Source organism: Microtus oregoni, unplaced genomic scaffold, assembly GCF_018167655.1.
Source record: "Microtus oregoni isolate MIOR12 unplaced genomic scaffold, Mior012 000107F_ref0000227, whole genome shotgun sequence".
NCBI lineage: Eukaryota > Metazoa > Chordata > Mammalia > Rodentia > Cricetidae > Microtus > Microtus oregoni.
The window spans coordinates 2,198,394-2,342,572 of NW_024544725.1; the positions used below are offsets into that span (position 1 = coordinate 2,198,394).

A 144,179-nucleotide genomic window follows, 5' to 3' on the forward strand; every position below is an offset into this window, starting at 1 on the left:
GACATAGTGGCATGTAGCCAGATCTATATTGTGCTGGATAAAGAGCTGAGAGTTTGACATCTTGATCTGAAGGCAACAGGAAATGAACTGTTTCACTGAGCATAGCTTGAGCATAAGAATTCTTAAACCCCACCCCAACAGTGATATACATCCTCCAACAAGGCCATACCTACTCCAGCAGGCAACACCTCCTAATAGTGTCATTCCTTATGAGCTTATGGAGGCCATATAATTCACTTTTGAGTCGATTTCTTCTAATTCTTCTGGAGTAGGGTATACAATTCTTCTTATTTCGGGATCCCTGGATTCTGGTGATTTCATGTTGCCTTTCAGGATGTTAGAGGAATTCTTGCATTGGCGCCTTCCCATCTCTTCCTTCACATGGAGCCAGGAGAGGCCTGGTGTCTTGGTCCAGTCTTTGCTGTGACTGACTCTCTGGGTGTATTTCCTCAGTGTAGAAGCAGGAACCATTCCCGTGCAGATGGAACTCCTCAGCACCTAAACAGGGCTTATGGGGGCCAATTACATTCTGTAAGACTTTAAGACAATCCTGAAGCCATTTTTGACAATTCTGAATCCTCTCAGCCTCTGTGCCATAGTGCTTCCTCCCCTCCTCCCCTGGGAACCAAGGACCTGACAGCTACACATGCACATACTCAGTTCCTGAACAATTACCCATATATGTATGCTTTGGTTCGGTCCCCTGGAAAACGGAGTCAAAATGACCTCTTACCTCATCTGATCTGGCAACAGCTCTCCATTCAATTATTGGTAATAGCCCTTTCAAATAAGCCAATCAGAATAGTCAAAGAACAACCCCCCTTGCTTCTATGGCCCCTTTAAAAATAGACTGTACCTGCTATTCGAGGTCCCTCGGCTTCCCAAATGCTGGGGGACCCTGTCATGACAGAATTAATAAAATCCTCATGCTTTTGCATTGGCTGTGATGTATGAGATGGTCTCTGGGGGTGACTCCTTCTCGGTGTTTGGATGCTAGAGTCCAACAATTCAAACTACCACAAAGCTGGCATTAAGGGACAAAAATATGTTGTCAGAAAATTGTGGAGACTGAACACTGAACTCTGGAGTCTATACACTTAAAACTATCAATCTTGCCTCCTTTTGAGTAGGAATTTACTAAACATCCTGGTGATTATTTCAATGTATGTTGAACATGATTAAATCTATAAAGAGAAAAAAGAAAGTTGAAGTTACTTATTGTAGTCTTGGCCTATTTTCATAAATCTTAGAAAGACTTCTTAAATTGCCCTTGTCCCCTTATGATTTATTTGTTGATTTTCCTTGTTAACATATAATTACAATTAAAATAAAACTAGATGCATTAATCCTGCAAAAAGTTAAAATCAAAGTGTGCAGAAGGTCTTAATAAAACACCTGAGACAGTGGACCAATTCGAGCAATGACTTCCTGGATATGACTCTAGTAGTAATGGAAATAATCCCAATAATTGACAAATGGGCTACGCCAAACTAAAAGTATTTATTTATTTATTGCACATCCACAGCAAGGAAGAGAAAGAAGATCTGCTGGTTAGAAGGAAGTCTTTGCTAGCTTTTCATTTCACACAAGATAAAATCATATATATATTGAACATCAAAAAGAAAGACACTCTAGCCAATAAACAGTTAAATGAGCTAAACAGAACCTTCAAAGCAACCTTGATTGAGTATGGAGAGATGGCTCAGTGGGTTAGAGCATTGGCTGCCCTTTCAGAAGACCTAAGTTCAATCCCCAGTAATCACATGGCAACTAACAACTGTTTGTAGCTCCTGTGCCAGGGAATTCAATACCACCTTATGACCACTATAGGTACCAGGCATCTGTATGTAGGCAAAACATGATCAATGAACAGAATAGACAATTGAGACGCCAAACTTATGTAGCTTTAGTCACATGAGTTTTGACAAGGCTGCCAAAAACACACATTAAGGACAAAACAGCCTCTTTAACACATGGTGTTGGGGAAAATAGATATTTCTACATAGAAAAATCAAACTCAATGTTTGTTTGTTTGTTTTACCATAACAGAACTCCTGAAAATCTGAAGTTGTTAGAGAAAAAAGTAGACTGTACACTTCAACACAGGCATAGGTAAAGACTTCCTGAATAAGAGCCCACTAGCTCAGCAGCATGGTCAATAATTGAAACTAGAAAATGAAGTACAGAAAAGGAGAAATAAGTCATGAGACAGTTTATAGGATGAGATAAAATCTTTGCCAACTAACTACACTTCTGACGGAAGATTGTTATCAAATATACAAATGAAAAAACTAAACAAGAAAACACAAAACTCAGATACAAAATAGGTTAATGAACTGAACAGATAATTCTGAGAAAAAAGTAGAAATGAGCCGGGCGGTGGTGGCACACGCCTTTAATTCCAGCACTCGGAAGGCAGAGGCAGGCGGATCTCTGTGAGTTCTAGACCAGCCTGGTCTACAAGAGCTAGTTCCAGGACAGGCTCCAAAACCACAGAGAAACCCTGTCTTGAAAAAACAAAAAAAAACTAGAAATGGCAAAAAAAAGTGTTCAATATTCTTAGTCCCCTGCTGACACACTTCCTCCAACAAGGCCACATCTTCTTACAGTGCCACCCCCTAAGAGCTTCTGGGGGCCATCTTCATTCAAAACACCTGCCTACCAAAAGCCATCTACAGATGCAATGCAATCTCCATTAAAATTCTAGTGCAATAATTCACAGAAATTAAAAAAAAACCCATTCTATAGTTTCATATGGAAACCTACACATGCACACAAACACACAAACGAAACAAAAGGTTAGATAAAAACAATTTTGAATAAAAAAATAACATCTAGGGGCATCACCATTCCAGATTTTATCACACAGCTTTAGTAATGAAAACAATATGGTGCTGGCAAGAAAATCAGAACCACTGAACAATGAAATAGAATTGATTACCCACATCAAAAGCTAATAATTTTACAGCCACCTGATTTTGATTAAAAAAAGTAATAATACACATTGGGGAAAAGGCAGCATATTTGACAAATGCTGTTTATCAAACTATGTCACTACATATAGATGAAAGGATATCAGTTCTTTTCTCTCACCCTTCTCACAACTGAAGTTCAAATAGATCAAATACCTCAATATAAGCTAACAATTCTGTTTAAAAACCATTTATGAGTGAGAACATGTGATAATTGTCTTTCTATGTCTGGGTTACCTCACTCAAAATGATGCTTTCAAGTTCCATCCATTTTCCTGTGAAATTCAAGATGTCGTTCTTATTTTATGCTGTGTAGTACTCCATTGTGTAAATGTATTATATTTTCCTTATCCATTCTTTGGTCAAGGGGCATTTAGGCTGTTTCTAGGTTCTGGCTATGACAAACAATGCTGCTATGAACATAGTTGAGCACATGCCCTTATGGCATGATTGAGCATCCTTTGGATATATACCCAAAAGTGGTATTACTGTGTCTTGAGGAAGGTTGTTTCCTAATTTTCCGAGAAATTGCCACACTGCCATCCAAAGGGGCTGAACCAGCTTGCATTCCCACCAGCAATGCAGAAATATTCCCTTTTCCCCACAACCTCTCCAGGATATGTTGTCATCAGTGTTTGATCTTGGTGATTCTTACAGGTGTAAGATGGAATCTCAGAGTTGTTTTGATTAGCATTTTTCTGATGATTAAGGATGTTGAACATTTCCTTTAGTGTCTTTCAGTCATTCAGTCATGTTAGATTCCTTTGTTGAGAGTTTTCTGTTTAGGTCTGTACTCCAATTTTTATTGGATTATTTGTTCTTTTGATGACCAACTTCTTGAGTTCTTTGTATATTTTTGAGGATAAAGCAAAGAAAACTAGCCTACAAATCTAGAGTGCTTAGACAACAATAAGGACACTAAGAGAAAGATACAGAGATCTAATTTACATAGGAAGTAGAAAAAGACAAGATCTCCTGAGTAAATAGGGAGCATGGGGACCTTGGGAGAGGGTTGAAGGGGAGGGGAGTGGCAGGGAGGGGAGCAGAGAAAATTAAAGCTCAATAATAATCAATAAAGAGAAAATAAAGAAAATTAAGACTAGCCATTCTGACTCTAAATATAGAAGAAAATAGATAATATAGTTCAAATCATTGGAACAGAAAATATTTTTCTGAAAATGACTCCAATAATGCAGTTATTAATACCAATAAGAAATGCTACCCAATAAAACTAAATAATATTTTTGTACAGCAAAGAACACCATTGATCGAGTAATGAGGCAGCCTACAAAATATGCATAAAATTTTTACCAGCTATGTACTTGAGATAAGGTTTCTATCTAGAATAAATAAAGAACTCACAGTATTAAAGAAGAAAACAATGGGTTAGTAGGGAGGAAGCATGTATCTCAGAAGAGTTATGGGATGGGAAATCAGGAGCAAAATATATTGTATGAAAAAATTAAAAATGTTTCAGCACATTAGGGAGAGAGAGAGAGAGAGAGAGAGAGAGAGAGAGAGAGAGAGAGATTAGTACTAGAATTTTAATGGGATGTCTTCATCAAATCTCACCCCCGCCAGGGTTCAGGAAATCCCATGGAAGAGGAGGTGGAAAGAGAGTAAGAGCCAGAGGGGAAAGAGTACAACAGGAGAAAATGGCCCTCTAAATCAGCTAAGCAAAATACATGTGAACTCACAGAGAATGAAGCAGCAAGCATGGGGCTCAAATGGGTCTGCACCAGTTCCTCTGTGTATATTATAGCTTTCAGTTTAGTATCTTTATATGACCCCCTGAGTATGTGACTGAGTAGGTCTCTATTTTAATGTCTTCCTTTGGGGCTATTTTATTTCTGTTGGTTTGTCTTGTTCAACTTCAATGTGATAGTTTTGTTTTATCTTATTATATTCCATTTTGATATGTTTTGTTATTATATTTTAGAGGCCTGAATTTTTTTTAATGAGAAGTGCATCCACATGGAACAGGAAGCAGAGAGGAACTGGAAGGAGAAGAGGGAGGGGAAACCCTAATTAGGATATATTGTATGAGAAAAGAATATATTTTTAATAAAAGGTAGAAAACAAACTTGAGTTTTAGTGAGATGGATCAGCAGGTAAGCTTCTTGCTGCCAAGATGACATACATTGGATTCCTAAACACACATGGTAGACATGGTAGAAGGATTGACTCTTGCAAATTGTCCTTTGACCTCCAGATTTACAGCTTAGCACATGCATACACCACACACACACCACAGCACCCTCATATTATGAATGAATGAATGAATAAATAAATAAATAAATAAATAAATGAATAAATAAATAAATAAGGAAAGTGAAAAGAAACTTGAAACACACAATTCTATATACAAAGTCTGGTTAGCATTTTGACTGAATGGAAGTTATTATATATCTAATGGATCATAGACTTGCTATTCAATTCTTAAAAAGGCTTTATTGCGCATGAAAATCTCATAGTTGGAAAAGTATTATTTCCTTTGGATATTTTGCCTATCATTTGCATCAACATATTTTAGTTTAAAATGCATTAGACTTCTGATTATAAAGTATCTGTGATATGTTTATGATCTCTGTTCTTACAGAGTGAATATGTAAAGTGAAATTAAATTGTTTTTCAGCTTTCTCAAAAATTTCTCCTATTTTACTAGATCATAGTTTCAATATCTTTATTCAGTTACTAAAATAGAATATGATTCCATAAAATTTTAAGTAATCAGGAAAACATGACAAACTGAATTTTAACAAAGAAAAGTGAAGAGAAATCATAATTCTTTTTAAAAATTGTGTAATTTAACAGGACACAGGATACCCAGGTTTCTATTCTTAGAGAATAATCTGGCTGTGACTTCTTGGTACAATATTTAATACCCCTTGGTGTTTTTCTTTGGGTCATAGAGTCAGGATTCAAACTGTGTTTCCTCCCAGCAGTATCACAGTGTATTAATCATACTATAAGGAACCTTAATTAGTATGTTGACTGACAGAGTTGCTGAACTCAGAAATACCAATTAAGGAAAAAGTAGAATTCTAACTTTAATCCGTGGTGATCTGATAAGACACAGGTGGTCACTAAATTTTTTTTGTATCTGTGGAGGTTTGCTTTGTTACCGAGTATGTGGTCAATTTTCGAGAAGGTTCCATGAGCTGCAGGGAAGGTATATTCTTTCCTATTTGGGTGAAATGTTCTATAGATGTCTGTTAAGTCCATTTGCTTCATTACTTCCATTAATTCTCTTATTTATCTGTTAGGTTTCTGTCTGATTGACCTGTCCATTGGTGAGAGAGGTGTGTTGAAGTCTCCTACTATTAGTGTGTGCGGTTTGATGTCTGCCTTGAGTTCTAGTAATGTTTCTTTTACATAAGTGGGTGCTTTTATATTAGGGGCATAGATATTCAAGATTGAGACTTCATCCTGATGAATTGTTCCTGTTATGAGTGTAAAGTGTTCATCTCGATCTCTTCTGATTGATTTTAGTTTGAAGTCATATTTGTTAGAAATTAGTATGGCCACACTCGCTTGTTTCTTAGGTCCATTTGCTTGAAAAAACTTTTCCCAACCCTTTACTCTGAGTAGATGTCTGTCTTTGTGGTTGAGGTGTGTTTCTTGTAAACAGCAGAATGTTGTATCCTGTTTTTGTATCCATTCTCTTAGCCTGTGCCTTTTTATAGGTGAATTGATGTTAAGTGATATTAATGACCAGTGGTTGTTGACTCCAGTTGTTATTATTTTTTGGTAGTAGAGTTTGTCTGTTTCCCTTCTTGGAATTGTGCTGTTGAAGGATTGCTAGCAGTCTGAGTTATTATAGGCAGTCTTGGCAATGATGGATTCCAACTCTATTACAGAGCTACTGTATTGAAAACAGCTTGGTATTGGCAAAAAAAAAAAAACAGAGAAGTCCACCAATGGAATCGAAGAGAAGACCCGTATTTTAACCCACAAACCTATGAACACCTGATTTTTGATAAAGGAGCTAAAAGTATACAATGGAAGAAAGAGAGCATCTTCAACAAATGGTGTTGGCAGAACTGGTTGTCAACCTGTAGAAGAATGAAAATAGATCAATATCTATCACCGTGCACAAAACAAAGTCCAAATGTATTAAAGACCTCAATATCAATCTGAACACACTGAACCTGATAGAAGAGAAAGTGTGAAGTACTCTACAACATATGGGAACAGGAGACCACTTCCTACATATAACCCCAACAGCACAGACATTAAGGGCAACATTGAATAAATGGGACCTCCTGAAACTGAGAAGCTTCTATAAAGCAAAGGACACTGTCACTAAGACAAAAAGGCAACCTACTGACTGGGAGAAGATCTTCACCAACCCCTCAACAGACAAAGGTCTGATCTCCAAAATATATAGAGAACTCAAGAAACTAGACTTTAAAATGCTAAGTAACCCAATTAAAAAATGGGACACTGAACTGAACAGAGAATTCTCAACAGAAGAAGTTCAAATGGCCAAAAGACACTTAAGGTCATCCTCAAACTCCTTACCAATCAGGGAAATGCAAATCAAAACAACTTTGAGATACCATCTTACACCTGTCAGAATGGCTAAAATCAAAAACTTTAATGATAGTCTTTGCTGGAGAGGATGTGGAGAAAGGGGTACACTCATCTATTGCTGGTGGGAATGCAAACTTGTGCAACCACTATGGAAATCAGTGTGGAGCTTTCTCTGGAAATTTGGGATCAACCTACCCCTGAACCCAGCAATACCACTCCTGGGAATATACCCAAGAGATGCCCTATTATACTACAAAAGTATCTGTTCACCTATGTTCATAGCAGCATTATTTGTAATAGCCAGAACCTGGAAACAACCTAGATGCTCTTCAATGGAAGAATGGATGAAGAAAGTGTGGAATATATACATATTAGAGTACTACTCTGAGGTAAAAAACAAGGACTTCTTGAATTTTGCATGGAAATGGATGGAAATAGAAAACACTATCCTTAGTGATGTATCCCAGACCCAAAAAGATGAACATGGGATGTACTCACTCATAATTGGTTTTTAGCCATAAGTAAAGGACATTGAGCCTATAATTCACAATCCTAGAGAAGATAATATAAAGGTGAACCCAAAGAAAACCATACAGTTATCCTCCTGGATATTAGAAGTAGACAAGATTGCTGGACAAAAATTGGGAATTGGGGGGTGGGGTGGGATGGGAGAAATGGGAGATGGGGAGAGACAAGTGAGAAGGGGAGGATGGGGAGAGCTTGGGGGAATGGGATGGTTGGGATAATGGAAGGATGGATATGGGAGCAGGGAAGTATATATCTTAATTAAGGGAGCCATTTTAGGGTTGGCAAGAGCCTTGACTCAAGAGTGGTATCCAGGGATCCAGAGAGATGTCCTCAACTAGGTCCTTGGGCAGCTGAGGAGAGAGAACCTGAAATGGCCCGATCATATAGCCATACTAATGAATATCTTGCATATCACCATAGAAACTTCATCTGGCGATGGATGGAGATATAGACAGAGATCCACACTGGAGAAATGGACTGAGTTCCCAAGGTCCAAATGAGGAACAGAAGGAGGGAGAACATGAGCAAGGAAGTCAAGACCGCGAGGGGGGCACCCACCCACTGAGACAGTGGGGCTGATCTCTTTTGAGCTCACCAAGGCCAGCTGGTCTGGGACTGAAAAAGCATGGGACAAAACGGGACTCTCTGAATACGGTGGACAATGAGGGCTGATGAGTAGCCATGAACAATGGCACTGGGTTTTGATTCTACTGCATGAACTGGCTTTGTGGGAGCCTAGCCAGTTTGGATGTTCACCTTCCTAGACCTGGATGGAAGGGCTCCAATCCTACTGCTCTTTGGACTGGAGAGGGAGGGGGAGGGGAGTGGGTCATGGGGAGTGGGGGGAGGGGGAGGGAAAAGGGAGGTGGGGAGGAGGCAGAAATTTTTAATAAAAAAAAGAAAGAAAAATGTAATCGAGAAGATCAGGTAGCATGCGTGCAGACCTCCTTTGCTCTCTATGCTACCCCAGCAAACCCAATCCCTCAGGCTTGTTCAAAGTACTACAACCCCCAGCTGAAACCTCTCTTCACCCTCTTCCTGCCTCTTGTGGATCACACCATCTCATCTTGACCTCCCACAAATCAGTACCTAGACCTATAATCAAGCCAAACCAAGATGCTTAAATGACAGCATAAAAATTCAAGCAATAACAGCTAGGACAAATATGTAGAAACACTACTACAACTTAAATAACATATTGACCCTCACCCACTGATAGTGGGAGACTTCAATGTCCCATTCTAATCAATGGAGAGGTCATCCAAACAAAAACTAAATGGAGAAGAAGTATTGCAACTAAAAGGTGTTATAATCCAAAATGACCTAACAGATACTTACAGAACATTTTACCCAAACACAAAAAAATATACCCTTTTCAACTGGGTGGTAGTGGTGCACACCTTTAATTCCAGCACTTAAGGACGAAGAGTCAGGGGGAATTTCTGTGATTCCAACCTGGTCTACAAAGTGAGTTCCATGACAGCCAGAGATTCTTAGGGAAACCCTGTCTCAAACATGAATAACAACAAAAGAATATAACTTTTTTTTAGCACCTCATGGAACTTTTTCTGAAACTTATCAGCAAGTCTCAACAGATAGAAGAAAATTGAAATAGCCCCTTGTACTTTATCAGACCACCATGAATTAAAGCTGAATTTCAAGGACAGAAACAATAGAAAACCTACAATTACATAGAATATGAACAATTCACTACTGAAAGAAAAACGAGTCAAGATATAAGTAAAGAAAGAAATTGAAAACTCTAATATTTAATGAAAATGAATATACAACACACCCAAACTTATAGAACATAAAGAAGCAGTGATAAGAGGAAAATTCATAGCACTAAAAGCTTACATAAAAATTGGAGAGGTCTCATACTAACAACTTAACATCACACCTGAAAACTCTAGAGCAAAAAAAAAAAAAGTAAACACACCCAAGAGGAGTAGATGGTAAAAATAATCGGAGGGTAGAAATCAATAGAATAGAAAGAAAAAGAACAATATAAAAAAATCAATGAAGCAAAGATCTGATTCTTTGAGAAAAATCAACAAGATAGAAAAGTGCCCTGACCAAACTAACTAAAAGACATAGAGAGCATATCCAAATGAATAAAATAAAAAACAAAGATGGGGACTTAATAACAGACACTGAAGAAATCGAAAGAAGCACTAGGTATTGCTTTAAAAATCTGTACTGTCAGCCATCCATATTGTTATTTTAAATCTGTCCCTTATTTTCCTGTATTACTTCTCCCCCTTCCCTATGAATTCCCCCTTTTCCCTTTTCACCAGTCATTATCAGTTGTATACTGCCATTCACCTTTTTCTATTTCCTATTTTCTTTTCCATTAATTAAAACTTTTCATTTTAAAAAAATAAAATAAAAACCTGTACTGAACAAAACTGGAAAATCTAAAAGGCATGGGATTTTTCTGTATAAATACCACTTTCCAAAAGTTAATCCAAAAACTGAACAATGATTTAAATAGACCCATATTTCCTGGTGAAATACAAATAGTAATTAAAACTCTCACAGCAACAACAACAACAAAAAACACAGGACTAGATTGCTTTAGCAGAGAATTCTACTAGACTTTCAGAGAAGAGTTAATGCCAATTCCCCTCAAATTATTTCACAAAATAGAAACAGAAGGAACACTGGCAAATTCATTTTATGAAGCCATAGTTACCCTGATACTTAAACCTCAAAAGACACAACAAAGTAAACCAGTTTGCCCTATAAACGTAGATGCAAAAACACTCACTAAAATACTTGTAAACTGAATCCAAGAACACATCAGAAAGATTATACACATTTATCAAATAGACTTCATCCCAGAGATGCACAGATGGTTCAATAAACATATGAAAGTCAATAAATGTAACCTGCCAATAAACAAACTGAATGAAAAAAAAATAGATGATCATCTCAATAGATGCTGAAAAAGCCTTTGACAAAATCCAGTACCCTTTTATGATAAAAAGACTGGAGAGATTAGGAGTATGATACATGATAGTATACATAAGTGACCCTAAAAATCTATTGGGAGCTCACCAAGGCCAGCTGGACTGGGACTGAATACGCATGGGATGAGATCGGACTCTCTGAACATGGCGGACAATGAAGGCTGATGAGAAGCCAAGGACAATGGCACTAGGTTTCATTCCTAATGCATGAACTGGCTTTGTGGGAGCCTAGCCTGTTTGGATGCTCACCTTCCTGAACCTGGATAGAAGTGGGAGGACCTTGGACTTCCCGCAGGGCAGGAAATCTGGACTTCAGTCTCAAGAGGGAGGGGGAATGGAGTGGGGTGAGGGGGAGAGGAGTGGGGAGAGGGGGAGGGGAGTGGAGGGAGGGGGCGATGTGTGGGAGGAGGGGGAGGGAAATGGGAAACGGGGAGGAGACAGAAATTTTTTTCAACAAGTAAAACAAAATAAACAAAACAAAACAAAAAAACTTCCACCAGAGAACTTTTCCAGCTGGCAAACATGTTCACTAAAGTGGCTGGATACATGATTAACTCAAAAAATTGTAACTCTTCTATATGCAAATTACAAACAGACTGAGACAGAAACCAGGAAAACAACACCTTCCATGATAGCCTCAAATAATATAAAATAACAGAATAACTCTAACCAAGCAAATGAAAAACTTGTGTGATAAAAATCTTCAATAATAAATTATTGAAGAAGGTATCAAAAGATGGAATGATATCCTATGATAATGGGTAGGTAGGATTAACATAGTAAAATGGCCATTCTACAAAAATTAATCTAAAGATTCAATAAAACGTCCATCAAAGTTCCATCACAATTATTTTCAGACCTTAACTTCCACTTTATATGAAAAAAATCAGGATAGCAAAAACAATCCTGAATAATAAAATAAATGCTATAGACTGTAGGTATCACTATACTTGATTTCAAGTTGTACTATGGAGCTATAGTGAAATAAACAGAAACACACACAAAGAGGTGGTACTGGCATAAAAAAGCACATATTTATCAGTGGAATTGAATTGAACACACTTATATAAATCCACACAACTATGGGCAACTGATTTTTTTAAAATAAAGTATCCAGAAACACACAATGGAAAAAGATAGCATCTTCAATGATGGTTCTTATGAAGTTGGATATCTACATGTAGAAGAATACAAATAGATCCATATCGCCATGCACAAAACTCAAGTTCAAGTTTATTTAAAATCTTTACATAAAATGAGGCACAATGAAACTGGTAAAAAAAATAGTGAATACCCTTTGAACATATTGGTGAAGAGATGACTTTCTAAGCAGAACACCAATAACACAACCACTAATGTCAACAATTACTTAATGGACCTTAAGACTCTGAAAAGCTTCTTTCTGTAAGGCTAAGGACATTGTCAATAGGACAAAGCAGCAGCCTACAGAATGAGAAAAGTTTTTACTATCTCCGCATCTAATAGAGGACTAATATCCAAACTATATAAAGAACTTAGGAAACTACATATCAAAAAACCAAATAACCTAATTTAAAAGTGAGGCAGAAATTTAAGCAGAGAATTTTCAATAGAGGGAACTCAAATGCCTGAAAAACACTTAAAGAAATGTTCAACATCCTTAGCCAACAGGGGAATGCACATCAAAACAACTCTGAGAGTCCATCTAACACCTATCCCAATGTCTAAGACCCATAAGGCAAGTGACAACTCATGTTGGTGAGGATGTGGAGCAAGAGATCCAGCTACGCCACTCTTGGGCATATACCCAAAGGACTCTCCAACATACCACAAGACCACTGGCTTAGCTATACTCATCTTGGTTTTATTTGTAATAGTCAGAAACTGGAAACAATCTACATAGGGGGAATCTTTTTTCCCTCTTGGCGTGTTGGACATCAGGTCGAGAGGTAAATGGGAAGTAGTTGTGTCAGAAAGCTTTGTATATGACCCATAGGCATGCACAGAGACAGTGCTCTGGGAGACAGACTGGTGAATCAGCTCAATTTAATTCCTGAGTATAAGGAACATATAGGGGTGAGGAGCCTAGGGAAAAACCCTAATTTGCATTAAGTGTCACGCTTCTATCATAACTAGCATAAGTCTAAGTTATCTTATGTGCAGCAAGGGAACCTTCTAGCAGGATTCTGTGCCAGGGTTCAGGCCAAAGATAAGTCAGGCATCTGGTTTAGAGACAGGCGTTTGGTTTTAAGACAACTCTCAAGATAAGGTCAGTCCTCCAGGCCCAGGGACATTCTCCAGATAAGACTAAGTAGAAGCAGGAAATTCTGCTGGAGGGAAGTAGCCCATAGCCCGGTGTTCCCGAGCTATTGAGATAAGCTTCCAGGCTGTGGTGAGTCTGCAGCCTCCACCAGGCAGCAATATTTTCCAACAAATGTAGATGTCCTACAAGTAAGAATGGATAAAGAATATTTGATACCAGAATCAACTGACAGGGACTCATGGGGAACTCAAAGAGATTAGGGAACCTGTTGGGGTTTGGCTTAGGTCCTCTGCATATTTGTTGTGGCTGAGTATCTTGGTGTTCTTGTGAAATGCATAGCTGTCTCTGACCCTTTAACTCTGGAATACTTCTCCTACTGGGTTTCCTCATCCAGCCTTGATGTGATGGTATGTGCCTGGTCTTATTGTGGCTTGTTATGCCATGCTTGGTTAATGTCTCTTATAGGTCGGCTTTTCTGTGAGGAGACAGAGGAGAAGTGGATCTGGGATAGAGGGGAAGTAGGGGGGGTACTGGGGAGAGAGGATGGAGAGGAAATTGCATTCAGGATATAACATATAACAAAAGAAGAAAAAAGAAAATGTGGTACATTTACACAATGCAATATTAATTTGCTGTTTAAAAATAACATCATGAAATTTTCAGGAAAATGGATGAAACTAGAAAAAAATCATCCTGAGTGAGGTAACCCAGACTCAGAAAAACAAATATGCTATGCAGTCACTTATAAGGGGATATTAGCCATTAAGTAAATGATAACAAAGTTACAGGCCTTGGATGCAGAGGTTAGGTAAAGAGCAGGGGGCGGGTTCTAGAAGGGATGCTTGGATCTCCCAGAGAATGGGAAATACAACAGATTTTTCAGGTGGACTGTAGGCAGGTGGGGACAGAAGTGGGAGGGACCAAGTGGGAGAATGGGATGGAGGGAGGGAATGCAGGGAGAGATGGCTGAAATGGTGGACATTTGGGAGGTGGTATGGAAACGTAGTGCGGTAGAAACTTCCTGGAATTTATGAGGGTCACCCTATTGAGGACAACTAGTAATGGAAGCCTAAACTGACTGTCTTTTGTAGCCAGGCAAGGCTCCCGGTGGCAGGATTGGGTACATTGGGTTGAGTTATTGACAGAAGGGGGCCTGTGAATATCCTCAAATAACCCAGGCTGATATTAGGACAGAGGGTTGCTCTCTGAAAACTGACAGCTTAGAGTGGAGCCTGGTTGCCAAAGTCAACATGCATAGGGCTCATTGAATGTGCAGAGGTTGGGCAGGTGACTACATAGAGCCTTCATCCATATGTTCTAATCTCTTTGGTGTGAGAATATACTATGCAGGTTATTGAATGAGAAATGTGTGCACCATCTACCAACTTAGCTACGTAACCTTTGACCTATACAATTTATACTGCCTGGAAGATGTGCTGGAATAATGATGGTGCAGTACTGTGGGACTGGCCAATCAATGCCTAATTTAACTTAAAGCCATCTTTACTAGAGTGAACTCATGGCCAACACTGCTTGGATGGCCAGAAACAGGAAATCGAATATGCCAGGGACCAAGGGTATGACAGCCCCCCACAAAAAAATCAATGAAATGATTCCTAATGATGTTTTGCTATAATCATAGATTGATTGATACCTTGTCCGTTCTTTATTAGCGAGGCTTCCTCCTACAGTTGATTAGAGGAGATCCAGAGACCTACAACCAAGCATTAGGTGAAGAGAGGGTCTAAATTGAAGTCTCCATTGGAGATCAGGGAATCCCATATAAGAGGGGCTGGAAAGATTGGAGGAGTCAGAGGAGATGGGGACACCAGGAGAACATGGCTGGATCAACTAAGCTGGATGCAGATGGGCTCAGAGTGACTGAAGCAGAAAGCGCAGGGTCCTGCATGAGTCAGCACCAGGTCTCCTGCACAAATGTTGTGATTGTTAGCTTGGTGTTTTTGTGGGACTCCTAACTGTGGGAACAGATGTGTCGTTGACTTGTTTGCCTGTTCTTGGGACTGTTTTTCTCCTGTTGGGTTGCCTTGTCCAGCCTCAGTGTGAGCATTTTATCCTTGTCTTATTGTATTTTGGTTTTTCCTGTTTGGTTGTTGTATTTTGGAGACCTATTCCTTTCTGAAGGGGAAAGGATGGGGAGTGGATCTGGGGGAGAGAAGATGTAGAGGGCTGGCTGGGAGGAGTGGAGGGAAAAGAAACTGTAGTTGATATGTATTGTACGAAAGAAGAATCGATTTTCAGTAAAAAAAAAAAGTGAAGGTTCCTCAAATGCTAAAAATAGATCTAGCATATGATCCAGCTTTACCATTTTTGGGCATAGACTTAACAAGCTCCATATCATACTCTAGAGCTATGTGGTTATTTCTGTTCATTATTTTTTTATTCACAATTTCCAGGAAATGGAAATAGACTAGAGGTCCATTAACTGAATAAATACCTATTGAAAATGTATAGTTGTTCAGAAAAATGAAACATGTAAATGGGTGGTTCTAGAAATAATCATCTGAGTGAGGGAACCTAGACCCAGAAAGACAAATATGATATGCTTTTCCCTCATCTATGGATGTTAACTTTGCATTATTAGATATGTGTGTTTCATTTGGAATACCCATAGAGTTATGAAATTACTAACTGGCCATGGAGAGGGCTTTTGATGGTGGGAAGATAGAATACACTGGTATAAAGGATAAAAAAGGAACATGAGAATAGAAAGCATTAAATTGGGTTGGGGAGTAGAGCATAAGGTAAAAGATGGAGTATAAGGAAGGTTAAGCAATACTAAGGACCTTTTTAAAATGACATATAGAAACCTGCTACAGCAAAGCATTTGTGCGTGTGCACATGCGTGTATGCACGGGTGTATGGAGTCAAATTAGAGCTACCCTTTAAGGGTCAGTAATACCTCTACTAGACACCAGATTGCCAGGAATTTTTATTTCTTTTGGGGTTTTCCAGTGATGACCCATGCAATCCCAAACATTACTGTCTATTTTTGCCCTTAGACTCCCAAACATTACTGCCTATTGCCACTGCTCTTTGTTACCTTCCAGAAATTGAAGATAAAACCCTGTTGCTAGGCAGGGCAGTGGTGGCGCATGCCTTTAATCCCAGCACTTGGGAGGCAAAGGCAGGCAGATCTCTGTGAGTTCGAGACCAGCCTGGTCTACAAGAGCTAGTTCCAGGACAGGCTCCAAAACCACAGAGAAACCCTGTCTCGAAAAAACAAAAACAAAAAACAAAAACAAAAAAAACCAAAAAAAAACAAAAAACAAAAACCCTATTGCTGCTTCACAGAACACGGCAAAATCAAAGTGGTGCATACTTAGTTGCTTTATTCCTACTGGTTAGCTTTCAGAGTGTTAGAAGATGTTATTAAATCTGCCAGGGGAAAAAGACAATTATCAGACATACTCAGCTATGAAGCATCTGAGCTATAATAATGACTGGCCTCACAAGACACGTTCACTGGTACAACAATAGAAAAAATACAAAAGGTGTAAACTACAACTTTCTGATTGATTTTATGTTCTGCTCTACAAGGTGAAATACATACCTGCCAAAATTTTGGGGCCAAGAACCTGTGGATAGATAGGAATACCACTGTTATTCTGCTAAATAGACATAGTATTAAACCAACTCCTTATGACTTATCATTATAGCTATAGATCATTGGATCTCTAATCACCCCTCTGAAAAGCTCCTATTTGTAGTAGATGGTGATTAACACAGTGACTCCCAACTGGCTAGTTCAGAGAAAAAGATATTTCAGAATGCCCAACCTTAAATGAAAGATATATACCACCCTTCTCTCCAAAGCCTTGTGATCATTTTGGAAAAGTAGAAGCAAGCCTATAAGAGGTAGAAGATGAAGACGACAACAAGGAAGCATTATCCTTTGAACATAGCAGGACAGCTGTATGTATGAGTTCCCGTGGTTTTTAATAGTATCCCCAAACCTGCACAAAATCAAGTCTAATAAAAATCTCAGAGTATAGGGGAGCTGGGATCACAGTCACACCCCTATCCTTTGAGATATTGCCAATTATTAGCCATTGGGAAAAGGAAAGACAGGTTTCTTTAAAAGTGTACCTGTTATAATTTGACCATGATCCAATAGGTGATCATACACCTAATAACATTTGGGAAACACAAATTTGTCTTGAAGGATTTAGAAATATAAAGATACAAAGCTGTATGAATAAGGAAAGGGAGTATGGATTTGGGAAGAGTTTGTGAAGGGGGATGAATATGAGCAAAACAGGTTGCACAAAATTTTCAAAGAACTAATTTAAAAAATAAAGTCATAATACATTTTCAAATTAAAATGTTTGATATCTGCCTACATTAAACTAATACTATTTCTATGAGGAGCTCCAAGCCCCATTTTAAAAAATAATTTCAACTTATGTTTTACATCAACAAGCTATAAGTTTACACTTAGACATATTTACACAGGTGGAAACCCAATCAAGAAACATCATTAGCACTTCTTCTTTGCTAATTCTTAGTGATTACTCCTATTTATTGACTGATTTTGATGTTTTTAGTTCATTTAAGGATCAAGGCAAAAATATGTTTAGTCCAATGACAGACTTCCGTTCTGAATTTTATTATATTTTTTCCATGAAATAAAAATAACAATAGTAGCCACATTCAGTGAATACTTAGTATTATCATAATAAGCGCAGTGTCACTCATTTAAATATCTCAATAACCTATGAAATAGTAAGTTTCACTTTTAATTTACTTCTTAATAATATTTTTTATCCTTTGAAAATGCCATACATTTATATAGTATATATTAATTACATCCATCAATTGCCACCTTTCACCAACTCTGCTTAGATACCCCACACCATCACCCTACCAGTGTCATGTTCTCATTTTATATTGTTATCAATAACCCTGGGTCCAATTAGTGCTATAACTATACATTCTGATGTGTGACTAACCATTGTGACCTAAGCAACATATCAGTGGTGAAAATCCCACAAAGAGAATTGTATTTACTTTCCCAGTAGCCATAAACTGCCAATCGTTCTTCAGTTAGGGGTGAGATGTCTTGATTTCCTTCCCCATCCATGATTGGCTTTCAGCTGTCTTCATCTTGTATAGGTCTTGTGTAGGTAACTATAGCTTCTGTTAGTTGATGCATGCAATAACATTATTATGTACAGAAATCTGCTTTTCATAGTCCCCCCCCCACCTATGATGTGAGAGTGTCATATATCAAGCTGTTGATTTCATTGGTTAATTAATAAAGAAACTGCTTGGTCTGATAGGTTAGAACATAGGTGGGTGGAGTAAACAGAACAGAATGCTGGGGAGAGAGGAAGTTAGGCAGACACCATGCTTCTCCTCTCCAGGGCAGACACGATGAAGCTCCAACCCAAGATGGACGTAGGCTAGAATCTTCCTGGTTAGTCACCACCTCGTGGTGCTACACACATTAATAGAAATGGGCCAAGAGCTGGGTGGCAGGAACACAGCCTGCAGATCATTCAACACATCCATATGCTAGCTCTTACTTTCTTTTGATTCCCTTCACATGATAGTCCCTGCATCTTGGATAATGGGAGGTTAATATAGATGATCCACCCATGACTTAGCAGAACTCAGAGTTCCTAAAACCTGGCAATTTGACCAGTTATGAGTCACTAAATTAACCACTACCCATTTAAAAAAGAAGTTTTTCTGAAAAAAGTTAAGAGAAGTGAAGCACTATTAATAAAATCTCAGGGTCAGAAATTGGGGTTCAACCAAAAGATCCGAAAAGCAAAACAGCCAGCCACTGGCTCTTACCTTGATCTTAGTCTGAAATGGCGATCCTGCCTCCAGAAACCTCAGCATGAGACTGTGTCTGAGAGCTGTCTCTTGCCCCCCCCCCATCTTATATTCCTCTCTAGGACTGGGATTGAAGGCATGCACCACTGGCATTAAAGCCATGTACCAACCGATTTCAATGGCTACTGGGATTTAAAGTGCATATTATTATGGATAATGGGATTACAGGTGTGTGTTACCATAATCTGGTCTGTAAGGCTGACCAGTGGGGCTGTTTTACTCTCAGATCTTCAGGCAGTCTTTATTTTAAAAATACAATTGAAATGCCACTACAGAGAAGTATAATTCAGTGGCTATGAACACAAACATTTAGAATGAAATTCTACAGCATGACCATTTAGCAAAAACATGACAAGTAAATTCTGAGCTTATAGTCAATCAACTCTTTTGTGATTTTAAACCAGATTTACAGTACCAAACATAAAATCCTTCCTGTGAAGCAAGCTCATATCCAGTCATGAATGCAGTTGGTTACACCGGTAATCAGTCTTGCCACTATGCACCAGTGAGAACATCTTGCCTCGCAGATTATTATTGTAGCATGCAATATATACATGTATATATATATATATATATATATATATATATACAATGTATAATATGCATATACCATCAATGTCTTTTTTACCTAGAAGCCCAAATAGCACCTTATGAAATTATGTTAGGTAAGTAGCAGTAATAGAAGGTTTAATTTATTTCTTGCATCCAAAATGAGTGGTATCTTCTGCAATGAGTGGTATTAGCACGTAGCAACCAAGAAGCTCTACTTTTAAAAGGAGGAAACTAAAGCAAAGAAAGGTTAGAAAACAAAAAGTCACCAGCCAGTGAATAGCAGAACTGGGATAGCTTTTTTGAAATGGCACATTTGGACATATTGAGATAACGTTCTCACATCTCAATTCAGAGAGAATGCTTGTTATAATAACAGTAAGTTTAATGAACTTAAGTACATTTGTCTATTCGAATTAGATGGTCCTTTATAGTTCAAACTGAATTACTTACTATACAACTGTTTAAAAATTTTGGATCCATCTTTAACCTTCTTGAATTTAACTGTTCTTATGTCCAGTTTTAAATCAGTAGGTAAGAAACAATTATCTCTTGTGTATTCACATATGTGAGATCTTGGTGAGAAGCCTAAATGGGTCAAGTCACTTTCTGTTCAGGCTGAAGATTGAGTTTGACCCTGGGATCACATGGAAGGAGGGAATTGGCTTCTGCAAGTTTTCTTCTGACCTCCACAAACATAACACAGCATCGTGCTGGAGTGTGTGTTCACATGTGTACACTCACACAACTAAGTCAACTAGAATATAGGATATTTACTCATATTCCTAGAAGTTTTAAAAAATCATTTTTGTTTGTTTGTTATTTTCAACTTTTGATTATGATATTAACTATATCACTTTTGTTAGAATACCCAACTAAAAGTAGTTTGGATTTTGCCGCACATGCCTTTATTCCCAGCACCTGGGAGGTAGAGTGAGGCAGGTCTCTGTAAGCTCTAAACAAGCGTCATCTACATACTGACTTCCAGGTTAGGCAGGGTTACACAGTGAGAGCCCATCCCATTTTTTTTTAAAAAGCAATTTAAACAACAGAGGTTTATTTGTAAATTTCACATAGTAAGAAGTCTGAAGGTAGGCAATGATAGGGCCAATCCACTCACTCAAACACTTATTTTCTCTGCCTCTCTCTCTACTCTGCAAACCCAAGAATATTAAAGCATCTCTACCCATGAAGGCAAGATGAGCACATAAAACTCTATTAGAGCTAGCCCCAGTTTTAGGCGATGAGGAAGAGAAGGGGGCCACAAGAGGAGGCAGCCCTTTCTTTATGAGGAGAAAACCTTTCTGAGGATCCCTACCAAAGGTGTTCTTAGTCTATTACTAGGTGGTATTTGCCACATGACTACTCTTAGCTACAAAATGGGCTATAACACAGAAATAAGTGGAAATTCTAGTTTCTATGTGTAATGAAAGCTGTTTATTGAATTGCTAAGGAGAAATTTGTTATTTAATATGTAATGACCATTGTATGCTTACTATACAGATTTAGTAGCAAACTTTAGTGTCTTAGGATATGGATGAATCAGTTATCAACTGAAGCCATACAGAATTAGATATGTGGACTTTATACTTTCCCTTCCCTGTACTTATGTGTGAATGGAGTCTCACTTTAACCCAGAATTTTCTAAGTGGATCATAATGAATTTGTTCCATACTGACTGGAAGTTTCGGGAATGTGGATTTTGATTTAATAGGAGAAAGCTTATTTCCTACAGAGCTTTAAGAAGACTGCTTGAAGAAGGCCTTAGTTATCTGTCACTAGACCATCTATGCAGAATTCTTGAATGACAACAGTAATTTGTAAGCTCTAAATCAAGAATGGCTGGGATCTGTCTTAAATTACCTTAGAAAATAGGTGTGATAGCACACGCATCAAATCCCAACACTTAGTAAACTAAATTCACTATTGAATGTGAGGCCAACCGTGGACATATAGTGAGTCTCTGTCTCAAACAGAAATTGCAGTGGAGATTGCAGAGAAAAGTCACATAAAACGGAGGGAATTAAATTCTGTGATTTGTAACATTTGTACCTATTTTTGCTATATGTATGCAAGAATTTTGCTTTTGCCATAACAGATCCAAATAAATAACTTTGCTTATATTCAAAATGAGTATTTATATTTTCATAATAATATACTAATATCATTAGGTACGTATCTAACAGCCATGGTATTATAAAATAAACAACTTACTATTAAAATATTAAACAAAACTGTCCAGAATAAATAAATAATATTGAATCAGGATGATCCAAATAGGTAAAAAATATTTTTATTCATGGTAATAGGAAGTTTCAAACATGAGCTCATAGTACCGTCATTTTATTGATAGCCAGAAAGCAGAAGCAGGATATAAAATAAAATAATGGGTAAATTCCAAACAGGAAATAGTACATAAACTATACTTGCCAGTAAGTGAGAAAAACGATGTATTTTTGTGATATAAAAGGATGATATCAGTTGAACTACAGTTTTACTAGATAGAAGATATATAGCAGATACAGTCATCTTAGTGCAAACTGTCATGCTGTTATGCAAATCTAAATGTGTGTATGTGTGTGTATGTATGTATGTGTAGGTAGGTTTGTGTATGAAAGAGAGTGAGAGATAGAGACAGGGAGAGATAAGGTTTTAGTTAGAAAGTAAGTAATACTCTCTGGTCATATCCAAACCTAAGTAATTAATACTGTCAATAAAATCACATGAGTTCTATAAAGTAATGGCTGAAGAAATAAACAATGTAATCTTATTTGTTTATAAAATAAATCCTAAAATTTTTGCCAAGCCAGAAACAATATTTCTTTTTTTAAACATTGCCTGTTAAAGTGAAAGTTCAGTGTCCCAACTGAATTATGTCTCTGCTTGCTATCCTGACTACTACTCCCCTCGTCATCTCTTTATTTTCTCTGCCTAGCAGCTCTCCTTTCCTATTTCTGTCTTTATTCCATTTTCTCGTTTCTCTTTTTTCTTATTGGCAATGCTACCCAATTATGTCTTCTGATTCTTGTTTAGCAATCCCGGTAGCCATGAGGTCAGAGATCTGATCCTAAGCAGAGTTGAAAATTACATTCATAGAAATAAGTGCCAAGTAAAGATTCTTTTTTGGCATAGGAAATCATTATGAAGCCTACTATGAAGATATACATATAGCTTTAAGAAATAACATAGATTTGAGGATAAACACAAGCAGCGTGCAATTCATAGAAAAATCACTTCTATTTTTAGAAGCAGGAACAAACAGGGACAAGGAACAAATAAGTCTACAATACTAAGTTAATTAGCAATTTACCCAGGCAAGAAGGAAAAAGTTCAAAATCCATCTTCAGGTGTCTCCTATATAAGGCACCCACACTCTCTGTTTATCAGCTGGAAAACATAATTGCAGGAGACCTAAGTTCAGTTGCTAAGACTGCTAAGGGTTCTGCTTTTCTCCCACAATGGCAGATTGCACAATTGTACTGACTCGAATGCTGTTCATCTGCTGTTTTTTGATGGTACACTGCACTCAACGTAAGAAATTTTCACTTGTTTAATTTCTATAGGTTGATAACATAATGAATTAATTAGGTTTCAGTGTCCAAGTCTAAGGAATTAACCGGCATTCTAACCAAAGTTCTGCTATTAAAAATTTTCAATTTCTGGACATATCTCCTTTATTAGAGGTGTTTATTTTCTGAAAGATTTTTTTTCTTCTGAAGCCAATGTGTTCATTTCTGATCCTTTAGGTAAACATAAAATGTGAAAATTCTATGGTAAAATAAGTAAAAATTTTACTTGAGTGGATGCTGGAAGTTGATTTAGGCTACTTAACCAATTTGTTTCTCTGAATGTGTGATAGTTGTAACCTGTTTTTCAGAAAACATTCAAACTGAAATGTATTAAGTTATAATTTATTTGTTATAATCAATTCACATGGGTTGTCATAAAATTGTGGTTGAAGAAGTAGATGATATAATCATATGTGTCTATAAAATAAAACCTAAAATTGTTGTCAACCCAAGAACTATATTTTTTTTCTAAACATTGCCTGATAAAAACAGATGTAGCTTAAATTTCCCCTAAGCAGCAATATTTGGCCTAGCAATTGTGGTGGGGATTTCTCTAATGTGCAATTAGAGGGAACATTTTGGTCAGATGAAGTTGCTTTCATATTTAAAAACTAGAATCAAACTTTTAAAGTACTGTACTGTATTTTTGTTTTTTTCTTACAAATTCCATTATATGTTGTGGTGTTTCTCTTTTGTTCCTTTGAGTAATATATTTAAATAGTAAAATCAGTAAAAGTTTAGTTTCCTTCTGGATGCTACAGATCTAATCTTTATTATCTACCATCTCCTATACCAAACAAATACTAGGATTCAGACAATTATGAAATCTCACTCTATAAACAGTTTGTTTTTGTGTCTGTGGTGGTGGAGGATGAAAATAATTTGCCATTTGGTGGGGGGGTTAAGATTTTTGTGCTTCAAGGATGGCCCCAGCTAAGATACCTAGCAACAGTGGAGAGGGTGCCTGAGCTGGTCTTCCCTTGTAATCAGATTGGCAATTACCCTAATTCTCATCATAAAATCTACATCCAGTAACTGAGGGTCCTGCCTTAACTTGGTGTCCCCCACTGTGTTGACTCCTGGGAGGCCTTAACATTTCTGGTGACTGAAGAGGAGTGGATGGGGGGAAGGGGAGAAGGTAAAAGAGAGGTGAGGGAAAGGAGAGGAGAGGAGGGAGGGGAAACTGTGGTTGGGGTGTAAAATAAATGAAAAAGAAAAAAGAAAATAACAAAAAATTAAATATTTTTATGCTTTATGGGTCCTATGATTCTTAGCAAGTCTTCTTCACTTGTTTTCGGACATTCTAGCGTTTTTCTCAGTTATCATTGGGAATGCATTACTGCAGCCATATTTTTGACAGAATACATCTCTAGGGAGGCCTTGAAAAATCATTATGTGTTGGGGCTGAAATGCTTGCTACTCTCAGAGGCTTACTAGTCGGATGCTTTGTAAAAATAATATTACTGGAAATAGATTCTTCTTTCATACAACACATCCTTACCACAGTGTCCCCTCTGTCCATTCCTCCCATTCCCCCACCTCCCCTCTAGCTCCATCCTCTCCTCCTCTGTTTCCCTTCAGAAAAGAGCAGGCTTCCAAGAAACAACAGCCAAACACAACAAAACAAGATACAAGGAGACAAGGCAAAAGTCTTCACACCAAGGCAGGACAAGGCAAACCAACAGAAGGAAAAGAGTCCCAAGAACAGGAAAAATAGTGAGAGAGACACCCAATGGCTTCTTTAATTTACCAGTGTCTTTTTGAAGGAAAGAAAATGCAGTTATTTTTCCAGGATAATAGGAATAAATTGAGGTTAAACATGCCAGTTGTACGCTGCCTCAGACTTTGGATAGGATATTTTTGTTTCTTTTACAGAAAAATATACTCAAATTTAGTATGAAATAGCATTAGATAACCTTTTTCCCATAATATTATGGATTGACTTTATAAAGTCTTATTTTCAAAATAACCAGTATAAAATAGTATAAAGAAAAGATATTTGGATATTCATCTTGAATTTTGAGGCCTAATCTTTATCAATATAATGTTTGGAAATCTTAAAGTAGCATGAACCTATTTTCATTTTTAAATTCTTTTTACTTTTAATGAAAATATAATTTCATCATTTTCCCTCCTATGTCTGTTTTCTCTTGCTCCCTCCCACACGAACAATTATCTTAACATTCAGAACTTGGCACATGTGTAGTATGTACATTTGAAACATGTTTTTCTATTGTTGAGATGGTTTTCAAATTTTCCTGTTTACAGCCAACTGTACATCTGTGACAGACTTTGGTAATTGTCTAGGAAACACAACAAATTTCTGCCCCAATGACATTGCCTGTGCATGCAAAGATGAAAAGCCTTTCTGCAAGTAAGTAGTATTTATGCTGTAGGAAAAGGAAACAGAGCAGATTGTAAGTAATTTTGTCTGTTTTTATTTGTTTGGTATATGCAATCATGTAATACCTGAATATGATCATGTAATCCTATGCATATGGGACAATGGTTGTGGTCTTCTTCCTAGATGCTTTCCTTTGACTTTATGAGATTAACACCATTCAGATTTGTTTTCTGCATATAGTCTTTTGCAGCTAGATTATATATTATATATAATATAAGAATATATACACATATATTCTTAGTAAACTCTAAAAAGAAAAATTTATAACTCTAAAAAGAAAAATTAGGTGTGTATCATTTTATTTAGTAATGAATAAAGGTCTTTTGTTTCCTAATCAGCATATGATATAGATATTCTATAACATGACAGTCTTTCTTTTTTCCAGTTTTGAAAGCATAAAAGTATGTTGGGTCATAAATTTTATTTTAAAATAAATTCAAACAGATTTTCTATTTTTCTAATCATAAAAATGAGAGTGATTGGAAGAAAAGATAGTATATGAATAAGAAGGCTTGCCTCATTGACTGATACAGAGGATTCCCAGGGAGGACTCAATAATGAAAGTGAATAACATCGCCATGTATAGGCAAGGGATCTGAGTTTTGAAAAATTTTGCATTTAGAAAAGTGCAGAAATGTTCTAGACATCCCAAATGACTGTACTTGCATTTCTGTGTGTGTACTATTTTATCTCCTCTATATAAGGGTTTATTAAATGAATCAATCATTGAATGGGAGTGTTTATCTAGTAAAATACTGGAATCACTGAAGACAATTAAAAATGATTTTAAACAGTAAGGCACTGAATTCGTCCCTGGTTGCATGTGCATGTATTCTCAGCTATTCTGGAGGCAGGGGCAGTGGGAATTGCTTAGTCACATGCATTCCAGGGTGTGCTACAAAATAGCAAAAGTCATATCTCAATAACAGAAACAACAAAACCAAAAGTTTTACTTTCCCCCCTTTTTATTGAACATAGACCCTTTTCTCATACAATATATTCTGATTAAGGTTTCCCTCCCTCTACTCCTCCTAGTTACTCCCCACTGCCCATCTCTTATTGATCCACCCCTTTTCTGTCTCTTATTAGAAAAGAAATGGCTTCAGAGAAAACAAAATACGACAAAATCAAATTTAATAAGATTAAGTAAAATCTATCATATCAAAGGTGGACATGGCAACCCAATAGGAGGAGAAGAGTCCCAAGGGCAAGTGCAAGAGTCAGAGATCAGCTCGCCATTCTCACAGGAGTCCCATAAAAATATTAAGCTAAAAGTAATAGCATGTATGCATAGGACTTGGTGCAGACCCATGAAAGCCCTGTGTTGCTGCTTCCGTCTATATAACTTCAGGTGAGCCTTGCTTAGTTGTTACAGAGAGCCTTGTTTTCCTGGTATCCTCCATCACCCCTGGCTCTTTCCGTTTTCTCTTCCCTGGGATTCCCTGAGCTGAAAGGAGAATGATTTGATGGAGTTATCTCATTTAGAGATGCTTGTTCCAAGATCTCTCTGTGTAGTATCTGGCTGTGATTTTTTTGTATTTGTTCCTGCTGCAAAAGTAAGCCTCTCTGATAATGAGAAGATAAGGCACTGGTTTATGAGTATAGCAGAATATCACTAGGAGTCATTGTATTGATACTTTTTTAGACTAGTAGTATTTGGTTTTATGCTAGGCCTCTGGAATATGAAATCTCTGGTTCCTGATTACCTAAGCAGTATCATGTGTGGTTTCCTTCTCATGGATTAGGCCTTAAGTCCAATCATATATTGATTGTCTAGACCCACAAGTTTTGTGCCAAAATTGCCATAGCATATTTTGCAGGCAGGATAGATTGTAGGTCAAAGTTTTTGGCTGGGTTAGTGTTTAAATTTCTGTAGTAATAGGAGCGGTGGGGCTGCATCCCCAGCACCCCGGCTGCCTGGCTAGCTTATGCCCCGAAATAATTACACGGACACTGTATTCTTTTAAACACTGCTTGGCCCATTTCTATCTAGCCTCCTCTTGGCTAACTCTCACACCTGGACTAGCCCATTTCCAATCAGGTGTGGAGCACCCCAAGGTGCGCTTACCAGGAAGATTCTAGCCTACGTCCATCCTGGGTCAGAGCTTCATCGCATGTGTCTGCCCGGTAGCGGAGCATGGCTGTCTCTCTGAGGCGTCTGCTCCCGAGAGGAGAGCTGTTGAGTCTGAGCTCACTTCCTCTTCCTCCCAGCATTCTGTTCTGTTTACTCCACCCACCTATTTTTTAACCTATGAGGGCCAGCCAAGCAGTTTCTTTATTTTTTTAACCAATGACCTTCCTCCATCAATGTGTCTCCATCTCATTCATTTCCCTGTCCTTCATATCCACCCTGTATCCACCCTTTGTCCTTGAACCTCCCCCAGTCCCCAAAATAAAATAAAATGAAATAAAATAAAATTTAAGAGAAGGAAGAAAGAGAAGGAAAAAACAGTCTCATCATGGAAGCTGTGGTGTGAGACATTGAATTTCACAGTAAGCCCTTTTATCCATCTATCTTTTGTACCCACCCAGCAGGTCCAGTTATTCCAGGGTCTGAAGGGGCACTACCTGAAAGAACATGGGCGCAAGAGAGAAACGGAGATCAAGCAAAATTCTCTTATCAAAGTCTCCATTTATTGAAGCAAGTTTTTGTCTTAAATACTCCTCAGTGAGGAACTAGGGCAGGGGGAACTGGGGATGGGGAAAGGGAGAGGTGGGAAGGGGGAAGGGATTTGGCAGCTTGGGCAGCTAAGCAGCTAAGCTGGGCAGTTGCAAGGTCAGTGGCAAGAACACCTGCTGTTAGTGATAAGCAGCAAGCAATGAAGACACTCTGTGGTGTTTTCCAGAGCTTGAGTCTCCAAGGTTAGCACGTAATGTTTTGGTTAACTTTAAGTTTTCTGTCTCAAGGTTTTTACTTCGAGGCCCTGTGAGAAAGGAGAAGCCTGAAATGGCTCCTGACAATCTTTATTTGCAAGTGCTTATTGCACTCTTTGGTCTGATTTGAGGTCTCTGTTTTCTGCTACACTATTGATACTGGGCCTTCACTGGAATTCCTTTTGGTTATCCTGTTGTTTCCTTGTGTTGTGGAAATCCTGAAGGTTAAGGGCTGCAGGCCTGGTCCTTTCATATGCTCCAGAAGATCACAGATTGGGTAGATGTTGCAATGGTCCAACACATAACCCTGGTTTTGGGCCTGGGTAGTTACATGGTTGGTCAGCATGCCAGTTCTCCCTTGTCCTCACCACCAGTGTGAGCTCTACTGCTTTGTCCTGGCGAGTTCCCACCTAGCAATAATAAGCATGGGGTTGGGCCAGTTCTCATCCTTTCATGTCCCTAGGGTCAGATCTTCCAAACCTACACCTTCAGGGTCAGCTCTACTATGTTGCCAATGTGTGGAATAGGAGCCACTCTCCAGAGTGTTACAACTGTTGAGGGAGCAGGACCAGCTCTCCTTCTCTTATGACCTCAATGCCAGTTCTCTCACCTGCTTCAGGGATTGATAGGTATGAGGATATCTCTCCTCTGCCCATGCCACTAAATGACAGATGAGTAATAGGGACAGCTCTCCCATTGTGGGGGACAAACTTCAACAAAAATACATCTTGCCAGGGTAGAGGCATGGGGATTTAGAAATGTTAATAAAGAATACAAAGGCGCATGAAAAATAATAAAACAGAAACCATAGAATAATACAAAGAGGGCATTCCAGTGAATTCTGAAATTGTCCACTTTTAATTTTCCATATACTTTTATACCCCAAAAAGAGGAAGAAGGCAACAAAAGACTTCTTTAACATGATACAAAGGACAATTCAGTTATTTGCTTTAACACTTTGAGGCATCAAGTCATTAGCATTCTGTTGTTTAGGCAGTGAAACTACCCTAGACCAAGTATCCTGAAGGCAGCCACTCCCCAGCTAACCTCATATTATAAAAGAAGGAGCAGAAATATACCTACATATTCTGACCATCTGTCAGAATGGAAATAGGCTCACATTTTTGGGTTTCCACATCTCATGCTCACAAGTATGGAGCTGGCTCACCCACATCTCTACCAACAGGATTGGCTCTATTGTGGTACCCAGGGAAGGTGCAGGATCTGCTCTCACCAGGGTTGTAGCTGGTGGTGGGCAGGAGTAGCTCTCATACACTTCTGACTCAAGACCATACCTCAGGCATTAATGGGTGGGGGAAAACATCTCTCCCGGACCCATGCTACCATATGGCAGATGAGGGGTGGGGCCAGGTCTCCTGTGCTCACATTCCCAGATCATCTAACCTATGTCCTGGTCAACAGGGTCAGCTTCACTGTGCTTCCCTGTTGGGCCCATTATGACAAGTGTTGCAGCTGGTAAAAGGGTCTGGGTAAAAGATTGGCCATCACTACCTGAAGGTGTTAGGAGCAAGGGGGGAGAGGAAATAATAACCTTTTTTTTAAAAAAAATAATCACAATATAATGGTATCCTTTCCCTCTCTCTCTTCTTCCGACTCCTTCCATAACTTCCCCCACCATTTTATATTTCTGGTCTCTTATGCCTTGTTATTATTACCTTTCAAATATTTTTTTAAATTAAAGTGATAATAAATAACATATTATAATGTTATACCCAAGGAGTGAGAAGTGAATGTAATACATTAAACATGTATAAGCAATTTTATAATTAAAAAAAATATTTTAAAATGAGTCTCATTCTGATGATTCCTGGTGGCAGAATTGCCATTTTCAAACTAAGGCAGGCCTGACCAACATCTGTGGGAGCACCAAGTGATATCTGGGAACAATGAGTGACCTAGAGCATGACTAGAATTATGGCCCCAACTCCATCATGAGGAGCTACCTTCTAAACCTTGGATTCACTAGCATATGGAGGATAGATCATCAGAGGCACAGTCCCAACTACACCAATTGGAGGTAAAATGGGCAGACAACAAGGTAAGAACACACTCAACAACCCAAAGAAAATCACAGCACCCACCAAAAACTAGTGGCTCTACAAGAGCAAGACTTGATCACCACAACCCAGATGAAACAGAAAAAACTACCTAAAAATGACTTTAGAAAAAAGTGTGAGGACCTTAAAGAAGAAATGAAAAATTCTATCAAAGTAGAGGAAAAGAAAAACAAAAAATTGGAGGAAATAAAAAAATATATTAAAGAAAACCAAGAAAAAGCAATCAAATCAAACAGGAGAAAGAACAATTTAAAATTTTAAAACTGAAATAGAGACAATAGAGAAAACACAAACCAAGGTAATTCTGAAAACGGAAAATAGGGGTAAGTGATCAGGAATCACAAATGCAAGCATAAACAGTAGAATACAAGAGATGGAAGAGAGAATCTCAGGTATTGAAGATATAATAGAGGAATTAGATTCATTGGTCAAAAAAAGTTAAATCTAACAAAAGCTTAACACAAAATATTCAGAAAATTTGGGACACCACGAATAGACCAAACCTAAGAATAATAGGGATAGAAGAAGAGAAGAACTCAAAGGCACAGAAATTATATTCAACAAAATCATAAAAGAAAACTTTCCCAACCCAAATAAGGATATACCTATGAAAGCACAAGAAACTTACAGAATACAAATTTGACTGGATCAAAAAAAGTCCCTTTGCCACATAATAATCAAAACACTAAGCATATAAAATAAAGAAAGAATAAGAGCTGCAAAGGAAAAGGACAAGTAACATAAAAAGGCAGACCTACCAGAATTACACTTGACTCTTCAATGGAAACGATGAAAGCCAGAAGGTCCTGGTAAAACATTATGGAGACATTAAGAGACCTCGAATGCCAGCCCAGAGTACTATGCCCTACAAAACTTTCAACCACCATAGATGAAGAAAACAAGATATTCTATGACAGAAAAAGGTTTAAATCACAAATCCAATCCTACACAAAGTACTACAGGGAAAACTCTAACCCAAAGAAGTCAGCTATACCCTCAAAAAACACAGATAATAGATGATCTCACAGCAGCAAATAGCAAAAATGAGAAATGAACTCACAATAACATCACCAAAAAGAAGAACTAAAATAACAGGGACTAACAATCACTGATCATTAATATCCCTTAATATAAATGGACCCAACTCACCTATAAAAAGACACAGGCTAACAGATTGGATGTGAAAACACAATCCATCCTGTTGCATACAAGAAACACACGTCAACTTCAACAACAGACATCACCTCAGTGTAAAGGGTTGGAAAACAATTTTCCAATTAGTGGACCTAAACAACAAGCTGGTGTAGCTATCCTAATATATAACAAAATAGGCTTCACAATAAATCAAAAGAGACAAAGAAGGACATTTGATATTTGTCACTGGAAAAAAATCCATCAAGAGAAAATATCAATACTGAACACCAATGCCCCAAATACAAGGCCACCCTCATATGTCAAAAACACTTCTAAAACTTGAATCATACAGTAAACCCCACACATTGATTGTGGGAGACTTCAACACCCCACTCTCACCACTGGACAGGTCTGTCAGGCAGAAAATTAACAGAGTAATAAAGGAACTAACAGATATTATTAATCAAATGGATTTAACAGACATCCATGGAACATTTCATCCAAATATAAAAAACATACCTTCTTCTCAGCACTTCATGAAACCTTCTCAAAAATAACCACATATTCAATAACAAAGTAAACCTCAACAGATACCAAAAAAAGGAATGACTATGTATCTTCTCAGATCATCATGGCTTAAAGTTAGAATTCAATAGTAACAGTAATTTCAGAAAGCCCACAAATACATGGAAATTGAACAATTCCCACCTGAATCATCAATGGGTCAAGAAAGAAATAAAGAAATTAAAGACTTTCTAAAATTCAACAAAAATGACTACACAACATACTGAAACTTATGGGACACAATAAAAGTAGTGTTAAGAGAAAATTTCATAGTGCTAAATGCCTACATAAAAAAGCTTGAAAAATCCCACACTAGCAAGTTAACAGAATACAGAACACTCGAAAGCTCTAGAATGAAAAGAAACAAAGTCTCCCAGGATGACTAGATGATAGGAAACAATCAAATTGAGAGCTGAAATCAACAAAATAGAAATAAAGAAAATAGTACAAAGAATCAATGAGACAAAGAGTTGGTTCTTCAAGAAAATTAACAAAATAGACAAACCTTTATCCAAACTAACCAAAAGGCAGAGAGAACATTCAAATTAGCAAAATCAGAAATGAAAAGGGGGACATAACAACAGGCATGGAGGAAATCCAAAGAATCATTAGGTCACATTTCAAAAACCTGCATTCCACAGAATTGGAAAATATAAAGGAAATGGAAAATTTCCTGGATAGATATCACTTACCAAAATAAAATCAAGACCAGATAAGCAAATTAAATAGAATTATAACTGCTAAGGAAGAAGAAGAAGAAGAAGAAGAAGAAGAAGAAGAAGAAGAAGAAGAAGAAGAAGAAGAAATGAAAAAAGGACCAGATTTTTTCAGTGCAGAATTCTACAAGATTGTTAAAAAAGAATTAACACCAATAATCCTCAAATAAATTGTTTCACACAAGAGAAACAGAAGAAACATTGCCAAACTCTTTTTATGAGGCTACAGTCACCCTGAGAGCCAAAGCACACAAAAACACTACTAACATAGAGAATTATGGAGCAATATCACTCATGAATGCCAATGCAAAAATACTCAATAAAATACTGGCAAATCAAATGTAAAAACACATCAGAAAAATCATCCACCATGACTAAATAGGCATCATCCCAGAGATGCATAGATGGTTCAACATATGAATATCTGTCAATGTAATTCACCATATCAACAAAATGCAAGAAAAAAAACCATGATCATCTCATTAGATTCTTAGAAAGCCTTCAACAAAATTCAACAACCCTTCATGATAAAAAGTCTTGTAGAGATCAGGAATACAAGGAACATATCTAAACATAATAAAGGCAATATATAGCAAGACAACAGCCAACATCAAACTAAATACAGAGAAACTCACAGCAATTTCACAGAAATCAAGAACAAGAGAAGGTTGTTCACTCACTCCATATCCAATCAATATAGTACTTGAATTTCTAGCTAGAGCAATAAGACAACAGAAAGAGATCAAGCAGATACAAATTGGAAAAGAAGTCAAACTCTCACTGTCTGCTGATGATATGGTATTATTCATAAGTGACCCCAAAAAGTTCTATCAGGGAGCTCCTACAACTCATAAACACCTTCAGTAATGTAGCAGGAAACAAGATTAACTCAAAAAACTCAGTAGCCCTCCTGTACATGGATGATAAATCAGCCAAGAAAGAAATCAGAAGAACATCATCCTTTACAATAGCCACAAATAGTATCCAATATCTTTGGGTAACTCTATCCAAACAAGTAAAAGAACTGTATGAAAGAACTTTAAATCGTTAAAGAAAAAAAAATGAAAAAGACATCAGAAAGTGGAAAGATCTCCCTTGCTCTTGGGTAGGAAGAATTAACATAGTAAACATGGTACTCTTACCAAAAGCAATCTACAGACTCATTGAAATGCCCATCAAAATTTCTGGAAAATTCTTCCCAAACCTTGAGAGAACAATACTCAACTTCATATGGAAAAACAACGACAAAAAAAGCAGGATAGTCAAAACAATTTTGAACAATAAGGGAATTTCTGGAGGCATCGCAATCCCTGACTTCAAATTCTACTCCAGACCTACAGTATTGAAAACAGCCTGGTATTGGCATAAAAAAAAAACAGACAGAAGGAACAAAGGAACTGAATCAAAGACCTGGATAACAATTCATACACCTATGAATACCTTATTTTTTGACAAAGAAGCAAAAAAATATAAAATGGATAAAAGAAAGCATATTCAACAATTGGTGCTGGCATAACTGGATGTCAACATGTTGAAGAATGAAAAATAGATCCATATATATCACCATCCACAAAACTCAAGTCCAAATGGGTCAAAGACCACAACATTAAACCAACCACACTAAACCCCATAGAAGTGAAAGTGGGAAGTACACTTGAACACATTGATACAAGAGACCACTTCTGAAATATAACCCTGGTAGAGCAGACACTGAGAGAAACAATTAATAAATGGGACCTCCTGAAACTGAGAATCTTCTGTAAAGCAAAGGACATGGCCAACAAGACAAAACGGCAGCCTACAGAATGGGAAAATATCTTCACTAACCCCACATGGGACAGAGGATTGATTGATCTCCAAAATATACAAAGAACTCAAGAAATTGGTCATGAAAAGAACAAATAATCCAATAAAAGAAGGTTACAGATCTAAACGGACAACTCTCAACAGACAAATCTCAAAGAGCTGAAAGATACTGAATGAAATGCTCAACATTTTTAGCCATCAGAGAAGTACAAATCAAAACAACTGAGAGTCTATCTTACTCCTGCCATAATGGCCAAGATCAAAAAAAAACTGATGATAGCTTATGCTGGAGAGGATGTGGGGAAAAAAAAACACTCCTACATTGCTGGTGGTAATGCAAGCCCGTACAGCTGCTTTGGAAATCAGTATGATGATTTCTCAAAAAATAAGGAAACAATCTACCTCAAGACCCAGCAATACCACTTTTGGGTATATACCCAAAGGATGCTCAATCATACCACAAGGACATGTGTTCAACTATGTTCATAGTAGCATTTTTCATAATAGCCAGAATCTGATAGCAACCTTGATGCCCTTCAAACAAAGAATGGATAAAGAAAATGTGGTACATTTACACAATGGAATACATCTTGAAATTTGAAGGCAAATGGATGGATCTAGATTAAAACATATTGAATGAGGTAACCCAGACCCAGAAAGATGAGCATGGTATGTACTCACTCATAAGTGAATATAAGCTGTAAAGCAAAGGATAATGAGCCTATATTCCATGACCCCAAAGAAGCTAATTAACAAGGAGAACCATAAGAAAAACATATATAGATCTCCCTGGGAATGGGAAATAGACAAGATCTGAGAAAATAGGGACTATGGGGGTAGGGGGAGAAGGGAGGATGTAAGGGGAGGAGGTTTTATTTATTTATCCTTTATTGTAGAGGAGTTATTTATTTTTATTTGCATTAATGTTTTTCCTGCATACATGTTTGTGTGAGGCAACAGAATCCCTGGAACTGGAGTTATAGACAGTTGTGAGCTGACATGTAGGTGCTGGAAATTCAATCTGAGTCCTCTGGAAAAGCAGCCTTCTTTCTATCCCTTCCCCTTATTAGAACCCCAGTCTTCTTCAAGAAAAGCAAGTGCTTTTAACTACTGAGCCATAGCTCCAGCTCCACATGTTTTGGGTTAATAAGCATGTTTTCTGTTATTTATATATAGTATATAAGAGTGCCCTGGCACAATATATGTGGAATGAATGCCCAGGGCATTGTTGGTGTGCCACAGGTACCAATATGCCATACTTACATTTTAAAGACCTCTGAACCTGGAAGTGTGGTTACACTGTTTCATATATCATTGTGCCATCCAAAGTGTGACACTTCCGTCCAGTGTCCAACTGCTAATACAATAACCAGTGCTCTAAGCCCAGGCCCTTGTGATACTACCATACATACTACGTTGGCCATACGACTATGGCCATTAGCTGTTCTGCTTTCTTGTTTTACTCTTAAAATGGGTAACATCAATAGTGAGTTGTGCTATAGTGTCAGTCCAGTTGCTTAATTTCCTACTGGTCAACCTTCTGTACATCAAGCACTTCCTGGTTAAGGGGCCAACCCTTCTTAATTTTTTCAGACCATAGATACTAGGGCTACCAAGAGGTGTTGGAGGTGGCCGCTTGTTTGTTTCCCAGCCACCTGGCAGTTTAGACCAGAAATAATCACATAGAAACTGTATTATTTACAACACTACTTGGCCAATTAACTTTAGCTTCTTTTTTTTGAGTCTATTATAAATTTTTATTAAATCACCACAAAGTTAAATAACAAAATGCTTGTTACACATTTCTATTTTATGAAGATACAGGATAAATTAATATATTTCTGTCTCTAGATATGCTTTGAAAGAAAACATAATTTCAGGAATTAAACACTATATTTAAGACTGAGAACAGTGAAAGCTACTATATACTATAGATTTATTTTATGGATAAAATGCATTTATTTTTAAAATGACATTTCTTTCATTTATTTTACATACCAACCAGTTTCCCCTCCTTCCTGTCCTCCTGTACCCTCCCTGTTCCCAGATACCCCCTCCCAATCCACTCCTCCTCCATCTTCTTTCAGAAAAGGACAGATCTCCCATGGGCTTGCACAGAGCATGGCACAACAAGTTGAGGCAGGACTGAGCTCCTCACCTTAACTTCTGGTCCAGGTAATTCAGCATGAGAAACAGGTTACCAGACAACAGCTAAGCACCAGTGAGAGGTGGTGCTTAGCTGTTAGAACCCTTACTAAGAGACTAAGTTACACGACTGCCACACACAGGCAGAGCGTTTAGATTGATCCCATGCAGGCTCCCCGACTGTTGATTCAGTATCCATGAGCTTCAGCGAGCTTAGGGCAACTGTCTCTGTTGGGTTCCCCTGTCATGACCCCACTGGCTAGTACAATCCCTGCTCCCCTGTAAAACTCATAGTATCCTGGGAATTGGAAGGTCTATGTGTAATGTTGCATGTTGTCTGAAATTTAGCTGGTCTTACCTGATGAATGCACTTCTCATAGGAATTGTGTAAATTGCTCAAGACCGTGAATCCTAAAGTAGGCAACCCATAACTTTCTGTGTAAGTAAGTGAAAAGTCATTCACAATGCATTAATAAAAAGCTATATAAATAATCTCTGAAAGAATAGCTTATATGTTTTATGTCAGGGTATAGTCTTTATTAGTTAGGATATGCATACTTACATACACACTTTCATGTGTGTATCTTTTTCTTTATGATGGAACATGACAATATTTAATATCAATTATGAACCTGCATTCTTCCTTTCTAAATGAAAATAACTCAGTGTTAAAAGTTTGATTCAAAGGAGTGCTAAAAAAGCCAAAAGAGGGAATTTTTCCCAGTATTCAAGAAATGTTAGATACTATACTTAATTCCCAATAGTCAAAAATTAGTCTCAAAGATGCAGTAATAGTTTTCACTGGGAATACAGGACTATGGAAGATGTGGTGAGCAGTTTATAACACCCCAGAACACTCTATTTTAATGTATCTCCAATCTGAGGTGAATACCTGAAAGCTCATGCTACCTGGTAGCAGGGGCTGCACTGCTTTTGCTCTCAACGCCAGAACTGGCTATCCTGGCTATCTTTTTTGTTTGTTTGTTTGTTTGCAGTTTCATTTTTCAAGATAGGGTTTCTCTGTACTTTGGGGGCCTGTCCTGGAACTAGCTCTTGTTGACAACCCGACTGGCCTTGAACTCACAGAGATCTGCCTGTCTCTGCCTCCTGAGCGCTGGGATTAAAAGTGTGAGCCACCACCACCTGGTCAGAACTGCCTATCTTCTTCTTGGGTTTAAATTCTCCCACTGGAGTTTGGAATGTCCTCCTTTACAGAATATCCGTCCTAGTTCTCAAGGACAAGAGCGCTTTCATCACTATCATGTAAAACCTCTAGTCCCAAACAGCCATCAATTTGAAGCAACCATGGCCCCACTCTTAATCATGTCAAGTCAGAGAAATCCAGGCAGAGCACCCATCAGTGCTGGAATGTGGAAGCTGTTTTTCCTCCGTGGGAAGAAGAGCAAACATTTAGAACTGTTTTTTAGACCTAAGTTCCTTCCATAAAAGTACCAACATTGCATTTTGGGCTATCAGCAGAAAGTAAATCATAACACATCTGCTTTCTTATTATCTTAACTGACCTTTATTTCATTTTTTCTTCCTTCTATTCTTATTTTCTTCTTTTCCTATCAAGTCTTATGGTAAGTTGAACCTTGTCTTAGCCACTTTGATCTTTCCCAGGCCCCCAATAGCTTCACCCACACAACAAGTACTCTGGCTGACTATCAGGATAAAAAGAGAGAGGGAAAATGGCATTTTGTAACAGCTATTTTTCATTGTAGCTATAAATATAACTTTATCATGCCCGTGAAGACCTGAGCACAAATTGCCACTGAATGCTCAATTCTTGCATAATATCCTCCCTTCCTCTATATTTTAAATGTTTAGCTTCTTCATTTACCACTTTTTAGTTATGTAAGAAACTGAGAGGGGGATCTTATTTATTTGTTTGGGAGAGAGTATTTAGCTATATATCTCAGAAAAGCCTTGAGCTTGTGATGTTTCTATCTCGGCTTCCAGAGTTCTGGGACTACAATCATGGGCCACCTTCAAATTATAATTCAATTTTTCAATTTCCTTATTCCTTCATCTGCAGCCATGTTTGTATTCACAGTCAAATAAATGGCTCAAAGAAATGACCATTGCTAGCCAACTGAATAGAAAACAAAAATTTTGCCTTGAATGCATTTGCTAGATCAGTGTCTAGAATGTACATGAAAATAAAAAGTTTAAACACCAAAAAGAAATTAAACCCAATTAAAAGTAGATAGACTAAAGAACTGAGCAGAGTTCTCAAAGGAAATGCAAATTGCTAAGAAGCATTTCAAAAAATATTTGTCTTGGGGGTCTGGGTTACTGCACCCTAGATGATTTTTCTTCTAGCTTCCTTTATTTACCTAAAAATTTCATGACTTATTTTTTTCTTAAAAGCTGAATAATATTCCATTGTGTAAGTGTACAACATTTTCACTATCTATTCATTTGTTGATGGACAAATATGCTGTTTTCAATTCCTGGCTATTTTGAGTAGTAACAAACACGGATGCACAAATATCTCTATAATAGACTGCAGAATCTTTTGAGTATGTGTACATGAGTTAATCTTGAGGAAGATTGATGCCCAACCTATTGAGGAACCACCACACTAATTTGCAAAGTGGTTGCACAAATGTACACTTCTACTAGGAAGTAATAAATGTTCCCCTCTTCTTGAATCCTTATCAGCATGTACTCTCATTAGTGATCTTGGCCATTGTGACTGGGGTAAGATGGAATCTCAAAGTAGTTTTAATTTGAATTTTCTTGATGGCTATGGATGCTGAATATTTCTTCAAGTGTTTTTGAGTCAGTTATGTTTCATCTTTTGAGAAGTCTTTGTATAGTTTGTACCCGAATTTAAATTTTGTTTTCTTGATTGTTTGGGTTTTAGTTTTTTGTATACTGTAGATAATAACCCACTGTCTGATGTATAATTGCTAAGTGAGAGGCACACAAATTTGTGGGTTGAGAGATAGTAATTTAGAGGGCAGATTGATACTGTATCGATTTAGCAAAAATGGTAATAGTAGATTCAACATGGAGCCTTCAGCTCCCCAAACAGATTTATAGTATTTAGCATGTGTCTTCAACTGTGGAAAAGACCTTAAATACAATTAAAAGTGGTGCATTTACTCCATAACATCTGTGCCACTATCGCACACACACTGGCATATCTTGTCACACCTGTTATTTTTGTGATGATCCCCCCACAGCAGTTTACATAGTACATTCTGATACCATGAAACCTAACCATTCAAGGAAGCTTCCCAATCAGCATCAACTTGATTTTTCTATGTTGTGTGACAAAAGTATATAGTTCCTTCAATAATAAAGCCTTACCACCAAGTTCTGGTTGTCAGCAAAGTGTAATAGTGATAGCTTTCAGGGATTTATGGGTGACCTTTGACCAACAACCCGAGGGGAGGTGTTCCACACTTGGCTTGGCAACCTTTGGCTTTTAGAAACAGCATAATCCCATTTAGGGTAACTCCAACTAAACATTTACATAAATATTGTCTCTGTGTCTAAGTATGTACATATAAATATAGAATTTATAGCTTTTTCAAACATTCTATTTATTTGTCGATTTTTTATTGCGAAAAGAAGAAAAAAAACATAAACAAAAACAAGTTTCCCCCTCCTCCCAGCCTCCCATTTCCCTTCCCCTCCTCCCTTCCTTCTCCCCCTCCTCCCACTCTTCTCCCCCTCCCCCCACTCCTCTCCCCCTCCCTCTCCAGTCCACAGAGCAGTCCGGGTTCCCTGCCCTGTGTTAAGTCCTAGGTCCTCTCCGTCCATATCTAGGAAGGTGAACATCCAAACTGGCTAGGCTCCCACAAAGCCAGCACATTAAGTAGGATCAAAACCCCGTGCCATTGTCCTTGGTGTCTCATCAGCCCTCATTGTTCGCCATGTTCAGAGAGTCCGGTTTTATCCCATGCTTTTTCGGTCACAGTCCAGCTGGCCTTGGTGAGCTCCCCGTAGATCAGCTCCACTGTCTCAGTGGGTGGATGCACGCCTTGTGGTCCCGAATTCTTTGCTTATGTTCTCCCTCCATCTGCTCCTCCTTGGGACCTTGGGAGCTCAGTCCAGTGCTCCTGTGTGGGTCTCTGTCTCTTTCTCTATCCATCACCAGATGAAGATTCTATGATGATATGCAAGATATTCGTCAGTATTGCTCTAGGATAGGGTCATTTCAGGTTCCCAATCCACAGCTGCCCAAGGAACTAACTGGGAACCTCATCTTGGGCACTAGGGAGCCCCTCGAGGGTCAAGTCACTTGCCCACCCTAAAGTGGCTCCCTTAACTAAGAATTGTGGTTCTGTGCTCCCCTATCCACCTTTCCTTTATCCCAATTCTCCTGTTTCCCCAGGTCCCTCTCCTTCCGTTCTACCTTTTCTCTCCCCATCTCCCATTACCCCCATCCCACCCCCCCCCCAAGATCCCATTTTCTCCCCGGAAATTTGGTCTACTTCCCTTAGCCAAGAGGATAACTATATGTTTTTCCTTGGGTTCACCTTCTTACTTAGCTTCTTTAGGTTCACCTATTGTAGACTCTGTGGTCCTTATTTATGGCTAGAAACCAATTATGAGTGAGTACATCCCATGTTCATCTTTTTGGGTCTGGGATACCTCACTCAGGATAGTGTTTTCTATTTCCATCCATTTGGATGCAAAATTCGAGAAGTCATTGTTTTTTAACGCAGCGTAGTACTCTAGCGTGTATATATTCCATACTTTCTTCATAGATTCTTCCATTGAAGGGCATCTAGGTTGTTTCCAGGTTCTGGCTATTACAAATAATACTGCTATGAACATAGTTGAACAAATGCTTTTGTCATTTGATAGAGCATCTCTTGGGTATATTCCCAAGAGTGGTATTGCTGGGTCCAGGGGTAAGTTGATCCCGAATTTCCTGAGAAACCGAAACACCGACTTCGACAGTGGTTGCACAAGATTGCATTCCCACCAGCAATGGATGAGGGTACCCGTTCCTCCACAGCCTTTCCAGCAAAGGTTATCTTTGGTGTTTTTGACTTTAGCCATTCTGACAGGTGTAAGATGATTTCTCAAAGTTGTTTTGATTTGCATTTCCCTGATTGCTAAGGAAGGTGAGCATGACCTTAAGTGTCTTTTGGCCATTTGAACTTCTTCTGTTGAGAATTCTCTATTCAGTTCAGTGCCCCATTTTTTAATTGGGTTAATTAGCATTTTAAAGTCTAGTTTCTTGAGTTCTCTATATATTTTGGAGATCAGACCTTTGTCTGTTGCGGGGTTGGTGAAGATCTTCTCCCAGTCAGTAGGTTGCCTTTTTGTCTTAGTGACAGTGTCCTTTGCTTTACAGCAGCTTCTCAGTTTTAGTAGGTTCCATTTATTCAATGTTGCCCTTAATGTCTGTGCTTCTGGGGTTATACATAGGAAGCGATCTCCTGTGCCCATCTGTTGTAGGGTATTTCCCACTTTCTCTTCTATCAGGTTTAGTGTGTTAGGGCTGATATTGAGGTCTTTAATCCATTTGGACTTGAGTTTTGTGCACGGTGAGAGATATGGGTCTATTTTCATTCTTCTACAGGTTGACATCCAGTTGTGCCAGCACCATTTGTTGAAGATGCTTTCTTTCTTCCATTGTATACTTTTTGCTCCTTTATCAAAAATGAGGTGTTCATAGGTTTGTGGGATAAAATACGGGTCTTCTATACGATTCCATTGGTCGACTTCTCTGTTTTTTATGCCAGTACCACACTGTTTTCATTACTGTAGCTCTTTAATAGTGTTTGAAGTCAGGGATGGTAATGCCTCCAGAAGATCCTTTATTGTATAGGATTGTTTTGGCTATCCTGGGTTTTTTGTTTTTCCATATAAAGTTGATTATTGTCTTCTCCAGATCTGTGAAGAATTTTGATGGGATCTTGATGGGGATTGCATTGTATCTATAAATTGCCTTTGGTAGAATTGCCATTTTTACTATATTGATCCTCCCAATCCAAGAGCAAGGGAGGTCCATCCATTTATTTGTAACCTCTTCAATTTCTTTCTTCAATGCCTTAAAGTTCTTGTCAAATAGATCTTTCACTTCCTTGGTTAGATTTACTCCAAGATATTTTATGCTGTTTGTGACTATCGTGAATGGGGAAGCTTCTCTGATTTCCCTCTCTGCTTCCATATCCTTTGTGTATAAGAGGACGACTGATTTTTTGGAGTTGATCTTGTATTCTGCCACATTACTAAAGCTGTTTATTAGCTGTATAAGTTCTTTGGTGGAGTTTTAGGGGTCGCTTATGTACACTATCATATCATCTGCAAATAATGAAAGTTTAACTTCTTCCTTTCCAATTCGAATACCCTTGATCCCATTATGTTGTCTTATTGCTATTGCTAGAACTTCAAGCACTATATTGAAGAGGTATGGCGAGAGTGGACAGCCTTGCCGTGTTCCTGAGTTAAGCGGGATGGCTTTGAGTTTCTCTCCGTTTAATTTGATGTTAGCTGTCGGCTTGCTGTATATAGCTTTTATTATATTTAGGTATGACCCTTGTATCCCTAATCTCTCCAAGACTTTTAACATAAATGGATGTTGAATTTTGTCAAATGCTTTTTCAGCATCTAATGAAATGATCATATGGTTTTTTTCTTTCAGTTTATTTATATGCTGGATTACATTGATAGATTTTCGTATGTTGAACCAGCCCTGCATCTCAGGAATGAAGCCTACTTGATCATAATGGATAATTTTTCAGATGTGTTCTTGGATTCGATTTTCCAGTATTTTGTTGAGGATTTTTGCGTCGATATTCATGAGTGAGATTGGCCTGTAGTTCTCTTTCCTGGTTGAGTCTTTGACTGGTTTTGGTATCAGAGTAATTGTGGCTTCATAAAAGGAACTTGGTAATGACCCTTCTGTTTCTATATTGTGGAATACATTAAGGAGTATAGGTATTAGGTCTTCTTGGAAGTTCTGGTAGAATTCTGCATTGAAACCATCTGGTCCTGGGCTTTTTTTGGTAGGGAGGTTTTTGATAACAGCTTCTAATTCTTCGTGACTTACAGGTCTGTATAGATTGTTCACCTGGTCCTGGTTTAGTTTTGGTAAATGGTATTTATCTAAAAAAGCGTCCATTTCTTTTACATTTTCCAGTTTTATGGCATACAGGCTTTTGTATTAAGATCTAATGACTCTCTGAATTTCCTCTGTGTCTGTGGTTATGTCCCCCTTTTCATTTCTGATCTTATTAATTTGCGTGTTCTCTCTCTGTCGTTTGATTAGTTTGGATAGGGGTTTATCAATCTTGTTGATTTTCTCCAGGAACCAGCTTTTTGTTTCATTGATTCTTTGGATTGTTTTCTGTGTTTCTATTTTGTTGATTTCAGCCCTCAATTTGATTATTTCCAGTCTTCTACTCCTCCTAGGTGAGTCTGCTTCTTTTTTTTTCTAGAGTTTTCAAGTGGGCTGTTAAGTCTCCAATATGTGCTTTCTCTGTTTTCTTTAGGTGGGCACTTAGTGCTATGAACTTTCCTCTCAGGACTGCTTTCATAGTGTCCCATAAGTTCGAGTATGTTGTTTCTTTATTTTCATTCAATTCAAGGAAGACTTTAATTTCTTTCTTTATTTCTTCCTTAATCCAGGTATGGTTCAGTAGTTGACTGTTCAGTTTCCATGAGTTTGTAGGCTTTCTGGGGGTAGCATTGTTGTTGAATTCTAACTTTAATCCATGGTGATCTGATAAGACACAGGTGGTTACTAATGTTTTTTTGTAACTGTGTAAGTTAGCTTTGTTACCAAGTATGTGGTCAATTTTCGAGAAGGTTCCATGAGCTGCAGAGAAGAAGGTATATTCTTTCCTCTTTAGGTGGAATAATCTATAGATGTCTGTTACGTCCATTTGCTTCATTACCTCCATTAATTCTCTAATTTCTCTGTTAGGTTTCTGTCTGATTGACCTGTCCATTGGTGAGAGAGGAGTGTTGAAGTCTCCTACTATTAGTGTGTGTGGTTTGATGGCTGCATTGAGTTTTAGTAATGTTTCTTTTACGTACGTGGGTGCTTTTATATTAGGGGCATAGATATTCAGGATTGAGACTTCTTCCTGATGAATTGTTCCTGTTATGACTATAAAATGTCCCTCTCCATCTCTTCTGATTGATTTAAGTTTGATGTCAACTTTGTTAGAAATTAGTATGGCCACACCTGCTTGTTTCTTAGGTCCATTTGCTTGATAAGCCTTTTCCCAGCCCTTTACTCTGAGTAGGTGCCTGTCTTTGTGGTTGAGGTGTGTTTCTTGTAGACAGCAGAATGTTGGATCCTGTTTTCTTATCCAATCTCTTAGCCTGTGCCTTTTTATAGGTGCGTTGAGCCCATTGATATTAAGTGATATTAATGACCAGTGGTTGTTAACTCCGGTCACTTTTTTAGTAGTAGGGTTTGTGTGTTTTCCTTCTTTGATTTGCACTGGTGAAGAGTCTCTAGATATCTGAGTTATTGTGGTCATTGTTGGACTCCTTGGTTAGTGATTTTCCTTCTATTATTTTCTGTAAGGCTGGATTTGTGGCTACGTATTGTTTAAATTTGTTTTTATCCTGGAAAATTTTGTTTTCTCCATTTATACTGAATGAAAGTTTGGCTGGATATAGTAGTCTGGGCTTGCATCCGTGGTCTCTTAGTTTTTGGAGAACATCTATCCAGGACCTTCTGGCTTTCATGGTTTCCATAGAGAAGTCAGGTGTAAGTCTGATAGGTTTACCTTTATAAGTAACTTGGCCTTTTTCCTTTGCGGCTCTTAATATTCTTTCTTTATTCTGTATATTTTGTGTTTTGATTATTATATGGCGAGGGGATGTTTTCTTTTGATCCAGCCTATTTGGTGTTCTGTATGCTTCTTGAACCTTCATAGGTACATCTGTCTTCAGGTTGGCAAAGTTTTCTTCTATAATTTTATTAAGTATATTTTCTGTACCGTTGAGCTGCACTTCTTCTCCTTCTTCTACTCCAATTATTCTTAGGTTTGGTCTTTTTATTGTGTCCCATATTTCCTGAATGTTTTGTGATGAGAGTTTGTTGGACTTTCTGTTTTCTTTGATCAGAGTGTTATTTTCTCTATGTTATCCCCAGAATCTGAGATTCTTTCTTCTATCTCTTGTATTCTGCTGGTTATACTTGATTCTGTAGTCTCTATTCATTTACCTAGATTTTCCATGTCCAGCCGGCCCTCTGTTTGTGTTTTCTTCTTTGCCTCCATTTCAGTTTTCAAGTCATGAACTGTTTCCTTTATCTGCTTGATTGTTTTTCCTTGGTTTCCTAGGGTATCATTCACTGATTTACTCAATTCCTCGAACTTTCTGTTATACTTCTCATCCATTTCTATAAGAGCGTTTTTTATATGCTGTTTAAGGGTGTCAATCACTTTCATGAAGTCAGTTTTTTCTACTTCTTCTTGATTAAGCTGTTCATGTCCTCCTGTTGTGGGGTCACTGGCTTCTGGTGGTTTCCTGTTGTTTTTCACATTGTTGGGAGAATTCCTGCATTGGTGTCTGCCCATCTCTTCCTCCCAATACTCCCCTTTGGATCTTCTTTTACAGGATCAGGTCTTCTTGCCCACCGATGTACCTTCCCAGTGATGCCACTCCTCAGAGATGTTTCTCCACAATGATGTTTCACTCGGTGCCCAGATCGAAACTCCGCGCTGCTTGGTTAGCTCGCGAACAAAGGGCCCACCCCGCTCACTGCGGGCAGGCTATGGGAACAAAGGAGCTACCGGCCACCCCTTTGTCCTCCCGGTTCGGATTCGGTCCCAGCGCCCTAGCAGGCTGGGCAGGGAGGCGCTATGCCCCAAAGGAGGGAGGGAGGGAGGGAGACAGGGGGTGTGGGGATCTGGATGTAAGCTGAATGGGATAGGAAGAGAGAGGCGGTTTGGGCAGTATAGCCCCTGTAGGATGGCCAGGAAGTGTGGGCGGGCTGAGGTATGTTCCCAGCTGCCGCAGCACTCACTCACCACAATGATGTTTCACTTGGTGCCCAGATCGAAACTCCGTGCTGCTTGGTTAGCTCGCGAACAAAGGGCCCACCCTGCTCGCTGCGGGCAGGCTATGGGAACAAAGGAGCTACCGGCCACCCCTTTGTCCTCCCGGTTCGGATTCGGTCCCAGCGCCCTAGCAGGCTGGGCAGGGAGGCGCTATGCCAACATTCTATTTTTTAAGTCAGGGCCTCACTATGTATTGCTGGCTGGTGTAAAACTAACTCTATAGACCAGTTTAGCTGTAAATTCACGGACAGCAACAGCCTATCTCTGCCTCTCAAGTGCTGAATTAAAGGCATGTACCACCATGCCTGGCTCTTCAAACACTTTAATGTTAGTTATCCCATCTACAACTCTCTCCTTTGCCCTACTCTCCCATCCATTTCTGTACCTAAACTTCCATTACCCTTATCTCACACTTCACATAACCAGTGTTCTACTATTCCATTCTCTTCAGATATTTATTTTTCCTCCCCATGGTCTTTTTCCTAGTTTCCTAGATTCCACAAGTACTCCAAGGTAGGCATACAAATATAAAAAGTTGATGGTTATCGATAGAACACTCCCACTTTAAGTGGGTGGGTGATGTGAGATTCCCCTCTGTATTCTGTGAATACCATTGTTGAATAAATAAATAAACTGCCTTGGCCTGTTGATAGGGCAAAACTTAGGTAGGTGGGGAAAAGTAAACTCAATGCTAGGAGAAAGGAAGCAGAGTCAGAGAGAAGCCATGTAGCCCCACCAGAGCCATACAGAACTTTAGCTGGTAAGCCACAGCCACATGTTGATACACAGATTAATAGAAATGGGTTAAATTAAGGTGTAAGAGTTAGCCAATTAGAAGCGAGAGGTAATGGACCAAGCAGTGATTTAATTAATCAGTTTATGTTTGATTATTTTGGGGCTGAGCAGCCAGGAACCAACAAGTGGCCTCCTTGCAACAGGTAGGATGAAGATAAGAAACTAAGAAAGGTATTTAGAGATAAACAATGAACTAGAAAAAAATGCATAAGTAAAATAATGTTTTGGAAGTCAGAAAGAAGGGAGAGTGATGAAAGAAGGGAAAGTGATCAGCTGTATTAAATGTTGCTGATAGATTAAGTAAAATGAGGGCTTAAAATTAGCTTTAGCAACATGAAGTTGAGGATAAGAAATAAAATGTTATTTTAGAACAGAGTCAGAAACAGTTACAATACTAAATATTTGAAATATTTCTTTGTACTTAATTCTCACAGTGGTCTTGAGTAGCATATAAAATTCTTTGTTTCATATTGTCATTATGGAGTAAAATATTTTTGTAAAAATTCATTTATTAATTAATCTACTTGACACATGAATCCCTGTATTTATCACATAAAACATGACATTTTCAAGTATATATCCAGTATGACATGGTTAAATCTCGTTAATTATCATATGCATGACCTCACTTTTTTGATGAAAGCATAATAGCCACTGTCTTAGTACTTTTCAAGATGATAATATATAAATCATTAAATACATTCATCATGCTGTGAAAGCAACGATTTTTATTTAATTATAATTCTATATTTTGACCAAGAACTACTCAATATAATCCACATTTTAAAATCTCATTCACCAGAATCTTTACCAGAAATGTCAGTGTCACTTGAAGAATATATTACTGGCATCAATTTCCCTTACCATTCCATTTTACTTAACCCCATAGCACTTCTCAAAATTACTAATTTTGCTTATATTTTTCTACTTCTATCTGCTATATTGTAAGTTAATTGAGCATACTGGTCATTTTTCATTCAATTGTATATCACAAATATTAGAAATAATGTTTAGGACATAGTCCATATGTTTTGAATGAAGGAAATATTATTATAAAATAATTCATTTGTAATTCATTGCTAGGTTAAAGAATAATATATTCTCACCAAAGTCTTTCTAGGAAAAACACATGCAGATGGATATGATATATGGAAACTCTTCTTTGACCTCCTTAAATGTGTGACGTTTAATAATAAATATTAAATGCCACATCCTATAGGTAGATTAATACTGATTTGAAACTGGCTAATATATTTTCTTAAAAAATCATAGATCATCAGTGCTATAAAAGATTATAATAACCATCTAATAAGTTCCTTCATGTCAACCATACAGTAATATTTAATGTGTTGGAACAACGCAAAAGGCCACAAGTAACTTAGTTACTAATTACCTTTATTGGATAATAGGGTAATCTAATGCCAGTCCTTTAGGAGACAGTGAAGAAATCCCTAAAGACACTACCCCAGCAAACTCCTTCTTTAGTCACTCTTAGGGAGGCATAAAAAACCCCAACCTCCCGTCTTCACAAACCTGTAGACATATTTATGTGGGTGTATGTGGTGCCAGTTTTCAGTCTATGCACCAGAGGGCCATGTTCATGTTATTTGGCTGCATACCAAGACATAAAAATGCATGTAGTTCATAAATGAGTCACTTCTTTCTAAAAATAAATAAATAAATAGAAAGAGAAACTTAGGAGTCCTGGGAAAGATGGGGGCAGGCTTATTTTTCTGGCAGTCTAGTCTCTTCTCATGTTTCTTCTTCCATTTAATGTGGTACAGCAAATCAGTCTGATAACTTGTATTAAATAAGTGAGTGGGGAGGGACGTACACAGCCTGCCCTTAAAGAACTGGCAGTTTAGATGGAGTAGAACTCTTTTACAGAAGCAATAGAGCTAGAGTAGCCAAAGCAGAGCACAGGTAGGAACAGGGAGCTAAATGTATACAGTTTTGACAGCATTCTTAAGACAACTTTCTTATCTCCCTGTTCTCAAGTGCTAACTCCCTCATCTTCATTAGCTGTTGGTTAGAAAATCCTAAAACACTACACTTAATGTGTTCAAACCTGTAGGTTTAGAACATTTGCGCTAATGGGGAAATGGAATGATGTAATTTCTTAAGAAGGAACTTAAGGAGAAATTTCATGGTTGAGCTATAATGAAATGTCTGATTCACCAATATAAAGTACATTGTATTCCCCTGTTGTGTGAGATATTTATTTTATCTCTACCTAGATGTCAAAATTTCAGAGGCCAGTGGGGAGACGATTGGTACATGGGGGAGAAATGTGAACAACTCTGGAACACTTTGGACCTGATTTTAGTAGCAACATTGCCTGGAATAACACTGGCTTTAATTGTTGGTGTGGTAATCCAGATTATCCACTACTGTAAAGGAAAGCCAAAGAAGAATGAAGATCATCACAGGTAAAAGACTTCTAAATACTTTAGAGAAAAGTAGATAGTTTCTCATGCGATCAGCAAATGAATCAAGATATAATGAATGCCATTTATCATGCATGCAATGTGTATATTTTCTTTCCTATTTATCAATATTACAGTTCAAAGTCAAATTAACATTGCCAAATACACATATTTAATTTAGGATTTTGGTAGAGAAAAATTTAAAAGCCCTTCTCTAAATAAAAACCAAATGCAATTGGCAAAGTGTCCGATTTCAGGGTTTCTTTCCACTAAGGCAGTGTTTGTGTGCCCCATGCATTCCTCCCTGGTGATGTGGGAACAAATGATCAGACACTGCTGTGCTAGTCCATCCAACTCCCTTATGCCAGTAACAACATTCAAGACACCAAAAGATGAATCTAATAGCCTTGACTTCGATGAGACTCTGTCTTATTTAACTAATTGCACCTCCTTGGGCTTTAATTTCGTCATCTACAAAATAGCGATGATTATAATCAGACCTACTCACTTCACAGATGGTGAGGATAAGACTAAAAGCAGCAATCAGGTATTTTCTGTTTATTATGCATGGCAAGATGAGTTACAAATGTTGCACGCCTATGAATTCATTTTAGTCCTATTAACAACCCAATAAAATACTGATGAGACTACCAAGGCATAGAAAGATCAATTAACTTGGCCAAGTTTGTGGTCCAGAGTCTGGTTATTGGGCATAATTCCACGCTGTGCTAATGAAATCTGATTAACTAAAACAGTGTTAAAGCTGGTATGCCTTTATGCATAACCTTTATTTCTTTACATAAAACAAGCTCTATCATTTCGAGTTTTCAACTTCTGAATGAGAACTATGAAGTTGAAATATCAATGTATAATCTTATCAATTTTCTATCAATTAAAATTCCATCTACTTTACTTTTTCATTCCTCTGTGGCATGATAATGTTATCTTCCAAGCATTACAATGATTCTTTAAATATTATTTTTTAATGAGAACTAACTGGTACTGTTTGCCTCATATTGATAAGGACTGGTTTTCAATTTGTAACAAAATCAGTGATTTGAACTATCATAGGTATTTGTCTGTTGAAAGAGTAATATTAAACTCACCAATTATTTTATCATTTTAAATTTTGAATCTTTACTCCGTTATTTCATATTTTTAGGTGCTATATGGTGCATGTGTGAGTGTGTTCACATGGTTATCAACATTAGTGTTGCAAATTCAACTTAATATGAAGAATTTTATATTTTCAATTGATATAATCTTTAAACCCTTTAAGACACTAAAGAATCACCATAAGTAATATTTATGTAGGTCACTTTAAAAATAGTCTCTGTAATTTTCCTATCCCAATGTTCTGTTAGATTTATCATCTTTATTTGTTGTGAGGAGCTGCGGGCCGTTTCCTACGGCCCAGCTCCCACACGGCTAGCTTTACCCAAAATAATTACATGGAAACTGTATTCTTTTAAACACTGCTTGGCCCATTAGCTCTAGCCTCTCACTGGCTAACTCTCACATCTTGATTAACCCATTTGTAGTAATGAGTGTAGCACCACGAGGTGGTGGCTTACCAGGAGGAATCTTAACCTGCATCCATCTTGGAGAGGAGAGATATAGCATCTGCCTCACTTCCCTTCTTCCCAGCATTCTGTTCTGTCTACTCCGCCTACCTAATTTTCTGTCCTATCAAAGGCCAAGCAGTTTGTTTATTAATTAACCAATGAAAGCAACAGATAGACATTATGTTCTGTTAGATTTATCATCTTTATTTATGTGTATGTGTGTCTGTTTATGCAATGTGAGAGTAGATGCCCATAGACACTAGAAGAAGGCATCTTGATACCATGAAGCTAAAGATATAGACAGTTGTGAACTGCCAAATGTGAGTGCAGGAAACTGAATTTGGGTCCTTTTGAAGAGCAGTCAGCGATTTTAACCATTGAGTACTTAACTTTAGTCCTCTATTCCAAAGGTCTTGATCAATGGACATATATTCCAACTCTCTTTCTTCTATTGACTCTGTGACTTTGAGTAAACCAAAATTCACTGTTTTTTCACTTACACAAAGAAGAATATATGTCTTACTTCTTCACTAGTCTAAGATTTTAATGAAATAATTAATGATTATTATTGATAATGATAGATAAACCTGACGCTTTATTCTAACAAGATAGTAGTAGCCTTCATAGGGTTTGAACTCATTTCTGGGCTTTCTATATACTTAAGCTACTCTATTTTCTTTCACTTAATGTGATTTTAGTTTTGAGTTTCTTTTTATAGCTCTTTTATTATCTGGATTGGGAATTGATGAGATAATTCTGAATCTACTCTATAAAATCATTTAGCTTAGTGGAGAATGTTAAGATTATTGAGCTTAAGTAAGGTTCACACCTCTTACCCACAAATCACTAAGTAGGTAGTCTAGGAGAGTTTCCCTAAATTGCCTTAGCCTAAGTTACTTATTGTAAATTGAATTTAAAACACCTAACTAGCAGGCTTTATGTAACATTAATGAGACAATGAAATTCTTTGTGTAATATACTGCTTTCTAAAATTTACTTTCAATTGCATTGTAAGTAATGTAGATTAATGGTTGGATAGGAAAATGATATATAAATATGTATATATTAATATATGCAATAAAATGGTAGTGGTTGAATCAATGTGGGAGATATATGGATATTTGCTGAAATTCCTTTTTACAGCTCTATGCTTGAAAGTTTTTACAATGAAATGTTGTATAAAATCAGATAAAGTAAGGCACGTTAATCATGAATGAAATTAGATAGATTGTATGTTTTATCAATTCTTTTTCTTGACTACAGTCTTAAAATGTGAATATTCATTGTGTATTATAAAAACATTTATTAAGACATTTGTATAACCAGTCATGCATAATTGAATTGTGTTTTCGTTTTTATGTGCCAGAGAAAAGAGAAATATGCCAGAACTTCGACCTTGCCATAATTCTGCATATGGTTTTGATACTGACAGGAATCTTCCTCAGTCTAATCAAGGCGAGGTAAACACTGAATCGCATTGGTCAAAGAAACTAAGTTTTCAGAAGACATCAAAGACAGAAATGCCATAGAGAACAAAAGTAGAGCCTATAAGTGTTAAAAGTAAATGTCATTAAAAGATATAATTTCAAAATTATGATGGGTTTGTTACCACCTAGGCCTGCAGCAGTGACACTGGCAATGCTCTCTACCTCTTCTTGCCATTATTTCCTTACAGGTAAAATCAAGATAAAACAGATAGCAAAGACAGGCTTGGAGAAAACTAAAACACAAAACAAAAAGTAAACAAAAGTTGCCAGAGGAGTTCAAGGAAGATATGAGTAAAAAGAAATTTGCTCTAGATAATAAATCTTATATCTAGCAATATATTTCCAATTGGACCGATCATTTAAAAAAAGTCATGTGTAGATCTTGGAGAATCAATGTATTTTAGGAGTAGCTCTGAATAAGAAAATAAAAGGGACCTTGCTGTCACATTAGACCACAAGTATAAGAGGCATCAGAAATGTTGTTGTTCAAACAAACCATAAAGTGCCACAGTTGTGGTTTGAAAGAAAATGCCCCCCAAAGGAGTGGCGCTATTGAGAGATGTGACCTTGTCGGAATAGGCATGGTCTTATTGAAGAAAGTGCCTCACTGTGGGGCAGGCTTTGAGGTATCTTTTCTCAAGCTTGACTCACTGTGACACTCAACTTGCTGCTGCCTTCTGGCCAAAATAGTCAACACCATCATGATAATATTGGACTGAACCTCTGAAACTGTAAGCCATCACCTCAATTACATGCTTTCTTTGTAAGAGTTGCTGTGGTCCTGGTGTCTATTCACAGCAGTTTAAAAAAAAAAAACCTAGCTAAGAGAGCCACAAAATCTTTTTGTTGTTTTTTTGTCTTCTAAAATGCAAGTAGCAAACATTAAAAGTAAGAACTGTACTTTTCTGAAAATAAATAACATGAAACTCAGTATACTTCTATAGATGTGGCTAAATAGGTACCATCTTAATATCAAGGCCAGTTAAACATCAAAATATTAAAGGTTAATGTAAACATTTATTGATTTAAAGATTTGTGGCAAGTTATTTTCTACCTAAAATCAAATATATTATATATTTTCCCTTTAAAAATAGCAGCATTAAAGATTTGTTCCAAACCATCTGTCAAAAAATATTAAACTACTCTGGATGAATATCCTAATGTAAATATTGTTCATATATCCAAAATGGTGTTCCCTAAAACTACCAAATAGATTGTAGCTGACTGTTTTTCTCTTGAAGTGAGCGTTTGTTTTGTAGAAAGAAACTATGAATTAGAAAATCTAGCATACAGAAAGCACTTTTCCATTTCTAGCAGTTCATTTATTCTTTTTTTTCAAAGTTCAGTGAGTTTAATAAATACAATCCTGTGGTTGCTACCTCAACATAATAAACATTTCCATCACACTGAAACGTTCTCCCAAAGTCCATTATAGTTGACCCACCGTCCTCAAAGCAGATAAGCACTGCTTTGATTTCTCTTGTTGTTGATTAGATTGGCTTTTTTAAAAAAAAATTTATTGAAACAACAAGTTTCCGCCTCCTCCCAGCCTTCCGTTTCCCTCCCCCTCCTCCCACCCTTCTAGCCCTCCCCCCACTCCTCTCCCCCTCCCTCTCCAGTCCAAAGAGCAGTCAGGGTTCCCTGCCCTGTGGTAAGTCCTAGGTCCTCCCCCCTCCGTCCATATCTAGGAAGGTGAACATCCAAACTAGCTCGGCTACCACAAAGCCAGCACATTACGTAGGTTCAAAACCCCGTGCCATTGTCCTTGGCTTCTCATCAGCCCTCATTGTTCGCCATGCTCAGAGAGTCCAGTTTTATCCCATGCTTTTTCATTCACAGTCCAGCTGGCCTTGGTGAGCTCCCAATAGATCAGCCCCACTGTCTCAGTGGGTGGGTGCACCCCTCGTGGTCCTGACTTTCTTGCTCATGTTCTCCCTCCTTCTGCTCCTCATTGGGACCTTGGGAGCTCAGTCCAGTGCTCCAGTGTGGGTCTCTGTCTCTATCTCCATCCATTTCCAGATGAAGGTTCTATGGTGATATGCAAGATATTCGTCAGTATTGCTATAGGATAGGGTCATTTCAGGTTCCCTATCCTCAGCTGCCCAAGGAACTAACTGGGGACATCGCTTTGGGCACTTGGGAGGCTCTCTAGGTTCAAGTCTCTTGCCAACCCTAAGGTGGCTCCCTTTACTAAAATATGTGCTTCCCTGCTCCTCTATCCAACCTTCCTTAATCCCAATCATCCTGTTTCCCCAAGTTCCCCCCATCCTCCCCTTCTCACTTTTCTCTCCTCATCTCCCCTTACCCCCATCGCACCCCACCCCCAAGATCCCAATTTTTTGCCCGGCAATTTTGTCTACTTCCCATAGCCAGGAGGATAACTATATGTTTTTCTTTGGGTTCACCTTCTTATTTAGCTTCTTTAGGATCACAAATTATAGACTCTGTGACCCTTATTTATGGCTAGAAACCAATTATGAGTGAGTACATCCCATGTTCATCTTTTTGGGTCTGGGTTACCTCACTCAGGATAGTGTTTTCTATTTCCATCCATTTGCATGCAAAATTCGAGAAGTCATTTTTTTTACCTCAGAGTAGTACTCTAATGTGTATATATTCCACACTTTCTTCATCCATTCTTCCATTGAAGGGCATCTAGGTTGTTTCCAGGTTCTGGCTATTACAAATAATGCTGCTATGAACATAGTTGAACAAATGCTTTTGTCATATGATAGGGCAACTCTTGGGTATATGCCCAAGAGTGGTATTGATGGGTCCAGGGGTAGGTTGATCCCGAATTTCCTGAGAAACTGCCACACTGATTTCCAAAGTGGTTGCACAAGTTTGCATTCCCACCAGCAATGGATGAGTGTACCCCTTACTCCACAACCTCTCCAGCAAAGGCTATCATTGGTGTTTTTGATTTTAGCCATTCTGACAGGTGTAAGATGATATCTCAAAGTTGTTTTGATTTGCATTTCCCTGATCGCTAAGGAGGTTGAGCATGACCTTAAGTGTCTTTACACCCACAGTGATGTCTGTCACCTCTCTACTTTCCAAATCTCTGTGTTTTCATTTTCTCTACTCCTGTCTCATCTTTTAGAAAATGCCGTGTATACTGAGTATGGGTAAAACTTATGAGAAAGAGCCCATGAAATGTTTTTCAGCTAGGCTGTATTCATTACATCCTCTTCTCCCTTTCCTTTTCTCGATTTTTCTGTAGACAAATGCTTGCTATTGTTATTATTATTTCTATCTAAATATTTATATTCTTTTTGTTTTTTTGTTTGTTTGTTTGTTTGTTTTTGTTTTTTGTTTTTTTTTTTTTGGTTTTTCGAGACAGGGTTTCTCTGTGGTTTTGGAGCCTGTCCTGGAACTAGCTCTTGTAGACCAGGCTGGTCTCGAACTCACAAAGATCCGCCTGCCTCTGCCTCCCAAGTGCTGGGATTAAAGGCGTGTGCCACCACCGCCCGGCAATATTTATATTCTTAAGTGTTGTAAATATTTCCTTAACTGGAGAAGCCATAGATGATCCATCATGTCCCAATCTAGCACATTCATCTTTTAAAAATTGTTTTCCAGTCTGGAGACTTTGTAAAATAGAAACTGACTACATCAATTAGTTACTTAACAAAGAACTGGAAAACTTTCATAGACCTATGCTGTTTAGAAAAATGTCTAGATGCACTACACTCTAAATGTGTGTTTAAAACAGCACTTTTGATAAATTCTGGCTTTTCAGATGCTAAATGTCAAATTGTTTCCACTCAATTAAGTGTGGTTTTCCATTGCTAATTTCTTCATTCAGCTAGAGAACACATAAACAAACAACAGAGTGTGAGTTAATCCTTGAATTGTACATGTTAAGCATTTTCTAATTGACTTAACAATTAGATTTTAAAAAGTAGTGGTAAGATTTTGTACTTTTTAGCTCTTCTTCACCTAACCCCACCCACACCTTTGCATTTAGCACAAAATAGGTTTCAAAGTTCTTTTAATCGCAGCATGAGCATATACTTAGAAAAAGCAATATATTCTAAACTTTTGACAGCAAAAGTGTGTATGCTGTATAATTTAGTCCTACAGAAATTCACCACTGAGTTTGCTGGTTATTTTTGACTTTTCTTCTGAACATAAATAATTAAAAAAAATAACTTGCTTTTTAAAATAAGCTTACTTGCTGGAGTCTTTGCTACAGAATAAACACGGGTGAATCATTTTCATATATGAAAGTGCACAGTAGCTATATTGGGGCATTTCACACTTATTAGAGTTTCAAAAATAAATATATTTTGATGATGAAAAAACAAATACTGATATAACTGGAAAATTAAACCACAAAATAGTAGCAGCACATCAGGAGAAATGTCCTCCCCCAAAAGAGAATACTTTAACAATTAGATTTTCCAAATTTGGTAGTGATATTCACAAAACATACTCAGTTGCCAATTTTGTTATATTTATAAATTAAATAAATTCAAAATAAGATAATATATAAAATATATAATTAAGATACTCTCTATAATATATGCCCCCCCGCGCCCGTGCGCACACACACACATACACTCACACATATATATGGCACTATTATTATGACTTACTTTCTCCTTAGCAGTTATTATCATTTTTCAGAAAGTTAAGTAAACCCCCTCCATTATAAACAGTTCTATAAAAAATTTAATGAACTCATGATCACTACTGCATTTTTAATGTACAACATCTCTGCATATATTTGACATCAAGTAGGTTATTAGCTATCATTTTATTGATATATAGGTAACTAAAACTTTATCTTCTGTCATTTACCTAATTAATTTCTAAAGAAAATATATTATGTAAATCAGCAAGGCAAAATGGTCCCTTTGCCATGATAGCTTCTTAATCTTTCTCCCTTTCTTGAGACAGAGTCTCACTGTGTAGTCTTGAATGGCCTCAAGTTTATGGCAAACCTCCTGTCTCTGGCTCCCAAATGTTGGAATAAGGAGTAGTGCTTCATTATTTTACTCTAAAAAGGCATTCTAGCAATGTTAAAGAACCTCATTTATTGAAAAGAGAATATTATTCTTTAAATCTTTCCCCTTGTGGTTTTTAGGTCAATAGGGAAGCTGGAAAAATCTTAGTGAATTTGTCTAAAACTTCAACCTTGTGCTCTTGTGAAAAGCAAACTGTCTTACAGTCTTAAGCTTATATCCATAGCAGAAAACAACAATTAGCCAAATAGTGTGTTATCCTTATATCCATTTTTATTTAAAACTTTCTATTTTGTACAAAGCTGGGCTTTGTGCATTGAAGATTATCAAGAATTTCCCCATAAAAGCAACAATCCAGGAACTCAGCAGGTAAGGTAGTTAAGGACACTAGCACCATCTTTTGGTGATATGAGAGAACCAAGCCTCTAATAAGTTGGCCTCTGACTTCCACACACTCCTATAGCATGTCCCTCCACACAAATAAGCAAGTACATTTAATTCAAAAGAAAATTAGAAGTACGGCAAAGTAGGTTTCGAAAAGAACATTATATTGGGATTCTATTGTAAAATGCAAAACCTGCTAAAGGCAAACCTTTGTAAGATAAAACTTCATTTAAATTAAGGTATTACTAGACATGGTTATGCATGGTTTTTATCCCAGCATTTAGGCAAATGTTACTCTTTAAGTTTGAGGCCTATCTTGTCTACAAAGGAAGTCACAGGACAGCCAGGGCTACAAAAGTAAGAACTTGTCTCAAAAATGTGTTTAATCAATGAATAGTATTTAAGATAAAATGAAAGAATTTACCTCTTGTTAGAGGCCAAGGCAGAGGATTATTCGTAATTACAATGTATTTAAGTCTCTTAGCATTACCTGTTATAACCCCTAAAACCAAGCAAATTCATCTGTACATAAATGAATTCATTAGTAAATGACTAACCACCATGCATTTTAAATTGATTCATATATAGCATCAAATATTTTCAGTTTATGTGGATGATTTTGTCACCAAAGAGAGGGATTTAAGAAAAATCTTCTATCACTGGGAATTTAACTGAGAGATACTAATAGATTAAAAATACTCATGGTGTTGATTAATACATACAAGGCACTAATAACAAGAGGTTCAAATATGAGACTTAGAATAAATTAAGGTCCTCATTTATCTGTTACTGTATTATAATCACAAGAAAAGACAGAACATTGCTTAAAGGCATCATGGTGATCTAATTAGAAAGAAACATTTTTTTGTTGTTGATTGCTGTAGTAAGGAGCCACGTTGAGGTGACATCTGTCATAAACCACATGCTGGAGTGACATATGTAAGAGTCAGTTGCGACAGAGCTTGCATGTTCCAAAGAAGGGAGGTGAGGATTAGAATTATTAAGTAAAAGGAATAGGGATTTGAGAGAAATAAAAGACAGAAACCTATAATAGCACTGGGAGGGAGATTCAGAGAATACTGAATATGCCTGCATTTATTTTCCACAAAGGGGAAAGGGGTGGCAACAGACTTCATTAACATGATATAAGGAATAGACCATGTATACTGCAGGCAATCACTCCCAGGAACCTCCTGCCAATCCTCTTGAAAGAACAGGAATAGATTTGAATTCTCTGATCTTTGGTGAAGGAGAAGTGGATCCCCCTGTATACTCAAAATACTAATCAACCACACTGTAAGTCACGATCTCATTTGTAGTCACACCTGTTGTCAACAACTTTGAGAGAGCAAGAATAAGCTCAAACTCTGTGAACTTTAGTCAAGGTGGAATAGACTCACATCTGTGGGACCTGGCAGATTACATTTGTAATCTCATAAGATTAAATCCATGGAGAAGCTTAAAGCTTAATTGTGAACATTTTATTGTAGCATCAACACATTATTTAAATCCCATACTTTCAATAATGTCATTGAAATATGGTTAATGAGTACAAAATTGGGATGTGAAACATCACCCAAATATTTTCATGTTTACAAAATCTTCCCCTTTCAAGGCCTCTATTCAAAGAATAAGAAGTATATGACTCTTTTGAAATCAGTCTGACTACAGGGTAAGGTCAGTTCAGACACTCTCTCCTCTATTGCTTAGGGCCTCAGCTGTGTTTGTCCCTGGGGATTCTTGGGAATTTTTCTAGAGCCAGGTTTCTTGATAACTCCATAATGGCTCCCTCAATCAAGATATCTCTTTCCTTGCACTAATATCTGTCCTTCCTCCATCTCGACCATCCCATTCCCTCAAGTTCTCCTCCACCCCCCTTCTTCCCCCTACCTTCCACCCCTCACTCCCAGATTTTTGTCTGATTTCAATTTCCAGGTGGGTCTATATATGATTTTTTTTGGGTTCACTTTTTTACTTAGTTTCTCTAGGATCCTGAGTTATAGGCTCATTGACCTTTTATATGACTAGTATCTACTTATGAGTGAGTACATACCATATTTGTTTTTTGGATCTGGGTTACTTCACTCAGGATGATGTTTTCTAATTCCATCCATTTGCATGCAAAAGTCAAGATGTTATTATTTTTTACTGCTGAGTAGTACTCTAATGTGTAGATGTGCCACACTTTCTTTATCCATTCTTCAGTTGAGGGGCATCTGGGTTGTTTCCAGGTCCTGGATATTACAAATAATGCTGTTATGAACATAGTTGAACAAATGCTCTGGTAGTATGATTGAGTATCTTTTGGATATATTCCCAAGAGTGGAATTGCTGGATCCTGAGGTGGGTTGATTCACAGTTTTCTGAGGAACTGCCACACTGCTTTCCAAAGTGGTTGCACAAGTTTGCATTCCCACCAGCAATGGATGAGTGTTCCACTTGCTCCACAACCTCTCCAGCAAAGGCTATCATTGGTGTTTTTGACTTTAGCCATTCTGACAGGTGTAAGATGGTATCTCAAAGTTGTTTTGAATTGCATTTCCCTGATAGCTAAGGACGAAGAACACGTTCTTAAGTATCTTTTGGCTATTTGAAATTCTTCTGATGAGAATTCTCTGTTTAGTTCAGTACACCACATTTTAAATGGGTTATTTAGAATTTTAATGTCTAATTTCTTGAGTTCTTCATATATTTTGGAGGTCAGTCCTTTGTTCCATATGGGGTTGGTGAAGATTTTTTCCGTACATTAGGCTGCCTTTTTGTCTTATTGACTGTGTTCTTTGCTTTATAGAAGCTTCTCAGTTTCAGGAGGTCCTGCTTATTTATTGATGCTCTTATTGTCTGTGCTACTGGGGTTATACGTAAGAGTAGTTGGTCTTTAGGTCCTGCCTCAACTTAATGCGCCAACCTTTGTTGACTCCTCAAGGGAGGCCTTACCCTTTCTAAGAAGTGCATGAGGGTGGTTGGTGGGGTGGAAGGGGCAGTAGGAGGGGATGAGGTAGGCCTTACTGTGGTTGGTATGTAAAATGAATAAAAATAATATAAACCCCCCCCCAAAAGAATGATGGCACTATATAAAGGAGTCATATAACTAATCTAGTGAAAAACATTCTTCTTTGCCTTCAGTCTTTGCTCACAGATAATCTATGACCAAAACATGGCCTGCATTTTGATCATATATATTAATAAGGCTGAAAATTTGGAAATCAACAATGATAGAAACACCTGTAAAAGAGTCTTCCAAATAGTCCTTAATTTGAATATGCTTTGCTGTTTTATAGCCTGTGAGATATGAACATTGTTTGTCAGTATTTAGTGACTGATACTAATTAACTTTCTTGACAAGTTGATCTTTTTATCTATCTGATTAATATGCTGACCCAATCTTTGTATCTGCCCCTCATAAACTTTTGTCTTAGGTGGTTTTTGAAAGTTCAGCTTGAAGAAAACTTGGGGCAGTGTCCCTGAGTGTTTGGACATCAAATTCTTAATATCATCCAAGGAAAGGCCAGTGTGTTAGACAGCAAAGCAGTTGTCCATCCTGGAGTGAGAGCCTCTAAAACCCAGGGACACCTAGGTATTCAACTGGTTCACTAGCTCTAGCTCCATGTTCATTATTTGAGTAGGTACTTTACATAATGTGTTAGAGATGCTGTCTGTCAATAATTCATGAAGTTCTGAAGACTCTTGGGAAATGATTTGGTATTATATAATGCTTTTCCCAAACATTATAAGCTAGAATACCCCAAGTCTGGCCAGTCTTTTTTGTTGTTAGTTTTTGTTTTGTTTTGTTTTTCATTACAGGATTTCTCTGTGTAGCACTGGCTATCCGTGAACTTTCTCTGTAGACCAGGCTGGCCTCAAACTCATAGATCCATCTGCCTCTGCCTCCCAAGTGCTAGATTAAAGGTGTGTGCCACCACTGCCAGGCTAAGTCTGGTTAGTCTTACATACTGTGTTCATACTAGACAACTAAAGCCACTCGGGAGGACCCATGTCTCCTCAGTTACATAATTTGAAAATCACCTACAAACTTTTTAGCAGTTAAACAAACATAGTAACGAAGAACATACTCTTCCAGGGTAGCAGGATGTATTTGTCAACCTTTTGGTTTCACTAATTGTTACTATATGTTGATATATATGTGTGCCATAACAATTAGTGAAAAGAGAGAGTGTGAATATTAGAGAGAACGGCATATAAGATGATTTGGAAGGAAGAAAGGGAAGAGAGAAGTGCTGTAACTAAATTGTAGTCTTAAAAATTAAAAGAAAAAACAATGAAGTGGTTTTTGCATTACAAACTTATTTTATATTCTTTTTAATTTTTAAAATAAAAAATATTTAAAATATATTCTTCTCTCATATAATACACACTGACTGCAGTTTCCCCTCCCTCTACTCCTCCAAGCCTCCTCCAGCTCCCTTCTCCCAGAAATCCACCCCCCTCACGGTTTCCTCTTCAGAAAAGTGCAGGCTTCAACGGGAAATAAGGTGTATTTTCACCTTAAACAAATAGAAACACCTCTGAAATTCAGTAGATGAAAGTTTCTGCTTATACCAGTAGATGGCAGTAGTTAACCTTCACATATCTACCTTTCTCAAGTTTGAGGAAAAGCCTATGTGAAAATTTGTTTTCCTTTGCCAATGATACAGACAGTGTTTGTGATAAAGTGAACCTTTAATTGTGTAAATATTCTTTTCAAGTAGTTTTAGCAAAGGTGAGATTGCCACTGAGTCATCTTTTTGTCAAGCCTGACTACTTGAATTTGAATCCTGACACCCACACTAAAGGAGAGAACTGACTCCTCCGAAGTTTTCCTCTGACCTCCGCTGTGTGTCATGGCATACACACCTTCGCCACCACCCCCACGCACAGAGAGATGTACACACACGCACACACAGAGATGCACACATAATATAAGTAAATAAGTAAAGTGGTTTCAATGTATAAAAATATTTCTCGTTAGTAAATATTTTCAAAATCACATTTTTCTAAAATTCATAAAACTTTCTCCCACTATTACTAAATAATAATTCAACAGATAGTAAAATGTTGGCTTAGTGGGAGGAAATCAGGCTAACAAGAGGCTTTTAGTAGAAGGTTCAGAAACCTGCTTTGAGGATTTGTGTAAGACAGTGCAATATATACAGGTTGTTTCTCTTAATTAACAAAATCAGCATCTTCATATTGACTCAGAGGCTGAGGTGGTATGGAGGGGACCTTGAGAATTTCAGGGCTTCATTTCCAACATTGTTTTTACTGAGTTCTGAAAACAGTTTTTATTTTTGAGGCAGGAAAAACAGTCTTACCCAATATGTGGTTTAAACATTTTAAAAGTGTTGAAGGTTATAATAGGAGGAATCTAAATTTTGTGTGTTTGTGATATTCATGTGTGCTAGTACAGGTATGTGCAAGTGTGCATGAGTGAGTGTACATGTGTATCTGCAGCGTTCAGAGGACAATAGCTGGCTAGTCTTCCTTATGCATTATATACCTTGTTTTGTATAGATGAGTTCTCTCATTTTCTAGCAAGCCTCAGAGGTCAGCCTGCCTTTTCCTCCCCAGACTAGGATGACATGTGTGTCACCATGTCAGGTTTTGCTTCATGTGTGGTTTTGGGACAAAATCAAGGTTTTTTTCTTTATCATCCAAGCACTTTACTGGCAATATCACCTGAGATCAAGGATGTAGTTTTTAATTGATTTAATTTGTGTGTATGAGTGTTTTGCATGTACATGTGTATCTGCATGCCTTGTGTGCCTGGTAACTGTGGAGGTTTGTAGCCAGATTTTCTTGTCAGACTTTCTCTTTCTGACCGCCAGCTCACAAAAAATAACACAGAGAATTATTATTAATTATGAAACCTTGACCTTTAACTTAGGCTTGTTCCCAACTAGCTCTTATAACTTAATTAGTGTATTTTATACTAATCCTATTTTGCTATATAGGGTTTTAATTTCTCTTTCATTCTGTATGTCCAATTCACCCATGTCTTTCTGGTGTCTCCCTCATGAATAGATTCCTTCTGCATTTCTTTCTCTTCCAGGAAGTCCTACCTATTCTCTCCTGTCTAGCTTTTGGTCATTCAGCTCTTTATTAAACCAATCAAAGGGCACATTAACAGAGACACATCTTCACGGTGTACAAAAAGATCCCACAAAAGAGATCAGAAAGGGATGTTGAATTCCCTGGATCATATACTGGTTTTCATAAATACATTAAACTATTTCATTTTCAAAAAAGAAATGCATGGTTAAGGTCTCTGACCCAAGTTATTTGAGGCTATAACACTAAAATACTATTTAACAAAAATTGGGTTGATTTGCATCAAACAAAGGTATTCTTAAACAAGACTCAAGGAAAATATGATAAATGATGTCCACTGCATTTTCAAAAGTAAGCATAAATTATGGGTATAACCTGACCAGAATTGATCGCATCATTGTTTAGGCCCAAGACTACAGGTGCTTTTTAAAAATCTGTTACTTTACCTTTTCCATGATTTTCAAGATTTCAAATTAAGCGATTGGGTTTTTTTGGTTTTTTTTTTTTTTTGGCTCTTGGTTTATTTCACTTAGCATAAGGTTCCACACTTCTGTCTAGGTTGCAGCAAATGATAGAATCTTATTATTAAGGTTATATAATATTCCATTATACATAATTTAAAAACTTAATATTTGAATTTGGAGGAGAGGCAAAATTGTTGGCGGAAGCATTGATTAGTGCTGCAACAATGCAAAACACCATGTAGGTTCTCAGATTTTTTAATTGTCACCACCTTGTAATCAGGAAAAGTAATTTAAATTGCTATGATGAAGAAATCTATGCACTCCCACCTTTATTTCAGCATTATTCCTGGAAGTTGGTGTAGAAGTGTTCACTTAAAATCCCTAGTTTGCCTCTAGACTCTGCATTTAACAGCATCAGAGGAAACGTCTGTACACAGTACACAGGCCAATTACTGAAAGCATGGCTAGGATATTTTATGTGGAAGAGGGCCTATATTACCTTTGCATAGATCCAAAAGACTGAATCAGAACAAATAGCAAAGGCAAGCCTTGGGGCAGTGCAATGCATTAAGTTGCTAATAATTGGAAGAATCAATAACAGGTTGTTCCAGTGGAGGGCAGAGCTTGCAACCAAACTCTCAACATTCCAATGAGGCTAAAGTTGATACAAAGAAAGCCTTCAGGGGAAGGAGCAGATTAAACAACATTAAGCTTCCCTGGCTGTGAGCTCTAAGAATGTGTCTACTTTTTCTCTGTGCCATACTTTAAATTTGATTTAACGTCACATGTGAAGGATCAAAAAGGTTGTGTGTGTGCGTGTGTGCTTGAATGTGTGCTGTTTGAAAATTCTGTACAATGTTTTGATTATATTCACTCCCTCAACTGTTCCCAGATTCACCCCTCACATTTTGTTTCCTTTTACCAGAACACCCGTGAAGTCTAATTCATGCTGCCCACATATTTCTCAGCTATGTGGCCTTCCAACAGAAAGTGGTTGACTTACTAGACCTGTGCATTTCAAAGTACCCTTTGTAAATGCCAAGGCTACTCCCTGAAACCCATTTTCTAATGAGTAACATTTTGCTTATTGAAGATTATCTGCTGAGCCCCACCCATTCAATGCTTTACTGATCTCTGTGGAGATTATCCTTGACTGAAAAGTTTATTTCCAGAAAGAACATCATCAAATGGTAGCCTGGAAGAAATAAGGCATTTCTTTGGCAGATGCTCTCTCTAGCCCTATGGTGACCTAAATTTAAATATTTTTTGTTGTGGAATGTTCACATGTGTTTTTTTATTTATTTATTTGTCTATTTATTGGTTTTTTGAGACAGAGTTTCTCTGTAGCTTTCAAGCCTGTCCTGGAACTCACTCTGTAGACCAGATTAAAGACATGAGCTACCACTGCCTGGCTCTAATGTTTTACTATCAAAATTGTTCTTAGACAGTCTCACACAAGTATGCAATGCATATTGACCAATCTCATATCATACCTTCTCCCAACTCCACCTCACATGGTCCACTGTCCTCCCACTCTACAAATCTCCTCTCTCTCAGGAGCACATCTGTTCACCTTATTATATTACAAATGAGGTTAAACAAGGGCCTTTTGTGTGTTAATGGGTTGACACTATCCTTTGGAGTCTGCTGGGCTCAGCGGTTGGTCTTTACAGCATTAATATGGCAACCTCCAACCCTAGAATCAACCAATAGCCAATAGTTCAGAAGTAAATGATAGGGTGCCATAAGTCCCTCCTCTTCCTTGTCTAACTGTTGGTACCCAAATCTTATATGAGCCCAGTGCAGATAGGTATCCACAGATGTGAGTTAATGATTGCAATGGTTGAGTTAAGTCTAGAGGATTGCATTTTGCGGCCCTTCATCTTGATAACATAGTTCGAAAGTACTTCCTGCCATTCCCTCTACAATGTTCCATGAAACTTAGAGAAGGTGTTGGAAATATCTTGTTTAGAACTGCGTTCTTACTTGTTTTCAGCATTTTGGGCTGACATGAATCTCTACATGCCCACTGTTCATGATAAGGAGAGGGTTTTATGGTCAAAGTTGGAAGCAGCTTTTGTTTGTGAGCATAAGTGTAGATTCTTAGAAGGCAGTTTTAATGTCGTGTCAATTTAATCACACTGCAGTCACATGTTTCCACCAAGGCCTGCCATCTCTTGAGACTTAGACTGTTAGCAACTCTTGGAGTACAAGACCAAGGGCCCCTTACTTGAGAGGGCCTCAAAACCAATCCGAGAACTGTTAGTTATTCCCACAACAGTGAAGCTGTTATTGCACAGGTGGGCCTATAATTCCTGGCAGATTGGCCTTCCATTTCTGGTTGGCCTGCTGTTGATATTCCTTATGACCATGGTGTGAGATATTGTTCTAGTTAGGTTTCTAATAACCATAACAAAAAAGAGCTTATCAGGGTTACATGCATGGACCACAGTCCATCACAGAAGGGAGCCAAGGCAGTAACACAAGCAAGGCAGAACCCAGGACTAATGAATGAAGCAGTGCTAGATCATGGAGCAATACTGCTTACTGGCTCACTTGCCCACCTCATACTCAAACAGCTTTCTCATACAGCCCAGAGCCAAGGAGTAGCACCACAGACAGTGGACTGGGTCATCTCACATCAGTCAAAAAATGCTTTAGAGTCTTACCAATATGTCAATCTGATGGAAACATTTCTCAGCTGAGCTTCCCTCTTCTAAGACAACAATGGATTGTGTCAAGCTGAAAAAAAAAACTAACCAGAACATATATCTTGAAAAATATGTTCTTATTTCCTAGTTCTGGCATGCAACAAAGAGGATTGGCAAGAGCCTGTGTTGTTTTGAGGGTTCCTGAGACCTCTAATATCTCATCCTTGGGATTGGGAAAATGTTCAGTAACTCACTGTTTCTAGGAGCAGTGCCATTCAGCCATGAAAAAAATTATATGTTTTTATTTAGGATACAAGATCCCAGGTTTCTGTATAGATTTTTATTCTCTTTATACTGACTACTCCTCCCTACAACCCCATGTTTTGCCTCCGTATCACCACACTTCCTCTCTGCTTAATTCTTTCTACCCAAAGTAATTACTTTACCCATGTCCTCTTCCTACTTTATTGGCTTCCACATGAACTCCATGTTAAACAAACAGAACAAAAGAGTCAGAGCTAAAATCCATATATGAGTGAGGATGTAGTGTTTGTTCTTCACGGCCTTAGTGACCTCACTCATTATATCATTTTTAGGTACATCCATTTCCCAGCAAATATCACAATTTTATTTTTTCCTTATAGCTGAATAAAATTCCACTTCATAAATGTGTACCATATTTCGTTGTCTATTATCAGTTGATGGACTTCTAGGATGCATCTGTTTTTAACATATTGTAAATACAGCAGCCATGAATGTGGATGTGTAGGAATCTCTGTAGTATAATATACTCCTTTGTATAGATACCCAGAAGTAATATAGCTAAGTTAGTAGGCAGTTTTGGTTCTAGTTATTGAGAAACCCTCACACTGATTTCCAAAGTAGCTTCACCAGTTACAGTCCTACCAAATTGTAAAGGATTCTCCTTTCTCCATATTCACACCAGTGTTTGCTATTATTGGAGTTCTTGATGAGGGCCATTCTGACTGGAGTGTCATAGAGTCTTAAAGGGGTTTTAATCTGTGTTCTCTGGGTGGCAAGGGATCTCGGAGAGAACTCTAAAATATGTTCAATGGCCTGTGCATTTCTTCTTTTGAGACATACTTAATTCTGTTGTTTGTTTTTAGTTGAATTGTTTGCTCTTGGAGGCCTTCTCTTTGTATATGCTAGGAACTAAATCCCTTTCCAATGTAGCTAGCAAAACGTTTTACCCATTCTCTGTGATGCCTTTGTGTAATTAGAATTTTAAAAAGCACTTTTGTCCTTGATCTTTTCATTTACTGAATTTATTAAAACTGAATTTTCAAACTATAAACTGGGTACCTATTATAAGCAAAGTATTATATTATGCTGAGAGAGAGTAGGCAGACTTCAAAGATACACCATGAAGTTCTTGTCACCAGTCTTTGATTTCCTTTGTTTTGTTTGTTTTTGATAGAGTCTGTGGTTCCCACTTCTGGTAAAAACTCACAATCCCCCTGCCTCTGCTTCCTGAGGGCATGGATGACAGGGGAGCCCATTACACATGGCTTACAATTTTTTTTACTCTTCCATTTTACTCCATTAACCCTTTACTTTCTTAAACATATTCAGAGAATTTATTAAAAGATATTTTCCTGAACGCCAAATTAGTAAAATTTAATTTTCATTTTTTGCCAATTTGTACTTTGTAATCTAGTAACACTGGCGTAGGCAGGGCCAAGGTACAAGAAACATATGGATTTTGAGTATTTGGTTCAAAATTACCATAACCAGAGGATGCCTCTTGTTAATAATTCCCTAATCTGTTTTCATATCTTGTTTTACCACTCTTGTTTTTGACCACATCACATCTATGAAAGTATTCCCCTTCAGATTTGAATTTCCAGCATGATATTAAAAATTAATTGTAGATATTTTTGGAGTTCCAAACAAGTTCTCTATTTTATTTTAGTTTCTCTTATTTGTTCTAGGTGATCATTATAAGTAGAAAGATTAGATCTGATGTTAGATGAGATCATAAAAGTTGCTTAAAAGAGAAAATTTTTTCATTTGATAATTGAAAAGTTAAATATTGAAAAATTATACATTTATTTTGAAAGAATAGCCAAGGGTAGCATGAAGAATCTGTATGTATGTGCATTCTTCTATGATCTGATACTAAGAGAAATGAATATAAATCTGCAAAGTCAAACTCTTAAATTATTTTAAATGTTCATGATAGAGATATATATATATATATATATATATATATATATATATATATATATATATATATAGAGAGAGAGAGAGAGAGAGAGAGAAATGTATCGACAAGTGATTTATTGATATTTTATCTTATATATGATATATATCATGGAAATATTATCCGTTTTTGTTTTTTTTGAGACAGAGTTTCTCTATGTAGCCTTGGCTATCTGGAAACTCACTCTGTAGACCAGACTGGTCTCCAACTCACAGAGATCTGCCTGCTTCTGCCTCTGTCTCCTGAGTACTGGGATTAAAATTGTATCACCACTGCCCAACAAAAATATTATCTCTTAAAAAATCACTTTAAAAAATCTAAGTTATAAAAAATTAATTTTTGGAAGCCCACTAATTTCTCAACTCTTTTATTGTGACATGAAATAATTTAGCCCAAATTCCAGTAATTGATTGTTTATCTTACAAAATAATAATATGATCCAGTAAAATTTCACTGGCATATTTTTAGCATATTCTATGATTCATAATATCTTTGGAAGTAAAATTCTATTTTCCTTTCATGTAAAATATACCAAACATAAAAGACTACTGAGCCACAGCATATAAATAAAAATTGTTGAAGGTATAATTAAATAGCTTTCTTGCTTTTTATATTTTCCGTAAAAATAACTAATACATTTTCCACCTACTGTAGGCTTAATGATCTTTATAAATGTGAAATGAAACATGGGGAAAAATTCCTAAAGCAATTAGGAAGAGGTGTGTATAACTGTATTTTATGGTATTATGGTAAAGTATGAAAAGAAATACCTAAATGAAAGTCATTGTTTATATATTAACTATGACCTACGCAGAGAAAGGATTCTCAAACCTGTTCATACGTGAAAAACTGCAAGTGTCATTGCACAATATTTGGATAATTGTATTTTCATTACTTTTTATTAGAATTGTAATTTTTAATTAATTAATTTTCACCAGCTCATTCACAGTTTCCCCTCCCTCCCTCTTCTCCTCCCAGTCTCTCCCCCAACTTCTCCTTTTCATTCCCCAATCCACTCTTCTCCTTTTCTTCATAAAAGGGCATTGCTTCCCATGGATATCAGCTAGTCATAACATACCAAGTTTTATTAAGACTAAGCACGTCCTTTCCTATTAAGGTTGGAGAAAGCAACCCAGTAGGAAGAAAGGGTCCGAAAAGGAGGTAAAAGTGTCAGAGACAGCCTCTGCTCCCACTTCAAGAAGTCCCACAAGAAGATAAATCTTGGGGCTGGAGAGATGGCTCAGTGGTTAAGAGCATTGCCTGCTCTTCCAAAGGTCCTGAGTTCAATTCCCAGCAACCACATGGTGGCACACAACCATCTGTAAAGAGGTCTGGCACCCTCTTCTGGCCTTCAGGCATATAGGCAGAATATTGTATACATAATAAATAAATAAATAAATAAATAAATAAAAAAGAAGATAAATCTTCACAGTAATAACACATATGCAGAAGGCCTAGGTCAGATCCATGCGGGTTTTTTGATTGTTGGTTCAGTATCTGTGAAATGCTATGAGCCCAGGTTAGTTGATTCTGTGGGTTTACTTGATCCCTCTGGCTCCCACAATCCTTCCTCCCCTTTTCCACAGGATTCCAGGATGTCCACTTAACGTTTGGCAGTGAGGCTCTGCATCAGCTTCCATCAGTTGCTGGATGAAGGCTCTCTGATGACAATTGGGATAGTCATCAATCTATGTATAGCAGAATATCATTAGACATCATTACATTGACTTTTTTTGCCTGTTGTGTTTAGTTTTATCCTAGGTCTCTAGGCTGTCCAGCCTCTGGGTCTTGGCCCCCAAAGAAGAGTCAGGAGTGAATTCCCTCTCATGATATGGATCTCAATCTGGACCAGCCATTGATTGGCCACTCCCATATTTTCTGTGCCATCTTTACCCTATAGTGTACCTTGTAGGTAGGGCAAATTGTAGGTCAAAGGTTATGTGACTGGGTTGGAGTCTCAATCCCTCTACTGGAAGTCCTTCCTGGTTATAGGAGATGGCCGGTTCAGGCTCCGTATCTCCCATTGCTAGGAGTCTTAGTCCTTAGAGTTTCCATTGCACTAGGTTTCTAGCTCATCCCAGAGATACTCCTGATTCCAGTTCACTTCCCCAATACTCCTTCCCTCCTCCACCTGATACCTCCTGTTCCCATGTCCACACCCAGCCAGACCCCTCCCCCCATTGACCCATGATATCTATTTTATTTCCCCTTCACAGTAAGATTCATGCATTCCCCCTTGAGATATCCTTGTTAATTAGCTTCTTTAGATCTTTGAATTGCATCATGGTTATTCTTTACAGTTAATATCCACTTATAAATGAGTGGATAACACGTTTGTCTTTTTGGGTCTGTATTACCTCACTCAGGATGGATAATCTTTTGTAGTTCCATCAATTTTTCATCAAATTTTATGATATCATTGTTTTATACCGCTAAGTAATACTCCATTGTGTTTCTTTAGCCATTTTTCAGTTGAGGGGTTACTAGGTTGCTCCCAGTTTTTGGCTATTACAAATAAATGTGCTATGAACATAGTTGAGCAAATGTCCTTGTGGTATGTTTGAGCATTCTTTGGGTATATACCCAAAGTGGTATAGCTGGGTTTTGAAGTAGATTGATTCACAATTTTGTAAAAAACACCATATTGATTTCCAAAGTGACTGGACACATTTACACTCCTACCAGCAATGGAGGAGTGTTCTCCTTGCTCTACGTCCTCTCTAGTATAAACTGTCATTTGTGTTTCTTATCTTAGCCATTCTGAAAGGTATAAGATGGAATCTCTGAATGTTTCTTGAATTTCCCTGATGGTTAAGGGTGTTGAAAATTTCTTTAAGAGCTTCTCAGTTTTTTGAGATTACTCTATTGAAAATTCTCTGTTTAGATTTATACCCCATTTATAAATTGGATTATTGGGTTTGTTGATGTCTAGTTTTTTGAGTTCTTTATATATTTTGGAAATCATCCCTCTGTCAGAAGTGAGGTTGGTAAAGATCTGTTTTCTATTCTGTAGGCTGCCACTTTGCCCTTTTGATGGCATCCTTTGCCTTACATATTTTTTTTCAGTTTCATGAGGTCCTATTTATTAATTGCTGATCTTAGTATCTGTGCTGTTGGTGTTCTGTTCAGGAAGTTGTCTCCTGAGTCAACACATTTAAGGCTACTTCTCTTCTATCAGATTCAGTGTGTTTGGATTCATGTTGAGGTCTTTGATCCACTTGGACTTGTGTTTTGTGCAGGGTGATAGAAATGGATCTATTTGCATTCTTCTACATGCTGACATACAGTTTAACAAATGCCATTTGTTGAAAGTGTTTTCTTTTTTTCTGTTGTGTATTTCTGCCTTTTTTTTTATAAAATTAGCATCTGGGTACCCTGATTTCAAGCAATATTATAGAGAAAAAGTTATAAAGCCACAAGTTATTAGCATAAAAAGAGCCCCAGATGTAGAATTGTAATTTTTGACACCCAGGATATTCTTTCAAGCATGTATGAGTATCATGTACCTTATAGAGAGTATTTTTGCTTACTAATTTTAATACATTATCTACATCAGTGTGTGGCTGTCACAGTGGCCACAGTATTTTGGGATTTTGTATTGATTATGATGATAAAGTGCTCCCCAAAGGCAAATCATGTGTTAAAGGTTTCTGTGGAGGCATATTGTACTATCAGAGCATTTAAAAAGGGGGCCTTGTAGGAAGAAGTTAGGCAACTGGGGATGTTCTCTTGAAGTAAGATGGGCACTTTGCATAGCTTGTCTTTGCTGCTTAGATCTTGATAAAGTAAACAGATTTTTTTTTGCTCTACCATACAATTATACTCTGAGTACTGCATTATCACAGGCTCAGAGGAAAAGGAGAAAACTGACCAATGAAAAAAACCTTCAAAACTGTTAGGAAATATAAGCCTTCCTTATGTTTTAGACAATTGTCTTGGATATTTTATTGCAGTGTTAGAATGATAGCACATCCATGTGCAGAATAAATTTTGATCACACAATTGACTCACATAGCAATTTAACTCAACCATTAAATTGGCAAAATATGTCAATTTTTGCCCAAAGGAGGCAAAGCAGGATTTCTGTAACCCAAGTCTGTAAGTGCTACTTGCCAAGATTTGGAAATCAGTTTTGAATATCCCCCTAATATACTTCTCAGTTGGATCCAGACAGCTGCCAGCAATACAGAAAGATCAGAGCAGCTAATGGGAGGATTTGATAAGTGAACACACAAAGAACCTCTTGTTTCTTTAATTATTTCTTTGTTGATGAGTTGTAGATTACTCCTATAATCTCCTATTACAAAATTGGAAAGTTTGTCAATCTCCTTTTAAGAAATGTAACAGTTTTAAAAATTAAGCAATGGGGATGGAGAGATTGCTCAGTGGTTAGAACTCTTTGTTATTATAGAGGACCCAGATTCAATTTTCAGCACTCTTGTGGCAGCTTACAATCGTAACTCCAGTTCCAGAGGATCTGACACAATCTTCTGGCCTCTGTGGGTACTAGGCACATGGGCGGTGTACATACACACATTTTAGCAGGCCAAACACCTATACTCATAAATCAATTTTATTTCTAAAATAAAATTTAGGTTTTAATTTATTTATACCTCGGCATATCTTTTATGAAGTTAAAATTAGTGATTTTAATGTCCAGTTGCAGATTTTTATACTTATTACATTTTTACAATAATAAAATTATTTTAAAATAACATATTCTAAAATATGGGTAAAACAAAAACTTTATTGCACCTATTGCATACACTTTTGTTATGATAAGAATAAAAGAGTTAGGATATAAATTAGATAAATAAAGAATAAAAATGTTTCATGAATTCTTTGTTTCAATAGAAAAGTTCTATTATAATAAATAATTCTTATTTATCAGGATCTGTCCTCAAATTAACAAATTAATTCTAATTACAACCTTATCAGGGTGAATAAAAATGCTCAGGAATAAATTTCACAAAGAAAAGAGAACAGAAAGAAAGTTAGCAATACCTCTGAAATGTGTATTTCAAGGAACGTATGATACCTAAATCAATTTTGTGGAAAAGAAAATTAAAGAGCACATTAATAGAGTCTACATTAGATCTAAACTTATTGGCCCATTAGCTCAGACTTCTTATTAGCTCTTATAACTTACATTAGCCCATTATTTTAGTATATGTTAGCCACATGGCTTAGTACCTTTTTCAGTGGGACAGATCACATCCTGCTTCTTCAGTGTCTGGACAGAACTAGGGAGAGAGCTTCCTTCTCCCCAGAATACTCCTGTTCTCCTTACCTTGCTTCTACTTCCTGTCTGGTTGTCCTGCCTCTACTTCCTTCCTGGCTACTGGACAATCTGCATTTATTTAAAACATAATTGACAGAATAAAGAATTGTACTACACCACTCTCCAATTTTATACATTCATACAGCCTCTATGAACTACTTTCAAGAGGTGTCGAAAAAAAACTATAAATTATATCTACTTATGATGCAACTATTTGAGTGTCTCTCTGTGTGTTTGTGTCGGGGGGTATTTATCTAAATAAAAGGATATCAGTGTATTTAGGAGATACCTGTGAAATCACAGTTATTGTGTACCTATTCACAATAGCTATGTAATTGACTTAGATGTTCATCAATGGTTGAGTAGATAAATATCAGTAGAAAATTGGAGTACCATGTCTTATATGTGGAAGATCTGAAACGTCTGCCTCAAGTAGAATAGTGAATTAAGAGAGATTGGAAAGATGGAGTTGTAAACATTATAAAAGGAGATTAGATAATAGGTTTCAAAATGAAAGAATTAAGTTGTAGGTTTCAAAACACAGTGTGATGAATGTACTTTGTGATGACCTATTTCATGCCTGTTGAACATGTAGAAAAGAAAACCAAAGATTCCAGACAAAAATTAATAAAGAGAAGGTAGCCTTACAGGTCCTGATTTGATTATTATACCTTACATATTGGCATTGTTCATTGCACACTGTATTCCATAATAGTATACAATAAAAATGATAATTATAAAAGTTGGATGATTAATAATTCTAAGCATGGCTACTGTGATTTGGATGATTAAGAACTGACATAATGGTTGGCATAGGGATCAATACAATAAAATTGATAGTTCTAGAACAAACCACATTTATAATCAATTGATATTGTAATGTTGCAAATAAAACTCATTGGGAGAAACAGACTCGAAAGTCCGGATAAAGCATTAGATGTGTATATACAAAAATTGGAGATTTATTTTTATTTACGTGTCTATGTACTTGTCTCTGTGAGTGTATGCCATACATGTGAATGTCCACATAGACCAGAAGAAGGTGATGGATATTCTAAAACTGGACTTACAGGAAGTAAGCCCCCTGATGTGGATGGTGAGAATCAAATTTGGGTCCTCAGGAAGAGCAGCGAGTCTGATTATGCAAAAATAAACTAGACACCTATATCATATCATATCATGTCATGTATCGTATACAAAATAACTTATATTTGATAAACAATCTCAATATAAGAGTTAAAATACAATTTTTATTAGGTTAGAGTTACACATTTTCATGGATTCTGTTTAAACAATAGTTTCTTACATGTGAAATCAAGCAAGAAACTAGCCAAAAAAATGGACAAACTAGAAATGAACAAAACATAAATCATTGTGCTTGAAAGGACACCAGCAAAAAAGTAGCCCAGACAGTGAAAGAAAACTCAAGAACATCATTTGTTTGATGATGAACTTGTACATAGAACTACAACTCAAACTGAAAATAAGTCCAATTGAAAACTGACAAAGTCTCTGAATTAAATTTTCACTAGGCAATATATTCAAATGAACAATAAATGCATGAAAAGATGCTCAACATCAACAGTTATCAGAAGAATAAGAACTGGAGCCATAATAAGAAACTATGTCATATACTCTAGGAAAGATAAAATGAAAGAGGAAAGATCAAGTTCAGTGAGGACATTCTTAAATTAGAATTTTCTTCCATTGCTATTGGGAATGTACAATAGCACAGCTACTTTAAAAAAATAGTTTGGAACTTGCTCAAAAATTAAAGGCAATGTTACCATAGGACCTGTGTTTCTATTTCTAGAATATATTTATATTCTAGAATATATAACCAGGAGAATAGAAAACAATCAATATATTACTTAGAAACAATTATTGCAAGCTCAAGATGAACAAAATAAGGAACAAAAGCATCTATCAATCAATAGGTACAAAAGGCAGCATATTTGTGTAATGAAATATCATTTGGTAATAAAAACTAGAAATCCTGATATATGTTACAACATGGATGACCCTTGGAAACAATTCAGTATGTGAAAATTCCAATAGGTCTTAAAAGATAGCATATTTCATGATTCTGTTTATATAAAATTTCTAGAAGCAATTCTATTCATTCAGAAAGTAGACTGCTAGTTTACTAGGGCAGAAGAATGAAGTAAGATTTGATAAGAAATGATGGATGGTGACTTATAAGTACAGAGTTTGTTTTGTTTTGGAGTTTATGAAAATTACACTGACGAGTGGACAATTTTATGGCTATACCAAAAACAATGAATTGTTTAAGTGGATGTATTCTATATGATATGAATAATATCTTGATAAGATTGTTTTTGATAAAATAATTGTAGATGACAAAAAAACCTTCTACTTTTCTATCGCATATTCCATCCCATTTTAAAGATTTATTTATTTTTATGAGTATGAGTGTTTTTCATGTATGCATGTCTGTGCAACATGTATGTTCATTGTCTAGTGAGACTAGAAGAGGGTGTGGGACCCTAGAATTGATGTTCCAGTTTGTTTGAGCCTCCATGTGGGTGCTGGGATCTGAGTCCAGTCCTCTGGGAGAGTAGTTCATAACTGCTGAGCCATCTCTTTCTGATGGTTAACACGCTTCATCCACATTCTTTCAAACTATTCTTTGGAAACAGAGACTAGGCTATTTTTTTTTGTCTGACATCCTTTCCATCTAGACTATAATTCTGTGTCTTGCCTGTCTCTGTCTTAATATCATCAAAATATAGAATGTATTTAGAGAAAAGTATAGGATGAATTACTAAGGAAGTTATAACCCTACATTAAAAACATTCTTTGGTGTACCTCACCAGGCGCTTGGATCAGGATTTCACATATTATCTAATTTAATCTTACAACAGAAAACTCAGTAGCTCATACCATTATTAATATTTTGAAATGAAATACTGGAGGCTCAAAATATTAAATAACACAAATTTGCACTTAAGTCTTGGAAACATATGTGATCATCCAAAGATTAATATTTAATGTGATTATAAATAGACTTATTCTAATAAATTTTATGTTCTGTTCCTTGTCATAGATTCATGAAACAATTATTTTAGAATAATAGATGATATTTGTAAAGAAATTACATTTTCTGATGGAAAAATACATAAAATTTAAAAATTTAAACAACCTAATATTTACATTAAAATCTTTGCATAGACATAAGATTACTTCAGGTAATATATTTAACAAATATCCATTATTGAAAACAGTTGCATAAAATTAGTGCTTTCTTTTAAAAACCCAAGGTACATAGTCTCTTTATTAGGTGTTATGCAAGTGGAAGAAATTGTAGCATGACTAAGATGAGAGATTTAATTAATGAAACAGTTATAAAGTGTGTACCTTTGGCACGTTCATTCACCGTTTCTTCTCTACAATACCCTCAGGGTACTGTTAATGGTAGCACAGAAAGCCAACAGATGACTACATATTAATGGATCTTACAGTTCATTCACATAATATGTATTTATGTGGGCAGGTGCATGCATGTGAATATAACTTAGGTCAGAGGGATAGAAAAATGTTTTGGCTGATGCCTAAAATACTTAATTTTATTCTATTTCTGGACTTGTGGTTAGAGAGAACCACAACATAGCAAAGGAGTATATAAATTAGCAATAATGTTGTTAGAAGATTCTGCTGCTATTTTGTTGGTTTTAGAAGGTCCATCTCTACAATTTTATTGTGTGATAATGCAAACCTGATGAATTTTAGGTTTTCCTCCCACAAGTTTATTTTAGGCACATTTATATGTACTTTACGGATTTTTGCAGTCATGAATGGGAATTTTTTCTCTAAATTTCACAAGCTGATTGGCATATACTTAAAAATACTGGAAAGGTTAAAATTAGTTTCACATTGATCCAAAAAGCATCACCAGAGACTTGGCGTTATTAACTTTGGTGGCTAATGCTATGAAGTAGAAATAAGAGACAATTCCTTTCTTGCTTTTAGATTAATCCTATCTTAGATGCTTTAAAACTGCCCTCTCCTTCTTTTGTATTTCCTTAACTCATTTATTCTCTGGGTAGCAGAACACCATTCACTAGATTTTAAGCACTCAAAGCTTAATCATTTTCAGTACTAAAGAAATAAAAGAAACATGGATATGCAAAATCTTCAAACAAAATCTAATCACATTTCATTCAGAATGCTTTCTTTTTATTTATTTCTTTTTTTTACTAAAATTGCTAATGGAAGCAAAAACATTTGAGTAAAAACTTGTTTTTGATTAATATTCTCTTTATGGAAATGAGATACCCACACACAATGGAATTTTATTAAGTTGTAAATAAAAATGAAATTATGAAGTCTGCAGGTAAATCTATGGAACTGGAAAACATTATACTGAGAAAGTTAAAACAGATCCATTAAGACAAATCTCACACGTTCTCATTCATACTCATGAAGACTAGAATTCTTTAGATTTGTGTATTTAGCTGGGCATACCAGTGGATATCAGGAAACTAGAAAAGGGACATTATGGGGAAAAGAGAAAAAGATCTTAAAAGAATGGGGATAGCAGAGCATAGATGATATGAAGGGGAAGAGGGGAATATTGGGGAAGGAACTTTAAATGAGTCCAAGAATGGAAGAGTACGGAAGAGAAATGACAGGAAGAGGAATAATTAATATTAAGGATGTTTGAAAAAAGTCATACGGAGACCTACTATTTTAATTCTATCTATCTATCTATCTATCTATCTATCTACATTTAGAAAAGAGTCTGATTGGGGTTGCTCTACATCGGAGATAAAGCTCTTCACAGAACCTATAAATTGTCAAGCAAAAAGTCCTATGCCAGGCTTGGGGAGATGATTCAGCATCTATGAGCACTTGGGGCTCTTGTAGAGGACCTAGGTTCAGTTTCTAGCACCCACATTGGGTGGATTTCAACAAATCTCCCAACTCTAGGAGACTGACCCATTCTTCTGGCCTCTATGCAGGCACTTGTACACACACACACACACACACACACACCACATAAATAAAATATATTTTAAGAAAGTCAGTGCCAGGTATGGGCTATTTCCTCATTAATTGTTGGTCAGGAGCATCTCAGACACTCCCCTCCCTCCAAAAAACAATGCATGTTACAGAGACTGCTCTTGATTGCCTACAAGAATATGGTGGGATGAGCCTATTGCTGAAGACACTTTAGTCACAGGATATAGAAATATCAAGTTGATACTATAAAACTTTTTTCCTACTAGCTACTTTTCATATTATCAGATGGAGCTCTACAGGCTGCTAGAATAAAGAAGTCATCAACAGTCATGTCCATGTGAACTCTGAGAGCTACAGTAATAACAGATATATTTAGAAATGCCTCTGGTTGCAATAGTGGCACTAATGTTATGGGATTCGCCAACCACCTTCTGATTGAATTTAAGGCCAAGTCTACAGAAAGAAAAATATGGCTGTTACTACAAATCTGGCCAAAATCTCCAGGTTGGGGTTCCCATGAGCCCCTACTATTATTTTGCTAAATGAACATAGCATTAAACTGTTCTCTAAATTTTCATCTCTATACCTATAGATTAGTACAGCTCTCAGATCTCATCAGGGAAGTTTCTTCATGCAGTGGATGTCAGCAAAAGCTGTTAATGATAAAACTTGCAACTTTTCCAGTACACAGAAGTATCTGTGTAGGACTTGGCAATAAATAAAATATCTATAGCATACTCCCAAGGTTTAAGCATCATTAGGGAAGTGAGAACTGAAATATTGTAACAGAAAGGACTTGGGAGGACTGGAGAGAAAAAAGTCTTATGGACATAACTGGGCTATTGCATTTATGAGTCCATAGAAACAGGGATTGCCTGCACAAGACTAACACACGATCAAAGCAGACATCCAACATGAAGGAAGAGTGGCTCATGGGCTCCCACTATCAACTGAAAAAGTATTGACAGCTGATGGTTTCTTAGAAAGGAAAAGTCAGTTTTTATTAAAATCTTTGGCACCTGGTAGGTCAACCATGCTCCAGCGTGTGGCCCTATATGCCTCAGTACGTGGGATATAATAAAAGATGCATACATTTACTAGGAGCTAGGGGGAATATACGAGGACTTATAAGGATGAATATGAGTGAATAAAAATACATTGTATGTGTGTATGAATTTCTCAAGGAATTAATAAAATATTTTAAAATTATTTTTATGAGGACACAATGGTATCAAAGGACAATCAGAATGGTATAGTAGTAAACCGAAATGTCAATATGCCATCTTTATTCTCAGCTATGCCTTCTTTATGTTTGGCATACTCTCAGGTAGATATTTTATAAGGTTATTAAGGTATGTGGTCATAGAATAAAAATTTCAGATTCTATGAGGGAAGGAATCAATGTTATCATGTTTGCTCTTTAGCATAAAATATATACTAAATTATGTTTGTTATTCTCTGATTAATTCAACAAAATTTTTGAATCCTAATACATATGACTGGAACTGTTCTCTATACTGAGTTCTAAAGTGTCCAAGTTTAAGTTTTTATCTTCATTTTTGTTTTTTGTTTTGCTTGACAGGGTTTTTCTGTAGCTTTGGAGCCTTTCCTGGAACTCACTCTGTAGACCAGGCTGACCTCGAACTCACAGAGATTTGCTTGCCTCTGCCTTCTGAGTGCTGGGATTAAAGGCGTGTGCCACCACCACCCAGCTCCAAGTAGCCGGGCGACGGTGGCGCACGCCTTTAATCCCAGCACTCGGGAAGCAGAGGCAGGCGGATCTCTGTGATTTCGAGGCCAGCCTGGTCTACAAGAGCTAGTTCCAGGACAGGAACCAAAAGCTACAGAGAAACCCTGTCTCGAAAAATCAAAAAAAAAATAAATAAATAAAAAAATAAAGATTGGTATTTGAGCTAATATCTTTGGAAAGAAACCTTTATACATAAAAAAATATCAAGAGAAAGAACTTTTTTAAAATAATGAATAAGTTTATTAATCACTCAAACAATTAATTAGTAAGAATGCTAATAATCTGATTTTAAGTATGAAAATATAATGTCAGATTTGAAGCTATCAGGCACTTTTGAATTTTTCTTTTTTTTATTGAGAAAAAAAATTTCTGCCTCCTCCCAGCCTCCCAATCCTCCCCCCCTCCCCCCACTCCTCTCCCTGTCCCCCCACTCCTCTCCCCCTCCTCCCACTCCTCTCCCCCTCCCTCTCAAGTCTGAAGAGCAGTCAGGGTTCCCTGCCCTGTAGAAAGTCCAAAGTCCTCCCCCCTCCATCCTGGTCTAGGAAGGTGAACATCCAAACTGTCTAGGCTCCCACAAAGCCAGAACATGAAGTAGGATCAAAACCCAGTGCCATTGTCTTTGGCTTCTCAGCAGCCCTCATTGTCCACCATATTCAGAGAGTCCGGTTTTATCCCCTGCTTTTTCAGTCACAGTCCAACTGGCCTTGGTGAGCTCCCAATAGATCAGCCCCACTGTCTCCGTGGGTGGGTGCACCCCTCTTGGTCCTGACTTCCTTGCTCATCTTCTCCCTCCTTCTGTTCTTCATTGGGACTTTGGGAGTTCAGTCCAATGTTTCAGTGTGGGTCTCTGTCTCTATCTCCATCCATCGCCAGATGAAGGTTCTATGGTGATATGCAAAATATTCATCAGCTAAATAAGAAGGAGAACCCAAAGAAAAACATATAGCTATCCTCCTGGGTAGGGGAAGTAGACAAGATTGCCAGGCAAAAAATCGGGATCTTAAGGGTGGGGTGGGAGGGGGTAAGGGGAGATGGGGAGGGAAAAGTGAGAAGGGGAGGATGGGGAGAACTTGGGGCAACGGGGTGATTGGGATAAAGGAAGGTTGGATAGGGGAGCAGGGAAGCACATATCTTAATTAAGGGAGCCATCTTAGGGTTGGGAAGAGACTTGGACCTAGAGGGGCTTCCAGGTGCCCAAGGTGAGGTCCCCAGTTAGTTCCTGGGACAGCTGAAGATAGGGAACCTGAAATGATCCTATCCTATAGCCATTCTGAGAAAGAACTTTTTGAATGAAGAGGAAAGTAGCTATGGGAACACTAAGGGAAAATAGATCTGTCATGTTCAAAGAAAGAAATTTGCCATGACTGAAGATTGATGAAGTAGAAGAAGCATGTTGGATTTGTAGGACACAGCCAGTAATTCAGCTGCATTGTCAGTTCAGTTGGAACATTATGCTGGAAGATGTTCTCTATGGGCGTGATGCAGAATATTGCACAGATATTGGTTTGTAGGGAAACAAATTGGAAATAGGAAGAAGAGAGTAGAATATGACTAAGTTCAAAATAGAGATAATGATGTCTTGAGCTAGACTTGTGTCCACAGGAAGAGGGGGAGAGAGAGAGAGAGAGAGAGAGAGAGAGAGAGAGAGAGAGATCTGGCACTAAAGAATGATTTCCAGCAACTAAGAAGATGAGGATTTGATTGGGGAGTAGTTGTGCAGAGGGAGCAAAATTTTTCATATTGACCTAATTCATTGGAGATCCCTATTAGACTTTCAAGTGGAAGTGTTCATTTGTTAGTTGGATAAGTAATTTGCTTCTCAAGGGACACATATAAGCTGAAAATATTAGTTTTTTAGTTATAATGATATGGGTGTTATTTAATGCCACATTACTGAACTTAAACTTGGAGTACAGTTACAGAGGAAGCAAGTATTTGTTAACTTAAGTCCTTATGTTCTCCAACATTTATAGGTCTGTTAGTAGAGAATAAACTGTATTATCAAAGGAAATTGAGATAAATCACAGTATCAAACTGTATTGAAAAAGCATGTGAAATAAGGACAAAGAATTTACTATTGGTTTGGATTTGACGATATGGATGTGGTTATTAACATTGACAAGTACAGCAGCAGAGGCAGAAACAAGATGGACATGGATGTAAAAGTGAAAGATGAAGTAGTTGTGACAATGATGATAGAAAACTTTTCAAGTTGTTTTGCAGTGATAGGATGCAGAGATGTGAGGCAGTAATGTAGACAGAATTGAAAGAGTTTCTGTCTAATATGTGTCTTTATATTAACAAGTATGATGCAGTGGATAGGACTGTTGCTGAAAGAATGTACATTGCTGCCTAAGGACCTTCGCTCCTTCAGCCAATAGTCGCTGAAGTACGAGCCCATTGAGCTACAGGAGCGCCTTCCACTCCTTCAGCCAATAGCTGTTGAAATACCAGCCCACTGGGGCATGGTCTATTTATCTTTAAAAAAGAGCCACAAGCCTTGGCCTGCTCTCTTGGTTCCAGCACTTGGTTCCTGCTCCTGCTCCAGCGACTAGGCTCCTTTCCTGACGGTTGGTGTTTCATGAGTTTTACCCCCCTAAATAAATATCCCTTTAAATCATAACTGGTATGGGATTGATTTGTGCATAAGTACATAACTGGGAAAATTCTTAGGGAGGCAAAAAGAGGTACCATCTTGAGATGACTTGGGAGGACTTGGTCTTGATACCAGCATACACATTTTATTCATCGCAAAATGTTATGGACACTGATGCAGATATTTTGGCAAATTTGGTAAATAATAAACAGTTCTCTCTTTCTCTCTCTTCTACAATTCAATAAGTAGAACAAAATTCTTTTTCTTTGTTTCAGACATTAAAATATAACACTTTCCCCTCTCCATTTTTTCCCTTCAGTCCTTCCCAAACCCAGTCTCTCCAACTCCTTCCACTCCTTCCATGTTCGCCTCGGTCCCAAATTGATACCCTCTCCTCTCCCTCTGTCTCTCTCATGCATACACACTCACACTACATTTCTCTGTAGCTTTGGAGCCTGTCTGTAACTAGCTCTTGTAGACCAGACTGGCCTCCAACTCACAAAGATATGCCTGCCTCTGCTTCCCAAGTGCTGGGATTAAAGGCGTGCGCCACCACCACCCGCCTTTTAACAACTATTTTAAAGGTGATTTTTTTTTTGAGCCTAGTTCTGAGTTTCTGTCAGCCTATGGTTCTTTAGGGAGACAATTGCAACTCTAGCTCATAAAATCTTTTAAGATATATACATATATATATGTATATATATATGTGTATATATGTATATATATGTATATATATATACACACACATACATTTATATGTATAATTTTTGGTAACTATAAAATAATGATTCCTTGAAGTTTTTTCAAACAACCTTGGTATTATTTATCCTTCGCCCTCCTTCTGTATTGCTCTCTCTTCTACATCCTATTTGGAACCTATCGCCCCATTTTTCCATTTTCTACTTTCTATCACCTGCATCCTGCTATTCCCCTATGGCTCCTTTACATTTGTGGTTTCTGTGGTTGCTCCATGTTGTATACTCAGCATCTGAAGACTTGTAACTAGGAACAGCAAACAATAGAGCATGTGTGGTGTTTTATCTTCCTGGGACTAGGTTACCTCCCTAAATATACTCTTAAAGAAGTGAGGTTATCAGTTGAGAAGAAAGATCATGGAGAAGGATTTAGAAACTTGAGGAAAGTATAAAAACTAGGGCAATTGCAGTATAGGCTGAATATTGCTTTGGGACCTCTGAATTTTTTTAAATCATGAATTTTAAAAATATTAACTTCCTTTGAGAAACTTGTGTCTTATCCTATCCATGATGTACAGTGTTTTTCTGGTCCCAGGTATTACTATCATAGAGATGACCTGTATTATTTAAAATTTGGCAAAACATGATTGAAATTTATGAGGAAAAAAAAAAGAGAACAGCTTCTTTGTCTGCGACTTACAATAGGCTCCTAGTCAGCTTGTTCCAGTTAGATTAGATGTACTTCCATATCTTCAAGCAGGTGATTATTTGATTCTTTTTTATAATCTTAGGGTTTTTTAATTTATTTTTATTGAAAATTTCCACCTCCTTCCTTACTCCCTCTTTCCTCCCCTCCCTCCATTCATCCTCCCCCTCCCTCTCCAGTCCAAGGAGCAGTCAGGGTTCCCTACCCTATAGGAAGTCCAAGATCCTCCCTGTTTCCCCCAGGTCCAGGAAGGTGAGCATCCAAACAGACTAGGCTCCCACAAAGCCCGTCCATGCAGTAGAAACAAAACCCAGCGCCATTGTCCTTGGCTTCTCCATCAACCTCCACCGTCAGCCACATTCAGAGGGTCCGGTTTGATCACATGCTCCATCCGTTCCAGTCCAACTGGACTTGGTGATCTCCTATTAGATCAATCCCGCCTTCTCAGTGGGTGGACGCACCCCTCGCGGTCCTGACTTCCTTGCTCATGTTCTCCCTCCTTCTGCACTCCATATGGATCTTGGGAGCTCAGTCCAGTGCTCCAATGTGGGTCTCTGTCTCTATCTCCATCCATCACCAGATGAAGGTTCTATGGTGATATGCAAAATATTCATCAGTGTGGCTGTAGGATAAGGCTAGTTCAGGCACCCTCTTCTCTGCTGCCCAAGGAACAAGCTGGGGACATCTCCTTGGACACCTAGGAACCCCTCCAGAGTCAAGTCTCTTGCCAACTCTAAAATGGCACCCTTAATTAAGATATCTACTTCCCTGCTCCCTCATCTACCCCTCCTCCATCCCAACCATCCCATTCCCTCAAGCTCTCCCCATCCTCCCCTTCTCTTTTCTCTCTCCCCATCTCTCCTTATCAATACCCCACCCCCACCCCTGTGCTCCCAACCCCTGTCCGGCAATCTTGTCCACTTCCAATATCCAGGAGGATATCTATATGTTATTCTTTGGGTTCACCTTATTTAGCTTCTCTGATCACAAATTATAGGCTCAATGTCCTTTATTTATGTCTAGAATCCACTTATGAGTAAGTACATACCATATTCATCTTTTTGGGTTTCGGTTACCTCACTCAGGATAGTGTTTTTTTTTTTATTTCCAACCATTTGCATGCAAAATTCAAGATGTCATTGTTTTTACCGCTGAGATTATTTGATTCTTCATAATACAATCATGAATTTCAATTTCTCTTAATTTCTTTCACTTTTATGTTACACAGATGGTATTTATACTCTTTGATTATTCATTTAAATATTTGTTCTTGTGGCCCCCGTACTCTTATACCCTGATGGATCCCTCCACATGGCTTTCTCTTTGCTATTTAAAACTGATGAGGTATGCCATAGGCTGCTTCCACCCCTTACTCTCACTGCATCAACACGGATGTAAAACAATCAATTTCTAATGCTGAATGTGGTGTTTCAAATTTTTCTGAAATATGACATAAAAGAAACATTCTTCATGTAGAAAGTCAAACCGACACTTTTCATGCTTCTGGAGTATGTGAAGAGGTTCAGCTTTGGGTTGAACTACTGTTAGACTTTAAATCAAAGTGACTCCATTTCTTATATCTGCTATTTTCCTGGAATTATTACTGACATTATCATTCTTACAATTTTTTTATTAGAAATAGATGGTACTGACTGATAGTTATTAATTCTGGAAAAAATGTCTTTACTAACTAGCTGGTGATCTTTCTTGACTTTCATGCCTATATAATAGTGGAGTGTCATAATCTTATCAATGATGCCTTTACTACCAACCCAAAGGCTTGAGTTTAAAAATACATCATTTTACTATTTCAGTTTCTCTCTGGCCTTCATTATTCTATATATGTTTACTTTCAAGTTTTGTCTAAAGTACTTTGTTGTTTCTGCTTACTTGGAATAAGGCTAGGTGTAGAGTAATGAATTTAAATTATGTCAATGGCTGGAGTGATGACTCAGTGGTTAAGAGCACTGGTTGCTTTTCCAGAGGACCTGAGTTCAATTCGCAGTAATCGCATACCTCCAGTTCCAGGGAATCTGACACCCTTTCTGTCCTGCATGGATTATACACACAGGGACATACATACAGTCAAAATCACTAATACACATAAATACTGAAAAAATAGGCCCCAAATAAACAAGTTAAACTGTATAAGAGTACAATAATTCTGTATCATTAGGAAGCATAACAGTTTGTTATGGGATCCTTCCCCCCCAAAAAACACATCTACATTACTGAAACTAAAGAATCTTCATTCATGACCTCAAGTCCAGACTTCTACCACAGAGGAAAAGGCATGAACCAAAGAGGTGAAGTCCACCATGGAAAAAAAAAAGTGACCCCTTTAAGACATGAGATATGCATGATTCTATTCATTGTGAAGTCAGAGCATGAGCAAGAAAGACTATAGATATCATCTTGTCTTTCTGACCAAGTTTCACCAGAGTCTTTTCAGAAGCTATGCCTTTTCTTTTGTGTTTCATCATTGTATTTTATTTTGTCCTGAGGAAGTTTTTGAAAATAAAGCAAAAAAAAAGGGCCCAGAAACAGAAAGAAATTCTTAAACAATGCAAGAACAATAAAGGGTCAGTCTCATTCTTCTTTGTCAGTGGGCCTTTTCAGATGAAATTTAATCTCTTTATTATCTTTAATATTACTATTATTCAAAGATTCTTAACCCCTCAAGGATGTTTGTGCATAAGACCTGAAAACTAGGGATGGACCATCATATATGTTTCACATCATTTATCCATTTTAATGTCAAAGTATATGTGTACTTTATAGACTATCTGAAGCTTCCCATTGTCAAATTAATTGTACCAAAGTGGCCATGTACACTTATCCTTTATTTTTGGAATGGCTGTCTAAATAGTCACAACACAATATATGTGTATGCATAATTTCTGAGCCTAAAAGAATAGGTACTGCATAGACTTAGATTCATTTTATATGCCTCCTAACTTTACTAAAATGTGAGTATCTTGCTTCAAAAACCATACTCTTACAGTTCGGTTCTTGCACATACATTCGGTGTACTTTGGTCTTTATCAATTGATTTGCATAGATTTAAATTTTCTTAAAAATCCATTATAGTAATTCAGGAGGGGGGGAACTTGGTCCTGCCACAACTTAATATGCTATACTTTGTTGACTTCCCATGGGAGCCTATACCCTTTGGAAAAAGCAGATGGGGGAGGCCCTGGAGGGACAGGGGGGTGGGAGGAGGGGTGGGGGAGACCTGTGGATGAAATGTAAAATGAAATCAGAAAATCAAAAATCCCTCCAAAAAAATCTATTACAGTATACTTGTAGCTGTTTGATGCTGTAGTTCTGTATTTAACCTAAAATTTCTCCCCTAAAAGTATTGTCAGCTGTGTTTTATAAGTTTTTCACATTATGACAGTTGAAAGATGGGCTTAAATTTAATCTTTGGTTAAAAGCATTAGTTAATGCGTAGATTGTGACTGAAGTGTAACTCCTATTTACACATTTTCAGAATACTATTCTTTATTACTAGATGGGTAACAAGCAGAGGATAGTTAACAGATACCTAGATTAATATATGCTTAAAAAGTTTCTAGTATTGTTACCTACTTTTGTTCACTTCTCATTCTGTAGGAAATGGCTTAGAACTATCATGATATTTACATATTAACATGGAGATGCAATGTAAGCAATTATACACTGTAATATACATTTCCTTAAAAATCATGACTAACTATTTTTTTCTCTTGCAAAAAATGTCTATGTAGAATCCCTGGAGTCTAATCTACCAGGAACCCTTTTCTGGAAGTTCTTTTTCTCCATCATCACAATTATCAAGAACAAACTCCAAGTAAGCTTTCAATCCTATAAAAGGGCAGTGAAAAGTACAAATACTGGAAAAGAAAGACGAATATCTCATTTGGAAATATTTGCTTTCAACAGTTTAATCTTGTATACCTTTTTTGTAGGAGGCAAAGTTGCAGAGACAAACAGGCATAGAGATAACACTGTTTCTAACTGTGAATATCTATGTTTTTGTCAGAATAAAAGATAGATCTTTAGCATATTGCCCGAGGAAAACCCCAGTAGTGATCAAAATTAAACTGTAGAGCTTTTAATGTTGTGCTTCCCATTTGTCTAAGCATCCCAATTTTATAGGCATTCTGAGAAAGAACATAGGGACTATTCCCTATCGAGTCTCTAGTTTTTGTAATATGATTAAAAGAAAAATGGTTTAGTAATTTCTTTTTTTTGTTGTTGTTGTTGTTTTTTGTTTTTCGAGACAGGGTTTCTCTGTGGTTTTGGAGCCTGTCCTGGAACTAGCTCTTGTAGACCAGGCTGGTCTCGAACTCACAGAGATCCACCTGCCTCTGCCTCCCGAGTGCTGGGATTAAAGGTGTGCGCCACCACCGCCCAGGTCAAGGTTTAGTACTTTCTATCTTAAGAATACACCATCATTTCTCTATGCCTTTTGTTTCAATCTAATGACTTCTGCATGACCTCATTCATTTCATGTAGAGTACAGTCATAGTAATCTATTGCATTATAATAATTTAACATTATATGCATACTTTATATTTTGAAATATTCTAATTTTTTGTTTTTAAAATAGCTATTTTACTCAAGAACGCAAAGAAGGCATACTTTACAACTATCCAGCTCCTAACTGGAATGGCTCTCCAGGATCAACTAAGCCTGCAGTAAACTATGGGAACAACTTTTTGCCAACCACACCTATGAGGCCAAACTTTGTATGTAGAAAACATTTTAATTTTTATTTATGGTCACCCTTATCATAATTCCAATGCAGATGATGCAGTGATCATTGGCATTCATTATGATAAAATGATATAACAAAATCACTTCAGATATAGGTTTAGAAAATTGACTTTATGCGAATCACTATACCTACTACTTCAGTTTGTATAATGGGATCAGGAAACGGGAGTCAAAGATATAGAATGTATAATATATATAGTACATATTAATGTATACATTATATTAATTTGTATAATTATATATAAAATATTTAAATTTATAAAAATATTTAAATTAGAATAGAGATTTGAAACCAACAAGAACTGATTAAATGCTAGGAGACTTACTCATGGATGTACTAACATTCATCTTATACAGTAACAGAATGAACTTTGGAATGATAATATCACAAAACTACTTGTTTTTCTTATATATGTATTACCTAGCAATGTTTGATACTTATTGTAGTGAAGAGCTTTTGGATTGCACATTATCTGAGCCAGTTTAGAAGAATTATAGCACATGTATTTAGTGGCTATTTAAAATCAGCTAACATTAATTGATTAAAATAAATATTGTATTGTTTATATAGTTATGAACTTATAAAAGCAACTAAACAGTTTTTAATTTTATAATACATTGACATATCTAAGCAAGCTTAGGTATTTTATGAAATGTCATGCAATTACTTTGATATTTTAACTTCCTTGCAGGATTTTTCCACATCTGGGCCCCAAAGAGCAACCTATATTCCAAAAGAAAAGTCATACTCAGCTTATGTCGAACCAGAAATCCCATACAAAATTGGTCGTGCACACATGAAATCCAACTATTAATTTCCCCATGGAAAAAATAAATGTGTTTGTGTAACTCTATGTATGTATGACTTCATGATTATTTTGATAGCATTCTTGTTATTTGCCAAAACCACTACAAATATGATTGCTATTCTCTAAACACTTTTCCCTATAATTCTGCTAATACTTCTCTTTACACCTTTAATTTTTTTTGCTCCCTCTTCCTGATAACCGTAATGCAAAACTTTCATTTCTTATATCCAATTTAATGAATTCATCAGATGGCAGACATTCGTTATCTCAAAAGTTGCCACCGTATCTGGGTGTTTATTTATGGAATTTTTTAGTATGTTTAGTGAAATGTACTATAGTGACGTGTAAAGGCACCTGCTGCCAATGCTGATGACCTGAGTTCAAACTCTGAGATTCACGGACTAGAGAAGAAAGTGAAGATGAAGTGGGGAGGGAGGAAGAGTTAACCTAAATTAAAGGTGTATAAAAATGTCACATGAAAAGTACTACCTTATTAGGAGAGTGAGAGAAAGGGAATCTTGCAAGGCTGGATAATGCTGCTCTTAAAAGTGAGGGGTTTTACGGGACAAGGCAAGTTCAGGCACCTCTAGCTAGTGTCATCCCCGTGGACTGATGACTATCTTGAATATCACCATAGAACCTTCGTCCGGCGACGGATGGAGACAGAGAAGAGAACCACATTGGAGCACTGGACTGAACTTCCCAGGTCCAGTTGAAGAGCATAAGGAGAGAGAATATGAGCAACGAATTCAGGACTGCGAGGGCTTGATCCACCCACTGAGACAGTGTGCCTGAGTTAATTAGGAGCTCACCAACTTCAGCTGGACTGGGAATGAACGAACACGGGATCAAACTGGACCCTCTGAGTGTGGCTGACAATTGGGGCAAACTGAGGGGCCAATGATAATGGCATTGGGATTTGTCTCTACTACATGTACTGGCTTTTTGGGATCCTATTCTCTTTGGATGCATACCTTCCTAAGCCTGGATTGGGGGGGGGGTACTGGAATTCCCATGGGGCAGGGTGCCTTGCTCTTTCTTAGGACTGGAGGGGATGATATAAGTCTTTAAAGAAGAAATGAAAGATTCCCTTAAAGAAGTGGAGGAAAAGACATATGAAAAATTGGAAGAAATCATCAAATCCCTTAAAGAAATAAAAAAAAAAGCCAAGGGGTGGGGGGACAAATAAACAGGTGAAAAAAATGGTTTAAGACGTGAAAACTGAAATAGAAGCAATAAAGAAATAAACTAAGGGAATCCTGGAAATAGAAAATCTGGGTAAATAACCAGAAACTACAGATGCAAGCATAACCAACAGAATACAAGAGATGGAAGAATCTCAGGTTTCAAAGATATAATAGACGATATAGATTCATTGGTCAAAGAAAATGTTAAATCCTACAAACTACTTAACACAAAATATCCAGGAAATCTGGGACACCATGAAAAGACCAAACCTAAGAATAACAGGCATAGAAGAAGAAGACATCTGGCTTAGTGGCACAGAAACTATATTCAACAAAATCATAAAAAAAACTTTCCCAACCTAAATAAGGACATGTCCTGAAAGTACAAGAAGCTTACAGAACACCAAATAGACTGGAGCAAAAAATGTCCCCTCACCACATAATAATTAAAACACTAAATATACAGAAAAAAAGAAAGAATATTAAGATCAGCAAAGGAAAAAGGCCAAGTAATATATAAAGCCAGACCTATGAGAATTGCACCAGACTTCTCAATGAAAACTCTGAAATCCAAAAGGTCCTAGATAGATGTTCTGCAGACACTGAGACCATGGATGCCAGCCTAGACAACTATACCCAGCAAAGTTTTCAATTATCATAGATGAAGAAACAAGGTATTTCATGACAAAATCAGATCTAAACAATACCTATCCACAAATCCAGCCCTACAGAAAGTACTAGAAATAAAACTCCAATCCAAGGAGGCTAGTTACACCCATGAATAAACAGGCATTCTAACAAATAAAGCCGTACTAGCAAATCCCAAAGAAGAAAAACACACACAAACCAACCAACAATGACAAAACCAAAAATAACAGGTACTAGCAATCACTGGTAATTAATATCTCTTAATATCAACAGTCTCAATTCATCTATAAAAAGGCACAAGCTAACAGAATATGAAAACAAGATCTATCCTTCTCCATACAAGAAACACACCTCAACTTCAAAGACAGGCATTACCTCAATGTAAAGGCTTAGGAAAAGATTTTCCAATCAAATGACCTAAGAAACAAGCTGGTGTAGCTATTCTAATATCTAACAAAATAGACTTCAATCAAAAGAGACAAATAAGGATATTTCATATTCATCACAGAAAAATTCATCAAGATGTAGTCTCAATTCTAAACATCTATGTCCCAAGTACAAGGGCACCCACATATGTAAAAGAAACACTATTAAAGCTCAAATAACAATCAAACCCCACACATTAAAGTGAGAGACTTCAACATCCCACTCTCATTGTACAGGACTGCCAAACAGAAACTTAACGGAGAATTAAAGGAACTAACAGAAGCTGCGACTTAAATGGATTTAACCAACATCTATAAAACATTCCAGCAAAACACAAAAGAATATACCTTCTTTCAGTACCTCACGGAACCTTTTAAAAACCGACCACATGCTTGGTAACAAAGCAAACCTCAACAGATACAAAAAAGTTGGAATATCCCCCTGTATCTTGTCAGATCACCATAGCTTAAATTGAGAATTCAACAATAACACTAATTGAAAGCCCACAAAGTCATGGAAATTGAACAATGCCCAACTGAAACACCCCTGTGTAAAGGAAGAAATTAGAACATAATTAAAGACTTCCTAGAATTCAATGAACATGAATACACAATGTACCCAAACTTATGGGACTTGTTGAAAACAGTGCTAATAGGAAAGTTCATAGCACTAAGTGCCGACAAAAAGAACGTGGACAAATCTCACACTAGTGACTTAACAGCATACCTGAAAGCTTTAGAAGAAAAAGAAACAAACTCATCCAAGAGAAGTAGATGCCAGGAAATAATGAAATTAAAGGTTGAAATCAATAATCAGTAAAATAGAAACAAAAAAAAGCAATACAATGAATCAGAGACAAAGAGATGGTTCTTCGAGAAAATCAACAAGATAGATAAATGCTTATCAAAATTAACCAGAAGGCAAAGAGAGAATATGCATATTAACAAAATCAGAAATGAGCTCCTACATCTTTAATTCTAGCACCCAGGATGCAGAGGCAGGCAGATCTTTGTGAGTTCAAGGTCAAACTTGTCTACAGAGCTAGTACCAGGACAGTTTCCAAAGCTACAGAGAGAAACCCCATCTCAAAAAACCAAACCAAACCAAACCAAAACATCCCCAATCAGAAATAAAAAAGGGGATGTAACAACAGAAACTGAGGAAATATAGAGAATCATGTCATAATTCTAAAACCTGTACCCCCCAAAATTGGAAAATTTCAAGGAAATGGAAAATTTTCTGGATAAGTACCTTATATCAAAATTAAATCAAGACCAGATGGACAATTTAAATAGACCTATAACCTGCAAGGAAATAGAAGCTGTCATCAAAAGTCTCCCAAACAAAAAAAGTCCAGGGCCAGATGATTTCAGTGTAGAATTCTACCAGAATTTCAAAGAAAGGCTAATACTAATACTTCTCATTTTTTTTTCACACAATAGAAACAGAAGGAACATTGCCAAATTCTTTTTATGAGGTGACAGATACCATGGTGCCCAAACCACACAAAGATGCAAGTAAAAACAAGATTTACTGACCAATCTCCCTCATGAACATTAAAGCAAAAATATTCAATAAAATATTGTCAAACAAAATGCAAGAACACACCAGAAAAATCATCCACCATGATCAAACAGGCTTCATCCCAGAGATGCAAGGATGGTTATATGAAGACCTGCCAATGTAATTCACCTTATAAACAAATTGAAAGAAAATAACCACATCTCATTAGATGTTGAGAGAGCTGCGGGTTGCATTCCTGCCGCCCTGCTCCCAGCTGCCTGGCTAGCTTATGCCCTGAAATAAAAACACACAAACTGTATTCATTTAAACACTGCCTGACCCATTTCTATTAATGTGTGTAGCACCAGGAAGATTCTAGCCTATGTCCATCCTGGGTCGGAGCTTCATTGCGTCTGCCCTGGAGAAGAACGGCATTGCGTCTGCTCCAGAGAGCAGAGCTATCAAGTCTGAGCTCACTTCCTCTTCCTCCCAGCATTCTGTTCTATTTACTCCACCCACCTATGTTCTAACCTATAAAATGGGCCAAGGCAGTTTCTTTATTAGCCAATGACCTTCCTCCATCATTTCCCCCTTTTCCTGTGTAAACAAAAAGGAAAGGCTTTAACTTTAACATAGCAAAATTACACATAACAAAACAGTTATAAAGTGAGAATTACAGTTACAATATTTACATCTACTTTATCTTTTATCATAACTAAGGAAAACTATAACTATCTATTTATTCTTTAACTCCATCAAAGACTCCAGAAGGATATAATATTACCTAATTAAACAAGAAATAAGCAACTTCCAAACTCTAGAAATGACAGAGACATCTCACTTCCTGGACAGTCACTCAAAGTTCCTCTGTACCGTTGGGGCATCCATCTTCAGACTTCAGGCCAATAGTATCCAGAGACATTTCCATGAAGCAGGAAATTTCAAAGGCAGTCAGTCATTATCTGCTGTGTCCTGCAGAATGTCTCACAGACTCTTTCACAAATCAGGAACCCCGAAAGATAATCTCACCTTTAGACAAGTTCAGTAGTCCTCTCTCTGTGGGTTCTCTGTGTCCAGTTTATACAATAGTCCAGGCAAGAGCAGTTTCTTGCCCAAATGGCTATCAAACTCCATATGGATCCTTTCCGATGCCCATCTTCCTCTTGAAGTAGATTGGTGCTGCCAGGAGCAGAGTGTCTCATTGTCATGAAAAACACTAAGTTATTAAAACATTAAATGTCCTATTCTGTAATCTTTGAAAGATATGAAGAATGTCTATCTAAAATTTATCTATGTATATCTAGAAAATCTAACTAACATAACTACAAACTTGACTATTATGATTATCTATTAACAACCTATATACATTACATTTTTAAATGAACTACATAATCAAAATACCTTAATCAAGATCAGAAACACATATACATATAACAAAATTGACCTTAAATTTAAATCACCAAAGCAAAATCCATATCAATGCAAATTATTCATATCTATATCATCTCCCACTTTAAATGTAAAAGAACATTTTTAAACAATATTTGAGAATATGGACATAGTTATTTCTCTCCAAACTGCTTCCTGCTGAATGGGGACGCTGTTATTTAGGTCTTTCATGGTATAACCTGTGTGCCAGGTTCATCTCATTCAGCAGTTGAGCAAAGTAATTTTTTGAGGGTGTTCACAGCAACCTTTCAGGAGGGCATGGTCTATCATACCATATTGGGATAGAAGCAATCCATAGAGTCTCATCCTCTGTGAAAACAAAAGAAGAAACTCTTTTCCAAAGTATCATATCCTTAGATCCAAATTTTAAAGTCAAGGTATTTTCAAAATATATATGTTGGATTAGTTCAGCAGCATTTATAAACAAATGTCTTTTAGCATCTGTTGCTCCTTCCTCAGCATTCAAACAATTCAAACAGAGCATAATAGCATATAGTATCAAGATTCTCATTGTATTTTCCATCTTTGTGTGGCTTTATTTTAACCTCTATTTCGTTTATGTTTACTTTTATTTTTTGCTTTTTGAGACAGGTTCTCTGTATATCTTTGACCTAGAATAACTCTGTCGACCAGGCTGTCCTTGAACTCTCAGAGATCCTTCTGTCTCCGCCTCCCAGGCTTTGGGATTAAAGGCGTGTGCCACCACACCTTGAAGTCACAGAAGTCAAGCTCCCTCTGCCTCCCAGTTGGGATTAAAAGTGTGTACTACCACACCCAACTACTCACTTTCTTCCTCAAAAAATTACTTTGCTCAACTGCTGAATGAGATGAACCTGGCACACAGGTTATACCATGAAAGACCTAAATAACAGCGTCCCCATTCAGCAGGAAGCAGTTTGGAGAGAAATAACTATGTCCATATTCTCAAATATTGTTTAAAAATGTTCTTTTACATTTAAAGTGGGAGATGATATAGATATGAATAATAATAATAATAATAATAATAATAAAAACAAATGTTTTTGTTTTTTTACTTTAAAAACTTTAACTTTTAGCCTGCATATATTTTTAACACACTGTAAATCATTTAAAAGTTTTCTTTTTTCTTTTTTTTGAATCTCTCTTTACTGTATCTCTCTCTCTCCTTCTGACCACATGAGCCTTTAAATTACTGAGCAATATGGGTAGGATTAAAGCCGTGGCTTTGGCAGCTAGATCCAGCCCATTCCTTAGCTTTCCAGGCTCATGGCGGAGGTACCGGTTGTAGCCATGTTTACCGCCACAACTCTATGGTGTTTTAAGGTCCCTGCCAGCAAGCAAACTGCAGCATTCTGCTCACAGACCACATTCAGTCAGACTACCTGCTTGAGTCTGAGTCAGAGTTTGCCCTGGCAGGATGGCCCAGAAAACTGGCATTTTAAAACAGCACAACTTTTTTCCTGCTACGGCTGAAAACAAGCTTTCAGTCGGCTTTTATTAATACCGTTTAAGTGTTTCGTGGCAGGACCTCTTAAGAACTGCAGGGTTTTGCAGCTAAAGCTGAGTCAGGAAGCCTCTCTTAGATGAGAGCGCTTGCTTGCCTGTAGCAGGCAGAGTAGATCCAAGAAATTTCTGCTACCAAGAAAACATGCTTTACTCTATTATTTTCCAAGCGTTCTCAAGCTTTCTGTGGATTCAGTTAGTTCCACATTGGGCACCAGGTGAAGGTGAAGGCGTAAGTCACAAACAATCCCACACCAGTTTGGAATTATGATTAATAGAATGGTTATTTATTTAAAGGGGAAAAAACTTACAGATCACCATCCCAGACAACAGCCCTCTGCGCAATCAGGAAGGGAGTCTAGTTGCCGGAAGCAGAGAAGGAAGTAAGAGAGAGTGAGGAGGGAAGTGGCCGCATTTTTAAAGAGAGAGTCCATGCCCCAATGGGCTGGTATCTCAGTGGCTATTGGCTGGAGGAGTGGGAAGACCTCCTGCAACAATTAGAAGTGGAAAAAAACTTTGACAAAATTTAACATCCCTTCATAATAAAGGTCTTGGAACCATCAGGTTGCAAGGATCATGCCTAAACATAATAAAGGCAATATATAACAAGCCAACAGCTAACATTAAACTAAATGGAGAGAAACTCAAAGTGATTTCACTAAAATCGGGAACAAGAGAAGGCTGTTCACTATCCATATCTATTTAATATAGTACTTGAAGTTCTAGTTAGAGTAATAAGACAACAAAAGAAGAACAAAAGAATACAAATTAAAAAGGAAGAAGTCAAAATTTCACTATTGGCAGATGATAAGTTAGTTTACATAAGTGACTGGAAAATTCTACCATGAAACTCCTACAGCTGATAAATGCCTTCAGTAATATGGCAGGTTACAAGATTAACTCAAAATATCAGTAGCTCTGGCACCTGCCCATCTCCTCCTAACGATGCTATCTAATGGGTCTTTTAAAACAGGATCTAATATATATATATATATATATATATATATATATATATATATATATATATCAGTAGCCCTCCTATTTACAGATGATAAATGGGCTGAGGAAAAAAAATCAGAGAAGCATCACCTTTCACAGTAGCCACAAACAACATAAAATGTATTGGGGTAACTATAACCAACCAACCAAGTGAAAGAGCTGAATGACAGGAACTTTAAGTCTTTAAAAAATAAATTAAATAAAATATCGGAAAATGAGAAGATCTCCCATACTCTTGGATAGGTAGGATCAACATAAAAATGGTAGTCTTATCAAAAGCAATCTATAGATTCAATGCAATCCCCATCAAAATCCCAAAACAATTCTTGACAGACCTTGAAAAAAATACTCAACTTCACTTGGAAAATCAAAAACCCAGGATAGCCAAAACAATCCTGTACAATAAAAGTACTTCTGGAGGCATCACCATCCCTGACTTCAAAACTCTACTACAGAGCTATAATAATGAAAATAGCTTGGTATTAGCATAAAACTGACAGGTAGATGGATGGAATTGAAGCAAAGACCCAGATATTAATACACAGACCTATGAACTCCTGATTTTTGACAAAGAAGCTAAAATTATACAATGGAAAAAAAGAAAGCATCTTCAAAAATGGTGCTGGCATTACTGGATGTTGACACATAGAAGAATGAAAATAGATCTCCTATCTATCCCCATGCACCAAACTCAACTCCAAATGGATCAAAGACCTCCACATAAATACAGCCACACTGAACCTCAAAGAAGAGAAAGTGGCAAGTAATCTTGAACAGATTGGCACAGGATACCACTTTCTGAATATAACAACAGAAACACAGGCACTGAGATCAACAGTTAATTAATGGGACATTCTGAAACTGAGAGCTTCTGTAAGGAAAAAGACACAGTCAAGAGGACAAAATGACAGCCTATAGAATGGGAAAAGATCTTCACGAATTGCACTTCTGACAGAGGCTGATCTCTAAAATGTACAAAGAACTAAAGAAACTTTGTATGAAAATATCAAATAATCCACTAAAAATGGGGTACAGATCTAAATAGAGAATTCTCAACAGAGAAATCTCTAATGACCAAAAGGCACTTTAGGAATTGCTCAACATCCTAAGCCATCAGGAAAATTCCAATCAAAACGAATCTGAGATAACAATCTTATATCTCTCAGAATGGCCAAGATCAAAAACACTGATGACAACTTATGCTGGAGGAGTACAAACTTGTACTGCCACTTTGGAAATCAGTTTGACGGTTTTTCAAAAAGTTAGTACTACATAGCAGGAAAAAAAATGACATCTTGAATTTTGCAGGAAAATGGATGGAGCTAGAAAACATTATTTTGAGTGAGATAACGCAGACCCAGAAAGACAATTTTCACATGTACTCACTCATAAGTGGTTTTTCTTTTTTTGGGGGGGGGGGCGGATTCAAGTTGAAGATCAGAAAAACAAAGCAGCCAAGCCACTAGAGAGCTCTTACCTCTATGAAATCTTCAGACTGAAAAAGAGAGTTTCTTTTTTTTTTTTATTTTTCGAGACAGGGTTTCTCCATAGCTTTTGGTTCCTGTCCTGGCACTAGCTCTTTCTAGACCAGGCTGGCCTCGAACTCACAGAGATCCGACTGCCTCTGCCTCCCGAGTGCTGGGATTAAAGGCGTGCGCCACCACCGCACGTCTAGAGTGAGTTTCTGTTTCACCCTGCCGTATATTCCTCTCTAGTGCTTTTATTAAAGGCATGCACAAGCACTGCCCAGCCACTATGGCAAACTAATAAGACTGTGGCATGTGCTACCACTACCTCTCCTATATGGCTGACTAGTGTGGCTATCTTTGCACTTTGATCTTCAGGCAGGCTTTATTTATTAAAACACAAATAAAGTATCACTATATTTCCCATTTTGTCTAAAATAAAAAAGACTATAACTAATATAAGAAAAGCTATAATAAGCACAATATCTATATATAATATTTATAAGCAATAAGTACATAAAAATGTCTAGTCCATTTGCATTTGACAAATTCAGAGAAAATACTCTGTTATCTATCATATCTTGGTGAGTCCAAAGTCTTGTACTTAATTTTCTTTCCATCATAACTTGCATTACCATCCACAATTATCTTTTGGTATCTCTTAAACTTACACACTTTACAAGGTCCCCTCTATAAGAAGTGAGGGGGAGGGAGGATGGGGAGTGGGGGAGCAGGAGGGGAATGGGAGGAGGGGAGGAAGTGTAAATTTTTGAATGGAAAAAAATTAAAAATTGAAAAAAAAACTCAGAAAAGAAATTCCCTAAAGAATTTTAAAGTGTGTAAGTTTAAGAGATATCATTACACAAGTGGTTTTTAAACAAAGCAAACTAGCCTACAAATCACAACCCCATAGAACTTAGACAACAATGAGTACACTAAGACAGACTTACATAGATCTAATCTACATGGGAAGTAGAAAAAGATAAGATCTCCTGAAAAAATTGGGAGCATGGGTACCTTGGGGCAGGGATGAAGGTGGGAGAGGAGAGGCAGGGAGGGGAACAGAGAAAAATATAGAGCTCAATAAAAAACCTCAAGATCCTGCAATACCACTTTTGGGCAAATATTCAAAAGATGCAGATCCATACCACAAGGACATTTGCTTAACTATGTTCATAGCAGCATTATTTGTAATAGCCAGAACCTGGACATAACCTAGAAACCCTTCAACTGAGGAATGGATAAAGAAATGTGGTATATTTACACAATGAAATATTACTCTGGGAACATGAATTATAGGCCTATAATTCATGTTCCTAGAGAAGCTAAATAAGGTGAATCCAAAGACAAACACATAGGCAACCTCAGGAATATTAACCTTCATCAGGCGATGAAAGGAGACAGAGACAGAGACCCACACGGGAGCACCGGACAGAAATCTCAAGGTCCAAATCAGGAGCAGAAGGAGACGGAGCACGAGCAAGGAACTCAGGACCACGAGGGGTGCACCCACACACTAAGACAATGGGGATGTTCTATTGGGATCTCACCAAGGCCAGCTGGCCTAGGTCTGAAAAAGCATGGGATAAATCCGGACTAGCTGAACATAGCGGACAATGAGGAATACTGAGAATTCAAGAACAATTGCAGTGGGTTTTTGATCCTACTGCACATACTGGCTTTGTGGGAGCCTAGGCAGTTTGAATGCTCACCTTACGAGACCTGGATAGAGGTGGGCAGTCCTTGGGCTTCCCACAGGTCAGGGAACCCTGATTGCTCTTCGAGCAGATGAGGGGGGGGGACTTGATAGGGGGAGGGGGAGGGAAATGGGAAGCGGTTGTGGGGACGAGGCAGAAATCCTTAATAAATAAATAAATTTAAAAAATAAAAAAAAAAGAAATATTACTCTGTTGTGAAAAAAACAATAGCATCTTGAAATTTGCAGGCAAATGGATAGAACTGGAGAAAACCATCCTGGATGAGGTAACCCAGACACAGAAGACAAACACAGAATGTAGATATTAGACATAAAACAAAGGATAATCAGCTTACAGTCTACAACCCCAGAGAAGCTAGGTAACAAGGAAAACCCTAAGAGAGACATACATGGATCTCCTTATGAAGGAAAAATTGGTAAGATCTCCTGGGTAAACTGGGGAAGGTAGGGAAGAAAGGAGGGAATGGAGGATGAGAACAAGAGGGAATGGGATGGCCAAGTTGAGGGAGAGCAATGAAAGAGACTTCTTGACATAGGGAGCCATTATAGGGTCAGTGAAAAGCCTGGTGCTAGGGAAATCCACAAGGATGACCCCAGCTAAGACTCCTAGCAATAGTGGAGAGGGTGCCTGAACAGGCCTTCTCCTGCAATCACCTTGTTGACTCGCTAATATAAACTGATGAAAGCAGATGCAGAGGTCCACAGTCAAGCACTGTGTGTTGCTCCTGGAGTCCAGAAGAGAGGGAGGAGGGATCATATGAGCAGTTTGGGAGCAGGTAAGATCATGATGGGGAAACCCATAGAGACAGCTGACCAGTGGTAGTGGGAGCTCATGGGCTTTGGACAGACATCTGGGCGACCTGCAGGGGACAGAACTAGGCCCTCTAAACGTGGGTGAAAGTTGTGTGGTTTGGTCTATTTATGAGACCCCTGGCAGTGAGACCAGGAACTGACTTTTTGGAATCCATTCACTGTGATGGTTTAACTTGTTCAGCCTTGATGCAGTGGGGAAGGACCTCAACTCGATATGCCAAGCTTAGTTGACTCCCATGGGAGATCTTACCCTCTTCTGAGGAGTGGATGGAGGTGGGTGTAAGGTGGGGGGAACAGGCAGAGGGGAGGGAGGGGAAACTGAATAAAAATAATAGTAAAGTAAAAAGATTTTTTGCATCTATGATCATAATGGAAATTGGTCTACAATTTCCTTTCTTTGTTGAATATTTGTATGATTAAGGTATCAGGGTAATAGTGATTTTATAAAAAGAATTAGGCAATGTTTCTTCAATCACTGTTTTACAGAATAATTTGAGGAGTATTGGCATAAATTCTTCTCTGAAAGTATTCTAGATGTAAATCATTCTGGTCCTGGGCATTTAGTGGTTGGGAGAGATTTAATTACTACTTCTTTTTTACTAGGGGTTTTGTATTCCCTTCAATTACTTACATTACTTTGATTTAACTTTAGTAGGTTGTATATACCAAGAAAGTTATCCATTTCTTTAAAGTTTTTTAGTTTGTTGGAGTATAGATTTTTAAAGTCCTTATTTCTTTGTTATCTTTTTATTATGTCCTCTTGAGTTTGATTATCTTGCCATCTATCCCCCCCCCTTTTTTTGGATTTTTGAGACAGGGTTTCTCCGTAGCTTTTTGGTTCCTGTCCTGGAACTAGCTCTTGTAGACCAGGCTGGCCTCGAACTCACAGAGATCCGCCTGCCTCTGCCTCCCGAGTGCTGGGATTAAAGGCGTTTGCCACCACTGCCTAGCCCATCTATTCCTTTTAGGTGCTATTTCTTCTTTTTGTTCTAGAGCTTTCAGGTGTGTCATTAAGTTATTGATATGAGATCTCTCCAGTATTTTTACATAGGCATTTAGTACAATAAATTTACCTCTTGAACAAACTTCACCATGTCCCATAAGTTTGAGTATTATGTTTTTATTTTCACTCAATTTTAAATTTTAAAAAATGTTACTTTTTGTGGTATCCAGTTTTAAACCATGGTGTTCAACTGGATGTAAGGTGTTCTTTAAATTATCTTTTATGTTAAGACATGCTTTGTGTCCAAGTATGTGATCAACTTTGGAGAACGTTTACTAAGATGCTGAATTGAAAAGAAGTTATATTCTTTTATATTTGGGGGAAATATTCTGTAAATATCTGCTAGGTCTATTTGGTTTATGACATCATTTAATACCAACCTTTCTCTGTTTAGTTTTTGTCTGGATGACCTACTTTCTGGTGGTGGGTAGCTATAGGGGAATTTCTTTTATATACTTGGGTTCTTGTGATTGGTGCATAGATGTTTAGAATTACGATATTCTCTTGGTAGATCTTTCCTTTAAATATATGTAGTACCCTTCCCCCTTTCATTGAATTTAATTTAATTTCTCTTTGAACTCTATTTTGTCAAAAGTTAAAATTGCATTTTGGGTCTATTTGCTTGGAATATCTTTTTCCATTCTTTTATCTTAAGGTAATATATAGCCTTTATGGTAACATGTGTATCTTGGATGCAGCAGGAAGATGGATTTTCTAATCTATTCTTTTCTTCTGTGGCTTCATAGTGAAGAATTAAACTATTAGTATTGAAAGTAATGACCAATGTTTATTTATTCCTGTTACTTTGTTATGTTGTGTGTTTCACTCTATTGACTTACTAGTCTGAGATCATTTATTTCTTTAGTTATCTTGGGTGTGGCTAACCTCTTTAGACTGAAGTTTTTCTTCTAATGCCTCTGCATTTGTAGATAGTTCTTTAGTTTGCTTTTATCAAGTAATGCCTCATTTTCTCCATCTATTGTGATTGAAAGTTTTGCTGGGTATAGTAGTCTGGGCTGGAGTCTGGTCACATAGAGCTTGGATACCATCTATCCAGTCCCTTCTGGCTTTTAGTGTCTCTAAAGAGAAATTCTAGTGGATCTGCCTTTATGTGTTTCTTGGTCTTTTTCCCTTGAAGCTTTTACTATTCTTTCATTGTTCTTTACATTGAGTGAACTGATTATTATGTGCCATGTGGGAGCTTCTTCTCCATTCCTGTGTATTTGTTGATCTGTATGCTTCTGGTATCTGGCTAGGCACCCCTTTCTTTAGGTTAGGGAAATATTCATCTACGAATTTGTTGAATATTTTTTCTGTGCCTTTGATCTAGATTTCTTCTTCCTCCTCTATTACTTGTATTGGTAAATTTTTAGATATTTTTTGATACAAGGTATGCATTTCTTCTTTCTTATCTTTAATGCTGAAAATTCTTTCTTCCATCTTTTGTATTCTGTTGGTGAGGATTGCCTTAAAGGTTCCCATTTGAGTTACTTTTTTTTTTCATTTCCAATGTTATCTCAGTTTGAGTTTTCTTTAGTGATTCCATTTCTACTTTCGTGTTTTGAATTGTTTTAAATATTCTTCCACTGTTTCTTTGTGTTTTCATGCATGTCACTAAGTGATATATGTATATCCTCTTTACTGTCCTTGAAGATATTCATAATTCCTATTTTGAAGATCGTGTCTTGTGCTTCAGTTATATTACATCTTTCATGTTCTACTGTTTAGTAGGATTACTGAGTTCTATGGGACATATGCCTTGGCTGTTACTATTTGTGTTTCTGTGGAGGCCCAAAAATGTGAACCTGTTTCCATGTTGACCAAAGGTCAGAGAGTTGGAACTTACCTCAATTCCTTCCAAGTTATTGTGTTTCTACCTCTAACAAAGGTCCCACCTAGATATAGATCAGAGAGTTCTGCTCTCTCAAGGATATTGTCAACTGGTGTGGCTACTATCCAGACCTTGTATTTTAGGTATAGAGAAGTAGATATATTTCTACTACAAACAAAAATCTAAGGATCCAACTAAGTTCCATTTCCCTTAAGGAGATAACATTGCATTCCACCCAGGGAGTGATTTGCCTACAGAATGTTTTGTTCTAGGGTGTGGGTGTGATTTGTTTTGTTCTAGCAACAGAATGTTTAACAATGGATGTAGCCCTTGACCTTCAACTGGTCTGTTCATTTCTTTGTATCATGTTAAGGCAGTTTTTTGTCTTACTTGTACCTTTTATGGTCAGAGTATTTTAAGTAATTGGAAAGTACATGTGGGCCGATTCCAGTATTCACTGAAACTCCCCCTGATACTATTCTGTTTTTGTCTTATTATTTTTAAGCCTGTCTTTGTATTCTTTACTATATTTCTAAATCCCAGCGTCCCTAACCTGGAAAGGAGTACTTTGGTAGAGGCTGGCCCTCAACATATTTCTATGTTGGTATTTAGGCATCTGGAATCTTGATGATTGAGGTGATTCTAAGTGTTGATATCTGGTATTGTCTTTGTTGGGTGGGAGTTCTGTTACTTGTTTTCTTTTGTCTTCTCTGGATCTTAGGAGAGTATGCTGGTAGTTGGTTGCCTGGTAGAGTGCTTCTGCAGGTTGGTGAGTGACAGAGAGTAGTAGAGATGGGCTCAGAGAAAAAAGCTGAGAGAGGCTGCAGGAAAGAGCTAAGTGGATTCCATTCACAACAAGAGGCAGGGCCCCCAGGGAGTTAGAGATGTGGTGGGTGTAGGGTCTCCTGAAAGTGGGTTGCAGTAAAACAAATAATTTGGAAAAAAGGATATGAAAGCCTTAGGGCGATACTGGGTCTGTACCAAGAGTTGGCATCTCCAGGTGGGAGGAGGGGCACCTGCAGGCACACTGATACTAGGCTAGGGTTAAACTGGAAAGCCCCAAATAATGGAATCAGAGCAGAGTGACATTGTATACTTGTGTCCCAGCCTGTTTTTTACCGCTGGAGTTTCCAAGTAGAAAGGGTTTCTGGGTATTTATGGACTGACACAAAGAAATCAGAATGGGCTAGAAGGGAGGGCTGAGAAGGTCCATAGGATGGAGACTAGCTGAGTCCATACCTAGGTTCTATGAAGTCCAAAGAGAATGGAGGAAATATGAGAGGAGATACACCTCTATAGCTGATGGTTACTGGGCTGCGGTGAGACTAAATAAATACTAATCAAAGACAGGAAGTAAAAATCACCAACTTGATAATCAGCCTGTTGTGACCACTTTCTTCTTTGTAATTTAAATAAGTGGAACCCTACAAAAATAAACTAACAAAACTAAAAGCAGTCTGTCATCTTGTTTCAATGTGTCTCACATCCAATCAACAATGCAGTGCTTTTTGTAAATTTAATTATTTAGTGCATGTGCCTAGATCTTGCTCCATAAATTATCTCCTATTTATTCACTTTATCCTGTAAGCTAGAATATACACTAAACTTTTAAAGGGAAGTCAAGTGAGAAATCTTTTCATATGAACTATGAGAATGTAACTCACAGACCTCTAACATGTGGTCCCACCCTTAGAGCTCAGAAATCCATCTCTGTCTAAAGATCACACTTATTACCATTTCTAGGTTTATTTTTAACTTTTAATTATGTGAGTGTGTGCTGGGAGGTATGTATACCTGACTTTAGGTGTCTGAGAAGGTCATAGGCATTGGTTATCCCTGGGACTGAAATTACAGTCAGCTTTGAAACACCTGACATGAGTGTTGGGCTCTGAATTCCAGTATTTCATAAGAGCAATACCTGCTCTTAACAACTGAACCATCTCTCCTGCTACAATTCTCTATTATTGTTATCACTACTAACCCCAGTTTTAAATCTGCATTTTACATAGATTCTTTACATTTGTGGGATACCTCAAAAGTATTACAAATTCAATATTTCTAAAAATGAGCTCCTCTAATTAACTAGTTATTTATGTCAGTGTCCTATGATAAAATAACAAATTATCATCAACTTATTTGGCTTACATTTCAGACTAATTCTATTACAATTCTACAGATTAGAAAATGATGATGTGTCTCACTGAACTAAAAAGCATGGCCTATTTCCTGTGAAGCAATCTTTTTCCAGGTTTCTCCAGGTATTAGTAGCTGCCTATATTCTTTGATTCTTGGTCCTTCCTTCCATCTTCAAAGTCTACAACAATGGGATGTTTTTCTCCCTTCCTCCATTTATTGAAACAGGGTCTCACTATGTAGTCCAGGCTGGTTTTGAACTCAAGGTCATCTTTTCTCATCCTTCCCAATTACAGTATTGCTGCCATACCTGGCCTTAGCAATTCTTAATTAAAATAACACATATGTCAGTTTTAAAGTTGAGATTAATGAACCCAGCATAATGTTTCTAGGAGCTATTTTACTGTTCTGCTTAACATTTATTTATGCCTCCATTTTGGAGGTGAGGAGAACAAGTCATTTATTCCTCAAGTTTGTGAAAGGTGGACCTAATGGACCTCCTTCATTACCTAATCAATTTCTCTCTCCATGTCTCTGTGTTGCTTCATCTCCAATTTCTTTCTCTATCTAGTCTCTCAAATCTCTTTTCTCTCTTTACTTGCCCTACACCTGGCTAACTTTCTGGACCATTCTATCTCAAGAAAAGCACCTACAATAGTGATAAAATACTGACTCTGTTCAGTTTTTCAAATTTTGTGATTTTTATTGTTTGAATGTAGCATCTGCTCAGATATAATGGGTCCAAGAGAGAGTGAAGAATTATAGAAGTTTTCTAATAGCATACTATAAATCCAAGTTTTTTTCTTAGTGGATATAAAATAAAATAAATTCTTTCAACAAAACTGGCAACTGGCATATTAGCCAGATTCTAGCAAAAGAACAGGACCTTTCTCCAGGATCTAAAATACTATGAAGTATCACATACTAATACATAAACTAACTAATGATGTTATGTTGCAGGACAATTGTCTATATTCTGTCAATTATGTTTTAAATAAACACTGATTGGCCAGTAGCCAGGCAGGAAGTATAGGCAGGACAACCAGTCAGGAAGTAGAGGCAGGTCAAACAAAACAGGAGAATTCTGGGAAGACTGAAGCTCCCTCTGCAGTCCTGTCCAGACATCAAAGAAGCAAGATGTGACTACACTGCTGAAATAGGTACTGAACCATGTGACTAACATATACTAGAACAATGGGCTAATGTAAATTATAAGAGTTAATAAGAAACCTGAGCTAATTGGCCGATCAGTTTATCATTAATATAGACCTCTGTGTGATTTCTTTGGGGCTAAACAACTGTGGGACCTGGTGGGAGGGCAGAAACCAGGCAGGACAGAAAACTCAGTCAACAATGTTATTCGTCAATCTTTCCCTAATCCCCTCGGGGTGGGGCGATGAAGGAAATAGAAAATTTTCTATTTCCAGTTTAATTGCAATGTAATTAACCCTTTCTACTTCCCAAATATGTCTCAAATTTTAATGTCTTAATCACTATCCATTCTGTCATTATTTTTGTCTAAGAAACTGCCATCAATTTTAACAATGCCAGTTAATTGGTTTTCCTACAGCCATACTTGCCTCCATCCATTCTTATCGCCATGTTACATTTAGAGTATTTTAGCAAACAAGTCTAATTTCATTACATCTATCCTTAAATCCTTTAATATCTCCAACTTACTCTAGAGTAAATTCTTTTTCAATGATAGGCCTTCTAAGACTTCAAACCATGAGTCTCTGTCTATATTTTTCTGTTTTTTTATCTCTATTTACAACGATATCTATCTACCATGTGTATTTATACAAGTTAGAGAGAAACCTTTATAAAAAAATTTTCATAAGAAAATAAAAACTACTTTGCATCAATTCACTTACTACATTCTTATAGTACCTTTGTGATGAGTGCTAGTATTTTCTTCAGCTACCAATGAGAAATTCGCATTTTGAATTATTTAATAAGTTGCCCAAGACCATATAAATTGTTAAAGCCAGAATTATTCTGGTAATTTTTCTGACTCCAACATATGCAACTATAGTGTGTGTTTTATTTTTTCTTTACAAACTACTCTTGTTCACATTTCTTGCTCTAGTACTACTGTAGTTAAATTTTCTTTTTTTTTTTGGCAGGGTCTGCATATATGTTACAATATTTCAGATAAACTGATAAAAATATTTTACATTCAGATATTGCTTCGGTGGAAGATGTGGCAATCCTAGGAAAGTATCTAAACTGGGCCTGCCCTGAAATGGCTACTGGGTGGTCAAATGTTTCCTGTAAAGTCATGAGGTCCAGAATAAGAACAGACTTCAGGTTGTTAACAGTTTCTGTGATTCATTCTGAGAGATGTGTGGACACCTGCAGTTATTTAATACAAAATCAACCTCTAGCTGACTTCTTTAGACCTAAGCAGTAATATACTTTGGATGTTTAGTTTATCGGTCTCACTGCTAAGACTAACCTAAAAACAGAACCTGGGCAGTTGTGTTTTCTATACTCACATGAGGTCTCAATGTCTGAATCTTCTACTGTGAGTATCCACATCAATGTGAGAATAGACTCAGGATAATCAAAGCCATAGTCTAGATATAGACAATAATTTTGCATAATGATTAATAGACTGCACAGCTCTGGGATTGTCCTTTGGCATTAAAATCCTACCTTCTACACTTACTCAGCTGTGGAATATTGGGCAAGTAACAACTATTATGCTACCATTTAATGCTATTACAGCAATCACAGTAATTTTGTATTTCTCAGGGTTTTTGTATGAAATGAGATAAAGCATACAAAAACACTTAAAAGAGTGTTCGGAAAAAAACAAATTGCCAAGTAATCAGAGCTATTCTCTGCTCTGCCAATTATGGCACTTGTACTAATGAAAACAATGGTTTTTCTGCTGTTTCTTGTTGCAATCAAAGGCACAAATTCCATGTTTGTTTGAATATACCTACCTCAACTGTCTTTTCCAAATCTCCCACCCATTTCTCTCTCTCTCTCTCTCTCTCTCTCTCTCTCTCTCTCTCTCTCTTCCACATAATCCCATGTTTGAATATATTTACCTCAACTGTCTTTTTTTTTTTGTTTTTTCGAGACAGGGTTTCTCTGTGGTTTTGGAGCCTGTCTTGGAACTATCTCTTGTAGACCAGGCTGGTCTCGAACAAATCCCATGTTTGTTTGAATATACCTACCTCAACTGTCTTTTAAAAACCTCCCACCCACTTCTCTTTCTTATTTCCAAATATGTTTATTCTTTTGACATATGCCCCTTGTACTGCCTAATTTTATTGTGTAATTATGACATTAGGCCTGTTTGTTAACTGCTTGCTTTTGGGTACAAGAGTGAGTTTAGTTTGCTTTTCTGATACTATCAAACACAATTACAAGTCTTTATGACACTTATTCCTCCTGACTATACAAAAGAGACAAAATACATCAAAGAAAACCATATGCTCCTAGAGTAAGTGCTCTAATAAAACAAACCAGGGGAGAAGTTGCACTGAATTTGTTTTTCAGTGCAACAGACAGAACCTAAGATTCTGCACATGCCAGGAAAGTTCTTTATCCATAAGCCACAGTTGCAGCTCTTACTTAATGAAGAATGAAATACTCTACATTATTTTATTACCAGAATTCTATAACTAAGGTTATTTAAAGTTTGCATACAGTAGTTCCTTTAGCCGTATCATTAAAACAGCATCGGATTTATATGATAAACTGTTCATGTTAATTTCTGAGAGGTTATTTATCCATGTGGAGTTTTTTAATAATTTTGTAGTTGTCCAATTTTTTCTAGTGCTATGATTTTAAGTAGATATTTTGAATGTTTATAATATTTGCTTTTATATCATTAGTTTGAGACTCCTTATCTATGTAATCACAAAAATTGCTTTACTTATAATCTAGAAAGTTTGGAGAACTTGGTAAGAACCTAGATGGAAATGTTTTTAGACTAGAAGAATATTACAAGTAAAGCAGTAAAGAAAATATGAGGAATGTCAAATATGATCAAGAGACTCAAAAAAATCATAAGGCAAGTGAAAAATGAGACATCAAGTTCTCAATTACTTTCCTTCTCTGTAAAATGAATGTGTTAAGCTTCCAGTTTTATCACAAATAATATGGTGCTTGCATCATCAAAATCCTGAAGGATGAGCCAATATAAGAAATCTCTGCATTACATAGGGTAGTCAAAATGACTAAATGAGGGATACTGATTTTGTTGAGTTAATTTTGTATTCTTATACATTACTAAATGTGTTTATGAGTTGTAGAAATTCCTTGGTAGAATTTTGGGTGTCACTTATGTAAACTATCATATTATTGACAAACAGTGAGAGTTTGACTTCTTCTTTTCCGATTTGTATCACCTTGATCTCCTTTTATTTATTTATTTTTGTCTTATTGCTCTAGCTAGAACCTTGAATACTATACTGAATAGATATGGAGAGAGTGTACAACCTTGTCTTGATTTCAGTTGGATCACTGTAGGGATAAGTCCCGCCCTTTAAGGGGCGTGTTCGCCTCGGGCTAATGTCTGCCTATAAATTTGGCGAGCAAGCTCCGAGCGCTCGCTTCTGCTTTCCTGGTCTCCGCGGGAACGGTGGTTCTGTAAGTCTATTTCTACATTAAAGCTATATATATATATTTTTACACTCTGTCTGCATTCGTTTACACCGCTACATTTTGGCGCCCCATGTTGTATTTTGTCAAAGGCTTTTTCAGCATCTAAAGAGATGAACATGTCATTTTACAATTAACAAATGGGACCTCCTGAAACTGAGTAGTGTCTATAAAACAAAGGACACGGTAAGAAAACAAAACAGCAGCCTACAGAATGGGAAAAGTTCTTCACCAACCCCACATCGGACAGAGAGCTGATCTTCAAAATATACAAAGAACTCAAGAAATTGGTCATGAAAAGAACAAATAATCCAATTAAAATGGAGTATAAACCTAAACAGAGAACTCTCAACAGAGGAATCTAACATGGCTGAAAGACACTTAAGGAACTGTTCAACATCCTTAGTCATCAGAGAAATACAAATCAAAACAACTCTGAGATTCCATCTTACACCTGTAAGAATGGCCAAGATCCAAAACAATGATACAGCTTATGCTGATGAAGATGTGGTACATTTACACAATGGAGTACTACACAGTAGAAAAAAGTAATGACATCTTGGAATTTGTGGACAATTGGATGGATCTAAAAATCATCATATTAAGTGAGGTAACCCAGACCTAGAAAGACAAATATAATAATGGCATTTAGACATATAGCAAACAAACAAACAAAACAAAAAATATTCTCCACTGGGCGGTGGTAGCACAAACCTTTAATCCCAGCACTTGGGAGACAGAGACAGGCAGATCTTTGTGAGTTTGAGGCTAGGCTAGTCTACAAGAGCTAGTTCCAGGATAGGCTCCAAAGCTACAGAGAAACCTTGTTTTAAAAAAACAAAACAAAAAAAGCAGCATACAATTCACAATCCCAGAGAACCTAGACTATAAAGAGGACCCCAAGAGAGACATATGTGGATCTAATCTACATGGGATGTAGAAAAAGGAAAGATCTCCTGAGTTAATTGGGAGTGTGGGGATCATGGGAGAGAGTAGACGATAAGGAGGAGAAGGAAGGGGAGCAAAGAAAAATATATCACTCAATAAAAACAATAAAAAAAGATGACTAAATGAGGTAAAACATGCAAACTACTTAAAACGATCAGGAAAAGTATCCAGCAAAACATATTTGAAAGTTTATTATAAAAATGAGGTTAACATGTATGAAATATTGTGGGCAATGGTCTAGGAATGTAACATGAGGGCCAGGCTGCTTGTTGGGGTTTCTGTCCTGTACAGTCCCCCAGGCATTTAGTCCCAGAGAAAATCACACAGAGATCTCCATAAGTTAAAAAACTGATTTGCCCATTAGCTCAAGCTACTTATTAGCTCTTGTAGCTTATATTAACCCGTTATTCTTATCTATGTTAGCCACATGGCTCGGTACCTTTCTCAGCAGGGCAGCTCATATCTTGCTTCTTCTGTGGTCTGGGCAGGAATGGAGGAATGGGCTTCCTCCTTTCTAGAATTATCCTGCCTCTACTTCCTGTCTGGTTGACCTGCCTATACTTCCTGCCTGGCCAATCAGCTTTTAAAACATGATTGACAGAATACAGACAATTCTCCCACACCATAGGAAATAGCTTATATCTAGAACAATTAGAAGAACACATGTTTCTAGACTGGGGGAACAAAATCCCTAGCCCAAAAATGAGGTCACAAAACGTTGCTACCAAATTACAGAATAAGAATTACAAGCACAGGTCATCAGCAACAGGAGACTAGATACTGGGCAAATATCCTTTGGGGAAAAAATATCCTACATGCTTAGTGTCTAGAGTTTAAAACAGAAACAGAATAGTTTCTCACCAGTTGGCAGAGTTGATTCTATAATAAAAACTGAATGACTTAAAAATATAGATTAAGTGGCTAGGCATAGTGGCACATAACTTTAATCCCAACAATTGGGAGGCTGAGGCAGGCAGATCCCTGTGAGTTAGATGCCAGTCTGGTCTACATAAGGAGTTCCAGGAAAGCCAAGGCTACATAAAGAGACCCTATATAAACAAGAACAAGAAAATGAATTAAATGTTTAAGATAGTTCTAGATAATGATCATCAGAGCAGTTTTTATTTTTGTCAAGGAATGAAGATGAGTTTGGAAGAAAAAAAACCCATTACCAAAAAAATTATATTCTGGGTGATACAAATTCTGCAAAATGACCTAGTCTTACTCCAAAAGGAAAATTTTCTTTCTTTTTATTAATAAGTTTTGTTCTTTGACATTCATACAAGTATTTAATGTTTTCTGGTTACTCACTCCCCATCTGCTCGATTTCCTTCCGCTTCACAGTAAGACTCCTGCAAGGCTTCCTTGTAATCTTTTTTCCTACTGAGAGGTTTTCTTCTTTTGATGAGTGTAAGAATCCCACTCTCTTCTGACTCATTTTGTTCTGTAGTACATTTTTCAGATAGTTACACTTGCTTGTTTCTTAATTCTATCTGTATAGAATATCAATCCTCATTTTTGACCATGAGGTGCCATCTATCCTTGCTGTTGAAATGTATTTCTTGGATATAACAAAATTATGATTCCTCTTTTTTAATCCAATCTTCCAGTTTGTGTCTTTTTATAGGGATGTTGAGGATATTAATATTTAGATTTTATTTTTGAAAAATGTATTAATTTATGTCATCTTGGTGATTTCCTCACACATAATTTGACTAATTTCCCCCTGTAACCTTTTGGGTGTGGTTGGCCTTCTTTTCTATCTGAAGTACCTCTTCCAGTATTCTCTGTAGTGCTGGTTTAGTTGTCATAAATTCCTTTAGGTTGTTTTTTTTTTAAATCATGAAACAGTGTATAGTATTCTCAGTTACAAGTTGTAGTCTTTTCAGAACTTGGAATACATTTTTCAAGATCTTGTTGATTTAAAAGTTTCTACCAGGCTATTCATCTGGAGGATCCAAGTTCAATTCTCAGCATCCACATGGTGGCTCATAACTGTCTGTAACTCTAGTCCCAGGGTATCTAATTATCTCTTATGGCCTGGGTGAGGAAGGTGGGGTACCAGGTGTGCACCACACATGGTACAGAGAAATACATGCAAGTAAATCTCCATACTCATAAAATAAAAACTAAATAAATTTTCTAGAAAATAAATCAGCTGTTATTTCAGTATAGTTGTGCTTATATGTGAATTGGTCCATTTCTCTTGCGGTTTTTAATATTCTTTCTTTATTCTGTGATTTTAGTGTTTTAACTGTAATGTTAAATATAATATACTTAAATATAATATGAGGAGTTTATGTTCTGGTCCTGTCCACTTATTGTTCTGTAGGTTTCTTATTCCTCTATGAACATCTCTTTCTCAAATTTTGGGAAATTTTCCTTCATATTTTTATTGAAAATATTTTCTATTTAAAAATACTTTATTAATTCTTATAGGTTGAAATTTCTTAGACGTTTTGATCATATTCACCCCTTCCCTAACTCTTTCAAAACCCACTCCCTCTCTACTACCTACACAACTTTGTTTCTTCTTTCTTTTAAACCTTCAAAACCGATTTGTGATGCCCAAATATTCTTTGATGTGTGTTCTTCCACTAGAGTATGGTCAGTTTACTTGGGGCCATATTCTTAGAAAAAATCTGTTTCCTTCTCTCCTAGCGGGTAACAGTTGTCAGTCCCTCTATGACATGGAGTCTATGATCTCCATGACCCCTGGTGATATTATATGTTCAACTATGCTGGCTAGTTTTATGTCAACTTGAAATAAGTTAGAATCATCAGAGAGAAGGATGCCTGAGTTGAGAATATATCTCTATAAGTTCAGGCTATAGACAAGTCTCTAGGGCATTTTCTGAATTAGTGATTATTAGGGAAGGTCCAGCCCATTGTGGGTGAGACATGCCCTGGGCTGGTGACCCTGTATTCTTTAAGACAGACAGAACAAGTCACAGGAAGGAAGCTAATAAGTAGCACTCCTCCACTGCCTCTGCATCAGTTTTAACCTCTAGATCCCTGCCCATTTGAGTTTCTGTTCTGACCTCCTTTGACAATGATCTGTGATATGGAAGTGTAAGCTGAATATACCCTTTCCTCTTCAAGTTGCTTTGGTCATGGTGTTTCCTCCTTGTATTAGTTGCCTTTACTAGAACACCAGTTTTTCCTTTCGTGCTGGAAATTGGTCTGACTTGGTCTTGTGTATGCTGCCACTACGGTGAGTTCATATGTGAAGTTGCCTTGCTGTATCCAAAAGATGTTTGTTTGTAGTCATTCATCACCTCTTTCTCTTTATGCTTTTGTTCCCTCTTCTGCAATTTTCCCTGAGTCTGAAGGTTGTGGTGGTGATATATATGCTTCCTAAAGGCACGAGCATTCTTCATTCTCTAAATCTCTGCAATTTGGCCAGTAATGGATCTCCATGTAATGGATCATCTACTGTAAATAGAAGCTTTTCAGATGAGTATTGAGAGATAGATTATCTATGTCATTATGGATTGGTCTAATACTATGTTCATTTAATAGAATAATGATATTGGGTTTTCCTCTAATGACACATCTAGCAATAGGCTTGTTGCCTGATAATGGTACCAAACATTAGTTTCACTTTGTGAAGTAGGAATTTAAATGGAGTCTAGAGTCTCAGTAGTTTACCCTAAAGCAATACCTGGTAACAGGAAAACATCACAAAAGCTGAGATTACCTGACCCCCACCCAAGAGTAGACCATTCAAAGGAAATGCCTGACATTCCAACTGCTGTAGATAGGATCACCTGCCAGCGGATTTCACCAGGACACCCCTAGACAAATGTCAGCCTATCAGATGTCCTGAACATCAGAGGCCCCTCAACCCTACCTTTACTACTATTTTTGTTTGTTTGTTTTTTTTTTAGACAAATATCCAAAATTTAATCAAGTTGACAAAGGAAAAGCAGCTAGACATCCATCTTTAAGTCAGTTACTGCGAACTGAGTACATCTTAGGAATTTATAAAATTTATTTATCAAATACATGTTATTTATCAAACATATGTGATTTCTTATATAAAGTTTCTAGAAGCCTTGCATTGAAAACAGTTGTCAAAGGCATAAGTAGTTAAGACATACATATCTAAGGCAGCTTTTGTTAATTTGAGCAGACCTTTATGATCTTAAAGCCTTCTATATATTTAATCATAAAAATCCATTCTAATACAAGATATTTTGGCAACTTGCTATCTCCTATAGTGATATTGTATTCATGTTTTAATAAATAAAGCTAAAAAATATGGAACGCTTCACGAATTTGCGTGTCATCCTTGCCCAATTCTAATTGAGCTCAGGGCTCTCTAGTTATTCCAATACGTTGGACAGGCGGAGAGATTGAGTTTGCAAACTTGATTAAAATAAAGGCTCTTTGCTTTTACATATGGGACTCAGTCTCTTTTGTTGGCTTTTGTGGGGACCCAAAGATTTGGGCATAACAGTGAGCAAACATCTACTCATTCCAGATAGGAAACTGATAACAGATTAGTGTATGGATACCACCAAAGCCCAACTTAATGAACCAATTAATTTTATCAGAGTTACTTATAATAATATGAGTGAATGGTCACTTACAGGAGCAGAAATTGTTTGGAATTTTCCTAACGCGAGCTCTCTGCCAATGCAAAAATCCCACTCAAGCCAAATCATAACAAGACCAATAAAAGGATATCCAGGTTTTAATGGGATTCCTGCACTCTCCGGTGGCCCAGAGGGGAACAGGACACAAACGAAACGTGGTGGTGGGGGGGGGACTTTCAGGGGAGCAGTTTAAATAGACTGGGGGAGTGGTCAAGCTACCTTGCCCCCTTGGGGGGGGGATCAAGATTTGGCGGGCACAGGGGCAAAGATGGAGGCCAGAGACAGGGACTTACAGAAATGAGACCAAGACCAAGAAATATCGCCAAAGGTCATCCTAGCAAGCTCATGAAAACTGGGAACCTGGAACACACTGAAATCCTGAAAGCAGCTCAACAGGTTGGAGAGTATCTTTTCTAGGAATTTCAGTTGATATGACCCTCTTCTAGGCAGCTTGGCTTGGTTTTGTTTTTACTAAGCGGTTCAGCAGCTCCCTGCTTCTTCCAGGCTGACAGCCGGTCTCTACTTATTTTAGACTGTAAAACAGGTCTCTGTGTCTTCCAGATTCAACTTGTCTGAGAATGACTCTCAGCCGTCTTTACTGCATATATACATATATTTTCTTGGGGTGAGGAGGGTGGTAGCTAGTGATCTGATAAGATTCAAGGATTTCCTGAAGCTCCTTTGAAACTTTTATTTCCCTTCTTAAAGAGCTTCCCTGCATGATATTTGTCTATTTTAGTTCTCCTTAGAACATCTGAGTATTTCACCGTCTTATAAGCATCAGTATCTTAAAGAACTTGCCTCAAAGATGGAAGATTTTAACCTCAGAGGGAACTGATGCACAACAATACCTCCTTCAAATTTTTTGAAACATTTGCACATGTTTATAATTATTTTGAATTCCATGACTTAAATTTACCTAAGTCATTCTCCTGGGAGATCATTGCTAAGGGGTTGTTTGTTTTTGTTTTGAGACCTGTTGTCTTTGTTTTTCTTACTGTTGGTATGTTTCCAATGACACCTGGATGCCTGCTGTTGTTTTTGTTTTGTTTTTTCATTCCTTTCAGCTAGCATCTGGGGTAAGCCACACACTAGGAAGCTTAGAAAGATTGGAAAGAGCACAGGGTGGGCCAAGGTCAAGGTACTGTTTTAAGAGTCTGCTTGTGGTCCTGAGTTAGAAAGGGGCTTCAATTTGGGGAGGAGGCTGCCTTACATTTGCATACCAGGCCTAAGCTTAGCAGTTTGTCTGAGAAAAACCCTGGAGCAAGGGAGAGATCCCAGGAGTTCTGGAGTGTACCTTGTTTCTGAGGCAAACACTGGGCCTGGTTTCATATAAAGATGAAGCTTGGCTGTAGGAGGCTGCCAGGGAAAGGGAAAAATTACTGAAAGCTGGGTTTAGGTTTGCCTTTACTAGTTCATGATGGGCTACATGGGGCAGTTTGGCTGAAGGATCTGTTAGTGAAAGGGAGGTTTGCATTGAGAAGCAGTCTGTTCTGTCTGGGTCAAGTAAGGTGTTTTGACTGGTGTCTCAGTGAGAATTCCTTCCTATTTGTGTGATAAAACACTATTACCAAAGGCAACTTGGAGAGGGAAAAGTTGATTACACGATAGGTAACAATCAACCACAGGGGGAACTCAGGATAGAAATTCAAGGAAGGCAGGAACCTGGAGGCAGGATCTGATGCAGAAGCCATGAATGGGGGTGTTGCTTAGCAGCTTTTTCCTTATGGCTTTGCTCAGCTTGCTTTGTTATGGAGCCTCCACCAGCCCACGAATGGCACCACTCACCATCACTAATTAAGAAAATGTTCTAGAGGCTTGCCTACAGCCTATCTTATAGAGATGCAACTTCTCAGTTGAGGTTCTCTCTTCTCAGTTACACTAACTTTTGTTAAGTTGACATAAAACTAGCTAGAACAGTTGGAGAGGAAATCTCATTTTCATTAAAAAAAATATGGTGGCCAGGTGGTGGTGGCGCACGCCTTTAATCCCAGCACTCGGGAGGCAGAGGCAGGCGGATCTCTGTGAGTTCGAGACCAGTCTGGTCTAGTAGAGCTAGTTCCAGGACAGGAACGAAAAAGCTACGGAGAAACCCTGTCTCGAAAATCAAAAAAAAAAAAGGTGGTTTTTGGTTTATTGTGACAAAATCTTGCTAAGTAGCAAGGCTGTCTGCAAATCATTGTTGGAGGAAGCCGCATGTTGGTTTCCAGCCAGTTAGCCCTGAAATAATCACACAGAAACTGTATTATTTAAATCACTGCTTAACCCATTAGATCTAACTTCTTATTGGCTAACTCTTACATCTTAATTTAACCCATGTCCATTATTCTGTGTGTCACCACGAGGTCATGGCCTACCAGCAAAGTTTCAGCACATCTGTCTCCAGCAGCGGCTCCATGCCTTCTCCCTCACTCTGCCCTTCTTTCTCTAAGCATTCAGCCTAGCTTTCCCTACCTACCTAAGTTCTGTCTTGCTATAAGTCACTTGGTCACTCCCACAAGTTCTGCACCACTACCCCAGCACTTCTTGCAGGTAGGTCAAGGAAGCCTTTCCTGGTTACAGAAGATGGCTGGTTCAGGCTTTGTATCCTCCATTACTAGGAGTTCTCACTAGGGTCACCCTGGTAGGTTTCTGGGCATTTCCAATGAACTAGGTTTCCACATTACACCCTAAATGCTATCCTATTCCTGTTCTCTACATTTCCCCCTCATTTTAATTTTAATTTTTGGTGTATTCATACATATATACATTGATTTTGTGATCATATTTGATCCCGATTACTCTATCTTAATCCACTTCCCACTCCTGCTGACTCCTTTGCTCTCCACAACTAATTCCCATCCTGGTTTTATGTTTTCTTTTTCGTGTGTGACTCTCTGAGTTTAGAGTTATTTTCATGAAAATGTGTGGTAGTTTGTTTACCGGATCTTGAGCAACTTACCAGGCTATACAATGAAAAGAGAAGCGACTCGCCCCACCAGCAACTACTAACTACAAACATATTAAGGTCAGTTGAGGCCTCATGGACCCCTTGCCTATCCATGAGAGTATGTGGAAGGGACGAGTTTTGGGTAAGACTTGTTTAGGCATCCACAGCTACTTTGTGTTCATGATTGCAGTGTTCGTGGAACATCCAAAGACAGCATTTTATAACACTCTTTGTGTTCAGGCTCTTATATTCTTTCTGCTTCCTCTCCATGGAACTCCTTTTAGTCTTCTAAGGGGTTACATAGATGTATTGTTTTTGGTTGAACACTCATCAGTCCCTTATGGCCAGTAGGTTCATCACTTATAGGTCTCTGCATTAATCATGGCCTTCTGTAAATAAGTTTTTCTGATCAACACTGAGATCAGTACAAAAATTTTTATGTATAAACATCGATATTTAGAAGCCAGTTTGATCACATGTCCATTCAGCTAGACGACAGTAGTAAATGTCCCCCACATCTGGGTCTGCAGTCTCCCCATCCACTGGCTTTTGAGCAGGCTTAAAGTATCAGGCGTTGATTTTCTCCCAGGGAGCAAGCAGGCTTCAAATCCAATCAGAAAGCAGTTGAGAAAACATAGTGCTTTTAGCATTTGTAATGAAATGGGACTGTGTCATCCTTTCAAAGTTCTTGAAAAATCTTTAGTCCTCATAATTTTACTAGGCTAAACAGAAAAAGGTTCATTTGTCTCCAAAATGAAAGACAAGACCTCTACGCCAGAAGCCTGCATTCCACAAAATTGTTTTCGATTTCAGAAAGGTCATAGTTGACAATAACATATAAATTTTCAAACACAGAACTGGTAAATGCATTAAGGTTTCTTATTGGAATTTTGCACTTTAATAGTCTCTCTCTCTCTCTCTCTCTCTCTCTCTCTCTCTCTCTGTGTGTGTGTGTGTGTATGTGTGTAATAAGCTATAATTCATACATATTACTGTTGTAGTACGGAGCGGCGGGCTGTGTCCCACCACCCGGCTAGCTTTACCCGAAATAATTACACGGAAACTGTATTCTTTTAAACACTGCCTGACCCATTAGTTTCAGTTTCTTATTGGCTAGCTTTTACATATTGATCTAACCCATTTCTATTAATCTGTGTAGCCCAAGAGCTGGCTTACCAGGAATGATCTTAACCTGCGTCTGTCTGGAGTGGGAGAATCATGGCGGCTCCCTGACTCAGCTTCTTTCTCCCAGCATTCCATTCTGTTTACTCCGCCTACCTAAGGGTTGGCCTATCAAATGGGTCTAGGCAGTTTCTTTATTAATAAGAAATCACTCCCACATCATTTCCCCTTTTTCTGTTTAAACAAAAAAGAAAGGCTTTAACTTTAACATAGTAAAATTACATATAGCAAAACAGTTATCAAGTAAGAATTACAGTTACAATATTTATATCTATTTTATCTTTTATCATAACTAAGGAAAACTATAACTATCTATTCATTCTTCAACTCCATCAAAGACTCCAGAAGGATATAATACTACTTAAGTAAACAAGAAATAAAAAAACTCTAGAAATGACAGAGACATCTTGCTGCCTGGATAGTCACCCAAAGTTCTTTTGTATGGTTGGGGCATCCATCTTCAGCCTTCAGGCCCATAGTATCCAGCAGACATTTCCATGAAGCAGGAAATTTCAAAGACAGTTCAGTCACTATCTGCTGTGTCCTGCAGAATGTCTCGCAGACTCTTTCATGAGTCAGGAACCCCGAAAGACCATCTCACCTTTAGGCAAGTTTAGCAGTCTTCTCTCTGCGGGTTCTCTGTGTCCATTTTATGCAACAGTCCAGGCAAGAGCAGTTTCTTGCCCAAATGGCTATCAAACTCCATAACGAGCCTCTTCGATGCCCATCTTCCTCTCGAAGTAGATTGGTGCTGCCAGGAGCAGACGTGTCTCATTGTCATGAAAAGTCCTAAGTTATTAAAATATTTTAAATGCCATATTCTGTAGCCTTTGAGAGATATGAAGAATGCCTATCTGAAATATATCTCTATATATCTAGAAAATCTAAGTAACATGACTACAAACTTGACTATTATGATTATCCATCAACAACCTATATTTCCTAATTATACATTACATTTTAAAAATGAACTACACAATCACACCTTATTCAAGATCAAAAATACATATACATATAACAAAATTGACCTTAAAATCCATACCAATGCAAATTATTCATACCTATATCATATCCCCCTTTAAATGTAAAAGAACATTTATAAACAATATTTTGGGAACATGGGCGCAGTTTTTTCTCTCCAAACTGCTTCTGTTATGTCTGAATCTGTTTTATTGTGAATCTGTAATATTTTTACTATCCAGGAGCATTTCTTAAAATGTTAAGCACTTCTTAAAAACTTAAGTTGCACCATGTACAGGTAATACGGTACCACCTGTGTCCTGCCCAGTCTAAACCTTAACTGTGCTGTTATTATGGTAATTACGGTAGTTCCTGCCAACCAGCACAGTTCAGCAAGGAGCAGCCGCTCCTGCCTCAGATCCATTTGGTGCCCCTGAGCTGTGCACAGTTTCAGGCACACAGCAAGTCCTCATTGGAGCCGCACTCAGCAGTTTAATTTTGAGACTGAGCATGCAGCACAGAAACTCTTTTTATCCAAGTTACAACCAAATCTGACACGCAGAGCAGTGCGCAGTCTGAAAACACGTCTCTTCCACCATGCTCTTCCGCCTGCCTAAGCCTGATTCTGCCATCTGCCCAGGTGCAGGCGGGGAGCGCTGAGAGCACTCTCCTTCCGATCCCAAGCGGGAACACAAACATCCAGTCCCATAAAATCCATTGAAATGCTTTAAAGCCAGAGTTTGCACTGGCGGCACAGTCCCAAGAAGCCGCACTTTAAAATGACGCAGCTTTTTTTTCTGCTGCTGTTGCCGAATCAGGAAATCTCTCTACAGCACGCCACCAACAAACAGCAAAAATCTGTGTTAAAGTCTCTCTCCCTTATTTTTAAGCCTTCTCAGGTTTTATGTGGAGTTCATTAGCATGTTGGGCGCCACTCTGTTGTAGTACGGAGCGGCGGGCTGTGTCCCACCACCCGGCTAGCTTTACCCGAAATAATTACACGGAAACTGTATTCTTTTAAACACTGCCTGACCCATTAGTTTCAGTTTCTTATTGGCTAGCTTTTACATATTGATCTAACCCATTTCTATTAATCTGTGTAGCCCAAGAGCTGGCTTACCAGGAATGATCTTAACCTGCGTCTGTCTGGAGTGGGAGAATCATGGCGGCTCCCTGACTCAGCTTCTTTCTCCCAGCATTCCATTCTGTTTACTCCGCCTACCTAAGGGTTGGCCTATCAAATGGGTCTAGGCAGTTTCTTTATTAATAAGAAATCACTCCCACATCATATTACCATTGTAAAACTGCATTATTACAAAGTATTTTACTATGTATTAAATTACTACTGTGTCCCAGGACTCCTTGTAGGAACACTACTACTCACTTTTGAACTCATTACTGATATTGAGGAATTCCCTTGATAACTATAGCAAGCTAGTATTTCAATGCCCAAAGTGTTACATTAACAGATATAATTAGATTTGTCGCTGCATTAACATTATATTTCCCCCATAAATATTAAAAAAATCATGTACTCAGACCTAGATGGAAAGAACACATTCTTAAATATAGAAATGAAGAAGCCATTGTGTATGTATTATAACTATGGAAGTAAAGGTTCAATACAAGTCAGGACAAGTCATAGTTGGGTGTGATTTGCCTATTGCTTCCACATCTAAAATAAAAATGAAATCTACTTTTTCTTTCTACTTTTATTCAAAATTGATTCTTTTCCCACATAATATATCCTGATTATGCTTTCTCCTTCCTCTATTCCACCAAGTTCTTCCACACTTCCCCTCCCATCTGGATCCACTTGCTCTCTGTCTTTCCTTAGAAAAGAACAGGCTTCTAAGATATAGTAATAAAATATAATATTATAAAATACAGTAAGATAAAATAAAAAATATTATGTTGTAGTTGAACAAGACAAAAACCAACAGAAGGAAAAGAACCCAAGAGATAGCAGAAGAATCAGAGACCCATTCATTTATACACTCAGAAATCCCATAAAAACACTAAACTGGAAGCCATACTGTATCCACAGAGTACAGGGTGCAGATCTGTGCAGGCTCTGTGCAAGAGGCTTCAGTCTCAGGAATTCACATGGGCTTTGATCCTGTTTATTTAGAAGTCTTTGTTTTCTTGGTGTCCTCCATCTCCTACACACTCTTTTGGCCTCCTCCTTGGCTGAGTTCCTTGTAACCTGAGGGCTGGGTTTTGTTGATAACGACCCAGTGGGAGCTGAGCATTCCAAGGCCTGTAATTGTTCAAGCATCAGGACGTGGGGCTCACTATCTGTTCTTATCTGCTGCCAGAGGGAGCTTGTCTGATGAGGGGTGAGCAAAGCATTGATCTAGGAGTTTAGTGGAATAATGTTAGGAGTCATTTGATCACATTTCTGTTTGTTTTGTTTTTGTTCAGTACTAGTTGATTTTACTGTAGGTCCCTAGGCTGTCTAGTCTCTTGATCTCAGTCACTTAAGCAGTGTCAAGTATGGTTTCATCTCATGGAGTAGGTCTTAAGTCAAATCAGATATTGATTGGTTACTCCCATAAGCGTTGTGCCACAGTTCCCTATCATGCCTTATAGGCAGGACATTGTAGATCAAAGGGTTTATGACCGGCTTGGGGTTTACAGTTCTCTTTTGGTAGCAAGCAGAGTACCTTCATTCCTATGACAAATAGGCTAGAACACAGGGATAAATGCTTTATGTAGGCACCAGCTCCACTTCTCCAAGTCCAATGAGTTGCGTAGGTGTTGTCTTAAAAAACAGGGCTTTGCTAACAGTTTATGGAGAGAAATCTACAAACCTGAGTTACTTGGGAATTCCCATGTGACTCCTTTGGCCAATAACTCAATTAGATGTACTGATACTGAAAGCTTCAATTGGTAGCAGTCCAGTATGGACTGTGTCTCCCCCATTATTTGACAATTTAATTAAATCACCTTCACACATGTATATATTTTAGGAAGCTTCTGGTATAGAATTCCGTACTACCCCTTAAATGCCCCTTGATTTTAGCTGTGTCTCCCCATATTTCCTTATTTAATCTCCTAGCTTGTTTCAACTTCTCGCTCAAAAGATAGCTTTGCCATTGAAGGCAAGGCTCACAACCAAAAAACTATGTTTTCTTTAATAAATTAATGACACTACGAGAGAGAAAGAGATGAGGGAGATGAAAGGAGAAGAGGAAAAAGAGGGACATGGTAAGGGAGAGCGAGAGATTGTATATCACCATACAAGTGTTTTGTTTTTGTAGTCTTTTCTTCCTTAATAACAAGGAATCTGAAACCTATTGTCTTAGTTAGCTTCCTAAGCTTTGATAAAACACCATGACCAAAAGCACCTTGAGGAGTAAAAGGTTTATTTCAGTTTACAGGTCTGCATCTCAGCCATCACTGAGGGAAGTCAGGGCAGGAATTCAATGAGCAGGAGCCTGAACCTGTACACAGAAGAGGCCATAGAGGAGTGCTGCTTACTGGCTTGTTCTCTCTGGCTTCCTGAGTCTAGTTTTTAATAGCACTCAGGGCCACCATTCAAAGGGTGGGCTGGACCCTCCCACATCAATAAATAATAAAGAAATGTACCACAGACTAAAGTTCTGTATAGTTCTGTCTAAAGTTCAGTATAGTGGGTGTGTTTTCTCAGTTGAGGTTCCTTCTTTCAAACTAAGTCTAGCTTGCATGAAACTGACATAAAACTAGCCATCACAGCTATTAAGAGCAAACTCTTTTGTCATTAGTTCATTGATAAGAAAACCGAAACCTAGAAAATTTATGACAGTTGTCCAATGCTATCTACTTGCCTCCTGTCTGGGGTGACTCAAAACCGTTTCCAAAACGTCTGAAGGCTTAATTCCATGACCAAAAGTAAGTGTCAATTTTGAAGTAATGGACAAGAGGAGCATGGGAAAAGATAGTAAAAACGTTGGTCCCCAGGGCAGTTAGGTCTTTGTCAAGGACAAGAGATTCTAAACATTATTTCTCCTTAGTGCTTAGTGTCATGGTTATATTCTCTCTTCATATTTATTATTAAAGTTTATTGCTCTCTTTATATCCTCAATTTCAAACACACCACTATCTCCTGACTCCTCCTGTCATTCTAACATACTCCTTTTAGCACCTGGAATTTCAGTCTTTTTAAAACTTTACAGGACACTTACTCTTTATGCCTCATCAAATTATACCAATTTCTCATAATTCTCAAGTCTTCAGTTTATTTTTTATTGGTGTGAATACCATGGCTCATCATTATCATCACCATCTCACATATGTTCTCAATATGCTTACATTTTTCTTTTTTTAAATTTATTTATTTATTAAAGATTTCTGTCTCTTCCCCACCGCTGCCTCCCATTTCCCTCCCCCTCCCCCAATCAAGTCCCCCTCCCTCATTAGCCCTAAGAGCAATCAGGGTTCCCTGCCCTGTGGGAAGTCCAAGGACCACCCACCTCCATCCAGGTCTAATAAGGTGAGCATCCAAACTGCCTAGGCTCCCACAAAGCCAGTACGTGCAGTAGGATCAAAAACCTATTGCCATTGTTCTTGAGTTCTCAGTAGTCCTCATTGTCCACTATGTTCAGCAAGTCCGGTTTTATCCCAGGCTTCTTCAGACCCAGGCCAGCTGGCCTTGGTGAGTTCCCGATAGAACATCCCCATTGTCTCAGTGTGTGGGTGCACCCCTCGCAGTCCTGAGTTCCTTGCTTGTGCTCTCTCTCCATCTGCTCCTGATTTGGACCTTGAGATTTCTGTCCAGTGCTCCAATGTGGGTCTCTGTCTCTGTCTCCTTTCATCGCCTGATGAAGGTTAATATTCAGGAGGATGCCTATATGTTTTTCTTTGGGTTCACCTTCTTATTTAGCTTCTCTAGGATCACGAATTATAGACTCAATGTCCTTAATTTATGGCTAGAAACCAAATATGAGTGAGTACATCCCATGTTCCTCTTTTTGGGTCTGGCTTACCTCACTCAGGATAGTGTTTTCTATTTCTATCCATTTGCATGCAAAATTCAGGAAGTCTTTGCTTTTAACTGCTGAGTAGTACTCTAATATGTATATATTCCATACTTTCTTCATCCATTCTTCCATTGAAGGGCATCTAGGTTGTTTCCAGGTTCTGGCTATTACAAACAATGCTGCTATGAACATAGTATAGCATATACTTTTGTTGTATGATAGGGCATCTCTAGGGTATATTTCCAAGAGTGGTATTGCTGGGTCCTGGGGTAGGCTGATACGGAATTTCCTGAGAAACTGCCACACTGACTTTCAAAGTGGTTGAACAAGTTTGCATTCCCACCAGCAATGGATGAGTGTACCCCTTTCTCCACAATCTCTCCAGCAAAGGGTATCCTTGGTGTTTTTTATTTTAGCTTTCTGACAGGTATAAGAGGGTATCTTAAAGTTGTCTTGATTTGCATTTCCCTGATCGCTAAGGAAGTTGAGCATGATCTTAAGTGTCTTTTGGCCATTTGAACTTCTTCTGTTGAGAGTTCTCTGTTCAGCTCTGTGCTCCATTTTGGGTTGATTAGCCTTTTACGTTCTAGTTTCTTGAGTTCTTTATATATTTTGGAGATCAGACATTTGTCAGTTGCAGGGTTGGTGACGATCTTCTCTCAGTCAGTGGGTTGCCTTTCTATCTTAGTGACAGTGTCCTTTGCTTTACAGAAGCTTCTCAGTCTCAGGAGATCCCATTTATTCAATGAGGCCCTTAATGTCTGTGCTGCTGGGGTTATACGTAGGAAGCGATCTCCTGTGCTCAGATGTTGTAGAGTACTTCCCACTTTCTCTTCTATCAGGTTCAGTGTGTTTGGACTGATATTGAGGTCTTTAATCCACTTGGACTTGAGTTTTGTGCATGGTGATAGATATGGATCTATTTTAATTCTTCCACAGATTGACATCCAGTTTTGCCAGCACCATATTTTTTCCATTGTATTCTTTTAGCTCCTTTATCGAAAATCAGGTGTTCATAGGTTTGTGGGTTAAAGTCCGGGTCTTCTATTTGATTCCATTGGTTGACTTCTCTGTTTTTATGCCAATACCAAGCTGTTTGCAATACTGTAGCTCTCTAATAGAGTTTGAAGTCAGGGATCGTAATGCCTCCAGACAATCCTTTATTATATAAGATTGTTTTGGCTATCCTGGGTTTTTTGTTTTTCCATATAAAGTTGATTATTGTCTTCTCCAGATCTGTGAAGAAGTTTGATGGGATTTTGATGGGGATTGCAATGAATCTATAGATTGCTTTTGGCAGAATTGCCATTTTTACTTTGTTAATCCTCCCAATCCAAGAGCAAGGGAGGTCTTTCCATTTTTTGGTGTCCTCTTCAATTTCTTTCTTCAAAGACTTAAAGTTCTTGTCAAATAGATCTTTCACTTCCTTGGTCAGAGTTACCCCAAGATATTTTATACTATTTGTGGCTAGCATGAAAGGTGATGCTTCTCAGATTTCCCTCTCTGTTTCCTTATCCTTAGTGTATAGGAAGGCCACTGATTTTTTGGAGTTGATCTTGTATCCTACCACATTAGTAAAGGTGTTTATCAGCTGTAGGAGTTTTTTGGTAGAGTTTTTGGGGTCGCTTATGTATACTAACATATCATCTGCAAATAACGAAAGCTTAAGTTCTTCCTTTCCAATACAAGTCCCCTTGATCCACTTATGTTGTCTTCTTGCTATTGCTAGAACTTCAAGCACTATATTGAAGAGCTATGGCGAGAGTGGACATCCTTGTCTTGTTCCTGATTTTAGTGGGATGGCTTTGAGTTTCTCTCCATTTAATTTAATGTTAGCTGTCGGCTTGCTGTAAATAGCTTTTATTATATTTAGGTATGACCCTTGTATCCCTAATCTCTCCAAGACCTTTATCATAAAGGGGTGTTGAATTTTGTCAAATGCTTTTTCAGCATCTAATGAAATGATCATATGGTTTTGTTCTTTCAGTTTATTTATATGGTGGATTACATTGATAGATTTTCGTATGTTGAACCAGCCCTGCATCTCTGGGATGAAGCCTACTTGATCATAAGGGATAATTTTTCTAATGTGTTCTTGGATTTGATTTGCCAGTATTTTATTGAGAATTTTTGCTTCAATATTCATGAGTGAGATAGGCCTGTAGTTCTCTTTCTTGGTGGGGTCTTTGTGGGGTGTTGGTATCAGGGTAACTGTAACTTCATAAAAGGAATTTGGCAATGACTCTTCTGTTTCTATATTGTGAAATACATTAAGGAGTATAGGTATTAGGTCTTCTTGGAAGTTCTGGTAGAATTCTGCATTGAAACCATCTGATCCTGGGCTTTTTTTGGAAGGGATATTTTTTTTATTTTCCTTTCTTTTTTTAAATTTATTTATTTATTAAAGATTTCTGTCTCTTCCCCGCCACCGCCTCCCATTTCCCTCCCCCTCCCCTAATTAAGTCCCCCCCAGCCCGAAAAGCAATCAGGGTTCCCTGTCCTATGGGAAGTCCAAGAAACCCCCACCTCCATCCGGGTCTAGTAAGTTGAGCATCCAAACTGCCTAGGCTCCCACAAAGCCAGTGCGTGCAGTACGATCAGAAACCCATTGCCATTGTTCTTGAGTTCTCAGTAGTCCTCATTGTCCGCTATGTTCAGTGAGCCCGGTTTTATCCCACGCTTTTCCAGATCCAGGCCAGCTGGTCTTGGTGAGTTCCCAGTAGAACATCCCCATTGTCTCAGTGTGTGGGTGCACCCCTTGCAGAAGGGAGATTTTTGATAACAATTTCTAGTTCTTGGCAACTAACATGTCTATTTAGATCATTCACCTGGTCTTGGTTTAGCTTTGGTATATGGTACTTGTCTAAAAAAATGTCCATTTTTTTTACATTTTCCAGTTTTGTGGCATACAGGCTTTTGTAGTATGGTCTAATGATACTCTGAATTTCCTCTGTGTCTGTGGTTATGTCCCCCTTTTCATTTCTGATCTTATTTATTTGCGTGTTCTCTCTCTGTTGCTTAATTAGTTTGGATAGTGGTTTTTCAATCTTGTTGATTCTCTCCAAGAACCAACTTTTTGTTTCATTGATTCTTTGGACTGTTTTCTGTGTTTCTATTTTGTTTATTTCCGCCCTCAGTTTGATTATTTCCAGTTTTCTACTCCTCCTGGGCGCGTCTACTTCTTTTTTTTTCTAAAGCTTTCAGGTGTGCTGTTAAGTCCCCGATGTATGCTTTCTCCGTTTTCTTTAAGTGGGCACTTAGTGCTATGAACTTTCCTCTTAGCACTGCTTTTATCGTGTCCCATAGGTTTGTGTATGTTGTCTCTTTATTTTCATTAAATTCAGGGAAGACTTTAATTTCTTTCTTAATTTCTTCCTTGACCCAGGTGTGGTTCAGTAGTTGACTGTTCAGTTTCCATGAGTTTGTTGGCTTTCTATGGGTAGCATTGTTGTTGCCTTCTAATTTTAATTCGTGGTGATCTGATAAGATACCCGTGGACACTGATATTCTTTTGTATCTGTGGAGGTTTCCTTTGTTCCCGGGTATGTGGTCAATTTTTGAAAACGTTCCATGAGCTGCAGAGAAGAAGGTATATTCTTTCCTATTTGGGTGGAGTGTTCTATAGATGTCTGTTAAGTCCATTTGCTTCATTACCTCCAATAATTCTCTTAATTCTCTATTAGGTTTCTGTCTGATTGACCTGCCCATTGGAGAGAGAGGTGTGTTGAAGTCTCCTACTACTAGTGTGCGTGGTTTGATGTCTGCCTTGAGTTCTAGTAATATTTCTTTTACATAAGTGGGTGCTTTTATATTAGGGGCGTAGATATTCAGGATTGAGACGTCATCCTGATGAATTGTTCCTGTTATGAGTATAAAGTGTCCATCTTGATCTCTTCTGATTGATTTTAGTTTGAAGTCAGTTTTGTTAGAAATTAGTATGGCCACACCCGCTTTTTTCTTAGGACCATTTTCTTGAAACACCTTTTCCCAACCCTTTACTCTGAGTAGATGCCTGTCTTTGTGGTTGAGATGTGTTTCTTGCAAACAGCAGAATGTTGGATCTTATTTTCATATCCAATCTCTTGTCCTGTGCCTTTTTATAGGTGAATTGAGTCCATTAATATTAAGTGATATTAATGACCAGTGGTTGTTTACTCCAGTTATTCTTATTGTTTTTGGTAGTAGAGTTTGTGTATCTCCCTTCTTTGAGTTTTGCTGGTGAAGGGTCGTTAGATGCCTGAGTTATTGTAGGCAGTGTTGGCAATGTTGGATTCCTTGGGTTGTGATTTTCCTTCTATTCCTTTCTGTAGGGCTGGATTTGTGGCTACGTATTGTTTAAATTTGTTCTTATCCTCGAATGTCTTGTTTTCTCCATTGATAGTGAACAATAGCTTGGCTGGGTATAGTAGTTTTGGTTTGCATCCATGGTCTCTTAGTTCCTGCAGTACCTCTATCCAGGACCTTCTGGCTTTCATGGTTTCCATAGAGAAGTCAGGTGTAAGTTTACCTTTATAAGTTACTTGGCCTTTTTCCTTTGTAGCTCTTAATATTCTTTCTTTATTCTGTATGCTTTGTGTTTTGATCATTATATGGCGAGGGGATGTTTTTCTTTGATCCAGTCTGTTTGGTGTTCTGTATGCTTCTTGAATATTCAAAGGGATATCTTTCTTTATGTTGGGAAAGTTTTCTTCCATAATTTTGTTAAAAATATTTTCTGGGCCTTTGATCTGTGACTCTTCTCCTTCTTCTATTCCTATTATTCTTAGGTTTGGTTTTTTTATTGTGTCCCATATTTCCTGAATGTTTTGTGATGAGAATTTGTTGGATTTGCTCTTTTCTTTGATCAGTGTGTTTATTTTCTCTATGGTGTCCTCAGAATCTGAGATTCTTTCTTCTATCTCTTGTATTCTATTGATTATCCTTGTTTCTGTAGGCTTTGCTCGTTGACCTAGATTTTCCATATCCAGCTGTTCCTCAGTTTGTGTTTTCTTTCTTGCTTTCATTTCAGTTTTCAATTTTGAAGTGTTTCCATTACCTGTTTGATCATTTTCTTGGTTTCCCAGGGTATCATGTACGTATTTACTCATTTCTTCAAACTTTTTGTTATACTTCTCATCCATTTCTATAAGGGTGTTTTTCACATGTTGTTTAAGGGACTCTATTGCTTTCATAAAGTCAATTTTTTCCACCACTTCTTCTGTGTTAGAGTGTTCAAGTCCTTCTGTTGTAAGATCATTGGGTTCTGGTGTTTTCTTGTTGTTTTTCAGATTATTGGGTGAATTTTTGCCTTGGCGCCTGCCCAACTCCTCCTATCGATGCTATCTAATTGGTTTTTTAAAACCCTATCAGGTTTCTCTGCTGGCCAGGGGCTCCTCTTACAAAATGCCATCACTCTGTTTCCTGGCTCCTGCCGGGGGCCAAGATCCCTCTCACCCCTCAGAAGGGTCTTCAGGAACAGGACCAGGCTCCCCGTTTGCCAGGGACCTTGCCAACCTAAGGCCTACCTCTTTGATTTAATTGTAGTGGGGCGATCTGCTCTTGGTGTTGTGCGCTGGTCCCTGCCGCCTTCATCTGCACCACGCCAGTCCCCACGGTGTCTGCCGCTGCGCCCTAGACTGAGGCAGACTTAACCTTTAGAGTGCTATACAATTCATGGGTATATTTAAAATTCACCATAACTTCTGTGTTTAAAATGAATGAGATGCCCAAGCAAAATTAAAACTTTTCTGTCTCTTTATATGTGCACACTCATGTTCACACATATTCTGTATGTACAAATGCACACACAGGTGTAATTTTATTATGTGCATACTACCTTGTGTCGCATTGCCTGTCTCCCTATCTCACTCTCTGAATTGATCGGATCTGTACAGATTTTTATTGTTAAAGGCAAAATTCAATTTAATTGATTGCCTTTAGAGAAGCTTCATTTTCAGTGGGAAGTAGTTGATGGGAGAGATGCATAACAAGCCTAAACTCTGAAATGGAACATCTATATTCACACGAAAAGCCTCAGGGAACAGTGGAAGAGGATGCAGAAAAACTGGGAAACATGGAGGATGGAAATGTTGTCTCCGGACACGGCCTGGCTGTTGTACCCATGAACTCACTGCAGTTGTGGTTATCTGTGCAAAACCTGCACAGATCAAGGCTGCCAACATTCCAGCACAGATGAGCACAATATCTCCAGGCACCATGCTTTGCTGAAAATTGATAGCAGCTGGGAAAAGGAGAATTGTTAGTTTTTGAAGATGTGGCCACAGGCAGGTTTTCCATGTTGCAATGGATGGCCCCCACACCCTTCTCATATGGGCAGCACTATATGAACTCAATAGATTTTTAGAGAGAGAGAGAGAGAGAGAGAGAGAGAGAGAGAGAGAATCAGGTGGGGATGTGTTGAAAGAGATATGAGAGGAATTTGAGGGCAGAGATCAGAGATGGGGAATAAATATGATCACATTTTTGTATACATGTTTGAAAGTCTCAAAAATAAAGAAAAATTTAAAAAGTCAAAAAAGAGAATGTCCAAGTTACTTTGATTCATTTATATTATTTAAAAAATATCTCAACAAAAGCAACTTAAAGGATAAAGGGTTTATTTCAACTTATAATTCCAGGTTATGGTCCATCATTGTGGGAAAGTCAAAACAGGAACTTCAAAGTGATAGTCGCATTACATACACAGTAAAGAGCAGAGAGAAATAAATGCATACATTCTTTCTTGTTTGTTCAGCTTATTTTTCCGCTCTTATAGAGTTTAAAACCCGCTGCACAAGGAATGGTTTTGCCTATAATGATCCAGGTCTTTTGGCATCAATTAAATAAGACAATCCCCAAAAACACGCCATAGACCAATCCTTCATTGGTATTCTCTTCATGGGTGCTTTTAGACTGTGTCAAGTTAAAAGTAAAAGTAAACCATCACATACAGCTTGCATAATTTATAAAACTAAAATTTAAATTCTCAGGTTCTGGAGGCTGGAAATGCATTGTCCATGTGTTAGCATCAGACAATCTTGTTGTGTTATACTAAGACAGATGACAGAAGAGCTTTAAGGAGGTAATGGGTAGCTGATGTGAGAGGAAGAGGCAGTTGTCTCTGAAAGTGTAGAGTCTAAACTGTAGATGCTGAGAAATTGTAGAGAACTACATATCCAAGGGTTTGGGGGCAGCACAAATTGGTCTTAAAAGGTTTTTAATATAAGACAAAAAGTTGGGTAGATAGGGAAGGGGTGGTTGATCTGGCAAGCTTTGGTGGAGGGGGATGAATACGCTCTAAATGTGTTGTGTGAGATTCTAAAAGAGCTATTAAAAGGGGGAGAGCTTTAAGCAGCAGCCCAGCAAGATGAACTCAAACTCAATATCCTTATGACAACTAAGCCACTCCACAGTAAAGACATTAAACCACTGGTAAGGACAGAGACTTCATAATCTAGTGACCTCCTTTAAGCTCAATTTATATAGTTGCATTTGGTATTATTTATATACTACATAAAATTTGGGGAGTATAATCCAATGATAGCACTATATACCATCAAGTATCTGAAAGAAGAACAGCAGAGGAAAGAATACTTTTAAAAAGTTACTTTATATAAAGGATCAATCAGCAAGACAGCTCTGGTATAGAGCACTTGCCTAACATATATGAGGCTATAATTTTCAATCCCCAACAAACACACACACACACGCAGATACATGACCCAAGTACATGCCTGTAATTCCAGGACTTGGGAGGTAGAGGCCTAAGGATCACAACAAATTCCAGGTCAGCCTTGGGACCATAGCATGTTCCAGCTCAGCTGGAGTTACGCAGTAAGATACTGTCTCCAATAACAAAGAACAAACAAATACAAAAGTGACTCAAGAGACACATCCACCACTTGCAACATGGATGTTGTCTGGATCCCAATTTACAAATTTATTTTGCAAAGACAATATAGTAATATTGAATATTGGTTGGATATAAGGAATTACCATTCATTGACCCCTCTGGGCTGGAAATGGGACTCAGGATCTTTGGAGTTTAGAAAAGTAGGGGCATAGACAGCTGAGCAATTTTCAGATATGTGACTTCTTTTTTTTTTTAAGAGGGTGTGCAGTTTTATTTGACAAAGTAACAGAATAACATCATCTGGATCGAATATCTGTGACCGATAGGAGCCAGGCTCCCTGAATAGCCTTCTAAGAGGCTCTGTACAGTTAATGGTTAACCTTTTAGGAAGCTGTTAAAACACTGGACATTCCCAAATGAGACAAAGTGGTGCATCTCAGGAAAGACGTTCCAGTATTCTTGCAAAAAAAAAGTGCAAGCACGGTTGTGGGGTTGATCAGAGGTTTGGGCTCCAGCCATGGTGCTATTGATGGACGGTGGTACTGTAAGAGGTGGGCTACTGCAATGTTACACATGTGCTCTAAAGGGGATAGTGGGATCGGCTATTGAAAATACGTAGTTTTAGGGTAGGAATCCTAAAAGTGAACAGTTCTAATTATTGTCCTTGGCCAGAAACTGAAAATAACTTTTATTCTGTCCTGGCTGGAGGTCAGGAAGGGATTTCTAGTTTCCTCTTATCTTTCTGTCCTTTTACACACCCTAAACAAGTACTCCTGCCTGGAAACTCCATGTGATGACATGACTGAAGCTGAGAGGTCTCTGGAATCTCACTCGTGGGACAACCGGACTAACTGCTTCCCTGTGCCTCATCCCAGGTTCTGCCATAAGTCATAGAAAAAGCTTCTGAGCTAACAGCTTGGTGACTCCATTTTCTGGTCCTGCTCCTGGTGTGAGGGAACTCTCCCATCTATAACCTTACAATAAAACTCCATTACAAACTCATAGTCCCATTGTCCCTGTCATGAGACATGGGACCCAGATGTCACTGGCCCAAGGTCACTTTGGTGGCTATTGATTTGTCTGGCATTCTGGGTTATGCTCACTTGAGCGAGAGAGAAACCTCCCTCACTCTCAAGGACCCCTATTGTGGGATATTTGTACACTATGGGAAGATATATTGCTGTGATTGATTGATTTAATAAAGAGCTGAATAGCCAATAGCTAGGCAGGAGGTATAGGCGGTACTTCTAGGTAGAGAAAGGAAGTAGGAGGAGATAATTGAGGCATGGAGGAGATGCCAATGAGACACTGAGTTAGTCAGACATGCAGATGAAAGAAAGGTAAAAAGTCACGTGGTAAAAATTGGTTAACAGTAATGGATTAATTTAAGTTATAAGAGCTAGTTAGAAACAATCCTAAACCGTAGGTAGAGATTTCATAATTAATAATAAGTCTCTGTGTCATTATTTTGGAGCTGGCTGTGGGACAGAGAAAGGCTCGTTACAGACCACACTTGGCCAGTATCTCTCAGATCCTTGCTTTTTCCATTTTTTTGTTTGTTTCTGGCCACAAAGTGAGTGGGTTTGTTCTGCCACATACTTCTACTGTGGTATTGCCACAGGACTCAAAATAATGGGGCCCATGTACCATCAATGGAAAATCAGAGTTGTCAGCCAGATGGAGAGGGAGCAAGACATGCAGGAGGACAGCCCCTGTGTTTCTACATACATAATGGACAAAAACCTTTGTAAGATGCTGAGAAAGTGTTTGGAATAAGGAGTTTATTTGGACCAAGAGGTGACATTATTTTGGAAGGTTCTGGAAACTTTAGGAGAAAGCAGGTTAGTGGGAGCCCTAGGATGAAAATGTCCCTCTGCTACACGATTCCACTACCCTGATGTCAGCCCTAGGGTAAAGATGTTCCACTACCAGATATGTGACTTCTACCACTCCCTTTTTTCCTCTCACCTGCCACCTCCTGTATTGAACATATCCCTACATAGTTTAAGGCACGCTTGGGCTACATAACAGACTGCTCCAAAACAAACAACTCAAAACATTTGTTAACTCTAATGAAATTGGAGGGGGGACTAGCCACCTACCTCTTGTTGTTCTTAATTTCTGCGGGTTGTTCTTAATTCCTGCGGGTTAGACGAGGGTTACGCGAGGAAAGACACAGACACGCGGCAGTACCACGTGGTACACTTTTTAATGGGAGGGGAAAACACACTAGGAAAAGTGAAAAGAAGGGACAAGGGGAAGGGATAAGAAGGGCCTAACTTGTGGCTTGTCCTTGCTTTTAACAGAGGATGCAAAGGCTTCTGGGAAATGTGTCCCGCGCTTGCCGTGCGCTGGAGTCCAGAGGGATGTTGGGAGTTGTAGTGTTGCAAGGGAACAACACCTCTCACACCCACTTTTCCTTTCAGCTATTTTGTCTGTGAGAAAACTAAGGGTAGATGTAATAAAAAATAAATCTCTGAAGAAAGAGATAGAAAAATAAACAGTAAAACTGGAAAGACATCTTATGTTCATAGATTCATAGAACTAATGTGAAAATGACCATTCTACTAAAAGGTATTTTACAGATTCAATGCAATAAAAATATAAGTCTCCATTTCTTCAAAGAAATAGAAAAGCATCCTAAAATTAATATGGAACCTCAAAAGACCCCAGAGAGCTAAAACAATCTTGAGTACAAAGAACAGTGCTGGAGAGATTACAATTCCAAATGTCAAGATTATATTACAGAACCATAGATATCAAAACAATATGGTACAATCACAAAAACAGGCATTTAGACCAATGGAACAAAAGAAGAAAAAGAAAAGTGGATAAGAGATACCTCAAAACTTATTCTTTGTTCCTAGTAACTAGGGACAATATAAATCAAAACAACTTTGAAATTTCATCTTATCTCAGAGTATCAGTGATTAATGGAACAATTGCCAACAATTGGAGTGGATGAAGGAAAAGGGAGCCTTCATTCCCCGTTAGTGGGATGAAACTGGTGCAGCCACTATAGAAGTAAGTGTGGATAATTCTGAAGAGCCAAAAGTAAATCTACCATATAATCCAGCTGAACCATTCCTTGACATATGCCCCAAACTCGACATCCTACTCCATAGTTACTTTTCTCGGCATGTTCACAAGAGCCAGAAATTTGAAACAGAACAGTGTTTTACAACTGATAAATGGATAATGAAAATGTGGCACATATACTATTTAGGTGTAACAAAAAATAAAATAATGAGCTTTGTATGTAAGTGGATGGAACTAGAGAAGATCATATTAAGTCAGGTAACACAGACCCAGAAAGACAAATACTGCATGATTTCTTTCATTGGAAGCTCCTAGCTCCAAACCTTCAGATGTGAATACATAGAATCTAAGAAAGTAAAACGGGACCATTGCCGGGAGAGGGAAATAGAAGAGTACAAGTTGTCTGACCAGGGAAATGGGAAAGGATAGACTCTTTTAAGGAGTGGGGGAGGTAAATATAGTAAAAGGGGGGAAAGGTAAATGATAATAGCTAAACACAAGTGTTCTGGTAGGGTAAATGGGAAAAGGGGACTTTTTAGTGAAGGAGGTGGGAGTTACACATAGAAAAATGAGAGAGGTGGGTAAAATAATACTAATGGCTAAAAATGCCACAAGGAATTAATTATTAAGTTATTAATTCTATTAACTATTTATCTATAACACATAATTCTGTGTATAAATACATGTGTAGCATTTTAATGAACTTTGCTCATCTGAGTGTTCCCTCTAAGAGCCTAAAAGAAATTAATGAAATCCCCAATACAAAAGAAATGAGAAGCCCTCTTGTGAGCTGCTGGACAGGGATGTTCAAGACTCCCAAGTCATACAGCCTATTGCTGTTGCCCTTGGTTACTTCTCAGAAGTGAAAGGTAAATCCCTATTGCTGAAGACAACATTCACTTCAGAAAAATGGCTCAGAGACCAATGAGCTTGTACTGACCTGAATATCCCCTCCCTAAATTCTAGTGGTACCAAAAAACACCATGCAAGTTTCCAACGGAAAGAGGTAATTAACAGTCCTATCCTGCTATGACACCTGTGGACTACAAGCACCATTGCACAATAACCCCAAGGTTAAAGTGCTGCATAAACACTTCTCTGAAGTTAAGACCCTCTAACAAGTGGGAACCTTTCCAGATTGGAAACCTACTATCTAGTCAGTGCTAGTGAAGTCACGGTTATTAGTGGAGAACCTACAATTACTAGGTTACAAAACCAGGATAATCCCTAGCAACAATCTACAAATATTTGTCATTATATCTACAGATATAAGCATATTCTTCACTCTTTATCACAAAACCTTCTTTGCAACAGATGGAGATCACTACAGAAAACCAAAACCAATCAAAATGTAAAGGTCAGGAGCCTAAAAAATAAGCCCAGTCCTAAGGTTCAGGGAAACACTGTGCAAGAGGGGATAGAAAGATTGCAAGAGTCAGAAAATTGGAAAGTTTGCTGCAAGACTGTCTGCTAGTAATGTCAGAAGATACATCCACAAAACCTCTCCAACATGACTGCTCATTTGTGAGCTGAACAAGGAAGATAGCAATGCACATGCCAAAATAGATGGGGAAAGGGCTGTGTCCTTAACCCTACACAAAGAACTACAGACAACTGAGGAAAACCTGGGAGTGGGAGAGGTAGTCTTCACCAGTAAAAGAGAGAGTACCAATTAATTTTCCAGTACCGAATCATCAGCCCTGAAAACATTCATACATGTATCATTATACAGGCCAAACAGGTTATATTTAGGATATATCACATAAATATTTAGATATTTATGTGTGTGATGTCCTAAATATAACACACAGAGAGACACACACACACACACACACACACACACCGACAAACAGGCACACACACACACAGAGGGGAGAGGGAAAGAGAGAGAGAGAGAGAGAGAGAGAGAGAGAGAGAGATTAGTACTCCTAATGACATATCATAATACTTGTAGAATAAGGCATCTCCCAACTCTCATCAGAGAAGCTTCTATTTGCAGCAGATGATAATCAATTCACAGACCCACACTCTTCAAGGATCAGAGCTAAAAAGACTACAGAATATTCAGCCCTAGATGAAACATATACACCATATCTCCTCCTCCAAAGATTCAGCAATCCATTTAGAAGAGGGGACAGAAAGTGTCTAAGAGTCAGATGGCATGATCTTACATGTAGAAAATTCTAAGTACTCCCCCCAAAATAATAGAAATTTAAACATTAATTTGCCAATGATACATAATTGAATGTCAATGTGCAGAAACCAATAGCATTATCATATGTGAGTAGTAGATTACATTCAACTTAAACCAATCAATGAATCTAATTTATAATATCTACACAACGCATCTAAGAAATATTTTCCCCCAAAGTAGAACTTCATAATGAATCTTATAGATAATTGGTGAAAGAAACTGAGGACATATACAGAAAACACAATATCATGTGTTCATGGGTTAGAAGAATCAATAATTTTTGAGATGATACATGCCCAAAACACTACACAGACTTAATGAAAGCCTTGTCAAAACACCAATGGCATTCCTTACATAACTAGAAAAGAATAATTTTATTATTTAAATAGAAACACAAATATTTTAATCAGTCAAAGCCACCTTGAACCCCATGTCCCAGAAAAAAAAAATCAAGCAAGAGGCATTATAGTACTCGATTTCGAATTGCAGTACAAATTGCAGGAGTGAAAACAACTGTATATGTTGGCATATATACAGGCACAAATAATAATATAACAGAATAGACAGCCAAGAGGTAAATCTACACATAGATAGCCAATTCAGTTTCAGCAAAGGTGTTTATAACACATTTGGATACTGATTATATCTCCAGTAAATGGCCTTTGGAAAATATGATATCCAATCATATAACAATAGTACACCCCAATATTTCAGCAATTATTCTAACAAACTCAAAACATGTTAAATACTTATACATAAAACTTAAAGTTATGAACTGTAAGATAAATATATGAGGCAATACTTTAGGGCATTGGAATGGGCTAGGATTTTTTAAATTGGAAAGCTGAGCAACAAAAGAAATAATGAAGGGAGCGAAATGTGACCTACAAAAAAGAGAAAACATTTGCAAACCATGTAATGTAACTAACGATGAACTGATACTCTAAATATAAGAGAGACATGCACAGATCTACATAGGAAGGAGAAAAGACAAGATCTTCTGAGTAAATTGGGAGCATAAGAGTCAAGGGAAATGATAGAAGGGGAGGGGGCAGAAGGGAGGAGAGTGAAGAAAAATGTATAGCTCAATAAAAACAATAGACACCCTAAATATAAAGAAACTTTAAAAACTCAGAAGCAGAAAGGACACATCTTACAGAACTTCCATAAATATATATTATGTACTATGATGATTTATTATATTCATTCCCTAGGTACCACATTATATACCACATTATATTATTTCCCTCCAGTCTTCTGTCTTTGACACGCTTCCTTTCAGTTTCATGTCTTTTGATGCTGGGATACATTGCTGGCTGGTAGAGGTCACAGTCTGCCATAAGCCTAACAGCTTTTTCTCTAATAGGTCATCCTGAGGCTTTGGGGATCCTAAATGTTGCCTAATGGCAGATATTACAGGGAGGAGGAAGAGGGACAAGAGATAGCCTTCTTGGATTTTTTTTTTTTTGGTGGGGGATTCTACCAGCCAGCAAAATATTTGCTCTCTAAATTCTACATGTGAAAAATTGCAATCTTGGAGCGATTGGTTAATTTTACTTAACACAATGATCTCCAGTTCAATCTCTTTAAATGCAAATAACATTATTATATTCTTTGTAGCTTAAAGAACTGTACACAATTGAAGTAATATTGGTAATAACTTAAAGTTTTTAAAGTTATTAAAATATAATAAAACATGGACTATTATACAACATTTAATTTTATGATGGTTGAGAGAGGAATCAGAACACATCATTACAGAAAGAAATCAATGAATCACAAAATAAAAGAGCTAGAGAGGAGCAATCAAATAAAAGAACTAAAAGACAAGAAATAAAATGACAAATAATAAGTCCTTCTTTATCGATAATTATTTTTAAGCAAGTGTATCACATTTCCCCAAACCTCCTAAAAAAAGCCAGATTGATTCAGTGGATTAAAACAAAAACATAAGTTAAAACAATAATTAATATTCAAACACATGCTGTTCACAGAGACTACCTTTAAAGATTCACATGTGCTGAAAGCGAGGAATAGAAAGGTTATTTCTTACAAAGGCAACAAAACGTGGTAGCTAAACTTACTTCAGAAAACCTACAATTTAATGAAAAACCTGTTGTAGGAGACAAAGAGAGTCATTATATAGCAAAGGAAAATGAACTAAATATAAATTTATCATGCATTAAAGGAGCTAAATATATTAAAAATATTGGCAGCAAAAAGAAAAATAGTAATATTATTATAGAAGACATGTTACCACACTTTCAATAGTAAGCAAACTATCTAGACACAATAGTGAAACAGATAGATACAGAACATCGTACCTAAGAGAGACAGACTGTACATTTGATTCAAGCGTATAAAATATTTTACATAATAGACCATATATTGTGTGTCACAAAGAGAATTTCAGTAATTTAAAAAGAGCTGAAATAGTATTGTCTAATTAGAAAGGACTATGGATTACCTCACTCAGGACAATGTTTTTTTCTAGTTCCACCCATTTGTTTTCAAATTTCATGATGGTATTTTTTTAACAGCTGAGTAATAAACCATTGTGTAACTATATCACTTTTTCTTTATCCATTCTTTGGTTGAGGAACATCTAAGTTTTTCCAGTGTCTGGCTAATAGAAATAAAATTGCTATGAATATAACTGAGCAAGTGTCCTTGTGGTAGGATGGAGCACCCTTTGGGTATATACCCAAAGGTATAT

The 144,179-nt window shown here is 37.6% G+C and overlaps 1 protein-coding gene across 2 annotated transcripts; it reads left to right on the forward strand.

Annotated features, from left to right (window-relative positions):
- The first annotated feature begins 23,119 nt into the window (after positions 1-23,119).
- LOC121443459 lies at positions 23,120-91,547 on the forward strand. 2 transcript variants are annotated; one of them, XM_041645211.1, is made up of 8 exons: positions 23,120-23,192; positions 25,499-25,604; positions 49,979-50,170; positions 53,099-53,212; positions 59,933-59,942; positions 89,721-89,803; positions 90,566-90,704; positions 91,425-91,547. In XM_041645211.1, the coding sequence occupies exons 1-8, from the start codon at positions 23,120-23,122 to the stop codon at positions 91,545-91,547; spliced, it is 840 nt and encodes a 279-aa protein (XP_041501145.1). The 2 variants fall into 2 exon arrangements, with proteins under 2 accessions (XP_041501145.1, XP_041501146.1); XM_041645212.1 differs by lacking the exon at positions 59,933-59,942 and having other exon boundaries at positions 53,099-53,192.
- The last annotated feature ends 52,632 nt before the right edge of the window (positions 91,548-144,179 follow it).

Coding starts and splice junctions, on each gene's coding strand:
- LOC121443459 (XM_041645211.1), top strand. CDS start 23,120: ATGGCAGATTGCACAATTGTACTGACTCGAATGCTGTTCATCTGCTGT. Junction 25,605..49,978: donor GATGAAAAGCCTTTCTGCAA/GTAAGTAGTATT, acceptor ATCTCTACCTAG/ATGTCAAAATTTCAGAGGCC. Junction 50,171..53,098: donor AAGAATGAAGATCATCACAG/GTAAAAGACTTC, acceptor TTTATGTGCCAG/AGAAAAGAGAAATATGCCAG.